At 40.8% G+C, this 124,750-nt stretch overlaps 2 protein-coding genes across 15 annotated transcripts; one reads left to right on the forward strand and one right to left on the reverse strand.

Annotated features, from left to right (window-relative positions):
- Positions 1-12,674: 12,674 nt before the first annotated feature.
- Hipk (Homeodomain interacting protein kinase) lies at positions 12,675-71,710 on the reverse strand. 14 transcript variants are annotated; one of them, XM_076420246.1, is made up of 20 exons: positions 71,571-71,710; positions 69,828-70,972; positions 35,459-35,843; positions 34,563-34,916; positions 30,166-30,507; positions 29,267-29,359; positions 28,816-29,034; positions 28,323-28,695; positions 27,906-28,123; positions 27,117-27,440; positions 26,342-26,521; positions 26,103-26,249; positions 25,434-25,586; positions 24,939-25,357; positions 24,488-24,577; positions 23,787-24,059; positions 23,172-23,337; positions 22,699-22,922; positions 21,308-21,628; positions 12,675-19,349 (listed from the first exon to the last, which is right to left on the reverse strand). In XM_076420246.1, exons 4-20 carry the CDS (start codon positions 34,911-34,913, stop codon positions 19,151-19,153), a joined length of 4,092 nt encoding a protein of 1,363 aa, XP_076276361.1. In that variant the 5' UTR covers positions 34,914-34,916; positions 35,459-35,843; positions 69,828-70,972; positions 71,571-71,710; the 3' UTR covers positions 12,675-19,150. The 14 variants fall into 14 exon arrangements, 13 of the variants coding, with proteins under 13 accessions (XP_076276361.1, XP_076276367.1, XP_076276363.1 ...); XR_013008625.1 differs by lacking the exon at positions 71,571-71,710 and adding an exon at positions 21,175-21,276 and having other exon boundaries at positions 19,179-19,319; positions 21,341-21,628; positions 25,434-25,598; positions 69,828-70,815; XM_076420252.1 differs by lacking the exon at positions 24,488-24,577 and having other exon boundaries at positions 25,434-25,598.
- A 28,119-nt stretch (positions 71,711-99,829) lies between these two features.
- LOC143207070 (uncharacterized) lies at positions 99,830-110,620 on the forward strand. Its single transcript, XM_076420106.1, has 14 exons — positions 99,830-100,091; positions 100,160-100,332; positions 101,646-101,838; positions 101,916-102,089; positions 103,666-103,790; positions 104,335-104,551; positions 105,886-106,059; positions 107,399-107,532; positions 107,603-107,828; positions 108,356-108,538; positions 109,199-109,371; positions 109,454-109,646; positions 109,962-110,144; positions 110,322-110,620. Exons 1-14 carry the CDS (start codon positions 100,043-100,045, stop codon positions 110,435-110,437), a joined length of 2,313 nt encoding a protein of 770 aa, XP_076276221.1. The 5' UTR covers positions 99,830-100,042; the 3' UTR covers positions 110,438-110,620.
- The last annotated feature ends 14,130 nt before the right edge of the window (positions 110,621-124,750 follow it).

Raw genomic sequence — 124,750 nt, forward strand, 5'->3', positions numbered from 1 at the left:
CAAAGAATGCGACATTAACTCTTGGCGAATGTAAACGTTGAGTTAATTAATCCAAGGTCTGAGTAGGCGCCGATACCCGAGAATAAACGAGTGCTTTACAAAGTGTGTAATATTACATCTGCTAAGAAAGGATCAATTGTGTCACGGCCTCACCGTCCGGACCTAATTGCAAATTGCTTTCTCTTCGTATCGAAAAGTGAAGAAAGCGACTCGCGGGGGGAACATCGGTAAAAGTTAGCAAACACTTTGTCTACGAAGTCTTCCGGGTGTTTCGAGCCTTGTCGATGTGAGCTTCGCGGGTACACAATTCGAAAGGGTCGAACAAAGCTCGATTTTGTCTCCTATACAGCTTGCATCGTTCCCAATAAAAACAGTTTATGTACACAATTACCAAATTCAAATTGAACTGTGGACAAAATTTTTTTGGATCAAAAAACCAATGTGAAGTGGCGAAAATCTTGTCACTGATTTTTCGAGAAAAATTTTATTCTATATAGTAAAAAGAGAAAACAGTTTTCAGAAAATTTACCTATGGGTTATGACTGTGCCTATTGAGCACAGATATTGTTATTGTTCCACGGACAGTAAAATTACTTGATTAATTGTAAATGATTGAATTGATGCAAGCTATGGAGCAGTGTCGAGAAATTCGAAAACAGTCCGGCGAGCGTTTCGACGACGAACGAAATCGGCCGGAAGCGCCTCTAATTTGTTAATTAATCGGCCTAGCGCTGACAACGACTTGGTCCAACTTGTGTACACAAGATATTTATACAGTCACGAGATTGCAAATAGGCAGGAGCAATAACGAGTGACGTAAATCTACGACAGTCTACGGCGTTTACTTCTTGCGCATCTTTATCTGTTTTTCTTGGCTTTCTTTCTTCTGTTTGCATCGGTAGTCTTGATTCTCTCAGCTAGTACACGCGAGCCAGCTACACGGAACAATTTAATGGTTGACAGTGTTGGGTCGATGGAGTTATATAATTGAATAGTTGATTAGGCTCGAAACCGTTCTGTACAAATCGCTCATAAACTGTGGTGTTATGTGTACCGTTCGAAAACGTTTGGTCACTCTTTATTTTCATAATTTAGAAACTGGGACGACAGGCATCAAATTGCAGTCTTTGTACTCGAATTCATTGTAGTACATTTATTCTAATTAATATCGTTTTCGCTGGAAATAAACTGAGATCATCGTTCATCGAATTGTACTCGAAATCATCAGCTAGGACAGCTGAATCCGAGAGTCAAGAGTTTTATAAACGCGCACCTTTCGCCTAATAAAATCGATTGATTAATTTGGACTTTGGAGTTGTTCTTCTGAAATTGTTTCTTCCTCCACCGATCCAACAGTTTCTATGGACATTATGTACAATGAAACGTGTCGCCGGGCATAGCTATATCGTTACTCTCGTCGCATGACCATACATCTTCCCCTTCCACTCTCTCGTCAAGTGCGAACACGCCGTTTACACAGAGACGCATGAATGGAAAAAAGTAACGTGTGTGGCGTTTACATGTTACACGTAGGATAATTAGTTAGTGTTTACCCTGGTTTTATCGATCGTTACAAGTGTACATACATTTATACATACATGTTTATTTCGCGTAAACAATGCTCGTTAACGTTATACTTCTTTATACAATCGTAGACTATCGTGTTCTACCGTGTACGCGATATTACAATAGTTGTTTGATTATTCAGTCGCATGCTTAGACAGTACGTGATCTCTGCGTCGATCACCGATGACGATCGATCGTTTTGCGTCGATCACAGTTTCCCAACGCGAGGATCCATTAAAACAACTAATTACTTTTCACCGCTGATTTTGTAGAATCTTTTAAATTTGCATTCGGAGATTTTTATTGATATTTATGTTAAAAAACGGTTGGGAAACTATGATTGGTTGAAATTATCGGAGCAATTCAAGCAAGGATCTGCCTTTCGTTTCGTTCTGTTCGATTTACTATCGGTTATTCATTATTGTTTCCTGGAAGCTTCGCGCGCTTTCACAAGTAGTATTTTAATTCGAAACACTCTAAAAAAAAAAAAACAATTCGACAGGATGTCTGCTCGAACTATCGCGGAATCGTCTCTAGTTTTTCGAATCGCGGTTATACACTTGTGCTTCGCTACCCTAATTAATGAAATCCGCGTCCATTAGCATGTCGGCGAGGAACTTCTACTCATTGTTGTACTATCTAGGTGAACGGTATTCCTCCGAGAAACGACGAACGTCTATGGAAATGCAAGGTTCTCCTTCTGATGCTTTGATTTCTGTAGTTTTCCGCGAGTCTCGCTAGCAAGCTTTCATAGTAATCGTGATATGTTATACTACTGTCTGGAGGAACCGTGGAATTCAACCGAGTTACAGTCAACGAGTTTACTACTATCAAGTTTTAGAAAGTATCGTATTTTTTACCCTTTGCTAGTGATATTCTTCGTTAAACGATAATACCTTGACAGCTATTTGAGCATGAATTAATCCAGCAACGATACTGTACCAAACGACACACCTACTACTTTATTTATTACTACGGTAACCGAATTGGCTGCTTGAAAACGGTTCAAGGAGCATTGTAGATGCTCAAGCTCACTAATTTAGAGTCTCCTCCGAAGTAGTCGCAATTAACGAATTCGGAACGACAGCTACATTAGAAACATTATCCTGCAACGTCTATTTTATTGTATTTCATTATACATACATAGAAAATGTTCCTTAAAAGCAATTTTTACCAGAAATATTCGTTAGTAATGTTCATAGAACACAGATTTTCTAAGGTTCTTATAGACTCAACTAAATACAACAAAACAGACTTCGATCAAGCTTAAAAAATTGTTACTTTATTCCACTTTAATCTATTGGATATTAATTGAAATATCCAATGGCTTTTTAAATTCCATTTTCAATCTGTCCATAATAAAAAAGGGAAATTTGCGTTCCGAATGTGTCAAAAGATTGAATCAATCGCGTTCCCGATTTTTCTAAATGAAAATCACTCTGCTTCAAGTCTCAAAAATCGTTCAACGATGAAAAACTATCGAGAACTATGGTTTACTGTACAAGTCAGCGTTTCCTGTTATCTATTACAGTTACAACGACGTCCTAATCGCGCGATAACACATCTACATTATAGATTACGATCGCAAAGGGCTCTCGGAACGCATCGTTTCAACTACACCGCGCTAAAAGCATGCTGGAGAAGATTATTTGCACGGGGACTTGTTAAAACTGGCGTTCGAGGGTCTATAAAAAGAGGACGTGATTTTCCGCTCCGTCTCGAACGTGTTTTTTGATTGCGTGGCTTAATTAGTAACAGGTACGATAAATCACGCGCAGTTTCATTCTTCTCCAAATCCTTTACTTCCGGTCCTGCGCGCTTCGAACACTCAAAACGATTCTGGTTGGCGATCGAACCTGTTTCTCAGACGATACTGATCGTTTTCTGCTGCGACACCGCGATTAATTGCGACAGAAATTACAGGATGCGGTATGCGGCGCGTGATTATTGGACTGCGGATTTTATGCATTCATAACAAAAACGAGTTGGTGTGATTTAAAACAGGAGAAAAATTTAAGTGATTCAAGAACAAGTATATATACTATTTTCAACGTGTTAAAATTATTAAAAAAAATAATTCAGCGTGTATCTGGCTCCAATCTCTTGCAATTTTAGCAGAACATTTCTATGTTACACGAAGATCCGCAGTCCAGTGATTATCCTAGAAATTGATCGTAGAAACAATGCATTATGTTTGGAAAGAGATGAATGTTGTCTTCTTAGTGGACACTACAAATTGTGGAGGTGATTTACAATTTCCTTTTTATATATAGAAAGATGTGTTTAGAAAAAAGATGTTTTCTTGGTGGAAGTAATCAATTCTGGAGGTGATTTGTAATTCTCTTTTTGTAGAAAGTTAGGGTAAAAAGATTGTGGAAATAAAGAGAATTACGTTTTCTATATTGTCAGTTTTAGTTCGAGTTTCAGACGTTAAATAGTAGTAAATTTGAGATGTTGTTACTACCAGTGCCTGTTCTAGCTAGTTTAATATAGAAATAGGTCCTTTATCGTATTGTTAGTGTAGGAATATTTTTGTATACTTGCAAGTAAGAGTGGAATTGATTATATTGTATACTCTCTTTTTAATTAAAATTTGTGACCAAATTATAGCAAGATTATAATCGCATCAGAAATTTTGAAAATAAAGTGACTTGTAACCGAATTCGAGTTGAGTCACTATATATATTGTCCAGCGTCCGTGCTTTTCTTTCTAAAAAATTTTTTGAAAATTTTATAATACCCAACTTTTCGTTGGGGTTTATGATTCTGCTGATAGTTTTAAGCATAGGTACGATAGGAGAAAGATTCATGGAGCGAGAAGTATCCCGAGGTATAGTAAATGGTGCGACAGGCGTTGATCGGATCTACAGTGGATCGCAAAAACTTCCGACCAGATAGATTTTCACTTTGCATTTCGAAAACGATGTGCAATGTGCATCGAATGCATACAAGATAGTGAACAGCCATTACTCGTTGCATTTATAACTCAGTGACTATCGAAGTAGCAATTGTACTATCTGTTTAGTGTTATAGTTACAGTATTAAAATTGTCTGGTTTGTATAGTCTCATAAAAGTTGCCGGACTGAATTTATGCAGATTGCATGCGATTTCTACTGAAACATGTGCACCTATAAATAAAATTCAATTACTACCTGCAGGGAATCCTTAGAATTTTAATAATTGCATGGCAAAAATTTAGTTAGAATTTAGAGCAGAGAATAATAGTGACAAATTTATGTAATCTGGAGCTTTTGTGTTCCACTATGTCATGGAAATAGGACGCGCGTGGTGTTTGTTTGCTCGAGAAGCAGCGCAAATGAAGGAGAAACGCAATGATAAAGAATGGATCCGTAACACAGCGAACTCAGTTCAAAAAGTGTCCGAGCGAATAACACGGACATCTGCATTTATTAACCATTTAAAACACAGTGAGACGCCTGTATCGCTGCGTGTACCTCTCTCTCTCTCCCTCGCACTCTCTCTCACTCACTCTTCCTCTCTCACTCGCTTTCTCTCTCTCTTTCTCTCTCTATCGCTCCGTAGCAAAATGTTTTTATTTTCGCATTCGTACTTTTCATATCGATTTTTTTCTGTTTTTTCTCTCTTTATTAATTCTTTTTCCCCCTCGTACTCGATCTTTCAGGTTTTGTTGCATATAGTAATATCTCAAATACACTTATACGCGGCTTCGAAGAGGCGTCGAGGCTCTCCGACGATCACCTTAAGCATTAGTCTTTAGTGTTTGATTATTATACTACAGTAATATACAGAAAATCGTGGTTCTTAGCGCCAGCGATCCCGCTCGTGCATCGACAACCGGCCTCGTGCGATTTTTATCTCATTCGTTCTTTCGCTCTTTTCAATTATCGGTCACCGATTCTCAACTTCCAGTCGCCGAGGCCGCCACGTTGGACGAGCGGAGGCCAGGGCTATCAGTTAATAGTCAATAATTACAATACACTAAATATAATCGGCCCGTGTATATTAAAATATAAATATCAAATAGACTTCTTGCCCCCAAGGATATATGCACCATCTAAATGCGGGTGCGCGACTTAAAAATTCAGAGACGTTTCGTTTAAGTAAGTCGTCACCGATTAGTTGTAAGACCCCTGTTGTCGGAAGAACGCGCAGCTCGGCGCTACCGAAGCGATGCGCGAATATTTCGTCGATCTTTTCGATTTTTCACCTCGTTTTGTTTTTTTTTTTTTAAAGAGGAGACGATCTTCTTGAACGTCTACGGTAGCTGCGAGCTGCGCCGCGATGAGATTAGAATTTTTTGGTTACCTAGACGATTACGTGTTTCGTGTGTTTTCTAGTTGACGAGGATCCTTTCACTTGGACACTCAGTAGATTGTTATTCTGTTGGGTCAAAGACAGTTGATTGCTCGCGGACACTTAATCTTCTGGTTCTGATATAATTTCAAGATTTGTTAATTTTGAGAACTGTAAACTTTATTTCCAGTGGAATTCATTGATTTTTCCTACAGTAATAAGTGCTTGAAATTTTATTTTCAATTGTTGCTGAGAATATCCTTGTCTATTATTTTTTTCAATGAAGAATTGGAGTGAAATTTTGTTCTACTATACAAGAAAATTGTTATTCTGTCCTCAAGTCATTGCTTTGAATGTACAGATAAACTAGAGGTTTTTTAAACAATTTTTTAATTATTCTTGCTAAGATCAAATTATGTTACGCTTGGCTTGTAGCAGAATGGTCTCGAGGAAACAACTGAATTTGATTGAGTTATGCTGCAAGTACATGCTGCTCGTTAGTCTGACATTTGTTTATATAGGAACAATTTTTAATATATTCTGTTTGTTGGATTGTTGATCCTGTATACACTTTGAAAAACATTTTCTATCTGTACCACTTCCGAACAGAACAGTTCAGAGCTCAGGCAACTCTTAAAAACTAAAAATACAATAAAGGATAAAGATCCTCTTCGAAGGATGAAAAAATCCAATTTACTCCCAAATTAGAACTACAGAAAGATCTCAAGATAAAATCTTCTAAACATTAAATTTGTCATTAAAACTCCACAAAACTAAAGCAATATATATATATTATTTTAATATATATATATTTCGTGGAACTCTAATTTATAATACAATATCCCAAAACCCCAAGAACCCTAACCAAAATTGCATTAGTCAACGTTTCTCCAAAAACATTAATTTTTAACTCTAAACAAAAACATTATCTTATGTTTACTATTAAGGCTGCAATCTTAAACTAATCTTAACTGTCCAAAAAATTGAAGTAATTCTCAGCTATCCCACTATGTTTCTAATACCACAAAGCAATATTAATCTCCGTTGAACATTTTCGTAAGAATCAACATTAAAAATTAATCTAAATTAAACAAGCTTCCAAACAAGCTAATCCACTAATCCTGCATCCAAGTTTATATAACTTTCAACAATACTAATTTCAAACGCTGAATAAAAAGACCACTACGTAAATAAATCGATCCGCAAAAGATTAATCCAAATAGTCTAAGCTTGCAAAGTTTGTTCGTTCATCAACCCTATCATGTTGCATCAAAGTGTACACAGTCATCAACAACAACAGAATCTCAACACGTTGACTGTTGTTCCATGAGAAATTAATTTCGAAGCGAACATTGTTTGCTTGGTTTAAAACAAGGGTCGCACTAGTATACTAGCACACACGCGAGAGTGTACAGACAAGTATAATAGTGTTGCCTTATAAAAATCACGAAATTAAATTTATCTAAATCTTGTGCGCGATCCTTAATATAGCATTATTACCTATTATTATCCTTGAAAACATTTGCACAATTTCAACAATCGCAAACTAAAAAATCAAATATCAGTTACTTGATCAATAATGGTAGGTTTAGTGCCAATTAAATTTAAATTTGCGAGATTATCGAAAGTGGACATATAGCTATACATAGAAGCGTTGAGAGTCAACGTGTCGATATTGTTAGAAATCTATCGGGTGTCCAAAGTGAAAAGGCTCCAAGGGCTGTTGCGTGGACCGAGATGCGGGCCATGGTGCATCGATTGTATTTCATCGCGTGGACCAATAAGTGCTGGATTGATTAGGGTGACGCGTGGTTGGTCGCGATACGATTTAAGCCTAAGTACTTTTGATTTGTCTCTGGTTAATTGATTCGCGGCTAGGATCTCGCGACACGCATCTCGTCGACGGCTGCGCCCGCCCCCGCACCGCATTCCGTTCCGTTTTATTGTCGGATACAAAAGAAGCCAAACACACACGACGGGGCCCGAGGCATCGGTCGACGCAACGCTGGAAACGACGACGACTTCCGGTATCTCTAATTTTCATTCTCCCCATCGGTCTCTCAGTGTGCATCTCTCATTTTCTCTTCTCCCCCCAAACTGTTTCGGAATGCCGGTGCCGAAAAATCGTTTCCAAAAATCGGTTCTTTAAACCGCGACGTTCGACGACGACATCCTCGGACGTTGCGTGCGCGAACTATTTCCGGGACCAAACTAAACCTACGCTTTGTACTCTGGTCGGCCCCTGAAATAATTCGTCCCACGCGCCTCAGCAATCCGATACTCTTCCGTTTCTTCTCCTCCTCTCGTTAATTACATAATGTTCCGTATATGCATATACAATACATATATATATAATATGTATATGCATGTATGTATATATATCTATGTATAGATATATATATATTCATATTTATAGATATATATTCATATTTATAGATATATATTCATATTTATATCCATATACATGTGTACGAGATGGTGTTCAAGGAGACCGTCGCGTCGGCGACCAAGGCAAGAAAAATTGATAGACTGCGGATGTTCACACATAATCATGATCCCATGCATCGGTTATGAATAATGGTAGTTAATTAGACACAAATTTATTGGATGTACTCGTAAATAATCATATGTTTCCAAGGAAAGTAAGACAAATCTTTTAATTGAAATATTTCCCGTTGCTTTCTGCGACTTCACACCACCTTTCAGATGAAAAAGTAATTTTATCTAAGTTAACTAATGTTAGCCAAAATTCATTTTTATGCTGCTTAAAAAATCTAGGTTATTTATTTGTACATCTAGTATATAATTTCTTATAAGTTCTAAAACAAGAGACTGTTGAAAAGGGTTGAATTAATTGACATATCTCAGCAAGAACAATCAGAATTAAAAGCAATGATCTACTTTTGAATTCAATAACAAATAGTAGCATCCTTAAATTCTTTTGATGTTTTTACTCTTTTTTATTTAATTTCCGCTGTGCTCAAATTGTTGTTCTACTATTTTTGTCATACGCGCACAGAATCCGCAGCCTAAGAACGACTATTGGAACGCCGGAAACGGGTCCGTCCGATAAAAACAAGTCCAGAACCGATCCCGGATGGATCGTCGGTATAAGGCACGCTCTACTGGTAAACAAATCGATCGACTAGTACGATTTCATCGCGTTTAATCGCAGGCCGTATACGAGAATTTTGGAAATCAACTATAAAGTATAAAGTAATCGTGCGAGGTTAAAGATCGTATATAAACAAAATCTGTTTAGCAATAACGTCGCTCGTGACTCGGATGTCGTTGAACACCATCATCGACTCCGCGACTGTGCGGCTCGTGTGCATAACATGATTGCACGACCGGCGAAGGACAATCGGCGCAGCCTGAGAGCCTTTAATACTTTGTAAGACAGACTTCTTCTGCGAAAGCTTAAAAAACAATTTTTCGTTTTTCCATTCACCACTCGTGTTTTTTCTTTTGCTGATTTTTGTTGTTGTTGTTGTTCTCTGCAGCTTCTTACTCGGTTGCTTTACACTAAATACCGCCCTTTTTTAGAAACTTCACTTTACTCGCGCCGTTCGCCATAATGGCGAACGATCGGGGTTAACTACATATAGTGTTCGCTAGATGCGTGGTCGTACGAAGTTGACCGCTTGTTTTCGAGCACGACGAGTCCTCGGACCTTCAAAATTGACTTTTTCATAGAAAAAATACGTCGAATGATCGACTCTGCTTTCTGACGCTAGATCGATGACGGTCGAGCTGAGACTCCGAAGTTTAGAGCTTTGGTTTGAGGAAATTGGAAAATGAGCTCTTAATTAGCTGCACTCTAGCTGCACAATACTGAAATTTTCTTTTGACTCGAAGCTAATATTTTTACAGTGAGCCTTCTACAAATTATTTGCTAAGGAAAAATGTTTCTATTTTCATGCACTCACAGTGTATGTTAAATTGAATGGCTCATATGTCCAATCTCCACCTGAATTCTACTGTTTTCATTTCTATAATTATCTACCATATAAAATCGCAGTTTTCATTTTACAAAAATCGTGAAAGATCCTTGGTTTAGTAATTTTTACTGCTCGAATGAAACTTCGGGAGACTGAGAATTTTGTTTCTTTCTTACGAGAAAATGAATTTCTGCGTGTCTCTAAATTCAGTCAGCTGAGTGATTGGAGAATAAAGACGATACTAACAAACATTCTCGTTGATAATCGTCAGAGCAATTAAAATCGGAGTCCGTCAAACGTCATGAGCAGTTCGTTAGGCTTCGATTCGACAAAGAAGCGTCGAAGCGCCGTCGAACTCGAATCAGAGCGGCGTTTATAATTTATACATTTATACAGCTGTGTCCGTACGTATAATTGGATAAAGAAGTTTGGCAAACAGTATATTTAATCGACGGCACGAACGACTTATCCACTCGACGTGTGTCATGTGTTTTGTGATCTGTATGTGTATGTATGACACATGTCTGTGTGTACGCGTGTAATTATTATACATATCGATAGTAATATATACCGGTAAGGCAATGCTACGAAAATTCTTCGCAGAAAGACATTCGGGAACCGAGTAGAATAAAATAGAAAATGAACGTTCATAATTCAACCCTTACGAATTTCGTCTAAAATTTGTCGAACTTTTCAAAAATCAGAAACGAATGTCTTCGAAGAAGAATAACACGAATCACTGTCGTCGTGGAGGATCGAATGATTTTCGAATAGTAGCAAAAGAGAATCGAGAAAAGAATAGAAAGGATTTGTTGAGCTGTACCACCCCCGCACGACGTCGACGCGAAACAATAAGATTTCCTCGGCCACAACATTTGTTAGAACGATTATTAGTAATAATAGTATAAATGGCGCTACTACTATCATAGTATAATGAAAATACACAAAAGACGAACATTCATTAATATGGTACAAATATATAGTATAGCCGTACAGCGAGTAGTTTACCAGTAACAGCAAGTTCGGCTCTCTTATCCGTAGAATCGTATAAACTTCTAAATTACGAGTTTCTTTTTTGTTTCTTGTTGGATAGACCTGCGAGTTAACTTCATTTACGATTCGTTCTAATAGATTTAGCCACCCCTTATATCTCTATCTTACAGTTTCCACCAGGCTGTCTAGAGTCTCAGTTCTCGATTGACAATGTTCGAAGAGAAGCACGCGTAGCCTAGCGACAAAATTTCACGTTTATTTTGGTTCGCGTTTTCACGCCGTGAAAAAAGATTTTAATTCAAAATCCCCACGAACTCGAACTCGAACGAACGAATGAACGAACGAATGTACGAAGAAGGAACAACCTGTTTGGAAAAATCCTTTCTGTTCGATCGAAAGCGATTGTGTCCGTTCTAGACGATATGCGTGTTAAAGCAAAGAGAATATGAAAAACAACGTCTGGCAAGCGTCGCGAAGAACAAGCAGAAGAACAAGAAAGCAATAAGAAGAAGGAAGAGAACGGAAAACACCGATAACCGTGGTCAGAAGAGAAACCGTTGAACGTTGAAAAACACCAAATTTCAATTCTACGATCCTTCCTTCAACGAGGAGAAACTAATTCTACAACGCCGAGGCTGGTATCTAATCATCGATCTAAAAAATCCGTCACCCATAAAGATGAAAAATCGATTAACGATCAACAACGTCTAAGCGGTGGATGCGCGTGTTACGTAAAACGTGGAGGCTTATCGTGTGCCCTCTGTGTCTTCTGCGCACGCGTGTGTGTGTGTTTGTGTGTACGATTTTTACACAACTTTTTTTGTCTTCGTTTTTCTACTTTACACTGAGTTCACCCCCGTCCTCCGTTATTCGTTAACTCCTAAAATCGTTTAATAAATTGCTTAACCGTTAGAGCATTATGCGTAAGTCGACCGAGAACGTATATGTATAATACAAGTACCACCGTATTTTAATATTAAACCTGCGACATTACCGTTAAGTGTAATAGTGAACATTAAGAACATCGAAGAACAGTCAGATAGGTGTGAATCGTCGATTCTAGCCTTAAGTTTCTCATTTCTTTTTACCCGCGCGATCTATCGTTCACGAGCTTGCTTCCCCTAATCGGACTTCATTTACGGTCTCCTCTCCTTCGTTTCTTCCCTTTTTCGATTTTGCGTGTGTTATTCTATCTGTTTTTCTCTCTATGTACATACAACCAAGGGAAAAAATCGCGATCGACGATTTCGCGCGATCCACGGATCGACGGATCGTTCTCGCGGGCGCGAGAATTTTCGGAGAAACGGAAAAACAAACGAAAGAGACGAAAAATGGCGGCAGGTAAAACGCGAACTGCTATCTCTGGATTAATCCTACGTGAGCAAAGTTCTACACGATTAAATACAACCCTCTCTCTCTGTCTCTCTCTTTCTTTGATCTCTCTCCCTCTCAGATCGCGCTCAGGATCTCGATCCCCGATCTCTGGATCCGACTCGTTCTTGTTCCTCTATTCTCTTTTTATTTCTGTTCTCACGCGGGCTATTTCCTAGTAAATGTGGTCCGATCGTGATGAGCAATTCCGACGATTTCAAAGGACGAAGAGAACGCAAGAAGACAGACAGTGTTGTTACCATACGTTTTTTCCTCAAAAAACTCACAGAGCACGATACAATATCAATTCTCTAGTAGTAACTCCAAAAATATGTTATTCTCTCCCTATTATATTTATAACTAAATTATCTAATCCTCGCAAAAGTGTGTCAGTTACTTTGTTTACAGTTGATAATAGAGTCGTTCCGCACGAACTATCCCCGAACGATCATAATCCTACGACCCAACCGAGAAACACGATCCCGTGGATGTTCCTTTGATTCGTTTTATTTTTTTATTTTTCTCTCTCTCTCTCTCTCTCTCTCTCTCTCATTTTTCATTTCTGGCCATTTCGACACGAGCAGACGCGCCTCAAAACTTTAAACAACCATTCGTCGAACGTTTTTCGTTTCGTGACTCGGGGTACGCGCGCCAGAGAATTTGTGTCAGCCTTTTTCTGGTTCTTTCATCCCTTTGAGACATTCTCCGCATAATCTTCAAACGATATTCGTGTTCAAACCCCGGTCAAATCGAAGCATGTATAGTGTTTCTCCTCACGCGCGCGCACCCTGACTAATCGTTAGAGATTCCACGCTAAATAAATTCGCTATTGGACACAATCTCATTATAACATTTTAGGCACTACACCTAGACTAATAAATCACTCCGCTGAAAACCCCCCTCCCTCGCCCTGATGCGATAAGAAAACGTATGTACAAATTTAAAAACGATTAAAATAATTCTATCCCTAGAGCTCTCAGTGTGTACGTGTGTCTGTGTACGCGTGCACGAATGTCCGCGCGGATCGCTCGCAATTTTCCCACATGTAAAACGCATTGTCGCTCCTTGGAAAAATATCACTCGTTAGTTCAATCATCGATCATCAATATTCGTTATTTTAATTGAACGTGAAGCGAGGGCCTATTGCAGAGAGTCTCTAATCTACACACGAGTTTGCAAAATGGATAATTAGGTGGACATTCAAATTATCTCGACACTAAATTCGATATTAACGTTCTCTCGATAGAAATATCAAAGTATTGATCGACGGATTAAAACGAGTAATATTGTTCATTAGGAGGCGATGTGTTGCTCTAATTATGCGAGCGGATCCGCGAAACGTACACGCTCGGCCATCTTCAAAACCCTGACCAAAAACAACGCCGCGCAGATATTGACACTATACAATAATTAATAAAATATCACAACTAGAACCATCGATACAGTATACGGTATACTTGCGTTTCATATTTTTGTTTTTACATAATTTCTTCTCCCGTACGTATATATATATATATATATGTGTGTGTGTGTGTGTATACACATATATGTATATACACATATATACATATATATATAAATCTATATGTATAGTTGTATAGCTTCTACGGTTTCTTTAATTAGATACTCTATCTTTCTCTCTCTCTTTCTCTGTATCATACATACACTCACTCTTTCTCTCCCTCTCTCTCTCGTTCAGCAACGCGCTTACTCCTACGATCCCGTACAGAGGACGATGCGTGTTAAAAAGTAACAAATGACTGCGCCGTGCGTGACTGACGAGCTTGTACTGACTGACGAACTATACCTAAGGGAACCTAACACATTGTCGTAGGACCTGCTAACACCAGAACCACCGGATGTTGACAACAATTAATTTTTATCACCTCGTGGAGGCAACAGGATTTTATTTTACTGGCAATTTTAATTTACTGGCAATTCGATAGTCTTCAGAATTAAAGATGAAGTGTTTCTCAATGTTGTTCAAGACCCATTAACGAGGGATGACGAATTAATTAATGGACTGACTGTCAATCATAGACTGCAGATTTTATACCAAATGCAATAAAATATGATACTTAATATATTTTACTTTACTTTATAAAATGAACAAGAATGTGTCTATCCAAATTTTTAACCATTTTTCAAATATGTACCCAAAGAAATAAATTTGTTGAATAATTGGATCTTTACAATGTTAATAATCGTAAACTGAAAATATTATGATTTATGACAAAAATGGGTAGATGGAAGATCAAAAAAATTTTTAAATATGCATGTATAATTTCTAAGTTGTTGAAGTCATTAGAGAAAAAATAAATTTCTACTTCGTTTCTGTGTTTCGCAATTGATGCAGACAATTTTTATTTTGCATGAAGATCCATAGCCTAATTATCAGCTTCTGTCAAATTTTAACATGCTTGTTATCACCGTCGCACATGTACAACGTCCCCCATTTCATAAATTAAATCAAGATAGTTATTTAAAATGATGATTTTTTGTTATTTAAAATGATAGTACACGATCTTCAAAGAGTCCCCAACTTTATTGTACAGTTATATCCGCTATAAACGAGGTACGTTTGATAAAACATTTTAACAATGAAGACTCTTTCAAACAGACGGTGGTAGCAAACCCGTTAAAAGGTTCTATGTACTGTAGTATTTTCAGCATTAAAAGAAATCATCATCCCCGGTGGTTCCAGCATTGAATAGTATTGACACGCATCTAGTGCTAGCTGGAAGTTGCTGTCCAGTGCAATGAGAACCAAAGTGAAGAAGACACGTACAGGACCTACCGTCATCGAATACTTTGCGACACGGGGGTGGCATACCCCCACTAGATAACATGTATATCGTACAACAAATGTAAAAAGTAATCTACTCGACCGCTAGTCTTGGGCTAATAGTGTTTGCAGAGTCCTCCCACCGCGTCGTCAGTCAAAACTTGCTCTTTGGATGAGAACGAGAAAACCCGACTGAGAAATGGGTTTCACCTACGTCTACCTACTGACACGTGTAACACCTGTACAACACATCTACGTGTAGCACAGGCCTTCTCGAATAGATGAATCGAGTGTTAGTTAAATGACTATGTGTACGACTGTGATGCGTCTACACCGTGTAAGAATGCTCTCCCATATGTATCTCTCTGTGAAAACGTGTGTATACGTGTTCTCCGTTTGTGCATGCATCGCGATTCAGAACGAAAAAAAAAAACAAAAACGAACTCTGTACATACACCCGCGCGTATATATACATATATATTATATCACTATTTGCTATCTATTAACAACGGTTCCCGTTTACGGTAGTAGAATGTGTGAAATCTAAGGATATGACTTTTTCCCACCCGACGGGCGAGAACAGAAGGTAGCTTCTCCTACGCGAGTACAACCCCTACGATCCTATATGGAAGCATACATACATATATATACACATGTAGGCGCGCTACGCACTCGTGTCCGCATCGATTACATCCTGTTCTCCTCAAAAACGCAGCTGGTGTGACATCGGGTCTCAAAGTAGCTGCTAACTCCACTTGCAATGCTGATTTTACACTAGTTGCTACTGCTGTGATCTATTTTGGAGTAGCAGAAGTGTTGTACCCCCGATTTGGAAGTAGCTAAAGTATTGCACTTCTGATTGAGCTTGCAAATAACTCACTAACAGCTACAGAAACTAACCATAGCGATTTGCGAGCTATTTGCGATTAACAGAACTAGTGCACACCCAATTTAGCTTGCACATAGCTCTTCAACAGCTGTAAAATAGTAACCTGCCCACAATCAGCATAAGTGATCAATTACTTCATGTTTTTAATATTAAAGTGGAATGGACAGCTACAGTGACCTTGAGAATACCTCCAGTGTGTTTTTTGACGGAGAAGAAGTTGCAATCTTGTCCCGCGCACCCTGTCTGTTTAACTATTTCTCCACTTTTTCCCTTCCTTTCCTGCAACCTCCGGACACGAGATATCATAGCCTCCCGCCGCCCTTCGCCCCCTTTTCGCAGTAAATATTAAACGTTAAGTATGATTACTTGTTAAACAGGCACATCGACTTGGTTACATGTACAGTAATTTGAAATCCGCGTATGCACGCGCTGTGTTAATTTGTTCGTGTCCCTAATCGCTTTTTTGGTTCCATGAACATCTACCGAAAGTTAGCGAATAATAGCAGCGACTTGGTGTAATGCTACGTTACAAACGTTGAAAATTCTGCTCCGTTTCTTTTTGTGATATTGGTAACGTGTCTAAAAATTTCACTCCATCATCCTCTATCTTCTTGCTCTCATACTATCTATCTGTCTTTCTTTCTTTTTCCATTCGCTCACGCTCTCGTACTACGTGTAAAATACTTCTAGTTAAACTCTGGACATGGATCACTCTAATCAACATACCGCAACTACTACCCCGTTTACGTTTATCATACAGCTATGTATATAAAATAATTAGCAAAACAATGCCTAAGCGTCATTCCATTAAAAACCACGAGATACACGTCAGCGGCACGCGGAGAAAAAGAAAAATCATCCCCCTCTCTCCCGTTAAGCTTTCCGCGACGCTCTTCTCTCTCGTTTCTTCTGGGTCCTCGTCTCTTTGTTAGAAAACGCAGAGGAATGGTGCGTGCGCATTCACCCTTTGTTCTGTCTTCGAACGAACACACCGAAACGCAAGGAAGAGAGCCTATTCGTGGATATTTAACTATGTACAAAAATCGACGTTGCTTACGCGAGCGTCGTTCCTCTCCTTTTCGTTTCTTTGCGTGGAAAAGTGTGAGAAGGAAGAACATGATTCTCTACGAGGCGGGGGGAACGAAGGAAAAACAACAGAAGAAAACCGGCCGGGGATAACAAGATAAGAGAAATCAAATATACATGCCGAGAGGAAAATTTGTGGTACCCGGTTTCTATCGGTGTGCGGTTCCTCCTTCGACGGAACCGACCAGTGCGACGATGACCGGGTCGGTCCGGACCCTGATCATGTGCATATTTGTGTTACACATTTTGTGCAATATACCATACACGCGTACATTCTTCTACAAGCAAACGAAACGAGAAAGGAAACGGAGGACGAAAAAACCTAGAAGAAGAAGACACCCCCCGAAGGTGAAACGCAACATGGTACGAGGAAAAACAAAGGAGGACGATCAACTTATTACTGAACGAGCCTAAACGCGCAGCCGGGAACGGGACACCCGCGTCCTCCCACCTCCCGTTTTTCTATTATTAAGGACAGCCTAGGTCGCTATAATAATTAATAATAATAATCATAGTAGCGGTAAATGATAGTCGTAATAGCAAGTGGTCGTCAGGACGATCAGGCGACAAAGGCTGATTACGCGATTAAAATAAATAGTCAGGCTGCTGCGAAGAGGCACAGCGTTTGTCAAATACAAGTAACCGTGCGCGATCAACTTCACCGTCGACTCCGAAAGATCGGACATCGATCCCACCCCTCCCCGAAATCAAAAAACATCGTGCGAGCAACCCCTGATCAAGGGCTACCCGATCGTTACAACAAATCGGCATTTAACACAGCTCCGAATAAATATACCTAACGAGACGAGAAAGCTCGAGACACGTTTTACTGTATCCTCGATGCTACCGTCTCCTTGCCTCGCTCTGTGTCTTTGTGTTGTGTACGTGTGTATGCGAACCGCCGACATCCGGTGACTCGGGAGAATGAATCCTTTATCATCACCTGAAGTGGAGGAACGCTTTAAAAAATCATTCAAGCGTGTCGTCGCGCTCGCAAACGTAGCTCTTTTAATCACGATCTGCAATTCCGTTGATCTAAAAGCGTTCGCTGGCGAGCATTAAAACCGATGAAGTATATGATACGCGTCAGACATATCATAAAAGGAAATGCAAACTTATATCCTCCCCGTCACAACGTCGCAGGTCGATTAAAAAAAAGGGAAACCAATCGAACTAACAAAGATACGCCCGCTGTTTCGCGCTAAAGTAGAACTCCGCTTTCGTCATGCTTAAACCGCGCATAGAACCTTCTCAAACTATATTCTCTTCGGCGCGGTGACATTCACAATCTTTTTTCACACATTTTTCTCTTTCTCTCTTTCTCATCGAAAATTTGCGCGGAGTATATAACACATATACTCTAGTTTACAAGTATGCGCTGTCTAAGCCGAACAAAATGTACGTCGACACTACCTAAATAATACAAACGATACAAATGGTTCACTGAGAAAACAGCGTCGCGCCTTCGCTCCCTTATACACACACTTTTTCTCTCTCTCTCTCTTGCTCTCTTTCTCTCCACTTTATTCTCTTCTGACTCTCCAACGTACAAGATCGAACGAAACGAGAAAGACAGCCAGGAAACTTGCGCGACAGAACATCGACGACAGCGTCGGAACACGTTATTGCCAGCGATTTCCATTTTGTGTTTGACTCGTTTATTTCTTCCTCGACGCCATCTAGACAGTGTTGCAATCGCGATTCCACACGGGCAGTTCCGAAGGGGGCAATCGCTGCTTAGGACGGATTGTCAGAAAGTGAAATGTTGAAGAACGACCGTGTATCGCGCCGAGAGTTCAGTCAATCTTTTCTCCTCAGGTTACTTTTCTTCTTCTGCTTCTTTTTCTTTGTTACTTTCGGTTTTGCCCTTTTTTCAAAGCACTAACGGGTTTGCGAGTGTGCGAGTGCGTCATTGCGGTTTTCGTAGTCGACAGCAGCATCGTGAGAGGCCCCCTTCGTTCGTAATAAAAAGATCGCGGGGATTCGAACGCGTAGGATCTATGGGATCGGTGCTCTCTCTCTCTCTCTCTCTCTCTCTCTCTCTCTCGTTTCGTTCGATCCTCTTCTCATCCTCCTTTTGCAACCTCTTGGAAATTCGGGCAAGGTGTCCTTCTTCTATCTTTTGCTTTTTCTCTTGATAGCTTTCTCTCTTTTTCTCTTTCTCCTGCTTATTTCCCTTGCTTTCTCTCTCTTTCTCGCTCTTTCTCGTTTTCTAGCCTTGAATCGCACAACAGAGCTAGAATTTACTCGGTGAACCACAAACCGGAAGGTTGATATTGATGTTTGGCCGGCGATAGCGGAGCCAATCCGTATACGGCCGTTGGCTGCATATGTGCAGGCAGTGGATGCGCTGCATGACTCGCGAGCAACGGTCTGGCCGAGCTGTGATGAGCTGGTGGTGGCAACGCTCGACTAGAATCATACAACGTTAATGGAGACGAGCTGGAAAAAACGGGATAATCAACGTTAGAAACTCTCCGTAAAGCTCTATAAAAAAAGGGAAATGAAACATTGTATATTTTGTTTTTTTTAGCTCGCTCTTCAACTCTCGAATCAGAGGGTTCGCTGATCGCTCGTCGGTTCGAGAACAGACTCGCAGAAACGAGCAAAATTCGAAAACTATCATAAAAATCTTGTTTCATCAACTCTTTCCGTACCTCTTCAACTTTCAGTTGCGTTTTTAAAAAAAATGTTTCCTCTTCTTTTCAATAACAGCAGCATTAGAGAAGGTCTCATATCGAAAAGATGAATTTAATGGAGTGCAAGCTGTAAAAAATCTTGTTTCTACGGTTAAAAAAAAAGCGATCCAGAATTGGTTCCACATATGTTAACTTCTGTATAGATTCTTATTTAAAAAATATAAATCGATGTAATATAGTGACCAAAGAATGAAAATTCGGAGCATATTTGTAATAATTCCAAAAAAGACAACATACTGCTAAAAAGATATGCTACCTGTGTATCCAGGTACTAGGTTGCTCACAAAAATATTTTTGCTCGTCCCTGCCACAGCCTGCGGCGTTAAAAAAGGCGCACCCAAGTATATTTGCTATTTAGAATATTCAAAATAATGTTGAGAATGAGACTGTGCAGTTGCAAAGTTCGTAGGACTGTGAAAATTCTGTACTGATTTTAGTAAGAGATTCTTGAAATTAACTTTTCGGATGCACCCTGTTGAACGCTCAACGCGAACATCGAGTAATCGATAGACTTTTCTTCCCAACGACATGGATCTATTACGTTTCTGTGTGTGTGACTCGTTACTGCAATTGTCTAGACTAATTGTATCTTCTCTGTACCGGGTCGTTGTATAAGTATTTTTATCTCGCGTGTCTTATCTAATTTCGACTCGTTATTGCAATATTACTTGAACCGCAGTTTGTTACGGTTGGTTAAAAGAATTGTTCTCGGAACTCGTTTTAACGTAAATTGTGACGGTTTGAAAAGAGATACGTCAATGCACAATATGAATTGAAAACACAATCCAATACAAATTAAAAATGACAGTAATATTGATCCCCGATTAAATAAAAATTGGAACAAAAACTGACCGTTACAAATTTACTGCACAAAGAGTGCAAATAAAACACAATCTCGTCTGCTGTAATCAGCAAATTTACTTTCTATTTAAATAATACTGACAAAGGCAATTTCCGCCAGGAATCTCTCTGGTTTACAAAATATCAGCGATCCAGCAAAAAGATACGAATATTGTATCAAAACCATAAAACCACTTGCTCAGCGACCCGATACAACGTGTCACGAAACGATCGTATCGCTGGCTACCACAATTCGTGCTCGTGTAATATACCGTGGCGACTTATGAATTATCCGACTCTTTTCAAATCTAAAGAATCGCGTGGTGCAGAAAAAAGGCATCGATTATCCGATCCAGCGCGGTTCTCTGTGTGCATGCGATAGAGAAAACGAGATAATAACAAGATACAGTGTGTGCGTAACGGGTCACACGGCTCTAGATCATTGCCAAAAAACATGTCTACTCGTACGGTCACAATAAGGGTGAACAAACAACATTACTGGGTAGAGATAACGGAACAACTAAAGTCTTGCCTCGATAACTGTCGCGAGAGCAGATTCCTTTAAATTTCTCTCCGAAATATTCTCAGTTGTTTCAAACAAAATTACACCTTTTAGAGGGTCAGTGAGAACGTGAGTAGATAACGTTGGGGTGGAGGGATGATTCAGGATCCTGGTTAAGCAGTGAAGGGTTCAAGGATCCAGCAAGGGTCTCTATACACTTTCTTACTTCAATCTTATTTTCTTAGTCACTTTTCTTGATGCATAGACGCGTTGAATGGGGGTAGAGTTGATAACGGGACGCGACAGTTATCGAAGCAGCACCGTGTAGCTAAAACGAAAATATAATAAATGGTACACACATGCATGCATCAACTAGGTGTCTAGGTACCCACCCGGGTGTGAATCCCTGATAGGTGGGCACTTGTTGCTGCTGGATAGCAGTGGGAGCCTGAGAAGGCGCGGCGGTTACGTACACCGGGGGTGGCACGGCATGGGCTCTTGAACGCACATGGGCGTACTCCTGGTACAGGGGTTGTCCCAGATGCTGGGCACTTCCTATTACAGGCCCCCCTGCAGGACTTCTGCCCCCGCCACCGCCCCCAGGACTCAGGTGGGACGGATGCCCATGATGGCTGTGGGTATGACCCGGATGGGCTGCCGAACCCACCACCTGGCTCTGCCTACAAAACCCAAAACAAAATCCAACCCTTCGTTATGCAATTCCATGCGGCATTTACTTACTGTATGGTAACAGAAGTCTCTCTGTAACAGAGGACCCAGAGACCAAACCGACACTGTGCGACGAACTTTTCCCTGCAGCTTTCTCTCTGTTTCTTTCTTTTTTCTCGCAAGGAGAGATCATCAATCGCAAAATGCAGGAAATTCTTTACGAGCAAAGCTTGGACTATGTTCGAGGTAGTGCTGCGTGATAGTGTGAGATTGTGAGAATGTGATGGGATCTTTAGGTTACTGATTCAACGTCACCCGTTGAACTAGGAAGAAATAAGTATGGCTAATGGAAGACGTATGTCCTGAACTGAACTGAACGTATGCCCTGAACACAGAGCATGCAATTTCATTATATAGGGTATTTAAAACGCGAAACAATTGTGGTATTTTTGTACTGAAAATAGTACAAAACGTTCTAGAAGTATTTGGAGAAATAGCGCCTTGAAAGAATTGAAGATTACGCAGCATCATTTCGTTGAATTCGTAATCTGTAGAATGTAATAGACGATGCAGTGAATGCTCTAGACTCAAGGTGCTGTACATATGTCCAAAGTTTCGCAGTTTCCTTGATTTCCAAAATGAAGATCTCCCCTCGGGTTTCTGATCATTTTCTTTATCGTGGGTTCGTGTTCATTTGTTTTTTCTGTGGTTGGACGTTAACATAGAGAAGATCATGCTGTCTACTTGCCCTGATAACTGTGTACTTAGTCCGTCTCGACAGCGTGCGACAGCGAGCTGCCAGGTGATCATCGGTTTGGTCGTTTTGTCAATTTTAAAAAAGTAAACCTACATGCAATCTCGATAACTACGTGCACACGAATTCTCACTCGTAAGCTAATCTAACTTCTCTGTCTCTAGGGTCTTTCTAGATCTGTGGTCAAGTGTACGATACATGCTTCGATTCATAGATGTGTTTCTGATTAGCATATGTGTGTGAGTGCACGTGATATCTTTGTCTCTGTGTACATGTTTATGTGGTTTTGTTATATAAATAGGATTACATGCTGTGGACGATCCTCACCTGTACTGATGCACAGTGTTCGCCACCGCCCATTTCTGGTGCTCTCGCGAATGAGCAGCAGGAGGTTGAACGTACTCGTGCTTGTACTCAGCCCTCTTGCCAGGCCACGATACCCGTTTGTCCGTGCCGGTTGTATACACGATATGCTGCTCTTGGAGGTGAGGATGCGCGCTACTCGTGGTCACATACTGCAAGAAGTAGTCATGCATGTCATAGGCATCATCCTAGAAAACAATATCCAAAAAGAAAGATTACTACAACAGGGGAGATGGCGTCAGTGCCAATTTGTACTAGTCCGGACCCTGTTGGCGGCGTCTATCTTCAAAGAACTCTTAGAGGACTAAATCACCGATAGATAGAAATAAATGTTGAAAGAAAAAGATCAGAAATAATAGTCTATTAAAAATAATTTTAGTCAATTAAACAACGAGAAAGAAGAAATATACAGAAGAGAAGTTAGAGCAAAATTTAACCTGATAGGTCGGTGGCTCTTTGCAGGCTGGCGCGTGACACGGATGTGGGGCAAGGTATTCGACACCGGGCTCCGGTTTCGTCGCGACATTCACCATGTTACACTCGGACTGTACTTTAGCCAATAACCGTTTCTTTTGCGACTGCGAGGAGTATCCAGAGCTACTGCTGCAAGGATATTCGATTAGAAAACTGTACATTTACATGTATTCAACAATTAACACGTTGACTGCGGTGGTGGTCACCAATGATCGATGGCTATTAACTTGCATAAAAATGATTACCTTAATACGTTGAAAATAGTATATACTTATGCTTCAGTCGTTAAAATTTTTCTCCTGTTTTAAATTGCACCAACCCATTTTTGTTATAAATTCATAAAATCCGCAGTTTAGCCATGATACTAGTATTACTGAATATCAATGTATTCGTTCAGACGAATTAAATTATAGTAAGGACGTAAAGGGCAAACTTCATTATCAAGTAATTAATAATAATTGTTCATAACTCTGATCGTTTATACAAATGAAATAAGCAAGACTCGCATGAAACACTAAAAATTCACGCGGCGGTCAACGTGTTAATTAGAGCAGTCTTTGGTCCATCTAGATAGCTACCTGCTGACATGATGTTGCTGTTGAGGCTCGTGTTTAATTAACTGAGTGGTTTGCTGGTGTTGGGGATGCTGAGGTAAGTGTTGGTAGAGGTGAGTGTGCGCTCGGCCAGGACTAGCTTCGCCGTCGCTGTCGCCGACGGTGACGCAGCTGATGATGTTCTTCCTCTGCGTCCTCTGCGACGTGCTATGCGCCGTCACATGTCCGTTCGTGTGGGACTGGGTGGTAGAGTGTGTCTGTTGCATCGGTTGCACCACCCTGGGCGTCGACTGCGTGCTGTAAATGCAGAACACCTCGGATTAATAAACGACAACGTGAACGAGCTGGTGATGAAACCCGGCTAGATCTCATGTGACAGGTTACAACGTGTAGGAAAAATGGTACTGAACGCTGCAGGTCAAAAGTGTTAGTCTGCGATTGGAACGTTGTCGATTCTCCAAGCTCCGCAACCGTGTTTTTTTTTCATCAAAAACCACCCACACATTCTAGGCATCGGCAATGTGCAATAGTTCGCTCTACACAGGGCTGCATCGCGACGCAAAGCGCGTTAATGCTCTCAACCCCGCAAGTACAAGGACATATGTCTCTATCTACAAAGCGTTACTTAGGCCACGGTTTGTCAGCGATTGTTTAACCAACCGGATGATGTATTGATGAGGACGTGTGATTTTGCGGTGTGCTTATTACGTTACGGTATAATGTACCTTCGAATGACTTCCTCGCGGACTGGACGTCCATCGCCAGACAGGCGAGTTGCCAAATTTTGACAGGCTCCGCACTGGCGATCTCCACAGCTGTCAATGATATTCATGCATGATTCCACTACTTTCTAGTCTACCGGTAGGAGAATACGCTAAAGTAAAATATACAATATCCACGGTACTCTAAACACGTACGAAACTCCAAGATACAAATATGTACTGCGAGACGAGAGTGAACTCGTACACGATATATATGTTCGCAAAAAGCGCTGTACGAAATTTCGAAGCAACAATAACAGCGAGACTAACTCGGCCTGGAGAGAGACACCGTGTACCCTCGTTCGAAGAGGAACAAGAGACTGTCGTCCTCCGGTCGGTTTTTAATCACAATGAGCTTCTAGCTATAGGTCTAAACGTTCTACCCTGACATCGAAGTCGTCGGCCAGTCACTCACCATTTGCCAGGTGTTTCGTCCTCGCTATCACTGATCGTGATAACAGAGACCGCCGGCGACGGTGTGTCGTGGATCGTGATGGTTTGCTGCCGACCGGATGTGACCTGATGGTGTTCTACGTTGTGACTACTGCTATGCTTGCTGCTATGGTGGTGCTGCTGCATAGGTTGCTGTTGCCAATGGCCGCCACTCGGGGAATGCCGTCTCATGTTGCTCGGCGGCGTGCTCTCCTTCACCCTCTTCTTCACAGGACTAAGTTGCTGCGTCTCCTTCTTGTGTTCATGTCTGTGCTGCGACTGCTGTGGAACCGTCACATGGTGTTGATGGTGTTTCGCGTTGCGCTTCGCCCAGCTCTGGGGATGCTCAACGAGGGCACTGGTGTTGTATACTTCGGTGACAGGAAACACTGGCCGCTGATCCTTCCCCAAAACAAGGGAGATTAGTTAAAACACCGTTCGGTAGATCGTGTGGCGGCATCTATCTTGACAGGCTTACCTGCAGGATGGCGGAACTGTCCACGATCAGCGGTCTTCCCCAGTCTCCAGCGTCGCTCAACAGAGGTTGCTGGATCGCTGTATGTTGCGGTGGCAACTGCTGCCACGATGGCACGATGGCAGCCATTTGACGACTCCCGCCGGGCCAGGACGTCTGCACAGCGTTCTGTGGTTAACAGGTGATGTTACATTTCAGCCGGGTGTAAGCGCTACTTCTAGATTGCGGATTTTACGTATTCAAACTTTCTTTGACAAGGGACCTTCTCAAGTGACAGCTTCAGGTCTTCATAAAACTTTGCTTTGGACATAGTTCTTGCAAAAATGTTAGACACGTATTTTTAAGGCAGCTAGGGAGTAAAAACAACTCTCAGTGTTGAGGGTGAGGAGAGTCATTGATGTTCACACTCAACATCAAAGGCTATCATCACCCCTTCAGTAAGCACCATAACTGTCCATAAAAATAGTTATGAAATATTCTTTTAAAAACTACCTTCTCTCAAAGATTTGTAAAAATCGGAAAAGTATTTTTTGTTTATAAAAACATAACCTCCCCAGTTTATTTCAAATTGATATAAGAAGAAATAAATGTCTACTCGACTTCGAACAATTTTTTGACTGAATATCCGCATTCTAGTCACACCGGTGGCATAACATAGTGTTAGTGAATTACCGTCAGCAACATTTGACGGCCAGTTTCCACCATGGACACAGGAACAGCCGCATATTGTTGTTGGGCGGCTGCAGCCGCTGCTGCAACGGCCTGCTGCGATATGATGGATGGCTGGATCTGCAGCGGGCCTTGTTGCGCTTGCGGAGGCTGTGGATAAACCCACGGTATGATGAAACGATCACGAATGAACGGTTAAATACGCGACGAGTCGGAATGATAGTCAATAATTTCGCATTTACTTGTGCAACAACTACGTGTTTTGCAGGACTTGGCATCGTCTGATAACTGGGTGGATGACAAAGTAGACCGGGCACCAACTGATGCGGAAAGTCGTGCACCCCGCTTCGTCCACTATTTGATCCGCTAGACGAGCTACTGTACTGAGTCGCACGACGACTACTGTTACTGTATATTTGATACTAAAAAAAAGAATAACAGCGTGACATACAAACTAAACCTTGTGTCGGCGAGATGCTGGGCTGGTGTATAATTCGTGTCAGTTCCTTTTAGCGTTCTTCCTTTGATACTTTTGTCTTACTTTATTTAATAATGAAGTCTCTTTGCCATTCAGTTCCATGTTACGGCAGTTGGGGATGACTTCAATGAATGAATAGACAAAGTGCTTTTAAAATTAGCATGTATCGCTTTCAAGAAACTTGACCTTTTTACTAAGCAAATGAACGGTAGTTCTTGAAGAAATAAAGTTATTGAAGTAGATAGTGATCAATAGATTGCAGATCTAAATGCACAATAAAAATTTGCTTCGTCAATTATAAGATACAGGAGCCAAATACAAACTCCGAAAATACTACATACTAAAATCAGTCTATTGATCACGCTACACATTCTAACAGATTTAAGTTCAGCACGAACCAGCAATGATTATGCACCAATACACCAGATATATCGGGGAACAGAAATTATGTCAACGATGAGACAAATGAAAAGTATGAATCGAACTGAATTATTTTGTTTGACTGCATGGGGAGGAGGTAGTCGTCGTCGTTTACGAACCAGATTGTCGTATCCCGTTTGAGCGGTGCGATGCTCCCTGACCAATCGTTGTACTTGATTGGTCAACTGGTTGTTAAAGGTGAAGGTGACAGCGCTGCCGTTCGTTGTCGGCACGAAATTCGCAACCAACGACGTCGGCGGGGGTGGCTGAGGCGCTGGGGGTGCTTGGTGATGCGCTGGGCTTGCCGTGAAGTCGCCCGCTCGCCGGCAAACCTCCATCATCTGGACGGAAGCCTTGACGTTGTTACAGTGTGCATAATCGACTAAATGCGCCAGGGTGACAAACGCGTGGTTCAGAGCCTCCCCGGGTGTTATTCGGCGCTCCTGCAAACCAGAAACACTCAGTAAAGAATACAGTTGTGCTTCAAAACATGTACAACTTTTTGTGAAAATATATCCTCATCATCGTATGTCTCTTGGGGGTATAACACTTAATTATTTCTTTATAATTTTTTTACAAACTTATTGGTGACTTTCTCAGATTAGAATGTTACCAAATAAGATATAATTTGTATCATGCGTATTTTATGTAAGTGTGATTTGAGTTCCCAAATTACATATGTAACTGTAGTTCTTTCTTTTGAGTAGAATGCGAATTTTATGCATTTAGGACATAAACGAGTACATGAAATATGAAACAGTACAGAGATAAGAGGAATTTAAGAGTGTCGATATAGTATCACGAAATCATTAGAACTATTAAAAGAATTTGTAATTTATGCAGAACACTTTTATTTTGCATAAAAATCCGCAGTTTACTTATAAGAGACAACATGAACTAGATATTACTACCTGGTCCATTGTGAGCATTCTCTTTAAGAGGTCAATGAACTCTCTTCTATCCGCTTTCTCAGCCAGAAGCTGACCACCCTCCAGATCAGTGGGGACGTTCACCTGACCGATATCGTCGAGACAGTTAAAAATATATTTTCTCGCCTCCTTCGACTTGATACCAGTCTCGGCCTCATGTTCTTCAGGTGTTTTCAGTCGCCAAAACGGATATGTGCCTGGAAAATTCATGTGATCGTGTATGTACTATACAATCCTGAAAGTAAAGCATAAAGGTGTTCGACTACCTATGTTAAATATTTTAGCACTCTATCTGCTGGAAGCGTATTAATAGGATTAATTAATTACAAGTCTATGAATAAGTCTCATAGCGTAGTGGAACACCCTGTAGGATCTGGTTTGTATTGGTGCACTTACTGTCCATGTCCCTATAAAAGAATTTGGTGGTTTTGCTGGCGTTGTTCAACATGTGCTCCGTCGGTAGGCCTTGCGTCTGACTAATGTATCGGATCTGATCGTATTCCGAACTGCCGGGGTACAGAGGCCATCCTAAAAACAACTCCGCAACCACACAGCCGAGCGACCACATATCTATCGCTTCACAATACGGAAGTCCAAGTATAATTTCAGGCGCACGGTAGTATCGCGATTGCAGGTACGTGTTGCAGACAGCTTTCGACACGTGGGAGGCTGATCCAAAGTCGATTACTTTCACGCGGTACGGCTGACGTACTGGGTCCACCAACATGATGTTCTCTGGCTTAAGGTCCGCGTGAATCAATCCCAGTTGCTGCAATTCGAACCAATGAATTATTCATCCAATAAACGTCTCTCTCTCTCTCTCTCTCTCTCTCTCTCTTTCCAAAAATAAAATGTTTTCCCGTTCATGACTGCGAAGAACATGTCTTACCTTGAGCTTCAGTAGAGCGGTGAGTACTTGCTGGAGAATCGGTCGGATGTATTTCAACGGCAGGGGTGAGAATTTGTTTTGCTTCAAAAAATCATACAGATTTTGCTCGAGCATCTCAAACACCAGGCAGGTGTGGGACTTGTGCTGGAAGCACTCGTAGGCGCGCACAAAGTTGAACTCATCCGCGTTTTCCTGACTGAGCCGAGACAGGATGGAGACCTGTTTCGAGAACCGAAGATATAATTTAAACCCCCGTTCTGCATAATCACTGCCGGATGTGATCAGTTCGACATTTTTTAAGTTCATTGATCATCTCGCTCGTTTTAATAGATTTGTTATTCCACTTGTGATGAATTAAAGTTCTCAATTATGAATACGAGTTGCTGATAGATTTTGATTATTAAAAAATAAACTGATTTGAAACTGATTCTGACGATACGGATTTGCTTACCTCAATCTGACCTTGGCGCGCGTACGATGGATGGTTCTTCAGAATTTTGATGGCCACAATCTCGTTGGTTCCTTTCTTCCAACATTTCACAACCTACGACAAATTGAAAGCTTGTTTATATGTCCGGAAACGCGACCAGTCTCTCCATCATGCGTGAACACGCATCGGGGGAATCCGCGAAAGAATTTTCATTTAAATTCCCCGCCGCCGCTTATTTGTGCAGACATTTATTCAGACTATAAACTAGTTGTCCCGATTCATTTCTGAGAACTGGAAGGCAATCTTCGCGCGTTTCATTGCCATGCGCGACGGCTTTTCCTTCTGCCAATGGAATTAAATAGAGGGACTCTAAAGAATCGGTACAGATACAGCCTCAACGAGGATTGCGCGTGGGCGTTGTTAATACTGAATACAAACTTTATTAAAAATATGTGTGCTGAATACTCTTTCGAGCTTACGGAAATTGCTTTTCAATCCTTTCTTCGACGCGTGCTATACAGGTGCTACGTTTAAAGAGTCTCGCTACTTTGAAAAATGTATACTGTAAAGGGCATTAAATAAATCAGTGTAACTTTGGATAAAATCACTGTTTTTGTATGAAATAAATTTTGTTTTACTCGTTGCAGATTGCTGAATGTGTCTACGAAGTTTCGAGTTTGTATGCTTTCTAGTTTCGATTGGAGAAAATTCGCAAAGTGGGAAGGAGGGCTTGAGAACCAGTGTATTAACGATTTCGGTTCTTAAAGTTCGAAGAACCTTTATCCTGAATAATTGTTACAAGGAACTGCAGTTTTCAGCAATTATCTGGCTCAATCAAAACGATTGTACAACAGTTGCAGACAGTTGTTTTCAAGCCCAGGTATAAAGTAATTGATTGAAAATTGGTAAAAGTGTCGCACCTGTCCGAAAGTGCCTCTGCCCAGGAACTCGAGCACCTCGTACTGATTGGTCATCGAGTATAAAACCTCGTGCTGAACCAACTGGTAATCTCCATCCCCCTGGGGGTTGCTGCCACCACCGCCCCCGTTGGCAGCGTTGGTCACCTGCTTGCTGTGCGCCGTCATGCCTGTCTGCTTGTGTTGCGGCTGCTGCTGCTGTTGTTGCTGCTGCTGTTGTTGTTGCAGCTGTTGTTGCTGTTGGGTATGGTGTTGCGACACTACAGTACTACCCACTGCGTTCGTCGCGTTGGCGGAGTGGACTGCCAGGCCGTCACCATTACCTTCCCTCGACCAAGTCTTTCTCTGTAGGAGGAATACACCTTATACAAAAATTTTTAAATGTTAAGAAAGATCGTAGGTAGTTTCCGCAGCTTTAGTTAGTAAGGGACGACACCTAGACCCCTCTCCGTGCGAGAGGAGCACATCCTTGACACATACGTTAGAGAATTTGCTTTCGTTAGTGGGAAATGATTCGCCCTTTTGTGAGAGCGTTACACCTTGTGCACAAACTTTTTGGAAGTCTCAGAATATCGCAGGCAGCTTCTGTAGCTTTGTTAGCGAGGGATGATAATCTGTTTTCAGCTGTTGGAGAGGAATGTTCAGATTTTGATGTTATTTCGCACGTTAGAGAGATGAGTTTGACTAGTGAAGAACAACTAATTGAGTCTTTCTGAGAGGATTACACCTTGTGCAAAAAATGTGTATGACTAACAAGATCGAAGATAACTTCTTCAGACAGTCAGTGGGGGAAGACCTGTTGTTTCTGCTTGTTGAAAAGGAATACACCTTGGACAACCATGGTACAAGAAGCACACCTTTGTTTCAGACGTAAAAGAAGACAGTGCCGAGTAAAAGACGATTGATTGACTCTGTAGGAGGCTTATTCCTTGTGTACCAATTTTTAAGCGTTATGAGAATCGTAGGTAGAGCTTCGATAGCTATAGTTGGCAAGGGACGATTGACGACGCGTGCACGTAGGAGCAAACAGGCCTCGAACGCCCAGCAATGCTGTATCCGATATTAATTCGAACGCAAGATGGCTCGTTGCGTTTGAAAATAAAGTGCATTTTACTTAAAAAGTACTGGAAATGTTGAATCTTGAACCGCGAAATATTTAACAGCTAACGCGCGTTCGACTTAACAGATTAAAATATTTAATTTCCTGTTTCGAAGTACTAAAACGAAGCCGTCCGCAGAAATTTCGTGTTTCATTTCGAATATCAGTTTCCCCGATCTGTACGTTAATATTGTAAATGATACTTGAATCATTTATCTCGCGAATTTCAGCTCTGATGAGAGCGAGAGAGAGAGAGAGAGAGAGAGAGAGAGAGAGAGAGAGAGAGAGAGAGTGTGAGTGAGTGAGTGAGTGAGTGAGTGAGTGAGTGAGAGAATAGCGGGATGATCAAACAAAGTCCATGGATCACGGGATTCTCACCTGACCCGGAACAAACGTACAACGAGAAACGTTCTCGCGTTGATGAAGCACGCCGAGAGACACGTGGTACATATTGATAAGATGAAAATCGTGTCGTTGTGTGTGCGCGCGTGTGTGTATATCGATTATTCTCAGGGAAAATCTTTGGCATTAGGACACAGGGCGTTCTCCGGAACGGAACTGTACATCGCGGTGACCGACATGAAATATGAAATGGTAGAGCCTTGGAGGCTCTTGGAATCGATAGTGTAACTACGCTACGATGGAAAAGTTGCACCGGCGAGAAAGAGCGTTTTACTCGGTGTATACCAGGCTCTGTTCTCTCTGATCGACGACCGGAGCCGAAACGATTGCCCTCTCGGTTCGTAATTACTCCCCGAGGATGCCGGGTCGTTAAAGGTAAGCGAGCATCGACAAAGGACGGAGGTGCTTTACGACTTTGCCAGAACAAAGCTACGTGAAAGTTGCGCTAACTACGAGCGTAGCGCCTGGGCTACCGGATGCCACTGATTATCACGGTACAGATTGCAACGAGAGGATCGTCTAGATCGCTCCGATGCGCTAGCTAGATCTATATCCAGTTGAAAGATCGAGTCTCGCTCGGAATGGCACTGGTTTTCAAATTGGGGTACGTTCTGTTGTCGAGTAGACTTTAAAACAACTTTAGGGTACGTAGGTGCATCAAGACTATTTTTTCTAGGTTCGGTTCCTGGTTAGTCGAACTACTAATCTTTTATTCGCTTTATGAGCTTGAAATAATTTTCTGGGGACCTCGAAGATCTATTGTTACTGAGACACTCTCTAATTTTCAAATCTGATCCTCTTTTCGCTTTATAGAACTAAAAAAAAACTGGGCTTCTCAATGATCAGCGAGTAAACTGCGAATTTTTAAGTTATAGAGAGAAGAAACCAATTTTTGTATGTAACTCCCTTCTCTTGTAATTGATTTGGACAATTTTTATTTCGCACAAAGATCAGCAGTCTATTAACAAGGTAATAGTTTAGCTAGAACAATGCACTGATACTTTAACAAAGGTTCAAGCTAATTCAGGTCAAAGTCAGAACTGTCTTCTAGCTTCGCGGGCTCAGACTCTAAAAGAACCTGTTCCCCAGAAGCATGATTTTGCTGTCAAGTGTGTATCTTCGCAGTCGTTCTTCAGCTTCGCAGAGGGAAAGGAAGCTGAAATGACAAAAGTGGAAAAACGCGGGGATATTTTTAGCAATAGGAAGGAAGTTTAACGAGCTACAGAGAGGCGGTATCGGAGGCGAGCACAAGAGCAGACGCATACGCTGCAAAAGGCGAGGTTCGTTATCGCACAAAGCGGCGGATGAGTCTCGCAATAAAATGCACGCAGTCGTCGAATGGACTGCACTCGTCGTCGTTAGCGTATTGCACGACTCAGTGCTACAGCGGGTATCGATGAAACACCGAAGCAAATGATACAAAGGGATAAGTTACACCTGGGCAGGATGGTCCTCAGGACGTGTGGAGATGAACGTATCTCGACGAGAGGCAGGCTACCGATACTCTTCTGCAGTTTTTGGTACGGAAGAAACTAGGGCAATGTCATCTGCTGAACGTTCGGCTCCGAAAAGGACTCGCGACAAGGCCGCCCGTTGAACCTGATTAGCTGCTGACGTTCATGCGATTTTTGAAGAATCTTAAAATAGTGTTATATTATTTTCATCGTGTACTTATCTAGTACATATTTTGAATTTTAACCAATCTAATGTTTCGTGTATTTTGTACAAAACGAAATTGTATTTTTGGAAAATTTCCAGAGGAGATGCAACGGACTCTGTTATCCCCGCGGACCACATTTTTTTCTGGTGGAAGTATTATACTCTTATCGAGAAAGTTTACTGTCATTTTAATCGATCGTTCATAGAGTTTCTTTTTTACGGCGTGGACATTAAAATTTTACGGCTCGGTAAAAAAATCCCATAAATCTCGAAGCACTTGATAATCAGTTACCTCGGAAGTTTGTACTTTTATGGCTACCCTTAATCCGGGGGAGCGAGATAAATATTCTTATAAAACATGATATCATACATGTATTGTCGGGATCATTTTCTACGAAAAATATTTGACGGACATAAAAAGTTCAATGTACTCTTAATAGACATAAAAAGACGGTCTCTCTTTTTCTCTTAAACTATTAGTCCGAATAAAAATGTTCTAGCTAGAATGCAACCATGTGTCGTACAATCTATTTTAAACACCGTAAAAAAGTATTAGAGGAAGATGGTACCATAATTTATCACAAACTGCAGAAGGGTTCCATAACCAAACATAAAACAAGTCAGTGACGCAGGAATCGTTTTGAACGTTAGTATAGTAACGTTCAATGGTGTCTCAAAAGGGACAGTCCAGTACAAAGAGTTAAATACGAAACAATTCCTGACTTGTCTTTTATTTTCTCCAGGAAAATATGGTTATCGTACCTGTTAGCTCCGATCGAGATACGTCGGTAACGAACACGGGCCTGTTCGAGATCGAACCGTGCAAAAGAGAGAAAGATTATAGTGAATCTCCTTGGTGGAAGGAGAACGGGGCTTCGGCGTTAACGCTTATTTATAGCCGTTTCGAGCGGTCCCATCGAGCGTGTATCGATAACAGCCGTGAATATGCATTCTGTCCCGCGATTATGAGCTTCAAATCGCAACCGCGACCAACAAATCGCCGACGTCCATCTCTGCGAGATGGGCCGAGAAGCGTTAACGTCGGGCTGGCCTAGGCCTAGGTTGCGACGCGTAGGGTCGCAATCATAATCGAGGCTCTCCTCGCGATCGCAACGACGATCGCTTTTTTCCCGAGACTAGAGTTCATCGTTTCTACTTTTTTTCGGTCAATTTTTGTACTGATTTGTTTCGAGATATTTTTTTGTATCGACGCGATGAGATCGCAGGAATCGGCACCAACCTTCTGGCTACAGCGTTGGTACGTGTCTAAGAGCTTGATCGTCGAGGCTCGTACCAGGGTCTGTTGGTTCGGGCTACTCTTCTGCAGCGCATTATTATTGTTGTGCAGCGAGCTAAACGCGGTATTAGCACCGTTCACGGAGTACCGTTGCTGCAGCCCGGTATTGTCTAATTGGTAGTCGCCGGTCGATTGGACCAATGCGTGCTGGATCACCGGCTGGCTCACGTTGTACTCCAACTTTCGTTTCTTGCTGTGGTGGTGAACGGTGTTGTTACTGCTGCTGCTGCTGCTGCTGCTGCTGCTGCCGTTGACGCTACTCGTCTGCTGTGTTTGGATGAACATGTCACACATTCCCTGCAATCAGAAAGATAGAATCGTCCGTCAGTCGAAGTACTCTAATTACTCGATCATGCCTTCTACTAGGTCTAGAAATTCATGAGGTGCTTCGTCCATTCCTCGTTTTGTCCCCCATTTTACTCGATTAATCTCGATTAGCACTCGAATGACGACTCAAATAAGTAAAATTGAAAATGAGTATTTAATAAATTGCTAAATATTTAAGTATTGTATGAGCACATTGGATCAGATTCGTTAAAATAAAAAAATCACACAAATAGAAATGATCTTGGTCATAAGAAATGTTTGGATTCGAAGCTGAAATAGCTCCAAGCTGAAAAGGGTTAATTTGCCAGAAAAGCCAGCTATGTTTCGGAAGTTAAGTTCATCCATCGTCTAAAAAATGAAACAGTTTCAACGAAAATGATGTTATATTTGTACCAACAAATTTTATGAATTGAAGGATGGTTTTCCTGTACATGTAAGAACGGTGAATTGATTTTACCGAGGCACCGAACGGATTTCTACACCCAATGGCTTGCAATAAATAATTTACAAACGTTTTGTCGCTGTCAGTGTCGTCTAGGATTCGGTAGAAACTCGACCACTACCCAGATTAGTAGTACAGGTCCTAGCAAGAATGGGCAAACAGGAAAAATTCGACCATCGCGCACAATTAGCATCGATCGACTAAGGTACTGATTCCTGGTTGACAATTCTGGTCGCGAGGAATATTTCTCTTGGACATTTCCTAGCTCAAATGCATCATCTGAATCAGATTACTTTATGTCATTCCTCCGATACCGATAGCTTAACTTTCATAGTTGAGATTCAGATTCTGCGATGGAATGTCGTATGTCCGGTCGGCTGTCGGACTGGCAATTTGATAATCTGTTCCATGGTATTACGACAGCTAATGTTTTAACCTCTTCAAGGATGAATTTTCTAAGAACAGACAAAGACGATTTTTATATTTCGTGGTTAGACATACTTCATACAATTAGAAATCGGGGATATCGAACAAAATAGGAACGGGACGAATGATCATGTCGGGAGAAGTGGGTTCGCGCGTGTGGTTGTATCCTTGAAGAGGTTAAACCTTTTCCGAAATGCGTAAGTGCAGCAGAAAATCTTTTTCCACCGAAAAAGAATTGTTTACAATTCATGCTTAATTAAGGAGTATAAATTTATAGATATCGAGTTGAATAGTGCTGTCCACTTTCAGCGACAACTTCTGCCATCTATCGGGTAATTAATCACTCGCAACATTCATTCACAAGAATCTCACAATTAGCCGAAAAGAGAAATGCATTTATTATATTTTCTTCCACAAATTGTTATGTTCCTCTAATTAGACATTATTCTACAGATCTCGAAATTATCTGCACATTCTAGTTGCATTCGGAAGAGCTAACACCATTTCTGGTCTACGAAAATATTCGAAAGCTTATGAAATTAATAGAATTCGTAACCAACAGAGATCAATCAAGATAAAGTAGATCCACTCGATTTTCCTCAAACATCAAGCAAAAATTGAACAGTGTGCAACGCTCCTAATAATATCGTTCGCCCAACAGTGCAGCGAAGTATAGTCTTTCAGGAACAACACAAGCTCAAATTAAGCAGAACTAAATCCTCCGTAACCAAAGAACCAACGCGTCTGACTGAATGCCGCATTAACGAAAAATCGAAACACAGATCGAGCCCTTGAGACAAGAGGCCCAAAGCCTGTCTATTTATCAAACATCCGGCAAACCGAGTCTGTGAAACGATCATTGAGACGACCTCCTTCAACGTTCGAGATCTATCATCGCCCACACGCGGACATTCGAAGCTGAATTTCGACTTTCTGGCGGAGAATTGGAGCGAGCGTGGTAAACAGCGGAAAAACATTCGCCGGACCAAAAATAAGCCGAAGAAACGGGAATGATACGTGACTGCTGTGCGAGTATCTACAGTTCAATATAATCCAATGATTTTTCGAGTGATTCTACTGGGAGATGGGCTAGAAGGAAGTATTAGGGTCACTGATTTAGGCCGCGATTGCAGTGAATGCATTTTGTGACGACTATATGTATACGAGTTGCTCATTGAACAAATTTAATAAGCAATGATTATAGCGGATAAAACTTTTCAGTAAGACTGTGAACGTGAGTATGCCATAATTAGACTGTAGATTTAATGTGTTTGTAACAAAAATTAAAATTGACGAAGTCTAAAAGAGTGAAGACATCAGAAACATTTAAGAACACAATTTTATTTTAACATGTTATAATAATTAAGAGTAGTACTGAATCTCTGTTGATTCAGATGATCAAAAGCAAAAATGATTTTGTGTTTGACGCTTCGAGCAATTGACGTAAAGAATTTTTACTTTGCACAAAAATCAACAGTCTAGTAATAGCATACAACACGAACAGATATTTTTGAAACTCTCGCTCTTAAGAGAAAGAGAGAAATATAAAACAAGATTCGAAGAATAGCATACACAGTGTTTGATCAACCCACTAAATTCCACGAGTACTTCAGAATGTTAATCCGAACATTTTGTTATACAATATCGACTGGGATTAAAAGAGTATATCTTTAGACAAACAAAAATGTCAACTGCGTCTGCAACGTCGTTTCGCAGCAGAGAGACTTGCAATCTTCACAATCTTTGATTCGTATGATCGATCACATGATCAATGTGCTTCGCCAAATTGATACGTCAATATAACAATCGTCTGGAGTGAAATAAAAATTGAATTCCTATCTTAACACCATGGAACCTGGAAATTCCATGAAATCGAAGTAATTTATTGAATGAAATAAACATTGAAAAGTTAAGGGGCACATAACACTAAGAATACTCTTTCGACCCGGCATTTTATAGATCCTAATTAAATTTGTTATCCCGTAAAAATCGCTTTATTTCATCCTTCCAACCCATGCATCAGACCTTTAGTTCCTCGAAATCTCCATCTCACTCCGTATTTCCGCGAGACATAAAAATTGTACGCGTCTCTCTCCTGGTACGTCGACGACTCTGAATATTTTCGAGTCTCCTCGTGCCGGTGGCTTTGTATGGTTCCTCGGGTGATTCGGGCCAGCGGTTCTCAAAAGTATAGTTTAGCCTCCAGTCGGCGAATCATCGTCAAACACAGCCCCGAAATTTGCGCCGGGCTCGACGGGCTTCGAGTATCGAGAGTACTCGATTATACTCGCATAATCCTGGGGAATACGAGAGTGAACGGCGGAATATATCGGAGTACTCGGCTGGTTGGAATATTCGGGACCCGGGGAGAGAGTGAGAGAGGGGGAGCGAGAGGGAGCGGGAGGAAGAAAGAGATAGAGAACACAGTGTACTCGAAAGCCATCCGGCGAATATGTATCAGGTTTCCACGCGCGCGTTGACGGTCGAAATAGCTGCAACACGGGAAAACGTTCTCGGACCGCGCTCTGTTGACCCGACCCGTGATTTTTCGGGCACTGACACCAGTCACTGTCTCGTCACTTGCTACGTAACTCGAAACCAACTGTCTGGAACTTGTCCGTTGACGGAGGCCGCGATTGGTCCCAAAAAGTAACCCCAATACCCGCCCCCATGACAATTTCATTGACATTATTCAACGATTAATAAACTATATGCTTCGCACGTCGCGTCGCTCCATCAGTTTTGAACGATGAAATCGATCTTTCTCTTATTATGAACTCATTGTGCCAAAAGTTCCAATTTTTAGACAAGAAATTCGGGTGTTAATCCTCGAATTTTTTATTATAATTTTCGGTCTTGATTTAAATTCGAATTTTCCAATTGCAATTTCAACTGGACGAAATTACTGTAATTCCGAAGAAATATTTTTTGGGTAATAGTCGGGCAGTGAATGTATTAATTCGTCCTGCTTTAATCTTTTTACTGTCATCCATTATGCATAGCGTTTTCGGTAACTTCTTTATATAATGTTCCCTGCCATGCTTTTAACTTTTACATTATTTATATTTTCCTCTCCCCCCGTGTAACGTTTTCAAATTCGTCCATTGCATACTACATATACATATTTTTCTGTCTTTCAATCTTCTTCGGGTTGTTCCTCTTTCATCGTATCTCGCTATATTCCCCTCGATTCTCTATCCACTATTTATATTCTCTTACTCTTCACAGCCTACATTTCTCATGGGTCTCTTTTATTTTCCTACTGTAGTCTCTCTTCGATTCTCTACATTATTTATATTCTCTCTTTTCAGTCCACTTTTCTCATACGTCCCTTTTCCTTCAGCTACTGTAATCTCTTCAGGTATCTGCATTATTTACATTTTTCTTGCCGAGTCTGTTATCCTCACGTACCTCTGTCATTCTACCTGTTGCAATCCGTTCCATCCTGTCCATCGTTTTCATTCTTTTTCTACAATCAACTTTTCTAATGCATCCTCGAACATTTTTTTAAAAGACTCCTGATTGAATCATTCGAGCGACATTGAAGCGAAAGGATGCAGAACGGAGCCGTTTCATCGCCAACCATTGTTTAACCCGCGCGATTAGAATTCTTATGGAAAATACTATTCTATCGTCGTACATCGAAGACTTTCTAAGCACTATAAGCAGGCGATAAATTTGCCGATCGGCCGATCCCACAACGGCGGATCGTAAACAGAGTCGGAGACGCCGCGCCGGGTGGTTTCGAAAGATGGCGAACACAGGATACGAGAAGACCTAATCTCTGGTTTACTGGGGCGATACCGCGTTCACGAAATTAAGCCGACGATAAGATAGCGGGTGTGTGTATGTGCGCGTCTTCTCCCTTATTGATCGCGAAAAAAGGCTGCGCACGTGTGCGCGGAAATCGCGTGGGTTCGCCATCGTTCCCACAAGAAGTTCACCTATATTCACCTATAAACTATAAACATAAATCTAGACGTACAATGTCAATCGTTCTACCATCTTTAATAAGAATTTTCGAACGCGTTCGCGAACACCAAAGTGCCTGGAAGAAAGGTCTATGTCAGGTTTCTTAAATTTTATACGAACGCAATTAGGAACTTATTTTGTCCATGTCATTTTCAGCTGGTTTTTATTATTGCAATTCACGTTTGAGTTCAAAATTGCGCTCCAATAAAATTTAAAAAACCTGACATAGGCTCGTCTTTTAAACAACCATTCAATTACAGCTTCTGAATGAAATTATAGCTCGTCTTGAAATTGTATACTTTTTGGAAATGTTTGATCCGATGGAATTGATTAAACTAAACAGAGGAGCAATATATTAAATGACATTGGAAATGGGTCCAAAATAGATTCTTGATCCCTCTTCATAATGAAATTACGAGCGACAGTAAAAAGGCGCGTTGATAAATGTGGACACAGTATAAAACAGAGTGCTCGTGCGACAGGAACGCGGCGCAAGGGAGGTAATCGAATGTTTTGGAAACTTTCGATGGCTCCGATTCAGTTCCACCCCCGGCGTCCTCCCCCGCATTCGTTCTCTAGCGCCTGTGTAACCAGGTCCTCGTTCATCCGCGTGCTCGACGTGCTCTAATTATAGCGCTGCTTGTTAGAAATAGTGTTGCGAGTTATTATGAACGATCTACGGTACCGCGAAGTACAGTTACGTTTACGCTGCTTGTCGATGGCCGGGAGGGAGAGTACTGCTAAACTGGTACACGACGACCCACGGCAGATAACACGCCGATAGTGACCTAATGGATTCGAAATTATACCACCGAGGGATGACAGGATTAGACGAGGGACTCCAGAGATAGCCGGGGAGCTTCTTTATTGTTTCATGTTTGCGGGAGGCGTAGACTCCATTTTCGTTCATTGATAGACTACCAAATAGAGGTCGTTGAAACTTTTGCATTGGACAGAGATTTTATCAAGCTAGTTGTCCAAGTGATTTGTCTTGGTAGATTGAACGATTTATTTGGTCATTTTATGTGTTTCTATAATTTTATATTTGATAGCTCTAGCCAGCGTGGTGAAGTGCAGCATTCACCCCCAGATGGTTAAACTTTTTCCTTTGTGATATAGTTACAAATATACAATATACTTCACTGAATTAAATGAATTTCCCAATTCTCCTAGGATTTAGTTTAGAGGAGCGGCGATGATTCCCCAAGGGATGCTATCTTATAATTGTCTGATCATTTCTGTGAGGTTACTGGTTACCTAATTGGCTGAATTGCGATTTTCCCCAGTAATTCAATATAGCTACTTGTTTATTTCTCGTTCGACGATCGAGATTTAGATCTTCAGGTCCGATATACTTGGATCATCGACGACTGTTCAGAGTATTCTCGATTGGAGTGACTCTAATTTCGTTATGCGGCCCACAAACTTGCACCCGAACGAATTCGTTCTGTCACTGTCGCCTCGTCCCTGTGCCAAAGTGTCTCTGGTATATACTCTTCCGATAGTCGCGGGATTCTCGAAGCCCGATTCGATACATTTCTAACTACTACGGTAACAATAGAGACCTGGGCGCTATCGTTTTTCACCTTTATTGCCTCTATACATAGTCTATTTTTCAAGTGGAAGATGCTCCGTCGAGCATAATAGCTCTTCCTACTATGAAAACCGCGAGCCAACAATATGAAAGTGGAGTGTGGGTGGACAGGCATTGTGACTTACGGTAAACTTCAACTACAGCAATTTAAAAAAAATAAATTAACCGAAACCTGTCTCACAATGTATCAAAGAATACCAATCTCCATTGTGTAAGTTCAAGAAGACGTCATAGTAACAATGTTTGTTAAACGAATAAATATAGTGAGAAGAATCTTGCGTTTGGTTAAAATGATTAATAAAATTCAATGTTTCAGTGCTGAAACGTTAGACTGTTTTCAATTGCACCAACTCGTTTTTCCCACAAACGCATAAAATCCGCTGTCTAGTAACAAGTTAATTTTGTGGACACGTGTCAGTGTCCTTAAATTCTTCCGATAGTCTGACTATTCTCCTTTTCTTCTAATCATTTTTACTACAAACTGACGAACCCGACGATCTACTTATAAATACAACATTATTCTGCATGGTTCTCGCGCTCGGCAACATTAAAAAAGTGTTAACTCTATCGCATCGGTCAATCAACGTACTTCACAGTCTCCAAACACGTCGTCCGCATCAACATCCTATAAATCAAACTACATTAATCGCGCCGGTCACGTCCGTCCAGCAGATAATACAGCCGCATCAAACTTTTCCGCTCCGGTCCTGTTTAATTCAGCCGAACTTTGTTAATATTTGAACACCATCGGCAACTTTAATCCTCCGCAAAAGTCGCACCTAATAAAACTTCCGTCATGGAGAAGAGAGATTACTAGCTAGAGAGAAGTGTTCTCGCAGAGGATCTTGTAAAAGTTCTGCAACCCCTTTGAGTCGCGCTCCCATCTCGCGAGGTAAACGCGACGCATTTTGCAAACGGAAAAGTCGATTGACCCGCGAGACCGTCACAAAACAATCATCTTTACGTAATACGCAGCGAGCAAATGGAGAAGGAGAGTCTCCGAGATCGCTTGAAACTGGTCGACCTTTATTATCGCATCGCGTAGATCGCGCGACCGTCGCAGATTCGAAAACCCGGAGGAAAAAGTCTGCGAATCGATGTGGAAACTTTGCCAAGGCAGATCGCGAATTATCTATATATGTACACAACTCGTGTAAGCCCTCTCGCTGTGATTTGCAAACTGTGCCCAATTTTATTGGACTCTTTGGGGCCATTTTTAAAATTTTCCTTATTAGCAAACATCACTTTCTGGAGGCATTCTTGCGAAAAATTACAGAACTAAAATTCGCCAAAAATCAGAGCAAATTCGGTAATGTATTTGACGGTAATCAAAATTAGTCGCTTATGCAGTATGTATTTATAGTCGAGACTATACTACGGATTTTGAGCGTGTAAATTTAGATTTGGCCCTTGTTTCTTACAATTTTTATTTTGCATAAATATCTGCTGTCTAGTCATTACGCTTCCCAATTTCACGACCATTCTTTCCCCCGCAGACCCGGTCGCTATTTCGATCTTGTTCGCCCGTGCGTGGGATCTCCGGCTACGTTTCCTTTGATCGTTCAGCCGCGGACACGAGGCTCGGTCGCGATTCTCGCTTATTTTGCCGAAAACTACACCAAGTTTCCTCGCACGGTTGTCAGTTAATTCTTGTGTTAGACCATGCGTGCATTATGGGGGGAACGCTATCGCGCGACGGCGACGATTCGGCTCTACGATCGTCTGCTCGTTAGAAACTTGGCTGCTCAAAGCGGGGAAAAATTAAACGGGTTGCGCGTGAGCTGCGTCGGGCAGGTCGATAACTTTGTCTGCGACTGTCGGAACATCAGTTCTGACATTCCTCCTCCTGTGCTCCGTTTTAGGTATGTATGTACTTTTCGTCTTACAATTAGCGCAGCAGTCTTTTCGGAAGACTCGGCATTGCGAAGTACCCAATTCTCGGATATTTTCAGAAGACTTGGTTCTACAATAAAGAAGACAATTCTGGAACTTAGAGGAGCCTCATATAAAGAATCAGATCCTGACATTTCACGAGGTCGCAATTCCATAAGAAACTTAATTTCGATATTTTAGGAAGTTTCACTGAAATTGAAGCAAGATTTCGTTGTTGGGAACCGTTTTTGTAAATAGTGTATCAGCCCCTCTCGATCAATCGGTTCACCACCACCGGTCAAATGACCGGTTTCAGATTTTGTATTTCACAATTATTGAAATTATAAAGATGTTTTTGCGGTAAATGATTAAACAAATATATTTAGTGGAGCAGATATTACAATACGAATCGCACAAAGCTCAAATGGATTTAATCTCGTTATTTTCATAAGGCAGCATACATCGGCTACTTGTAAGCCTCGGTAAGTTTAGTGTTGCACACGTGCGAGAGCTTTGGAAAACTGTTTCAGTCCATGTACTTGCTCGCAGTGGATCAAAAGTAACTGAATACTTTGAACATCTCTCCTGATTGTTCGAATAAAAATGGAGACACAGAGACCTCGACGGGAATTTCTTCCCACATAATCTGAATAATTGAATTTGATCAATACCAGCAAAAGGGAATTACTTCCAGCACATTGTCGGCAGTTGAAGCTTCCCACCAAATCGTAGCATATTCTAGTCACGTTACAGTCTTCCGTACGACTCGGTACAGTCGCCATGCTTATGCTCGTCGCGTGTCGCGCGCTATACCGCTAAACTCCGCTCCATAATACAGTAGTGGAGAGTCGATAGCGCAGCTTATATAGCCTTGTGCATCTGCATAGAGTGAGTATCCATGACCCGGCTGGTTTCTCGATCCCATAGGGGCCCCGGACCTAACCGCAAAGGGTTGAGTTACCGCAAGTATAGTCAGCGATTTTTCTCTCAGGGCTAGTTCCCGGCAGCAATAATAAGCGACGTGCCTCGCCCATCGAGCGTTCTCTTTCTTCTGTCCCTTTCTATCTTTTTCTCTCTCTCTCTCTCACTCGATTTCTAGCGTCGCTTCTTCTGCTGATTATCCGGCTGCGGCTTTTTACGGCGCGGTTGTTCGCGAGGATCCGCCGCGCCGCCGTGACTTTCTAAACACGGCCCCAGCAATTGTTTCCATTGCGATAGGAGAGCCTCCACGTTCGTTGGTTGCTCATGCCGCGATGACTCAGACGCCCAGCCGAGGTTGCACGAACCCAAGGAACTTCTCCCGGAGTGCTTGTGAACGATGAGACTCCGGACGGGGGTGAAACCGTTCTCCGAAAATAACTATTATTAACCGTTACATAAAGCCCCGACTGTTGCAAACAACCGAGACGATGAGATAAGAGTGTTGCAGGGAGCATTCGGGTCGCGGGGAGATGGGCTTCTGAGCCCGTCGGGTTGAGGGATCATTTTGGTTGGATCGGTGGAGCGGAGACACAGGTTGAAGTAACCGGGATACAGGCTCTTCGTTTTGTACATTACTATATGTAATATTATATTAAGTTATCCCAAAAGTTCACACAATGCAACTTCAACTTAGTTTTTTAAGAAATCAGACTGCGTGATTATGTAAAAGAAAGCTGCTCAGGAAGTAATAAAGTCTTAATAAACAATTGCAAAAGAAACTTCAGAGACAACCGAATAGATTGTAATAATTTTTTCTTCAGTAGTTTTTGTTTACCCCCGAACTGGTGATCAGCTGACTACTAAAATTGCTGTTATTGTTAAGAGTTGCCTAAAGGTTCTTACTAGAACTGTCACGAAGTGATGATGTGTAAAAGTGGACGAGCGCCTGACTTGCAGAATGCCAGACTACTGTAGTCGTCGTTTTACATATCGTGTTCCATTATCTTTCCAACAAAATCGTCTTTCATATTCATTCAAAGTAATTTATATAAAATCATTTCGAAAAAAGCTCTTTTCTGTCGCCTTCTTCGCGGTAGCGCCTAGGAAATTAACAAGATATAATCACACTTTTACCCTAACCTATTGATTCGCTAGCTCCACGGTACACAAAGTAGGGGCAAACGTATCTTTCCTAGAAAAGATGCGATCTACAGTTTCATTTACCTCCAGGTATTATAACATCGTTTCGGTTGAAAATGAACGAAGTGTAATGATACTTTTACTCTAATCTATTGATTTGCTACACCCACAGTGAATACATTTTTCGCGACCCCTGAAGAATGTAAAAGTAGGTTTCATAGGAACGATAGGCGATCTAATATCTCTTTCACCCATATATTATCGTGTCAGAATGTAATAATATTTTTACGTTGACCTATTGATTTCCTACCCCCACAATTCACAAATTCTTTCACCCTCAATAGAAGGTAGAACTCAAGTAATATCCTGGTGTAGTGGCAACGTACTAGAAGGTAGAACTCTTTCCTAGAAACAATGCAAACTAGAATCTCCCCTCTTGTGCAAATTAGAAATTGTCTGTATCTATTGCAACAAATAGGAGCCACGTAAAAATGACTTTTTGTTTTTAATAATATTGGTGGGTCGAAAGCAACATGTTGATATCCTTGAATTCTTTCGATCTTTTTACTGTTTTAAACTGCAGCTATGTAATCATTTTTATCATGAATTTCACTCTGTCCTATTGATTTGCTTCCCCCACAGTGGACAAACCTTGGCATTTCCTCTAAAAACATGAAAACAACTTTCCTCAGACACAATGCTATAATCTTCTGCAACTCCAGATATTATAACACCGTTTCGCGGGAAAATTAGCAGTGTAATAAAACGTTTACCCTGTCCTGGCTAGCTACCCCTGCAGTGTGCAAATTCTCGCAACCCTAGTAAAACGTAGTATCTTTCACAAAAAACAATGGAAGCTAGAATCTTCTTCACCGCCAAATATTATAACACCATTTCGATAAAAAATTAATAAATTGCAATAAATTCTATTGATTTGCTACCTCTACAAATTCTCGCACCCCCAGTAGAAGGTCAAAAGTATTTTAGAAACGATGCGATCTAGAATCTCCTTCACCTCCAAGTATTACAACACCATTTCGCAGGAAAATTAGCAATGTAATATCAGTGATACTTGGCCCTATTGATTAGCTACTCCCACAAATTCTCGCACCACCCTAATACGTATATCTTTCGCAGAAATTGGTACGAGAGAACTGGAATCTCCTTCACCTCCAGGTATTACAACACCGTTCCGTTATAACAGTTCCAAGAACCGGGAGCTGGTATCGTAGCTTTCAACCCCTGTGACGCGTCCGATCGGCTGATAAACGGGAAAGCCCCCGAAGTGAGCGTGGCGGGCCAAGGTTTCCGTGGAAATCCGCGGCGCGGCAACCGTTGCGACTAGGAACAATGCACGCCGATGATGAATCACGGTGAAATTCGCGAGCAGACCTAGTCCGTCCATGGACGAGCACATGGATTGCATTCGCATTCAAAACTCACGGACGAAATGCGGACCGTTCATCGCCAGAATTTTCGGATATTTCGTATTTCTGCGAAATAATAAGACGACCGACCAGTCACGCTAGGAAATGACCGAGCTGTGATCAAGATGAATGGAAAGTTTCTACGTACGAACACGCAGAGTCAAACTTTTACGCTGGGTTATTTTGCGAACGATAAAAATCGTTCTTTTACTAATTTTAAGCAGAACATTCAAGTTGAATCATTACTAGACTGCGGATTTTATGCGTTGACGGTACAAATGAGTTGATGCAATCCAAAATAGCAGAAAGATTATCACGTACGCTGCCAGCATTTATTATCAGCAATAGCCTACGTAGTTACAGTACTCTATTAAATGCAACGTATCCTCTTGTAAAAAGTTGTAAACTCGTACCGAAACACCGTCGTACTATGCATTATAATTTTAAATAACGAACCTGCAGAGAATTATTTTGATTTTCTTAACGTGATGTACAAAATCATAGTCGTCACACGTGTGTGACGTTGGTAGAACGAAAGAAAGGAACTTTAATATGGCTACTTATTGGAAATGGGTGGTTATAAACTGCAAACAACGTATACTGTTATAAACTCTAGTTTATTTTGTGAGCTTGGAAGGACGTCGTGACGCGTTGAAGGCTATACCTGAAGTGAAAAGAAAACGAAAAGGGCAATGTGGAAAAGTCCGTTGTCCACTTGAGATAAAGGACCAGGGCTGCGTTCTTTTTCTTACCCTGGCAGTTAGGTATACGAAACACTCACAGGCCCATGGTTCCGCTGACATCTGGTTTATTGTCAAAGCCAGTTCTAGCTGACGCATTGTTGCTAACAATCCAACACTACTTGCAATCGAGACAATTTTTATTTTGCGTAAATATCCGTAGTCTAATCATTATGTTTCGAAAAATATTACCAATACTATTCTATCTATAATATTGTCAACGATGTATCAAACCTCGTCAGACGACATTCCAATAAAGATTTATGCACTTCTCTGTACCAGATCATGCAGAAAAATTTCTCACAACCTTCGACATCGTTCTCGAAGCAAAAGTTGAATTCTAAAGACTCGCATGAATAACTATAGTCAGCGATGACCGGCTCTGAAAAGTCGTAAATCCCGCGATATAAAACCTCGCGTGTGCACGGAGAGTCTTCTCACGAGTTGACGGTGGGAGGGTACTGGATTCGAGAAGATGCAACAAGGTATCGAGTTTTGCGAGCCGATGTGCACGATGCACACGATGCACACGGGATGCACCGCGTCAGTCCCCGATGAAAGAGGCATTGCGAGGGGTCCGTGCGCCTCTGTCGTCGTAAATTAAGCGTCTAGTATCGCGATCATAAACGTCTGCTGTTACGTCCCGTATTTATAAGCCGCAATCGCGCTTACAAAAGTTCGCCGACAAATTGGATGATCGCGCGTTAGCGTTCGTTTGCGCGCGGTGCCATCATCGCACGGAACGGGTTGCTCTAACAATCGAAGGAGCAGGATAATCGTGCTCATGGTTAATAACTAATCTTTCGGACGGCGCACAATTGTAAACACTGTTATCTGATCACTGGAGCAGACGGTGGCTGACGAGGGATTCGTCGAGACGCGGGATATTTTTTATTAATGGTGATAATTTTCTAATCGAGAATTTAATTTCACACATGTAAATCTTAAAAAATATGAAGATATTTCTTCACTACACATACTTAGGACCATGTAAAATTTTTGGACGAAACCACGGTTTCACTCTCTCAAAGATGATTTTATATGTTTATGGAGTGCTTAAAATTATTAATATACACATCCTGCTTTTGGTAGAATTGGTTTAACAGTTCAGACAGTTCAACCAAGGGTTGCAGCGGTGTTTAATCATTTTTTAAATATTCCACGAGGGGCGACATATTTTTTTGATATTTTTGTGACCGATCAACTGGAAGAACCTTCCTTCGAAGGGTCGCGAGCGATTTGAATAAAAACTGCGAGGCTTATGAAACAGCTAAAAATAATAGCACGTATTTTTTTAGCTGCGGAGACTGGACCTTAAGGGGTGAACCACTCTCCAAAGTACAACCCCCCACGGTGCAAATTGCGAAACGATCGGCAACTAGGAACGTTTGGTAAAATATTTTAGCGTTAACTGAACGATTTTTGATGGATTTTTTCTGTCCACTTTTAACGATACACGAAAAGTGTATTACGGACCGTTCGATTTTTCTTAAAATATGTTTCTTGTGTTACTAACCCAAGTTGGCACTTTCAGAAATGAATCTTAGGGTGGTTCCACCCTTCAAACATGAATTGAAGACCCTAGTACAATCGGGTAGGTTCAGATTCCGAAAATTGTACAATTCATACTTACAATAATCGGCACAAAATTCCAAGAGATTCTCGGAGGAGCTGCATAACCCAAAAATCTACTGTCGCTTCCGTGAAGGCAACGAATCCATATGGCGGAGCCATATGGCGAAGCCGCGAAATAGTGTGGAAACTTGCCTTTACATTCATTTCCAAGACTATAGGCACGAAAAATTATTCGCGGATGCTTGCCTCTAAAAAGTATCGACGACGCTCTTTGTTCTACGAAGACATACATTCAACCATGAGAGAATGCATTTGGTGGTTTTTGCAAGAATCGATGCTGGTTTGTTCTACCTCGAACAATGGAAACATGCACGGGGAAAATTAGGTCGTTGATCATACGTTAGGAACAATTGGAGTGAATCCGTACAGTTCACGAGAGATTTGTAGAATCACCGATTTTTGAGATAGTGGTTCTTGCCGTGCCGGAAATGGATTGGGTAATTTGTAAGAAGATTAGAATTCCCGAGAAGAATCAGTGTCGGTCTATTTTATGCAGAACATTTCATTTGCGTGTCACTAAACGGACGATTTCCGTGCAAAATGAAAATGACAAGACAGGACCTACGTAGACACTTATCTCGTGCTGCAATCATTTTAGCGAGTTAAAATAATACAATAATATTTTTAAATCGAGTATTGCTGTCCTCAGGTCTTACTGTATTGAATCTCTTTGTTTCAGTCATAAATGCATAAACTCCGCAATGTAGTAAAAGATTTAAATTTATTGTCACAAGTTAACCCTTTGTGGACGAATGCCACCGATGAGGTTACGAAAGAATGATTATTCTCAAGCAACAAAATTGCATCCAACACACACTATTACACCAAACAGTCCGGTTCGGAAACTTGTTCCACATGAAAAACGGATACATCCAACGCACGAAAAAATAAACAGTAAAAATTTCTCGCCCGAGAAGGGTTATATGTATAATTCACCGAGACTGTGTAGAAGCTCATCACCAAAGTCTAGTGAAACGTGAAACAATCTCTTTGATAGAAGCCGGCCATTCTACCGTCGCTGATGCACGAAGAATAGGTAGAACCCTCGATCCCCATCCCCGGCGACATCATTCTGCATCAAAGTGCAAATTCAAAGTAGAACGAAGTACGAAGTCTCGCCATAGATCGTTTATTTCTGAAGAGCCCAGGTAGCCGCCGCGCCGGGCCATTCTAGTAGGAACGATGCGTGAAAAATGGCTGACAAGAGCCTCGAATAGATCGATGCATGTCCATTCTGCCGCAGCATTCGGCCATTTGTACCGGGGCGCGGGACGATCCTATAACATCCGTCGTCGTCGCGACGTCGCTGTCTAATAAAACCGTCGCGGTAATAATAATCCTCGTGGAATTGATGCGAGCAACGTTTCGCGAGGCGATCGTCGGCGATCCATTACACGCGACTGTTGGTTCTCCTTTCACGTTCGATTCGAAAGTCCCGGGATCGGAAAACGACGAGACTTTCGGTATCCTCGATCCCGAGGCAACCTGCTCGATGCATTTTCCATTGCACCTTCGCTAGCGTGAGCTGCGAGAAACCGTCCGTCGCGAAATTTTTCGGCAAAACAACCACCATGTTTTATTTGAACTATTTCTTCCGGTGGTTTTGACATTTCTGCCATTTCTACTATTTTTTGTACAATCTAGAACTGTCTCTACAGTTAATAGAGCGCAGCTACATTTTTAGGTAGAACAAGCCCCGTATTTTATTCGAATTATTTCTCCGGTAGTGTTGAACGCTTTCGGCGTTTTTTACCATTATTCATACACTGTCGAACCGTCCACGAGATTAATAGTCCCGAGATCAGGAATTTATTCTTTGCAGTCACTACAATTTCTTTCAAAATTGATTTATTCAGACATAACGCGACAGAAATTACTAGACTGCAGATTGTATGCATTCATGAAAACGTTGGGTAGATGAAATTTAAAACAGCAATGAGAATAGAACAATTTTTAGTCGACGCAATAAAGATCCGCAGTCTACCGATCACCTTAGGTTGAGCTACATCTGAAGCACTTTGGGATACTTCGGACATTCGAGGTTCGGATAATCGAGGTGTACCCTGAAGAATAATTCACTGCGTCCCGTTGCTCGCTGCATTTTCCATCGCACGCTCGCGAATTCGCATTGCACTGGCGTCCAATGATCGAAGCCCGCCTCGTTCCGTCTAATTTGAATTTTCGCGAATAAAGTGCGTGCAGCCACCGCGTGTTGATATCCAACATTGCGTATCTACCATCGAGGTTTCAGCGACCGGAATCTTTTTCCACGAAATCGCTGGAACACCGTACCGATCGATCGGCAAGATTGCCACGCAAAGAATACGTCGCGAGTTTTTCTTCGACGCCGCGTGTCAACTTCCACGCATTCCGCCGCTACTGTTCGTTGCTAATATGCGACGACAAATAACGTTGCAACGCGGACACGGAATTTTTCAATTAACCCCCTGCTGAACGGTTCTTTTCGACGTGGAATATTATCGTTGTAATGGGTAATAATATGCTTGATGAGCAGGTTTATTGTTGGTTACGCTATTGAGTTAGCTAGTGGTAATTAGACTGGAGATTCTGTCTGTTCAATTATTGATGGCAATTTTTTTTTATAGTTTTGTACCTGATTCGGTAGCATCGATGGTGACGTGTTCATTGGGTTTAATGTGAATAGTTAATAATTGGAACTGGCCGCTGGAGAATTATAAATTGGATGCAATGTTTGTAATTCTGGATTAAAATGGATCGAAATTATACCATTCGACGGCTAATAAGTGGATTTTATGCATTCATCTACTGTACTGGTTGTTTTTTGATCATTGGACTATGTTTTCCTGCACTTACTGCATTCTTGGTTCTGTAAGACTCCATACTGCGACATATGGAATACAAAAACTAATTAGAATGCCAATAGAATGTCATTACTCATTCATGTTCCTACATCCAATATTAACTTGAATATGATCGCTAAAAATGAAATGTTACTGTTGCTATTCATTCGAACACAAGCTAAATTGTTTCGAGTGACTGGTTCAAAAGAAAATATGACTGTTGCATTAAAGAGAAACATTCAAGACAGAAGTCCTCCTCAGCAATTGAAGAATATAAAGAGATGTGATTTTCATCTTCTTCAGAATACATATAATGTACCTAGATATTGATGTATGGATTAAAATATTGTGTCTGACTCGGATTTTCGCAAGAAATGGTGGAAATGTTTTTCAATTTTCCATTTCGGAGGACCGAGGCAGCGTTTTTCGTGACACGAGGACCGCCCTCGAGGAACGCAGACAACGGAAGTTGGAAAGTTGATCACTGCCTCGCAGACACGCGAGAGAAATTGGTGCTCGAAGACCTACGAGGGTAAATTTCGCCGAGTACGAAGGGGGTGGTTCTCTCTCCGGACGGTCTCGTTCCCAGGAAACGGAAGTCGAGGAGGTTACACTACAGTGCAATAGGGTGTGTTCCGCGGATCATGCTGCACACTACCGCGACTCGTGTTAATCCTCCGCTAATCCGGGAGACGTACCAGTTTTTATTTCGATCGATTTTTTTTGTGAGCCTCGAATGCGAGACGGTCGCACGAAAGTATCGCGTTATTTCGGGAGTTTACGTATTTTCGTGGGAACTCGATCGCGATGTAACATGCGGACGTCATTATCGAGGCGAGCTTCCTGTTTTCCAGTCGCTCGGAGCTTCCATTATTGCACGTTTGCGTTAAACTTTTCTGCGAATATTATTTCGCCTTCAAGGATTTTCTCAATCTATTCAACATACAGAGGCGCGACTGCTGAGTAGTGTACGAACAAAATACAAATTTAGTAACAAAACCCTTGTATGTAATTATATTTTACTTATTAAAATGAGCGTCGTCCAAGTGTTAGAATTATCGCTCGAAATTTCATTTCCACAGCTCCCGAAAGCTCTAGTAGAATTATTGTTGGCCGGAAGCCTCGTTCTCGATGGCAGATGCGTTGTTATTGTATTCTTAGAACAAAATAAGTCGGAGAATGTTGTCAAGAAAATTATAAGCCCGAGAATACTTATTTAAGGCGAGTGGGAGGCTCTATCACGCCTCTTTTTTTATAGGAGACATCGCCGGTTGTGACGTCCATAATTTATGTCTTATAAATGACACACCCCCTCCCTGTCTCTCAGCCCTCGCACACGTCGTGCTTAAAAATAAAAGTAAATAGACCGGTTTGAAATAAACTTATGCCTGTTCCGATGTGTTCCACGAAAGAGATCAAGTATAACTAGAGTGTAGCACGAAAAATGAAACAATCAATAACTATGTACATATATCCTACGAGCACTATTATTACGTTTTCCAACACGTTCGTAGCACCGTTTCTCATAATCGGTCAGTTCTACTTGATTTTTTAGTACAGAGCTAATCTACTACGATTGAGAATTGCTAATTGCTCAACTTGGAAACTTGTTTATATAACTAGTAGAACTACTTGTTCTTCACTCGGATGCAAGATAGACCAACTATTGAAATTAATTATTCACAACTAAAAATTACCATTGAAACCAAAGTTTTTCCAAAGCTTAGATGTCCCAGAAACAATAAACCCCTTATTTGAAATTGTCTATCAAGTCAAAAAAGGGGATGAAGCACAAGCCGTCCCAGAGATAAATGTGGACCGCGAACTCGATGAAAAACTCGTCCCTGTCGACTCGTGGATCACGGCCCAGTCCCTCGAACCCGTCCAGGCCCACATGTGGGTCACGTAACAGTGAACGAGTTAATAATTGCCGAAGAGCATAGCAACCACGGCTTTCTTACGCCCGTTTCTCGCGACAAGCAAGCTAACAAGAGGTTCTACAATAATCCTATCCGACGGATAACGTGTGCCTGGTTTTAGGATCGCGTTTCCTCCGCATGCGGAAACGAACCCGTGTGTACGTGTATATGTGTGCTCGCGGAATCAAACGGACCTGATTTCACTGGGACGAGAGCACGGCTCGAACGAATACGGTCTCGCAAGAAGAATGATCTCCCGGGGTGGAGGATGGATCGACCAGTAATTGGATCAGCAGAAGATGAACCGTGCCGGAGCTTTCTCCCGGAAACGAAACTATCGGGATCGCCCGGAAAGTTCGTGCCGATTTTTGAGACTGGCACCTCCGTATATTTAATTGAGATTGCTGCGCAAAGTTCTTCGACGATTCCACCATTTTTCGTGCACTGTAAAACCGTCCGTGAGTGGTAGCTCAATTCCTGGGTAAAAGAAGCCTTCTACATATACTTACTTCTTTTTTTCATCATTTCTCCATGTTAACGGACACTTTCAGTATTTTGAGGAGCGACTATGAGGTTAAAATGAAACCTACCGAGTACGAAAAGCGATTAAAATGTTTTAGCTTACAAAAATGACAAGGATCTATTTATTTAGATTTTGTGCAACTTTAATCACAATATGTGCTTGGATAAAGAAATTTATCGAATCAATTTCCATGTAAGCAACTTCGTAATTTCAATAATTGTAAGATGAAAAATATAAACCGGTTATTTGATCGGCAGTGGTAGGTTTAGTGTTAATAGTGCACTTTGGTAACTACATTTTTAAGCAGTGTACAAGCAAAAACTGTCACAATTTTTATCTTCTGCTTTTCGTAAGAAGTCTAACAAAATTGTCCCCAATCCACACTGTTATAAAGCATCTTACTCAAGTAAAAAATTGCATAAAAATTCGCAGTTGCTGGTAACGACTGGTTTCCCAAAAAAGCAGGAAAAGGGGACATACAGAGCGAGGGACATTGTTCCCGGACAATTCGTTCGGGCCTATTCGAAAGTTGCCGGTGAGAAATGGTCGCGAACTTTCCGTGCAGCCCAGTATATTCCGTGACGGAGCTTATTGGCGAAGCGGGAGGCCGCAGAGCGTGGAAAGTTCCGGCGGACGAAACATTTTTGCGGATCGTTCGTTTCTGTCGGACAACGAACGAATCGTCGTTGCCCGACGGACTGGAACAAGCAAGCCTAGACACACGATCTCCCCTTTTCCGGATCCCTTTTTCGACCCTCGAAAAACACGCTGCTCTCGTCGGCCATCTTTTTTTTCGAATCCCGGGGATTAGGAGAAGGAAAAGTCCACGGGAGAGGTCTGGATCTCTCAATTGGTCGATCCTTTCGGTGGGTTTCGGGTCCTCGGACGACGATTGGATCGGCTTGATCCTTTCTTTCCCCTTGCGAACAGCTTTCAGTAAGGGGATACGCCGTTCCTTTATGACTCGACATGTTCAGACTACCCGCTAGCCCGATCCTGAAGGCCCCACGACCATGAATCTGTTTCTTTATGCGCCGCCATACCAACGAAAATGCGCTCGAAATTATCGGATCGCTCAGGTAGACCTCGTAACATTCTAAGAGCGATTTCTATGAGGGAAATCGAACGCGGTCTACGTGTAATTTAAACAAGTTTCGGAAACCAACGCACGCTGTTGTGCAAGCAGATGCACGAAACTAAATGAAACGGGATCTTCGAGCGACCTTATGTGCTTTCGATTTTGCTGTGGCACGGTGGAATTTTGATCAATTGATCGTCAGGTTGCTTCTTTAAACGTTAAATGACAAATATCGACCCCAAAGGATCTCACAAAATCAAAATGATTTAGTCATTAAAGCTAAAACTAGAAAGTTACAATTTATCAGAGAGACGCGCTTCTTTAATTCTTCCGCGTGCTAAGAATCCTAATAAAATTCGGAGTATGCGATAAAAAGGAATCCCCCCAAAAGCTGTTAATCCCAATAATCTTCTACCAAATCGAGATTAAAACTAGAAAATTATAATTTACACTAGGAACTATTCCTTGATTTCCTTAATAGCCAATAAGTCTTAGTAAAAATTGATTTACCTAAGAATTTGAATAAGAGAAACGAAGTCTAAACGAGAAATCGTGTCACTTGTGAAAGAGTTGTCGGTTGCAAAGAGTTTGGAGATTGTAAGTACGTGAGGATTGCGGGCAGTTACAGATTAAACAATCCCAAGACTGATTTCGAGTGCAAGAAAATAGTCTATGGTAACGGTGGTGCTTTGTTTTTCAATCATTCTCCGATTCGTCCCGCGGAAACTTGCTGCTTCGATTATTTCGAGTGAGAGGAGAAAGGAATTGCTCGCTACAAATACAGTGCTCCAGTGATTCTAGCCGCACAATGGATCGCCGGCATTGTTTACGACTTTCTGTAGGGTTTTTGTGAAATCTGCAGCGATATCTTGGAGCCTGAACTTCGAAAGCGAGATCGAATACCTCTACTTATCAAAATCGTGCCGAACGAAATGCAGTTTCTTTCGCTCGTTCGTCTTTCGGGGACCCGGGAACTGTTAAACCCTGAGTATACGGGAAGAAAGTTATACATTTTAATGGGTTAGGAATGAATAACTGAACGGAAATCTATTTCCGTGGAAAGGATTGTGATATATAGAGATTTACGGTAAACTGTACTTTCTATTAATGTTGCTGTACTCTTCTACGTATATCAGCCTTTGTTTCTTAAAATCACTGTAACCTTCACTGTTTTATAATAATTTTGCCTCATAATTTCTCATATATACAGGGTGGTCCACGCAACTTGCACACCTATATGTATAACTTCCAAAGTATGCGTTGCACGAAAAAATTTTGCATACAAAAGTTGCATGGTCTGCGGGCGTACATTATGTAGTGTATTAATTTTTTTACAGGTGGAAGCGTTTCGGACATTTGAAGGTAGACTTTGTTTTTTTAAATGGAATACTATATCTTTTATATCAAAATATGGAAGAATGTCGAATTCTGAGTAAAAAAGTATTGACCTTCATTAGCCCTAAACCTAATAATTAACGAGTAATTTCAGTTTATTTCCTGAAAATTTTACTCGTTAATTATTAGGTTTAGGGCTAATGAAGGTCAATACTTTTCTACTCAGAATTCGACATTCTTCCATATTTTGGTATAAAAAATATAGTATTCCATTTAAAAAAGAAAGTCGACCTTCAAATCTCCAAAACGCTACCACCTGTAAAAAAAATAAATACACTACATAATGTACCCCTTCAGACCATGCAAGTTCTGTATACAACATTTTTTCGTGTAACGCATACTTTGGAAGTTATTTAGGTGTGCAAGTTGCGTGGACCACCCTGTATATTGTTGCAATATTTAGAAATAAAAGGCGCAAGTAAAAACTATTTACTACGAGGAACAATTATTACAAAATAGTGAATTTTAAGAATCGAAGGCCGCCTTTCCAGCCAAATAATAAAATGTTGTATCGATTAAAATATAACCTTTATAATGAATGGAAAAATTAATTGGTATCCTGTGGGTCCTTGAGAATTTACGACGCAAATAAATCTTCACATCCAAAGAAACTGCATCTGTATCAGCGTCAATTTTACTACAGAGTGGTCCAAAGCCACTCCAGACTAGAATTTGTTTGTACAAGAATTAATGTGAATTTTCATAAAATAAAAAGATAATTTTAGTCCATTTATACGGAATATATATATATACGTTTCTGGAAGGACAAATGTGAATTCTCCGAAAATAAAAGTCTGATTCCATTTTAAAATGGTCAAGTGGCTTTCGGACCAGCCTGTACATTACTAAGCAATAATTTCCGTAGCATGTCTAAAAGATATGCAAATTTTTCTGGAGATCCTCCGACTCCTATAAAATCGCGAGTCGCGAGCAGCTGGTAAGCAGAAAATCAGGTTACAGCGTTTCCCGTGGAAAAACACGAAGCGCCGAGGATATCAAAAATATACAGCAGTGTATTAATACGCGGACGTGTTAAAATAAAGACGAAGAGAGCGGGAGAGGAAGAGGAAGAGGGAGAGAACGAGAGAGAGAGAGAGAGAGAGAGAGAGAAGTCGCTTAAAAATGCGGCAACGGATCCAAGCGACGCACGACGTGTCCTTCTGAAAAAGTCCGCGCGTGTCGAGTCATGAAGCAAGGTTTAGAGACAAGAAAGGCCACTTGGAAGGCCACGCGGATTCGGAATAGGGATTCGCCTAAAAAATGGATCCCGAATCGATTTAGAGACGAAACGATTCTCTTAAAAAATGTCTTAAATGCATAAAATCCGTAGACTACTTATAACTAGACTGCGGATTTGATGCATTTAGGACAAAAATGAGTAAGTGCGATCTACCCTTTCGGCGGGCGCACGTGTGCACGGAATGCACGCCGGTCGGTTTTAAAAATTTTTATTATATCATATAATATAATAAAATTTTTGCCCAACTCTGGTTTTATGAAGGTGAAGCAGGTAAAATCCCATTTAACAGTTTGGGACTTTTGGGTATTCTTTTAGGCTTATTTTGTCTTTCAAAAGATCTTGCAATTTATCTACAATTAAACATACTTTAGGTGTCTCCGGTATCTAAATTGTTTAATACATTTATTAACGCTCTTAGCGGAATGAAATTTAGTTTTTACATTCAAAAGAACCATAAAGTCATAAACCGAGCCAGGACGACAGGCAATTCCACCATGATGGGGAAAGCATGGGTCTAGGAAGTTCAGAGGATTGTAAGTTCTATAGTTCAGGTATATTGCAGTATTTTTTACATAATTTAGCTCTATCTTCAATTCAAGAACAACTAAAATCACGCGCTGAAATACCTTCATTGCCTAAAGATATTCGAGCATTCATACAGACACGTGTATCTGTTCGGGAAGAGAGAAAATCATAAAATACTGAAAAGCGAGGCAGAAGTAAATTTTGTAGTAATATAATAATACTACAATTAAAATGTTTTAAATGCGACCGATTTGCTTGTAGGAAACATTCTATAACCTGCGTGGTGTGTCAAGATTGTCAAAGTCTAGAATCTGATAACGATTCCTAAAATTTACGTAATACGATTGTAATTTGTATGCTTTATTGTAATAAGTCAGTATAACGTAGAGAACAAACATTTGTATATGTCTAACATCCTTTATATAATGGTTATTTGATGATAGAATGCTAAATTCTTTGAAACTGTTCTTTCTACTCCCTCTGTGCACCATGTGCACGGCGCGCCCGCCGCGTCGGAAGGTTAAACTAGTAGGCAATATTAAAAGAATTTAAAAATATCAACGAACTTGTTTCAGCTGTTTAAGATCATGAAAGGAAGAATGACATTTCTATTTGGCTGCTACGTTGTGCAATTTATGCAGACAGTTTTTCTTTTGCATACAGATCCGCAGGCTACTTATAACTACACAATTGATAATGTTTAAGACCTGCTTCATTTATTAATTTTTTAAAACATATTCTCGATGGATTCTCTTGTTATTGAACTTAATACAGCAGTTGTTCATTTAACATGTTGATTACCGATCAATCACTCGCCCAAAATCCTATAAAAGCAAAGTAATTTAATCATTGTAAACAAAATTGCAGAGTTGAAGCTTATCAGCGGGATTACTTCTTGAACTCTTTTAGATCGTACAAATCCCAATGACATTCAAAATGTATTATGAACAAAATTAATGTTTAAAGATATACGAAGCATTGTGTCATCCACATATACATAACCGACGATGGCAGTCAATGAATTAATTATTATACACAAATTAATTCGTGGCCCTCATAGTCAATTAGCCTTAACTTCAATTTAGATCGAAATCTTTTATCCACCAGGTTGAAAATTCGCTAATTATTTATAAGGTGGAGTAAACACACCGAAAGCAACGGAGATTGTTTTCGACAGTCGAAACTGAGAAATCGAACGACGATTTCGATACTCTGGGCCAAACACGACGCGGACCCTGCCGTCGGAGGGTTGACCAAGAGAATCGATTGCCCGAAGAATCGAGTCGGAATCGAACATACCTAATTCTTCTGATTCCAGAAGAGCCGAGATCAAAGCGGGCGGCTACTCGAACGCTTCCGATTATTCTCCGCGGTGCACGCGGAACGCCAAACGCCGGCCAGTAATTAGAAAACGATAATCAGTCGCGAAAATATAGAACGGCGATCGATAGAAGGCGAACGCGCGCGCACGACGTAGCTCGGGGATTCCGATCAAACTAATTGGATTTTGAATCGCAGTTCCGCGGGAAAACGATTCGATTCCCGGGCTATTCCGTTTTTCCGTCCACGACTCGAAATTGCTTTCGAGATGCGTCTGCGAGGAATGTTTTCCCGTTTCCTACGAGCTCGATGGATTTGATGACAACTACGACGTATTTCGGCGCTATGATGATTGGAGGCTCGACTAATTTCCCGTGAAAAAATTTATAAGAGCAATATGTAGGTTGAACCATCGCGAATATTGAGCAAGACATATTCTTTTAGCGTTTTTTTAAATTGAAAAATAAAATTGAGAATGTTATGAGGATTTAGTACCTGAAATTGTAGACTACGGTTCGATAAAATTATTGACGAATTCATTTTTATAAACCTGGACGTTGAAGAACATTTTCTGCGCCGTTCAGTGATATAATTACAGTCGTTCGACTTCAGAATTTCAGGATGTATATTTGTATGCCTCGAGTCGATAATTATCCAAGAGAGTAAGAATCTAGAGCAATTTACTGTTTATCGAATCATACGTCAATTTGATAAACAACTTGAATTATCTAAGTAGAAATCTAGAACGACTTTGCTACCTGTCAAAGAGGACATACATGACATACAATACGCATTAAATGTAGGAACCTCCATTTAAATCGATTATGACTGATGATCTAATTATGGCTATATATCTCAAAGAAGAAATATACGCGCGCGATTTTATTAGTCATACTAATTAACTACGAGTTGTAAATCAGGTTCAACCTACTCTCTCTCTCTCTCTCTCCCTTGTTATGGTTCTCTCTACAGTTGCTCTAATGATTGAATATCGATAACGTAAAAAATTGAATTTTTTATTTAACCTATTGACGCAGCCAATTGCGTCATTTGTTATTTTTCCCCGGCAACCAAAGACCCAGCGTCTGCGTCACAGACTGAATTATTGGTCAATTCTAAGATTGCAACAAAGAAAATCATTTTAATAGTGCGTTCAAGTGTAAAATCGGATCTCTGCACCGTCATACAACCATTGGCTTCGAGAAAAACAATAATACACTACCTCACTCTATCAGCAGCTCAAGTATAGTTGCTTTCACTGCAACTACAAAAATATTATCATTGCGAATTCTTGCCAACTTTCGAATGCATTAAAAGGAACAAATAACATTTATAGTTAGACTCCAAATGATTGAAGATTGAAAATCTGATCGAGCAGGGCAAAAGTGATTGTTAGTATTTTAATCCAGCGATTTTCGGACCATAAACGCGCTGTTCAAAATGGTGGCAGAAGCGAAGTGAAGATATAGCAGTAAACAGAACGAAGTTTACGACGAGCGCAGATACCATGACATAGCCGAGAGTCGAGGTTCAGATAAAAGTGATAAGAGAATGAAAGTCACACAGATCAATAGGAATACTCGTCGACGAATTAACTCGTCTTGCCCGATTAACAGAATAAACAACAATTCGACTATGCCTCTATAATTTTAAGTATTTAAAGAATCAGCCTCGTTTTTGGAGTGAGAGGTGAACCAGTTTCTGTTGCGAGGGCTCTCTGCCACGCAGTCGCGTGCGAATCACTGTTTTATTGTGTTTAAATGGAGCAAGACTTTCACAGAACTTCGGCTAAGCTCGTCAAAGCAGAGAAACGTGCCATAGAACGAACCAGAGATGCACATAAGTTCTGGTCGCAACAAATACGGGTGAACAAGAAAAAATTTCTCCCGTGTTTTCTCGTTTTCTGCATCCGTAATCCGAAGAAACGTATAGAAAGTTAAATTCGAAACATTTCCACTCGCTGTTCGAATCTCTATATCTGTGAATCAACAAATTCGTAATCCGATGAAACGCATACAAAGCTGAATTAGAAATAGGCGGCGGATCTTTATGCAAAATGAAAATGGTATGCATTGATTGCAAGAGACAGGAGCCAAATAGAATCTTTCTCTTCTTACAATTAGTAATTTTAACACGTTCGAGGCAGTGTATTAATAATTTTCTAATCTACTCTTTTACCCATTTAATTTCCTCGATAAATGACCTTATCTCTCTCTGTTTAGATTTCCGTATCTATGGTATGAAGCAACAAATTCGCAATCCAATAAGTTGAATTATAAATATTTGCACCGCAGCTTGCTGTTTGAATGTCTGTAGGTATCTATGGTTCGATGCAACAAAAGGAAAGTTGAATAGTTGTTCGAAAATATTTTTTACGGGGCTCCGTCTATTGTTTTCTAATGAATCCCAGCGAGGTCGACGGTCTCGGAATTTCTAACGACCGTCGATCGAGCGCCGATTAATTAGCAATTATATTGTCGCGGCGATTATGTACGATTGAAATTTAATCAAGCAACCATTTCGCATGATCGCCGACCCGAGCAACAACCCGACTCGTTAAGAAGCATTGTTGATACAATCTCTTTAATAGGAGAAAGTTCTCTCGCGACGCGAATGATTGGATTCCTTGAAAATGATTCCCGCTCTTGTTACTCGATGCCTCTCGTTTTTCTACGGCAACCCAGCAACCTTGTTGCTCAGCCGAGAGAACTGGACTCGCGCAGCAAAATATTCCCAGTTCTCGTTTTCCTCACGGCTGATTCATTCGAAAAAGTTGCTACGATATCCACACTGGCCCTGGACGAGGAGTCCTCTGTCTGTCTGCAAACACCGCCGCGCCGCGCCGAGACGTTCCCTTATCGAGCCAATTTGTTCCGGGGATCGCCAAAGTTTCCACGTTTGCGCTTAAGAAGATTGTCCAAGACGTTTTGAGTCCGTTCCTCGGCCCCGAAATCCCAGAGCAAATTTGTGCTACGGCCTAAAGATGGATTAACCAATGGAAATTTCAATAGAAATTTACCTTACTAAGTTCTCAATTTACTAGAGAATTTTTCAAGCTTCCTACATTTTAGCGAGCTTTGGTTAAGCAGATTTTACTAGCAATCTGTTCTGATAAGTTCCGTATTTACTAGAAAATTGTTCAATCTTGCTAAATTGTAAGGAGCGTAGCCTAGCGAAATTCTACCAGAAATTTTGGTCTCGTTAAATTCTACAGTCACTAAAACATTTTACAAGCTTTCTGAATTTCAGTGAATTTAACTTAATCAGATTTTACTAGACATTTATTCGAGTCAGGTCCTCATTTATTTATTCGGAACAGTTTCAACCTTGTTAAGTTTTCGTTGGTTTAGCTTAACTAGATTTTACTAGATATTTATTCTGGTGAATCCTCAGTGTGTTTATTAGGAATACCTTCGATTTTGCTAAAGATTAGTACATACGTTCAGCTTAACCAAATTTTATTAAAAATTTATTCGATTGAATGCTCACTTTATTCACTAGGGAATGATTTTCAATGTTGCTAAATTTTAGTACGTTTATCTGAACCAGATGTTATTAGACAATCGTCATAAAATCGCCAGTTATCTACGACAACATTATTCGATCCAACTAAATCCGAATCCAACTGAATCGCTAAGAGAATCCCGTCAAATTCTGATGTATTTTCCTAGACAACATTTCAATTGAATGCAGCCACAACACATCCAAAGACACTGAGTAGGTCGTACATACTGTGTACAATGGACTAACTAATCCCAAATTCGATGTCCAAGAGAACGAGACTAGAATGAATATTGATCGACCTGATCGGCTGGAAAATTGTTAAAATTGCTACTCGCGAACGATCGTCGTTCAGACAGCACATAACAGTGAAAAATGCGCTGCTCCAATATTCACTACGTATTCAGAATCTATTACGACGCACCGGTGGTCACCAGTCAAATGAACACATTGTGGATTATGGTACATATAGTCTGTTTAACCACGTTACGCAATATTTTACGACTATACGGCCGTGATCAATACGTTCTACTTTGATGTACAGACTGCAAAACAAACAAAATTCGTTTTATAACCGACGCATTAACATTATTGTGATCAGTGGCACACGCAGCCGACGTGTGCACGGAAAACCATATCTCTGTTGCTAATTGGCTCGGCTCGTGCAATAATTAAATCGACGAAAGACTCGGCAATCTACCTACATATAACATTTCCCGCGAACTGTTTCGTCGCTGCTCGAAATAATTCAAGAATGAACGTATTAAACTGTACGTACAGATTGCGTAAATTGCATATATTCGACATCATACAGTTTTGTCAAAGGTAGCGCAAAAAATGTGCAAATAATATGTTCACTTGGTAGATTGATACTATGCAAACTACGTCCATTATAAGCGTTAGATTCGGACTGATTAATTCTCTCAACTTTATGGGGTGTCAACCCCTATCCTTTTAAAATCTTTCGCAACTCTGCTCGTTTATGCTACTTTATCGTTAAACATGTGCTACGAAAAGTGAAATTCCATGTTCGCTGTAAATCCAAATTTATTCCGAAGGTTACGTATCTACGATAATTATAAAACTGCGGATTTTAAGTGTCTACAACGACAAATGAGACCGTGAAATATGCAGCAGCAAGCACATTTGAAGAATTTAAGAATAGTGTTACACTCCGCTGAAGCTATTATGATTCATCGAAGAAGAGATTAATTTATATTACAGAAGATATTGATCCTGTATAACAATCCACAGCTTGGTGAATATAAAACAAGTCGTGTTCCATTTCGATTCAGAGCAAGCGAATACCACGCAGCTTCAACATTTTGCAGATTCTCGACCAGAGCACACAGTAAGGGATTTTGTTTCGTTATCAAATGAGGGGTTTGATTAAGTTTCAAAATCTATCTATTTAATACTTAAGAATACTATTATATTCTGTGCAACTGATCGAAGAAGAAATGAACTTTTACCGTAGAAGACATGGATCCTGCATAAAAATTTAATTAAAAAAAACCTGATAATTAGAAAACAAGTCCTATGTCATTTCGATCCAGAGCAAGTAAATAGTACGCGTGTTTGCAACATTGTGCAGATTCTCGACGAGAGTACAAAGGGATTTTATTTCGTTATCAAATTGAAGGGTGCGATTAAGTTTCAATGTACATATCTAGTTTCGCGTATTTTGCAGGACACGGCTAGCGAGCAATAAACACGCAAACAATCGCCGTGTAATTATCGCTATCGTAGTATGGGCGACGATATTTGGTCCAAATCGAATCCAGGATCATTCCCCGCAAGGCCTAACCGAATCCCCGTACCTAGGTCTGATCGAAGCGTAATTCGAGGACGGCCGAGTTGCGCGAAGCGCTCTCCCGGCAGCCGTAGCAGTCGATCAAGTGCAATTGCAATTTCAGGTGCAAGCCCCGGCCAGTGCTTACCGGTCTTTTTGTTCCTGGTACACACACACACACACACCTACACACACAAACACAGTTTCGCAACGAGTGCCAGGGCGCTACCAACGAAAAATATCATTCGTAACGGTGACAATACCTTTTACCGAGGAAAAATGGACCCTGTCGGCGTATCGGTGGATGGTAATGCGGCTGGACTAACGAAACACCAAAACCAACCCCTCAGAACCCACCAGGAACCACCCGGCCAGGGGTTGAAGTGACATTTTGACGAAGTACTCGAAGGTTTTACTTTTTAACGAATTGTTTTTGCATTATTTTCTCGAGAACGCTGCCGGGCTGCATTGCACTCGTCCCTTCATGGACAGGAATCCTCTAAAATCTAAAAAGCTCGAATTTATTTTTTGAAAACTATAAACTCATCTTGGAAGAGAATATTTAATCTCCCATAGCCCAAGTTACTGTTGTTAATTGTTACAACTGTTTCTATTCGTTCCCTATGGCTTCAAAGTTTTTTTAGTTGAACATATGCATCGCGTACACGTGAACACGCTTTGGAGTACTCTAAAAGAAATTAAATGTAAATGTATGTGTAAAAGATAATATTTTAAAGTACCTCTTTGTGATTAGGAAATCTTATTCATTGCAAGAGTGGATGAATCTTTAGATACACTATCAAATAATGAAAAATTATTACAGAATGCATCTGCACAAATTCAATTCTCCTGACCACTGCACAGGACAAAAATAAACTTTTGAAACTACGTCTACGACTACACATTACTATGTTTAAATAAAGAGTAGCAAGGAGCCTATAATAATCATAATAAAACATTTACAAGCCCTTGAACGTTCCCGCAGCTATATGTAGAAAACGGCACTTAACAACAGTCGCTTTCTAACAAAGTTCTCTATGCGACCGGTCCAAAAATTATCGCCAGTATTTTTAGCGATTGCGTTCGCCAGTTATGGATGCGAACGGCCTAGAAATTATCCACTTTTAATATAGTACCGTTTCAGCCAAACGTCACTCGAAGACGTCACGCGCGTGTACCTCGATATGTCATTCAGGAAAAATAAAACGAGATCATACATTGAAAACTTATTCGGTCACGGTCGTAAATATGTTTTTTTTTACCCCCGAGAGATCATTTATCTTTCAGATAGGAACTCGATCGTCGATAAAGCAAAAATAAAAAACAACCGAGTCGAATATTACTTGAGACTGCTTCCTACGAAGTGTTTTCGCGCAAACGAAGTATCTCTCTCTATCTTCCCATTCCGAAACTCGCGATATTTTCCCGGAATCCCGTTATTACCAGCCGCGAAAGTAATTTATGACGATATCATACGATTGGACCGCAGTTTTTACGTTGGCGAGCGACCAGGTGCACCGAGCGCAAATAATTCGTGCCGCTCGAGACGAGTCTGTTTATGGACCGACCGGCACGAATCATTTGAGCGGCGCTCGCTGCGAAAACTTGGCCAAAATTCAATTTTCTAAAAATCTGATAGCGTTTTGCTAGCATGGAACAGTTGTTGTAGGTGTATCTATGCGCCAAATGCAGTTGGAATTTGTTTAAATATGTTCATTGGTGACTGACATGCAGACTAGTAAAGTTGAGGAAGTCTCATAATCTGTGTCTTGTAGATTGGGCCCGATTCACGCGACGGGGAAAGTTTATCTTAAACAAATTCATATGTGGAGCATTTTACTATCAAAGTAGGTGCTGTAAGCGCAAACTTTCTATAGAAGTATATGTGGTATAATGTCCCTGAATTTATCCTTGCAATTAATTTTTAAATTACACATCTTGGTCATGTATTCAGTAAAGCGGAAGGAAAACAAAAATGTTATTCTGTATTCAAGAAAGTAAGGTGTCGAGTGTGATATTATCTAATATATAAAATTATATGTAAAATTATGCACTATTACCCAAAGACGCCGCAGGTTTCCTTAAAATCGATAAAAATGAATCAACGTCCTAATTCCACAATTTAATCAATTTCCGCAAAAACAGGCTTAAAGACGGAGATTATGCGAATGATATTAGATTCTCCAGCGCCTCGGTAATGCCAATTTTGGGGAGGATCGTTTGAAATTCTGAATAACGAGTTTTCGAGAAATGGCACCGTCGTCGTTTGAACGAGCGCGCGCCGAGTTGGATGGAAAGTTTCCAGACGAGCTCGTGCGCACATTAATCGTCAACGAAGCCGACGGAACGGAGAGCCGTCTCTCGCCTCGCGTTATAACGCAGCAGCGCGTCATGTCCACGATCGGAGCTGCAGAGTCCGACGGGGACAAACGGAAATATCGCGATCGAGAAACGTTTTGTAACGGGACGGCCAGTTCCAGCTGGCGTCGACGTAGTTCACCAGCAGATGTTTCTCATCACGCATAACGTCTTTAATTTCCCGCGAACATTTTCCACCGGATCTCGGGAAAATTTCTCGTGTCCATCGGCACAGGGAGTTTCAAACAAGCTGCGACAGGAATTAGAAAAGCCGGGCAATTCGCGATGAAAGTTGTTTATTAGGTTCGAACGCGCAGTCACGCGCACGACAGTCCAAGATTTCTGCTTTCACGATATCGTGTTTCCGGTGCGAGCTGTCTTTCCGAAAAACAAAACTTGATTTATCTGTGGAAACGACCAAGTAGTAGAAAACAAACATTTCTGGCCTCCGTTTGGCATAATCGGTCGCTAAATTCCGAGTAAATTCGCGTTTACCCGAAACTCCGCGTCGCAGTTTTATTTTTATTCGAAATAGGTTTGCACGTTTTACTGGAGCTGCTTCGAACACGTTTCGCTTGGGTGTTAAATAAGAGACCGCGATAAGTAGACTGAGGATTTTATGCATTTGTGAATAGAATGAGTGCGTGAAATATGCACCAGTCAGAATTTCAGAAGAAGTAAATTCCCGTACAATATTCATTTCTGGCAATTGATCGAGACAACTTTTATATTAAAAGTAAAATGAATGCACCAACATATATGAAACAATGAAATTAGACCTAAATTAAAAGCTACAACTGTCTATCTCTTCTAATTTTGAAATAACACCTGTAATTTTCACATGTAATCTCTACATATATGTAATCTAATAAGTAACATTATATCATGTCCACATCCTTATTCACATTTCTAACCAGTTTTCTGAAACGAGAAACCTGACACACTGATTGTCATAATAACTGTCCACTTCTCTCCTATATTGCAAGCCTAAAGTAGTGGGAGTGGGGTGGACAGCTATTAAGACACACAGTGTATTTCCGGTATCTTCTTTCAGAGAAAGAGATTATAGTGTACATTTATCATAAAATCAGAGAAAACATAAATTAAAGATAGTACCAATATTTAAAAAAGATATACAAGTAAATAGATGACTATCGTGGGTCCAAATAGCTATGAAGAAGTACACAACTATCAAATTGGACCTGTTAGAAAAGTATCTTGAAAGATTTGTTAACTTGCCCTCTATTCAGCAATTGAATATACATACATACAAGGTGTTCAGGAAAATTATTTGGAATTATAAACAAGATACAAAATCAAAACAGTAAACTATACTCATTTCTAATCACAAAAAAAGGTATTCCCAGATTCCTGATGTGTACATTGAATTCGTAAACAGAGGGTGTAATAACCAACATTTCTAGTTTCCCTTCCCAATAACTCCAATAACATGGGCAATACTCCTAGACATATCGCAGGGATATTTCAATTGTTAACGCTAATGTATTTAAAAATCTGTTCTCACATACGACAATTAGGTTGCTAAAGCCCAACATGCCTGTTTCGTCGGTGAGTGGACGGATCGACGGGAGACGAACGTACTTGTACGCGCAAGCGACAGTTTTGAGGTTAGGTTCGCCGCGTCGAACCTTTCGGCAACAGATGTTCCCGTTTCGTATCTCGGATTCGATGGGCCCCGTGCACGGCTTTCGAAAGGTAGCTTTGCGAGCAGCTCGGAAACAAAATCGTGGACTGTCACTTCGTCAACGTCGTTGAATCGCGAGTAAACGAATGTCGACGGCAAGGCGACGCGCACGACGACCATGTCTCTGTGCGAAGGGATAGTTTCTACGTGGAAGCACGCGACAATCGTGTGCACCAGCCTAGAAAGAGATTCCCTTATATTCACTGTTCCTATTTACGCTGATCTACGTTCAGAAAACCACACTACGATACGATCGGAGCGCGGTGGACGGTAGAGTCCACGTCTCCGTTGTGCTCGAGGGTGTCGCGTGAACAGTACGAAGGTTCGGCGAGCTGTCAACCGTGGAATCTTGCCGAAAGGTTTGCGAAGGCGTCGTCTTTCGGTGTACGAGAGAGCGAGAGTTTATGGGGCCAGAGTGAAGATTGAAAGAACAGAGAGCGAGAGAACCGAAACAAAGCGAAGCGCTCCGACGGACAACGGAGGGATGTGATGGTGTTTTTCGGAGTAACAGAGCAAAGTAAAACGTGAACCTACCTCTCGCTTCTTGGCCAGTGTCTCTCTCTTCAGGGACGGGCCCGACGTTCACGTAGCAGCATGTTCCGTTTATCCCCGGGTTGTCTTTTCCCCGTCTGGTTTGTCGGCCTCTCGTTAGCGACCCACAGCCATCTTGCGTAGTGGCTGGCCTGGCTCGGTCGGTTTCGGTACGATGGCCTCCGTGCGACCGACAGAGAGGTGGATAGTCGCGGTGAATAGAGGGGCGCGAGAGGGAGGGAGACGGCCAGAGACCGAAGGCAACGGGAGAGAGAGAGACCGAGAAACCACGGTCCCGGCGAAGTGCGTGTCCCACCGATACACGCTCGCGTATCACACCGACGGAGCACCAGCAATGCCACACTGACGCCACGCCGCCACCGCCACCACCACCACGACCACCACACACCAGCAGCACCACTACTACCAACACCACCGCCGCCACTGCCACCGACGTGGAGGCACTGCTGCACCTCTCTCACAGTTTTCGCCACTTTTTCGCACGGCCCTCGCCCACCTCCGCGGCGTACATATTCCGTGGAACAGCCAGGGTTCGCATCCGGAACAACAACAACTTCGTCTTCCTCCTTCTTCTCCTCCTCCTCTTCTTCTTCTTCTTCTTCTCCTCCTTCGTCGTCCTCCGTCCTCCGTCCTCGCCTCGCCTCGTCTCGAGCTCCTCCGGTTATACAGCAACGACGACGGCCCCGTTATTTACCCGTGCGACAATGCCCACCTTCGACGACGTGCACTCGGTCATACCTCTCTCTCTCTCTCTCTCTTGATCGTTTCTCTTTAGTCTTCTTTACACGCACGCACGCACGCCTATATAGCTCGAACTCTTTCCCCGTTTCTCGCGTGCGTTAACGATACATAACTGTCGCCGTCAACACCGATACTGCTACTCCCGTTGCTGCTAATCCACTACTGACTCCGACTGCCCGTCACTGCCCGTACCGTACCTGCCGCTCCAGCACGCACGACCACGATCGGGGGATCGCTCGGGCTCGACTACCGCACGGCCGACTCCCTTCGGCCATCTTCGCCAACGCTCGACCGTCGACGCTCACTTTTCGCGCAGGTACGTGCCACGCGCCACTGTCTCGCGCGCCCTGTTCCTATTTGCCCCCACTACTCGGTCAGATGCAGTGCTGTACATATAAATTATAAATGATACAAATATTTTCGCACATATTCTTTTTAATTTTATAGCTTTATGTTGCATCATCTGCCAGGTTATATTATTTGTTTGATGAGCTTGGTTTTCTCGATGAAATTCAGCAGATCATTTATTTTTTTATCGTTGAGATTGTCCTTAAGTATAGACTCTTTATTATTTATTAAGTATGTTAAGCAAATTAGGAACAGAAGAAATTGAGAGAGAGGGGCGAACTTTAATCAAATTTCTTTGATAAAATAACTATCTACTTCCGTGAAATCGTGAAATTTGGCTACTGTTTATCGAATGTTATTGAACGCCGCGCCGCGCCGTAGAGATTTTTATGTCAAATAAAAGTTGTTTGCTTTAATATGAGGCGAAAGGTGGTGGGATAGATTTTTCTCGAGCGTGTTAATGAATTGGAAATGGTGAGTGAATTGGAGATTAATCACAATTGATTAAATGAAGTGTGTGAGTGAGAGAGAGAAGTAAAATGAAACCGGATGAAACCCATTAATTAACCATCTCCACTACTTTTTGCTAATGTATAAGGGTTGAAAGGTAAGATTTGCAATATTTTTGTAATTTACCCAGCACTGGCTCCCACGGTGAGTCATGTGTGCCAGACACTGACGTATATACACACTTGCCCCGGTGTCCTTTAAGAAACCATTTATCGCGCGGATCCCCGGCGCATCTTGCAGATTCGGACACGCAAAAAATATGCACTCACTGTACCGATGCGCACTCTCTTTTCCTACGAAACAATGTCCGACGCTTAGCTACGGCACGTCCCGCTGAACGATTTCGCCAGAAATTTTCCCTGAAATTACATAAGCGGACATTTCAATTTATTTATAAAGCGGGCTCGATCGAGGCTGACGTAATAAAGCGAGACTTGGGCTTCAACAATGCCGAAAACCGTTGTTTGGGCCTCGTCTTGCGGTACTGGGTCTGCGCGGACCCGGGCTCAGTAATTAATCCTTCTATGAATATATTTGAATCAGTCTAATTTTTATGTTTAAAATAGTATCATTTCTTTTGACCTAGTCCAGTCCTTATTTTGTTAGAATTGTTTTATGCTTTAAAAAAATGTGTTAATTTATTTTGTTACATTTGTTTGAACAATATTTCAAATGTGGAGCTGAAATACATATTCTCAGTCTTCGTTAGACTTCGTACTCACTATTCTATTTAGCCATTCCCATTACTATTGTTTGTACATTTATTCATACTCGTTCGATCATTTTTCCACGCCTAAAGCGGAAATAATTATCAGCCTAATCTGATATCAAGGAAATTCAAATCTAAACATTAAAATCTTTGTTCTACGTTCGTAAGAACCCCGCGAAACTTTCGCTATTGTGAAGGTTGTAGCGAGCGCAAATTCAAACTACATACTCGGTTAATTCGTCTTTGCTGATCAACGTAGGAGTAAGGGATGGTCTGAGAAACGTTTCGATTTTAATTTTGTACCGTTCGAAATTTCGGGTGTCAGTTTTCGATGTCAAACCGAGCAGCTCGGTTATAAACGGACCTGTGGCCCGATTTCAGGAACGCGCGCGGCTCTCGGCGTTTCTCCGCTCGCTCGTTCGAGGCGGAATCTCGCTGACGTCGACGAATGACGCCAGCCACTAATACTCTTTCGGTATTAAACGAGCGATCCGCGAGAATTTGTTTGTCATTTACAAGGGATCTAGACCGTGGGTCGACGGGGCAAGAGCTGCAGGTCTCTCGCGCCAAACTCGCTCGAACTCGCGTTCGCCTCGTCACTCATTAATTTTGCAACGTAAGCCCCGAGTACGGTTCGCGCGATCGGTTTCACCGTCGATTTCTCGTTCTGCCGATACGACACTGACGCGACGCTGGAAAAACGAAATTCCGAACGATCGGAGCGCACTTTCACGCTGCTGATCGATTGGAAGTGCAAACAATCTGCTCTCTGCTTCTGGCAATTCACTTAAATTGTTAATTCAATGAGATTATGTTTGATAACGAGACAAAAACAACGCGTCTTTCTTAGAAATTCGTTGGCAACATCCAAGCAAGAATGATCGATGTACCGACTCAGAAGTTAGTAGTGCAATAAACCAGAAGCAGCGTCAGTAAAATACGACTAACCGATAGCGCGTTTAAAAAGTTTCTGGTCTTCCCGGAGACGTCGCGTCACCAATTAATCTTTAAGCTAATCGTCCGGCAAAAAGGTCGAAAGTCTTCGCCTTGCGTGACGAGCGGATCGTTTATCGGTACGAGAGTACAGTTCGGAGCCGTTGGTCGATGTCGAGGACGAGGCTACCTTTGTGAGGATCTATCGCCCGTTCGATCGCGAGTACGCGCCGCAGATTGAGGATACGTCCAATATCTCTGCGACTACTCCGTCGGACTGACGGAGTATTAATAACGGCGGTCCACGGACTTTTTGTGAACTGTAAAAATAGCGACGCCTTGTGCGTTGCACGCGTATCCGGGATCCGCGCGCACTGATCTTTGGCTCATTGATCTTCAACGCATTGATCTAGCGCGCTAGTCTTCCACGCGCTGATCTTCAATGCACAGATCTTGAACGCGTCGATTTTGCGTGCGACGGTTTTAAAAGCAATCGCTTCGGTCGATGGATCGACGGATGTCACGAGGTGTTTGCGGAAGTGTGCGATAACGCAGCGAGAAATTTTGGACCCCTAGTTTCGCAGAGATAATCTGCTTGGCCATCGAGCCAAGTGAAACCGTATCTTCCCGCGTCGCAGGCCAGCTGAATATACGGCTATATCCTAGCTTTTTGTTCCGCTAATACGAAATCCGAGGCGATCGACCTAATGCAAACTCGCAGGGTTAATCATCGTATCGCTGCACAGGCTTCTCAAATCTGATTACGATTGAGGTTCCGCGAAATATCTTCTGTAATCGTCGACTTCCAGCTAATGCGTCGAACGTTGCCCCGAATTACCTCACAGGAAATACTCCATACATAAAACTATTTTACTGTTCTGCACGAAATTCATCAACAATGCGCAGTTACGAGTATGTTACAACAACTGTAGGATCTCTCAGCTGTTCCGAATAAGTTAGCAAAGGTACATATGCGAATATAATCGAATTCCATGATGTTGCAGCGAAGTGTGTGTGTGTGTGTGTGAGAGAGAGAGAGAGAGAGAGAGAGAGAGAGAGAGAGAGAGTTTCCCGTTTGATAATTGCGAATCAGAGGATGCCCGTGGACAATACGTCGACGATGGCACATTGGGCGTCAAGTTGGTGAGGTCTCCAAGCGAATTGGGCCCACGTTGATGACCCAACGGAGGGTGCAATAAAGAGAGCCAGACCATCGGAGGGTACGCCCCACCCGGAGCCCAAACTGCGTGCACCCTACTTAAAAGTCCCTCGACGGATTCACGGGAAGTGCCTTCGAAAATGGACAAAAAGATGGGGATAGAGGGGCGAACCGGTGATGGCGGGCAAAGACGAGGGAGTAGGAGGGAACGGGGTCCGGAAACCCGGGGGCAGCCGTTCTCGCCTGAAAATTTACGCTGCAACGCGGGACATGGCCTGGAAACGCAATAAATGCCGCGCCGGGGCAAAGTCGGCTCCGTTATTATTGCTTGTATTTATCAACGGGTACGCGTCCCTTTGTTCATTAACTCCGGGACTACCTATGTTAATTGTCCCGTTCTACCTTGCCCAGGAATTATCCATTATCCCTGGATATCCGTTTTTGTTCCGATACGCGCCTTTGTACCCTCTCTCCTCTCCACTTAGTCTCTCTCTCTCTCTGTCTCTCTCACACACACACTCTCTCTCCCTCTCTCCTCTCGGTTTGCAAACGTTACACGAGTTTACTCTTTTGTAGCCCTCGGACACGTAAGCCGGCCTCGTCGAGAATGGTACTTTCCAGTTCGCAGGAATACACGCCAACTTCCCAGGAGTAAGCTCAAAGGTGATTTTAATTACCGGCGGACAAAGGCTGCCAGCGAGTTTTCTGGTTCGTAACGAGCGAGAGGAGACTCGCGGAGCTTCACGGTTCATCAGACAAGTCCTGGAACAGGATTTGCTCCCGACGATGTTTGTGAAACTTCCGCCGATCCGATCCGATCCGATCCGGCGTACGATTTCTTATGTAGGCGGGCGAGCTCTCTTTGGGTCACCTGGATCGCTCATGGTTCAAGCGAGAGCTGAGTAGAATCGTATACGTGACTACCACTGCGAGACTCTGAAGCGATCCTTTACGTGGGGCCTTCGTGCTCCAAGCATCGAACTGAAAATCATCGAAGAAAGGAGGCCTACTGTGAGAAATGCCTGTTGGAACTTGCAACGTTACTAATGTCTACTACTATCACTTTAGATGCTCTTGTATTTATGGTGAAACAGCAAGCATTTATTACAAAATTCATCAAGAGATCTGTTAACTATCTATTGTTACTTCTCTCATTGTCTCTCTCTCTCCCTCTCTTTCTCTCTCTCCTTCTTTCTATAATAATAATTGTACAGCGAGAATTGCATCAAATATCTTGAAGCTATTTTAACATCCAAATCAATATACATATGTAGTTTTATCGGTCTAGCATATATACATTCAAAATTATTTTTTCCATTTTATACAAATGAAATTCACCCTGGTTTTATTTACTCATTCAACAATGTATCTCATAAAAACATATTTAGTAATTATATTTAGTAACGTACAGTTTGTCAAATCTAGCTGTGCAGCTGACCAACAAAACATAGGAATGGGCAAACAAATACAAAGATTTCCCCTTGCGGGGGACATTCAGCCGCACAGCTAGATTTGACAAGCTGTAAATAGTGGTTTAAACTAAGTTAAACTAAGATTCTTAACAAAATACAGGTCTAGTCTGACAAATGCTATAAACATCTTACAAATCTTCACTTTATACTACGACGTGGTCCCAGCGCCAGCCCAAAACCGTCTTCAGCAAGAAAACGAAGATTCATGATTGTAAAAATGGTCTGGTTGATTATTAAGTCAGTTTTTGTGTCATTTCCGTTAATGAACAGTCTCTCAGTCCCAATTTCGCCCCAACGACCCGTTATTCCCGTTTCCCGAGTCGGCGTCATCTTCCTCGAGCTTTCCTAGAAAACCTGAGCGCTACGCGCCGGTCGTCACGCTGTTCGTCGTGCGGACAAAATCATCCCCGTCTCGAGGAGCGGGAAAACGCTCGGACACCGACCGATTGTTTTACCATTTCTCTTCATCGGGTCGCTTCGCCGTTTCTCGCGACGACACTTGTCCTCTTTCGAATATATCGGGATCGTGCGAGAAGCCATGGAACACGGATTCGAAAGTCGAACGCAACCGAATCTGAGGTTCGGCACGAGCAGGCAGGTGCGTTTGAAATTGAAATTGCCGCTGTCTGTTACACCCATACCGCTTCTGGCACTTGAAATACTACCATGAGATTCGTTTCCAAAGTCCGTTAGGCCTACTGTCGACTGCTGTACCAGTCACGTAATAATTAACTTTAGTCGTATTATAATTAGGTAACTCGAATTTTATTAAGATTTGTAGGATCTAGAACGGTTGAAGAAGCATTCATTGTGATAAACTTTGACTCTGCAATCTTAGCTTGATTCAATCAATCAGATTTAAGAAAGTAAAGAAATACAGTTTTGCATCGTTAGCATCTCGTTCTCATCCCCACTACTTTAGACGCATCTATCCACGTGACCACACCGTCAGCTAACAGAAAGTAGCATCCACTACCCTGCAGCGTCTCGCAGCCCTCGAATCGCACTAACAAAGGAAAACTAACACCAAAAATAATTCTCCCGATGAAGGTTTCAAATTCAAAGGTCTCCACAGGTCCCCACCAGTCTCAAAGGCCGTAAATTCAAAGGTTCAGGACTCCCAGCAAGATAAATCACCCAGCATAAACCGACGATGTCCTCTCCAACTGGTTGCTAGAGCCTAGGTAGCTCCGCAAACGAGGAAAACCGAGTTTCCTGCACGCTTTCCCCGAGCTCGAAAATGCACAGGATGCAATCGCGATGCGGTGGGCCGGGCTGAGTTTGCGATAACGCGTCTCGGTGGCCAGTGTGCCTAAGCGATCGCGCGTGCCTGTTCGTCGATCTCGATCGTCGATCTCGATCGTCGATATTAGCTTGAGAAAAGAGTCGACGTCGACGTAGCCGCGCGACTCTCTCGACCCGTCCGCGTCGGATACGAATCTCCTCGGGGCAGGCGCACCACGGACGAGATTTTCCACGTGTCACTGGGTCACTGCACTTGCCGTACTGCCCGAGAACGTGAATACAGATCGCTCTCTAAATATCAGAGTACCGCGGCTCCGTATTCACCGGGCGAGTCTCGTTCGGGAACGCCCGGCGAAAATTCGTCGACGATCCGCTACGAGAAACTAGCGTCGTCGAGCTTGCTTCGTTCCGCTTCGGAACGAGGAATCGACCTGCCCGACGTAAATTCGTCAATGACGATCCACAGCAAGCGACGAACGTCGACGAGCTTGTTTCGTTCCGTCACGAAACGACAACCAATCGAAAACCGGTCCCACAGTAGGCCAAACACGATCTTAGCTAATAGAATCATCTGAATATCTCTCACAACTTTTAACACAATGTCTCATAAAAGTTGGTGGTAGTATAACTTACTAGGTTTAATAAACATCTTTAAATTAGTTCCCAAATATGAAGACCGTCGCACAGTATGCCCGACGGAAATGCAACGATGATCCTGAACGGAAGATCAACGTCGACGAGGTTGTTTAGTTTCGTCACGAACCGACGCGACGCTACGATCCGACGAAAATTTGTCAACGACGACCCACTACGAGCAGACCAACGTCGACGAGCGGTTCCGTCACGAAATGAACGGCGAATCGGCGGGCTATAATTTTCGCGAGCCTCCACGAGCCGGGTGCATCGTTGCGAAAAATCGTTCCCGTCGAAGACGATTCTCCTACTCTCTCTTTCTCTCGTTTCTTCTCTCTCTTTCTCTGCGCGTTAAGAGCGCTCTCTCTTCCCTCGACGTCCGCCCCTACCGTTCCTTTTCCTCCTCGCAATACGAAACGAGTTTCCAACGATTCAATGCCTCGGTCTTGCAAATGTGAAAGTACATTACTGCGGGCTCTGAAAGTCGTTTTGCTCGAAGGTTCGCCTCTCGAGCGGTGGCCCTGGACCGTTCACCGAGAAAAGAATCTCGAGTGAGGACGAGAAGCGCGAGAGCGACCGGGAGAAAAATCGCCGGGGAATACCGAAACTCGTCGAATCCTGCGTCGGACGAACCGCGATAGCCGTGGAAAATTTTTCATGTTGACGGCTTTCTAGCGAAACCGCGCGCAGTTTGAGCGTATGTGCCTGCACGTGGAGAGGTTGACCGTCCACTCCTCTCTTTCTCTTTCTCTTGACCCCAGCTCGCCGAGGCTATCAATAGGTTAATCCCTTCGTGACCATAAGTTTCGATTCCCTTTTGGCCACAGGTAAAGACCCTCTGCTCTACGATGTCAACTCTCTATTGCACCCGAATTTCCAAAAGAATCGAGAGTACTTTCGTTCCTTTGCCCCGCTGTTCGTTTATTGTGTTCTCTTTTATTGCCACCGGTATTGCCCGATCTTTTCTCATTCGGGGAAACTATTTTGCATTATTGTTCGCTTTGTTGCCGTTCGACGTTCGTTACCTCGAGCGCTTTGCCGTGATCTTGACGAACACGCTGGTACATAGTGGGAATAGGGGACTATCGATCGACCGCTTCGACAACCGCCTAGTTGTCCCTGAAATGGGGGACCATCGATTTTACCAGTCGGAGGACGCTTTGTTTCACTCGGAAACTTGTAACAGCTCGTTCTCCGATTCAGGCATGGGCTAACGAACTCTCTTTGCCCTGGGTACGCTCTCAGCTTGCCCTCGGGGCCAACGCTTTTCAGCTGAGGACATCTGAGGGAAGAGAGATCCTCGATCTTTCGTATACTATACATACAGCTGAACATAGGAGGCTGGCTACTTTGTTCTCCTTCTCCGTGTAGAGTACGTCGAATGGGCGTGGCGTCGTTGCTCTGGGTTTAAAAGAGCCATGAGAGTGTCCCATAAAGCAATCTCTATCATTAATTGTCTTCAAGCATGTCATGACCACTGATGTTACTGTATTTCATAATAGAGAAGGGTCTATTGTGCTTCTTCTGTATGTAGAGTGACTCGGGTGGGCGTGGCTTCGTTGCTTTCACTTTGGAAAGAGCGAGGACAGTGTTCTACTTGACAATCACCAATCTTTCGATCTCCATATCTTATAGTAATATGTTACTATTTTGCTTCCTATTTGTGTAAGATACCATGTGAGTGGGCGTGGTTTCGTTGCTGCCACTTTTAGCAGAGTCAGATTAGTGTTCTACAGATTAATCCTTGCCGGTGTCTGCGTCACGATCCCATAATTTCTACATTTTACGTTAGTAGAGTATGTATTTTGCTCCCTATTTATGTAGAACGTCCCGAGTGGGCGTGGCCTCGCTGCTCCCGCTTTTAGCAGATTCAAACCACTGCCCACTTCCTTTTCGACAGGATCAAACGTGACCGAAAATATTCACAACCATCGGAAATCGAAGCTCCGTTAAATTACGAGGATGGTCTCGACAGCGCCGGTAATTTCGTCCGACGTTGGCGGGCGGTATAGTTCAAGCAGCGATCTAATTTCGATTACCCACCCATCTGTCTCGATGAGCCTTTAGGAGGCGAGACTCGTGACTCGTGACTCGTGGCTTCCGGCCTTGTGGAAAAGTACTGGAAACGTCGAAAATGCGAAGAGGAAGGTTCTCGTCGTTGTCGTCGTCGCCTCGGCCCAGGGAATACTATGTGTGGGAAGAAGGCTTAAAGCTGTGGCGCGACTGGGGAGGAAAAATACATAGGAGGTTCCCCGCTACGTAAATAGAAGTTTCGTTCGTATCGAGATTAACGTCGGTCCCTCAGGAGAATGAGGCGAGACACGAAATCCGATTGAGCCGAACGACGAGACGCCACACGATGTTTCGAGACGTCGAACGCCGCGGTGCCACCGTTCCGTGATGTTTTCCCGCTGATCACGATAGATCCGATTAGAATCGGCTCTCGATCGACCCTCGAAGCGGAAATCGTCGGCCTGTTAAACTATCTGCCATTGACAAAATACAATTTTGAACAATATCTTACGTGAACATCTTTACAATTTTAGTAACTGCACGACACACAATCTTGGAGAATAAGTACAGCATACAATCACACACAGTTCTAGGACCAAGTACAAAACACAATAAATAATAAAACATCTTACAGGAATTAACATGTACAGCTTGTCAAATCTAGCTGTGCGGCTGAATGTTCCCCGCACGGGAAAATCTCCCCGCTGCGCAATGGTACGTAGGCGGAACCTCGCAAGGATGGTGAACTGTTCTTTGTTTTTGTCTGCGCATTCCTAAGTTTTGGTCAACCGCACAGCTAGATTTGACAAGCTGTATACTAACAGAGACAGGCAGTTCCAACGAGTAGCTCCGGAGCTATTCGAGGCACCTTCCCCGCTTAGGTTCTTCCCCCACTTCATCGATACATATAATGTGTAGTAGTGGGAAGCTCCCACCACGAGAGCCGCGTGCCGCGCGACACGCGACGCACGACGCAAGCGCACGACGCGATGCACACGCATACATTGTAAAGAGGTTCGATGGTGGGGGACCTTGCAGTTGTCGGAGGGGAATAGGTTGGAACTGCCTGTACTAATTGTAAGATATAACTGGACTGGTGATTTTATGCACTCGTGATCGAAATATGTGCTATTTAAATATTAATGTACCATTTCAAATTTTGATTATGCAGAAAGATCCACGTGTAGATATGACTCATCTAGACTCGACATCGCTGCTAATGATTTTGATGCGATGGTACTCTTTGACTGCACCAAAGTATCAGACACCACCAGAAATTATTTTTATAATTTCTTATAACTAGACAGCGGATCTTTATGCAAAATACAAATTTTCCACTTGAATGGCAGTAAACCGGAGTGACATAGAAATTTATTTTCTCTCTTAATATGTTCAATAGGTTGAAAATGATATAAAAGTATTTTTAAATTCGTCTAATGTTTATAATGTTTTAGATTACACCTACTCATTTTTGTCATAAATGCATAAAATTCGCTGTCTACTTATAACAGAGCTTCTAGTGCGATTCTGCTAGGAACAGTTCGCGGTTTCAGCTTGCCAAAGGAGCCACATAGGTTGACTGATAGCGAAGGATGAGACCAACGACAAATTATTGCATCAATTGATAACAATTTGTTTCCCTGAATCCTCCATAGACATCGAAGAGGTCACTGAACCGATCACAATAACGTGGGACCGACGACAAAGCGACGTGTTTTTTCGATGCGAGATAGAAAGAAAGAGATCCAGTAGTAGAGGATCCGGCGATCGACCCATTTCTCTCATGTGTCTCCAAGCCGAAGACACGAGAGGCTCCGGACAAATACGGCCGGACACTCTTGACGCACACTCTTGACGGACACTCTCCCGGTCAGATCGATACCGGGTTAATCGCGTTACCGGGCGCAGCATATAATTTTATTACGGATAAAACCGATGCGATTCCGCCGCGCCGGATTCTTCCGGAGAGGATGTCGGATTTGCGTCGCCTGACAATCTACCGGGCCGCCGACTTCGAACGGAAACGGACCTTATCAACTTCCTCGAGACAGAGAGAGAGAGACATTGATACATAGTCCGTGATTTTTATTACTGGATGTGCGATTAGGGCTGGACTGCGGTTGCGGAACCTCGAAACCAAGGGGAACGTGACATTTTCTACCGTTAGATGTCCGGTTTTAACTGCGAATTATTTTGTCCGCCATCTTTGTTTTGGCAAAGCTTGAATCTCCATCAAATTGTTGTAACATCGATAACGTTATATACAGGGTGAGTCACCTAACGTTTGTACCTTAAATATCTTTTTTGTTTTCAGAGACACATTAAATGTCTTGAGAACACTGTTGAATGGTAAAATTCACGTCATTTTTTTGAGATATCAAGGTCACCTTCACTTTTTAAAATGGAACCACCCTTTTTGAATGAAAAAGTAATAATATTCAATAACAAAAGTCTGCCAAGAATGAGTATTTCGTTCACGGTACCATTTTTCATAAAGCAGTCGGGCATACACTGCATTTTATTCATACGTATTCACAGTAAACCGTTATCATATCACACTTTTCAATCTTTGAACAATACATAGCGGAATCGTTTAGAAACATACTGTTAGTAAATTAATCGCAGCGTAATTGGCTAGAGGTTTTTTGAAAACATTAAAGGACCTTAGTATGTTTATTACAAGTCTCACTCGTGATAGACGTATTCTGCTTTCATATTTCAAATCTTATACGTCTCCTCTGTCCGTGACCTTTAATGGCCTTGAATATTTATAGTCACTGAATTCGTAATGAAAGGGACTATCATTGTAGGTGTTTATAAAAAGGGCGGTTCCATTTAAAACAAAACGGAGGCGACCTCAATATCTCTTAAAAACAATGACATAAAAACAAAAATTTGTTTGGTATCGTGTGAGCCCCATATTACCATTCAACTTTGTCCTCAAGCCATTTAATGTATCTTTGAAAACAACAAAGATATTTGAGATACAAACGTTAGGTGACTCACCCTGTATTATAGTATAATGCAAGGTAAGAAATTCAATTTTCACATTACAATCTATTAAGTAAACCTATTAAGATCTACAAGGTGTAAGAATGTTACACAAATTGTTATACGATAAACTTCGCTTTTTCTAATCTTGTATAATATTATTAAATGAGTTGTTTTGATTTTCTGCGATCTTTATGAGGATTGGTGTGGCACTCGACGTGTTAACGGAAAAACAGACCGCAGAATCAATCAATGAATCTATAAATGGCGAATTTCCGCAGAAAAGTGCGTTGCAACAGCAGGTAACTCCACGGTTTCTGGGAAAATGAGGCAAAGGAGCGATATGGGCGTAGCAGGTGTCTATCTCGTGCACCGCGCACGTCTTGAGCCCGCATGCAGCCGTCGCATGGTTAACAATTTCGCGATTTCCATCGATCGACCGTTGATTCTGAACAGTCGAGGCCGAAGAACGGGGTGATCGCGAATAACAATCGACCCCGTGTTGCGCGCGAGCGCGTGTTCTGTGGAGAAGTGAGACGTGTGCTCGTCCACGTGCACGGTTGTTGGGCATCGGTGAGCGGCGTCGACGCACACCTTCGCACGTAGAGCAGACGCGGAAGCGGTGACCCTGCCTGACCGAGACTAACACGATCACGAAGTCGGTCGTGTACTATTTATCTGTCGTTTTACAACCGGCGACGATAAGCAACGTTCTTGGAGAAGGAGAGGGGAGAGGGAGAGGGAGAGGGGTTGAAGGGTCGAGCGGACCAGTGGTTTCCGGTGCAACGCCATTGCATTTCGGGGTTGCGCCACCGCTCAAGGTTTATGAACTCCTTGAGTAGCCGGACGAAAACTGCTGCCGTGGAACGCCACGGGATTTCGACGCAATATTGCGTCAGCTAATGCAAGGCTGTCGTAACCACCGGGTTCCCGGAGCTGGTGGACAAAACTATGGTTTTGTGTCCTTCGGTTCCGCGTCGGGGACTGGGGAATTGGTATGCTTTTGTCCAAAGTAGTCCATGTTTGCTAGACGAAGATAGAGACAAGTCTTTCCTAAATCATTTTAAAATATCAGTACTTTTATATAATATATGTATGTACATGCAGCTCATATATAGACTGCGGATTTTACGCATTCATGACAATAATGCGTAGATTAAATAGAAAAAAGATAAAACAAATGAATTTAAAAATACTGCTATAAATGTTTAAATCCTATTAAGAAAGAAAATCAATGTCTACTTAACTCGTATATGTTGCAAACAAGGCAGAAAATTTTGATTTTGCATAATGATCCGCACTGGATTGACTGTTCTTCGGCGGTACAGTTCTCCCCGATTGTTGATTGTTGATATTGTTATGGAAATGCGTTGTTTCCTCTACACAAAGATCAAAAGGCTGCGTAAATTCTGCCATATCAAATGGTCTTCAACAAATTGATTGAATGCATATAAAAAGGTATTTCCGATAGTGTACTTCATACGAGGAAGTATTGTTAGCCCTTTCATCCAGTCAATTTCGATTTTGGATTTCGTCCAGCTATCACGCAGTACTCGCACAGCTGGAACACGTGGCTCGTTTCTAAACGTGCTAATTAATATCGCTTAGGACTCCGCGATGGATCATCCGCGCCAGTACTCGTTGAATCATGCCGTTCTTCGCCAACAACGATCGTATTACTCATCCGAGCACGAAAACATATTATTCATCGCTTCTCTATTGAACCCTTACTCGCCAACCCCCGCGTTTGCCATAAGCCGTGTGAGTTGCGTATTCGTTCTTGAGAAGTTGGTTCTAGTTCGAAGTAGTTAGGATTATTCTCTAAAGCACACCGAAGCCTTTCTATCGACCCATCCACTATCACATCGAACAATTGATATTTTGATAGCGACTCGTGTACAAGGAGATTGCTAAGTATAGTCGTTCTAGCGCCCCGGAACTTTAAAAAATGGCGTCTGCTATAGAGAGAGGAGCTTTTACGTGATTGGTACGTGAAAACAAGTTCGTGTACCAGTTTTCAGCGGTTCTTCCACGAGAATATGTGGAACTTCCGAACGACGGTGACTGGAAAGTGTATCGCTGCGATATCTGGCGTTCTATATTGTTTAATGTTCGTTACGGCATTATTTTTGCTGCTTAATCTGTCCCTTGCTGTCAAGTTGACTCGATATGATGGGAATATTAATTATTCTCATATGATTTTCTTCCCAACTACAACGTATTAAATATTGATAATAACTAGAGCTACACTGACAGCCGCACATTTTTGGCATAAATGTATTTTCTAGAGCTGAATTTCATTAGAAAACTTAGAAGAAGTGAGTAACAATCAAATAAGTGCGGAACATTGTACGCCAAGGGGACTCCTCCTTTGAGGAATGAAAACCTAAATTGTATGAGATATGTTTAAAAATGTGTCACAAACATGTCCCAAAAATGATGTTGTATTGATACGAGGGAAGGGCGAGGGTTAATCAACGAGTGCAGCGTCTAGAAAGGGTTCTTATTCCGAACGATGATGCAAGAACATCCTCGAAGCCTCTGCCCGTCTCAATGACGCCAGAAGATCGCTGCATGCGGACGTCCTATCTGCTCCGTGTTCCTTCGTTCCGAAACGGGACAGGCTAAATCCTGTTAATTGTCCAGAGGAAAGATAACAATTGGGTGTTTACTGTTTGGAGGGGGACAGGTCCATAGAATGGACTCGCCAAGGAGGTATTAACAAGGGTGGGCGCGGTTTTCGGAATCCCCGGCCTGCTCCACTAATCTCGGTGTTCGTGACGCGTGGTTTTAGCTCTGCTAATCCTAGCTAAAAAGAGCGCACAGAAGGATATACCCGGGTTTGGTGGTGAAATTCGTACCCAGCCCAATTTTAATCGGGCTTGGACCATTCAATAGCCTACCCAAAAAGAGCCCTCTCTGCCAAGTTTCAGCCCCATATCTCATCTGTGAGGGTAGTTATCCAGGAAAATCGGAAAACCAGTTTTTGTCCCATTTTCCGCATTTACTGACAATTCAAAATTCTGAAAAAAATCTGACACATTTTGCAGCCAAGCCACATATTAGGCATCATACAACGGAAAGTTTCAGATTATTTCAGAATTTTGAATTCTCAATACATGGGGAGATTGGTACAAAAACTGGTTTTTCGATTTTCCTCAATAACTACCCTTACAGACGAGATACGGGGCTATCGAATGGTCCAGGCTCGATTAAAATTGGGCCGGGGGCGAATTTCACCACCAAACCTTTTCGGTTTAATCCGGCGAAACAGCGTCAGGACAAACGAGTTTTGTTGCCAGGCTGAGGAAGGCGGGAAGCTTCGGAGACTATGCTGGAGGGACGACGAGAGGGAAAGCGGAGGTCGAAGGGCAAGGGGATGTTCCGTGAGGTCGAGGAGCGAGCGCGAGTAGAATGATAACTCGGGATGACGACACCTGGCGGCACCGTGACGAGAACCGGTGTGTCCTCACGAGAAACGATGAGAGAGAGAGAGAGAGAGAGAGAAAGAGAGAGAGAGAGAGCAGGCTGACCGTTTCTTTCAATTATATTTTCGAATAATGATGCCTCGAAACCCTGTCGTTTTATTTAATACTTATACGCTCCCTGGAAATGTGCACTGGAAATACTGGGATAATGCTGCACAGAATTGTACTTTGTACTTTTGAATCTGTGGATTGTGTTACATTTGTAGTTGTAGAGTTCTGCAAAGGATAATATCAGGTTCACAAGAACTGAGACTCATTTCACTGTATAACCATTTCAAACGAAGTTTCCAGTACCCTGATTATTAATTTATTAATTCCAAGTGGTCTATATACCTCGTATATGTACTAACACTTTACATTTATTGTTAGATCAGAACAGCGCCCTACAACAAGGGTTAAATGAACAATTTGAAAACGCAGCGAGTCCACAGACTACGAAAAACTCTCTTTCTATCGTCGCAAAGATCTGCAAGACCAACAACCATCTCAAACGATTTTAAAAAAGATGCAATAATTATATAAAAATCGTCAAGTTGTCTATGTCCTAAGCTTAGGATAGTCGGTGAGCCTAAATAAGTGCTTGTCACGATTAGCTCGCCTAATCGGGGCTCGGGTGGCGTTTAACATTCGCTGGAAGAATCAATTAACATTCGCGATCGCATATTGAACTTGATCCCGCTAATGGATTCGCGAGGCACAGTCAGTCGTTCGCATAGCGTTCGCTTATGTGTACGCGCCGCGCCGCGCCGGTGGCAGCCGAGAGGTGCGCCCATGGCATCGATTATCGATTCGGATGTAAATAGACGGGAATGATAAATTTATCGGCGCCAGGGACCGGCGAATGGAGCTGCTCTCCGGGTTCTCCTAATTTCCCCAAGCCTGCCCACGCATGGCAACTCTCTGTCCAGGGATTTAGTCGGTATAGGAGCCAGTAGCCAGGAGCCAGGATCGGCGAAAAGGACATCCGGTTAGCGTAAACAGCCTGGACGAGACACTCGACGCCGACGGTATCGATCAAACGTCGAAACGACGCGTGTCCACGTCGTTGTTTTCCTTGGCGAGACGTCGCCTCGCAGCTGAACACATTATTGCCTGTTTCGTGCGATTGTTTCTTCAACGGCGCTCCTTGAATCTTTTTATAAAGCAATCGATAATAGCGTATCGCCGACAGAACCGCGGTCCTTGAAACGGAACGCGATTCACTGTGCACGACGTTCCAGCTGTCTCTCTTTATCGTTGCCAGAGGATCAACGATTCGTTCGAATTTTCCCTATTTTCTCTATCAGATTCATCGACGTTCTACGGCTCAGATTGATCTACGGAAAATGTTTCGAAGGTAGCAGGGTTCAAAAGATTCAATTTCGATAATTCTTCGCGGTCTCTTTCGATCAGGAAAATCGAATGTTCGCGCCATCTCCCTGCAAGAACGCCAACCCTCTGAAACAATCTATATCCATTTACTGTGCCGCTATCGTACCGCAGTATTTTCTACAGAGTCGGTAATTCAGAACCGTAGACAGAAAAATGTATTGCCTGCAATACAATGTTTGTACTAATCTTATGTCTGTGACTGATCTTACTTCTGTGACTGATGTTAAGTCTGTGGCTTTGAGCATTTTCTAAAAAATAACAGCGCAGACTTAGTGGTGACAGGTAATGTATCGACGGCAGGTAAACAAGAAACTTGTTCCAACCTTTGTCGTTAACTCGTCATTATCTGATGCCGATATGAATTTGTCTTTTAAAAAACACCGCCGTGATTAAATAGCCAATTTAAACAATATTCTCATCTCTTTTGCCAAGTTCCACAGATAGTGTCAACAATTTCTGTTCTTTTTATACTCGTACAAAATGAAGTTTAATCAGCCTACTAGAAAAAAAAATGAAGTTTAGTCAGTCCCTTATAGATTGTTAAAAAACGGAGATGATAGAGTTGAGGAGCTCCAGTGACGTATAAATAATGGATTGTGATGCATTTGCAGGATGGAGGCGTGACACGAACTTTCCGCGGTAAAAAATCCGAAATCGGAAGGACCCACCAGCCAATTTGCGTTTCGCAACGGGTGTCAGGCTGAACACGCATTTGCGCGATGTTTACTGGACACGGTTGCACGTGTGAGAGTACAGGAAAGCACAGGTGAAGCATGTACACGGGGGAGTTCTTCCGCTTTTAGCAATCGTAAAGCGCAGGTGCAGCTCGTTGCACAATGAACAATGCACGGAACGCCTCGCACGATTGCCGTTCTCGTAACGGTCGGATTCGACAAATTTCATGCGACTAAAACGACCAGGAAAAAAAGTAAAAGTGAAGCAGAGAGCCGGAAAGAGACACGCAGCCCAGCTAAAGCACTTGGGACACCTTTGCTCCGTGTGAAACAAACTTTCTTCGAACGTTTCGGCGATTTTACACAGCACTTGCGGTTGGAGCTTTTGATTTAGGAAGCTTCCAAGGAAAAGGGACATCATTACCTTCATTCATCGTTAACCCTTTGCGCTCGAAGATATTTTAACTTGAAAATTAAATATTTCTTCCTATCTAGAATATTCCCATTCCCCATGATTTCCTAAATTTTATGGATATGAAATTGGTGTAATTCCTCATAAAATATCTAAATGTTTAGTAATCGATTCGATACTGACACATTTATAATGTAAACAATATTTTGAATAATGATACAGCAAATTTTAGTGTCGCCTCAGAGATAATCACGGAAATTATAGAGATGCCTTCATGGACAATTGTTGAAGAGATTTCTTTGTTGAAGTGTATACTTCTGTGCTTCAATCTATTCATTTTTGGAAAGCAAAACGCACCATTAATCCTTAGCACTCGAGTTACTAAAAATTGCTGTACTATTATTCACAATATCGTTTACATTATTAAATACGTTGGTATCTAATGAATCATTACACGTTTGAGTATTGTATGAGGTATTATATCAATTTCATATCCATAAAAAGAAAAAAATCATATAGGATAAAATGATTCTAGATCGGAAGAAATGTTTAATATTCGAGTTAAAAATAGCTCCGACTGCCAAGGGTCATTACTAGGTAGGTATAACAGGCGCGTTGTTGCATTATACAATAAATCTGCATTACAAAAATGAATATGCAAAGATGGGGAAAGAATGGTGTCATCCACAGATAACCGAACCAAGGAAAGCGTTACAGCAGGAAGGAGACGAGGTACATTTAGCAAAATAATGACAAAATCGCGTCTTCCCTGCCGTGGCGAGTGAAAACATTCCTGCCGGACTCGTATTTGTTGTGACCCCTCACGCACATAAATATTTAACGCCACGGGTTGGTGAACCCCCAGCTAATTGCAATGCGTTGACGGCTAGGACACGGTGTATATTAAATCGCGCGAGACAATCACGAGGCATTTGAATACTAATCGCGCGGTCCGATCGACCGCGGGAACTCGAAATCGTCGTTGAATTCCGAATCCTGGCAGACTCGAACGTTTTTCGCTGAGGGGAGGGTAAAAGGAACGGAAGAAGAAGAGAGAGAGAGAAAAAAGGGCGGGCGAAACAGGGACACGCAGGACGAACGTTATTTCCCATGAAGCCATCGAAGCGCGGACGCGGAACCGATCGCGCGTGCAAAGTTTAAATTTCGTGAACTCGATAGCTCGATCGAGCATCGGGAACGCGTGCATCGCCGGCCACGTGGACCATATGGCTCGCGTGCCCCCAGCATGGAAGTAATGGGTCACCATTACACGAAAGAAGACCCTGAGCAAACGTGGACACCGTTCGAATTTATCCGCGACGATGCGCTTTCGATTTTGTAGCGAAAGTTAGCTTCGTTTCTCGATTTTCGATTTTCGGTTTCTAATCGATGCAATCGTTTCAACAACTGAAATCAATACACTAAAACAATTTTCTTCTGAATCAGTATGATGAAATAGAAATTTCCAAGCGAATCGGAGATCGGTAGATAACGTAGGATCGTCGATCACAGAGCTTTGCGACCATTACGGAAGGAACGATTTAGATAACACCTGCGAGATAAAGGCAATAAATGGAAATGTATAATAATAAAAACGTTTATTGCATCACTGAAATATTAAGTACTCGATGTAATCTCGCGTGATGAATCAAACTGCAGTGCATGCGTACATTTACATTTTTATGGATTTCTTTACACAACTGGGGAAATTTCGTTTAATTCTGGCGATTTCCTGTCAGAGAAGAGTATCAGATTATATTATTAAACGCGGTAGACTTCATCTCTCGAGTACGAAGGGTTAATTAGTTCAATGTTGAAATGTTTAAATTACCTATCGATTATGATAACATCTGCAACGTCAGACAACGTCAATCGTACACGGAGAAATCGACGTTTTAATTCAATAAACGTTTTTAGTGTACGAAGAATTTGCTCCCGCCTTTTTATCTTTTTCACCAAGCAAAAAGTGAACATCCGAAACCTTGTCGTTAACAGGGAGCAGACACGTGCCTATCGATCGTGTGTTAATCCGGAAGAGAGGTCCGGAGGAAACGTCTTGAAAGGATTCCCAACACGGTTTCCCGCCTCGGAACCGTTCCAACGCTTTGCGAAACGCTCGTTGACAACGCTTTCTAACAATCGAAGGAAGGAATGAGCTAAACGACGATAGCTGGTCGTTTTCGCACGGTTACCGAGGGGAAAAGTTGTTCGAGGGCGGTTCATTATGTTCACGGAACATAAAGTCGACGCGTGAAACCCTTTCGAAGTTGGCACGCAGGTTGTTCCTTCGTCTTCGCAGGTGTCTCCTTACGAACGAGCGAATTGCGGTTTCGCGCAATTTCCTCGCCTCGTGGCTGGTCACGATCTTATGTTAATCCACCGCGCGGCCAGCCAGGGCGAAATTTAGTTAACGCCGTACTTAACGTTCGTGTAATTGCCAACGTCCCGAGAAAAACGTTACCTCTTGCTCGGAGTTACAGTTGGAGAATTATGATATGTTAAACACATTGTACCGTTCCATTTCAGACAGTCCCTGGTCAGTGGAATTTGTTAAGATAATTGTTGTGGATTCATTGATCACGCGCCGATTATTCTAAGCAAGGTACTACATATATCGATGTGTTGAGTCGGATGGTTGGATGAGTTAATCTTGTTTACCACTGCAAGTTAAAGCCCGTTGGATACCTGTGATCTGAGCCATTTTGATTCAAACATTACATATTGGTTATTGTTGTTGATGATTATTTCGTATTCGAGAATGTTTAACACTCTGCATGCCACGTCGGTCATATATGGCCGGCACAATTTTTTTACTAAACTTAAAAATTAATTTTTACTATTACCTGAATAAATCAAATTTTATTCAAATCTACAAGCTGTGAGTAGGGCAGAGTAGGCAATAATCAACTAATATTTAAAAATGACTAATAGTCTTTTTGAATGTTAGTCATACCAAAACAGGCATTAGTCAAAACTTTTTGATTAGTTAGTGATAACTAATGGATAATATTAATGTATGTTAATCGCACAATAGTGACTGATGACTAGAGATCGATGACTGATCATCAACTACTAATTCACTAATAAGCAATAGCTAACGATTACTTAGAGCTGTGACTAACTATTTGCCATTTAGTTATCACTAACTAATCAAAAAGTTTTGAATAATGACTATTTTGCTATGACTAACATACAAAAAGACTATTAGTCATTTGTAAATATTAGTTAATTGTTGCCCTACTCTGCTGCGAGAAAATGTTACAAAAATTATTCTTATGAATAACATTGTATTTTCTATTCTTTTCTAGCCTTTTTTAGGTTCTAGCTTCTAGCAGCAAGAGAATATAGTGTCTGTCCACAATATAAGTGACATTTCTGTCCCAAATGTTCACGTGTATCAAAAGGCATTACGGTAATCACGGAACAGAAGGGAGCGATAGGACGGACTCACCATAGCGGGGAGATGGAAACATTGTTCGTTCGAATGTATAATGGCGTTATCTGATGCGGCTTTCGTCCCGGTAAATTTCAGCCGGTCGCCGTGCCGCTGGTAATACGCGGGCGTAAAGCGTTATTGCGAATTAGCATATTCCAGATACTGCTTCCCTTCTGCGTGAAACTCCGCGAGAGTTAATTCAACTTCCTCTCGCGTCCTCGCGCGGTACGTGCGCGCGCGTCCCGGCGCGGCGCCGCGCCGTTTCTCTCGCGGTTGCGAGCAAAGAACGCGTATCGTTGCGATTAAGCGATATGTACCTACCTTCCTTGATCCGGCTAAATGGGAAGCCGTGCACGTGCTACTCATTGTTTCCGTTTGCTTCACCGATTCCCATGAATCGCCGCGACACGCTGCCGTTGCCGGTTCGGTAGACGTGAATTTGCGACGCATCGATTAAAACCGGCCGACGTCGTGTCGCGTCGCTGATAACAGTGTTGCCGGAAAACATACATCAGCCTTTGATACGATGTAATTGACTTCAATGTTCCTCCTGGTCTGTACCTATATGTATGTATCGTTCTATGTCTCAAATCATACAGATACCCGCGTCAATGTAATTAAACTCGATTCAAACGTCCCGGAATTTTCGAGCAACCAATTTTATTCTTAACTCACTCATCTACGAACGGTCTTTCATTGTCGACTTTTTGATAGGTAATACAATCATACTAGCTCATACAAACTCAAAAATGAGTGTATCGAATGCAAAACAGTAAAAACATGAAAAACAAAACTGTTGTATTGTTTTCAACTCTATGAAGACGAATAAATGTCTATGTACCTCCGTGGGCAACCTGGTTTGTTTCCATCGGGACCGAAATCTCACTATTGAATCTCTCTCTCTCTCTCTCTCTCTCTCTCTCTCGATATTTATTTTTCCCATTAATGCTTTAAACATTTGGCATCCCAAAGATTGTATATCAATATAAGGACTTCAATACTTATTCCAGAATCGTTTTGGATTTTTTAAACGCCTAGAACAGTAAAAAAATCAGTTTTAAACGTAAACACTATCCAGTATACAGATGACGTCGATAAAAATAAGATTGCAGACGGAGGGTTAACACAGACTAGTTTCATTTTGCATAAAAGTCCGCAATCTCTTTGTTGCTGCTGCTCTTGAAAGAGCCAGGATAATGCTACAGAAGATAAACTCGATCTATACTCGCTCCAGATATAGTAAATTTAGCATTGTCGATGACGGAAGAATATCTATCTTGTTTTTAGCTTCAACATAAAGGTCACCAAGATACAAATTCGATTAAGAATTAGGATTAGTCATTGCACGATAGCATTGTCTTTATCTAAACTGATCGTTCATGAAACGCTCTGCTCCAATAAGATTCCAATAAGATATTGTGCAAAAATGAGACGATGAGTCATCGAGCTTAACTCTCGATCACGTTAAATCCGCTCGTCTCACGAAAAGACAGAAAATTTGCAACTGAACGACTGTTGGCTATTAAAATACTCACAGAGCGCAAGCCAGCGACTACAATTAATTTATTTAGTGCCTCCGATGGGACGCCATCGATCCAGGAAACGTCGTCGCGTCACGCGGCGAACAATCGACGTATCCGTTTATATTCATCCCCTTTTGATCATGCACCTTTCGGAGCGCATTGTGGGCAACCGCTGGCCCGTGAAAGTCCGCCGGTGGTCCGCGAAGGGGTTGGCACACAGCCTAGAACACAGTGTCCTTGGCAGATGGCCAAAGGATCGGGCGACATCGATCGATGCGTTCGATCTGTTGGGATATCGCGGCTCCACGGGAGAAAATGATTGCGATCGTCGAAAACGTCGCCAGATGACGATCGACGGGTGAATGTCGAAGGGGTGGCTATCGAACAGCTGTGTCCATGTTGTTCTCTATTTTGGCCCGTGCATTCGATATTCTTTTAGCGTATTCTTTACCGATCCTTCAATTTCGTCCTTTATTTGGTCGCGTGCTGATCTGCGGGTCTCGTGCAAACAAGAAACTATCGATTGCCGCCGATTGCACCACGATCTCGATAAGCTCCCTAGCTGCCAGCACGTGCTCGCACACGGTTGGGTCACTCGGTTTATTAAAAATTGCTAACCGATGTTTAATATGAGTCCGTTAAGTAAACGACCTCATGATATAGTCGAAATAATTTATTTGATTCATCACTAGATTGAGGAACTTTATAAGTTGGGGTAAAGTAGGTGTAAAGCCAAAACAGTAGAACTATTGAATAGTCAATGCGAAACTTCATGCAATCTTTATTATAGTATTTCAATAAAGAAGTTCATTTGAATGTGTTTCCGATGAAAACATTTCTATAATTTTAGTAATCGTGAATGACAGAATTAGAAACCAGTTATTTTGACTGATTTGGTAGATACATATACATAGTGTTAACATGTTCGTTACTGCCATTTGTTGTGTTGGATATTTTCGCTATTAAAATGTTTGAACTGTATTTAATGGATTGAAAATAACATAATGTTTTTAAATTTCTCTAATAATTCCACCATTTTGTGTTTCTCTTATCCAATTTCATCAAAAGAGCATCGCATCTGCAGTCGCATCGCCGCAAGACCGGTAAAAGGATCGTTTGCTCGAAACGTCCAAAGGCAAACGATGTTAGGCATTTGCAGTCGCCAATAATGGGTCCAGACGGTCACCTTAAGTTCGCTATTTGGCAATAATTAGAGGCAACACGACCTAGGGATCCGCTGCAGCTTGCACATGCACCCAGATTGCAGGCAGACGGACGCCCAGTAACGAGCACCCCTGCGAAGCGGCGGTTTCACGGTGGATTTACGAAATCGTCGGCGTCAAACGAAAATTACGGTCGGGGCACAATACGAAGGATCATGCTACCGATCGACAATAAGGCCGCCCCGTTTACTGCCGTCACTGCCATTATGGAGGGAAAGCGAAACGACCGATTTATTGCCGGTCAAATAACGCTGCGCCGGTGAATGGACTCGCGACTTTGACTTTTAGTGGATAAAGAAGAAATTATAGATAGTACTGCGAAAGACCAGGTTGGCTCGATGACATGCGTACAATTCGTCGGCTTTAGTCGTACTATTAGTCGTCTTTACTGTTTTTGAATGAAAAGGTAATTACGTACCGGTTATACCGGTACGTAAAATGCCGGTACCATATCAGTTTTTAGCATGTGTGTAATTACTTTAGATCTACAAAACATTTATTTTAAATTTTCATTAAGGACCCAAATAAGAAAGTTTTAAAAAATGTCTTTTTTATTTTTGCATCTTACCTTGTAAGTTATAATTTTTGGAAAATCTTCTTTGCATATCATTTCGTAAACCAATGCTTCTAATTGATTATACAAAATCAGGTCGTTTGGAACAATTATAAAAAAGTTATTCTATTTTGAAGGGCGTACGAATACTTTTTACACCCACTATGTGTACATTGAGAAAAAAAAGTAGTTACTTCAATAACACGCGTGTTATTGTCATTTTTTTACTTCGATGAATGTCAATGTATTCTTTTCAATAGTATGAAATTTAGAAGCAAATCGTGATGTATTTGAATTGTCTATCATGAAATGATTGAAAATATTATTCGATTCAATACCGTACATTATTATTCGTAATATTTCTCTTTTTCCTTCAATCAGATATGTTGTTAAAAAAATTTGAGAAATGTATTGATTTATACTGGAATTGGTTTGAGGCCATATCTTATTTTTTTGAAAACATTGATGTCAAGCTATTCGCTTATATGATTGGCGGAAATGAGTTTTGCTATTGAAATTCAATAGTATTAAATATTAAAATAAGTTCATATGATATTGGCACTATTCAATAGTACATCTTATTGAATCAACATATATTTTTTTTTGTTTCGACAGGATTTTTTTTCTCAGTGTATACATATGCATACCTATCAGAATACCTGTATGACGTTATACCGGTATATTTGCATATATGTATTTACCGGTAATAATTTCGGTTTTTCCAATGTATAGGATACATCATAAACGAGGTATTCCGCGACTCACGTGTCTTATTAATAATTAATGTTGATACAGATTTTAGTAAATTTTCATCAATAATATAATAATAAAATATATTTATCAAATACAATTATTAAATGTGTTTAAGAATCTTTTGTCTTAAGTCTTTGACTTAATGTTTTATGACGGTCAGGGTAGATATGTTGTCGGTGGGTAGTTTACCTGAATTCGGACTCGCGCTTGTTCCTTCGCACGGAGGGTTTTATGACGGAACGAATTTATATTGTATACACTTAACTCATTTAGGTGACTGTGCTTCTTGACGGTTCTGGGGTAAGTGGTAGGCAGTTCCTTTTTATTTAGGGAATCGTTTGCATTGGAAAAACCAAAGAAATACCGGTATTTATTCGATAGTATATCGGTTTTGGTAGAATATCGGTTATACCGAAACCGGTATTTTAACGATTTCGGTTTTCATCCATTTCGGTATTATTTCAGTTTTGGTATAGCCTCTTGGCATAATATCGGTAGTGATATTTGACCGGTATTAAGTCCCCGTTTAGAAATGACTTCACTCGATCATGTGAGTCACGCATTTCTTGAATTAGATGGCGGGACGCGATTTATTGGTCTCCAATACCGAGGGACTATACTCGTAAAAAGCCCAAAAGCTCGATCGCTGAGAAAACAATACTAATCCGACAATGAAACTTGTTTATTTTTGTTTATTCTTTTATAGAATTTTGTGTAACATATTCGTAACATTTTGCTGATTAAATTGAGACCAAACATGACGTAACACGCAGCACATTTGTTCGTTCAATCGATAGATTAATAGAATCTCGCTTATCCGAACTGATAATGTCTGAATCCGCCATTATCCAGATACGTATAGAGCAGTTGAATCTAAAACGATCGATATACAGCACGATTCGTTGTGCAAATCAGTAAACACTCCCCACTGACCAGATAATGGAGGCTCTACTGTATTTTCGATTAAATATGAACCAAGTGGAATGGTGTTTGGTTTCGTTTCCATCAGAAAAGTGTCGTGAATATCTCGATAAAAAATTGATTAACGAAATAATTAAAAACAACATTGTTTTAGCATTGGTTTAGTATTCTCTGCAGGCAATCTACGGTTAAGAATAATGCTGGTCAACGTTGGTCAGGCCGAGTCAGTAACGGGAGGAGGAAGAAGGAGGAAGAAAATCAGGCGAAACCCTGAATTAGGCAGCTGCGAGGAACAATGGGGGCGAGCGCGGGAGGGAAGGGTTGCATTCGTTTGATCCACGGCCGATGTCGATTTTCGTGGGCGCGTGCAACCACATCCTGTGCAATTTTTGTCACGCTCGCCACGCTTTTTCTCCCTTCTAGGTTCTTTTACGGCTATTAATCGGAATCGCAACCACCCACGAGCCACGAAAATCAGGGGGTTGCAGGCACCGATGCATTATGCGTTGCCCGGTAGCCGAGGCATAACCGCCTAACCTTTGTTAACAAAAGCCGCGTCGTGATTCAGCAGAAATGAAAAATTACGGTGGCGAGGGACATAGGTGCAGATTACCAGCACCGGTGGTTGTGATCGATAAAACAAACGGATACCGGCTGTCAGGAGATTTGTTAATATTGGCAACTCTTTCTGATAAGCCTTCTCGGTTAAAAGGTTCGGTTTATACTCATCACTATAGTGTCAAATCCGGGGCCCGGACAGAGTTTTGTTACCCTGGTTTTGTACCTAGAATTGTACACGAACCGATTTGTACTCACTCGATCTAGCTGTCCATTCGGTAAAAAAGCAACTTGTTCCAATCGATGATTATCGAGTATGTTGCTTCCTAAATGTCCATAACATTCTAAACCAATGAAACTAATGAGATTTACTATGAATTGTGATTAGAACAAGCATTTAAAAATCAGCATTTTATAAATCCCATTTGTCACCGAAAAAATTACCTCTTTCCTTATCGTTAGCCTGGAGAATCTATGTAATATTATGTGTCCATTTTTGTTTCAAATGAATAGTATTTGTCTATATTTAGAGTATCTATTATATTGTGTACTAATATTTAATATTTATAATTTATTGAAATATATGTAATGATGCACAATAAACCAAAGAGAATCTACAGAGTTTTCTATAATAAATTTTTAAATGTTTTCGGCGCAAAACGGTTCGATCGTTTATTACGAATTATAAAGCAACTTTGCTAATTGTCAAACAAAATCAATGTTTCGATCCCAGTTTGGATCTTTTTCAAGATTTATTTGAATCGCGTCTGTAAATTAAATACGTTATTGTAATTTTGGAAAAAACAGAAATATTAAATGATTGATTGTAAGAAAAATTGTTCATAAAGACACACTCACTTGCTTTGGGGAAAATTTATGATAAATGTGCGACACGTATGTTGCGTGCGTCGTACATGCTTGTTGTCAAGATACTGATGTACGAACGTATTTGAAATCGATCTAGGTTATATCAATCGATGTAAGGCAGTAAATTTGAAAAGTCATAATATGTTCTTAAATTCACTCTTACGAATATACCTTGTTGGTAAATCGTTATTAACTTTCACTTTTATTTGAATCAATTACATACATTCAATTGTATGTGAGAGAACAGTTAATGACAAAAGTAAAGTTTATTGGAAAAGGATATCTTTTGAGTTCCACATAATTCCACATTGTATCAAAGTGCATTATTTTCAACGTATTTTTCGCTATGAAATCATGCAACATCAACATCCTGTTGGATGACCAACTATTTACGTTACGATAAACTATGACTAAGATGTTTTCGAAAGTGAACCTCGACCCATCCCATTCGGTCCCGGTATACAAGTTATTATTGTTTAAAGCGTGTGTGTCATCTTCACACTCCGTTATGTACATTTGATATTACATTATATTTTCTTCGATATCTTTAAATAATAGACAAGTTTTTAAAAAACAAACATATCTTCATGATGAAGTGGCACAATTAATATGGGAAGATGTTGTCGAAGAAAGTGATGACAATAATGATGATGACAGTTAAACCAAAAATAGATTTTCGTAAATTGTTATTTTTGTTTACATAAATTGTTTTTGTTTATTATAATGAACGTTATGTTTTTTGCACTTTTGAAAATATTGTAAAATATATTTAATTACGTTCATAATATGACACTAATTGTGATATAATTGCAGTTGCGCCATAATAAAATTCATTACTTCAAAAATTATGAATTATTGTGTATATTTCACTTCAAAAATATAAAAAAATCATTTTAAATGAATGCACAGAATTTTACTGTACACATATCGTGAATTAAACAAGTAAACACGATCCAAACTGCATTATGCTTGGCATAATTTCAGTCATCAAACTATCCAAAATATCTTGGCAAAAGTTTCACGAAAATGCAATTAAAGATAACTACATTTTTCCACTGTACACGATACAAGCGACATTTCGGTCCTATTCTCGCATAAATATCGTATAACGAGACAATACTGTAACCGAGAAAAACAACGAGCACTATCACGCGGCGTTAGATCAATTAGTGTTCCCAATTGCTTATCCCCTTATCGCAGAGGACAAGAGATAAGGCTCGCGGCGCGGCGCGGTGCGGTGGTTTCGATCGGTGAACATCGAACGCCGCGATAAGGAGTTTCGAGTGCCTGATTAATTCGACAAGGTAACCAGGTTCCAGACGGCAAACTCGGACGATCTAACTAGCATTAGCCTTCGATTCGTAGCACATCCGTGAGAAAAGTCTGCTGAAAACTATCCTGGAAATTAGCGGAACGCGGGGGGGGGAGGGGCGGGGCTGTAAGTACAGAAATAGAAAAGTCGATGAACGCGAGAGATTAGCTGCATTATCTTTTTCGAAAACGACTGATAAGGTAACTGGGAGTAGGGACACACTGTCCTTTGTTATTATATCGACTACGGACTGCTCCGGATTATCGACACTCTTCTGAGCCGTGACCAGTCTGTGTAAAATTCGCAAGTGTGTGCAATTTAGCTTCGAAAGGAGACGATATTAGGGGTGACCATGGAACGAAGAGTAGTGTTCCTGGTTCTGGCGGCTTTCGTAGCTGCAGGTGAGTTCCATGGTGTACCAGCGAGTGCCACAAGTCGGTGATCACTAAAGTGTACCCTGAATCCTCAGTGTCGTGCAACCCCGACGATGACAGCTCGCCTCGAACGAAAGAGGCAATTGTTCCTGCAGATGATCCACCCAAGTATCAATACCAGGTCGTAGACGAGAAGACCAAGGTACCATGTATCCTGGCTAACATGGCCATCGCACTCGAAGTGAAGTACAAAGCAAAGGATGACAAGGTAAGCGCTGTAAGAGGTACCCTTCTAACTGGACCAAGCAGAGATCGATTTAAACTGTGTGCCGTGTCAAAATTAGTTCTGAAATTTTGTGCTTCGTTTAATTCTTTAACCGCCATACCAGTGCGTACAGAAGTTCCACATACAGTGGGACTTTGACTATCCAGACCTCTGATAACTGAATTTCTGATTGCTCGCGTACTTTCCACAAGGATATAGTTGAACCAAAAACAATCTATACATACAGCATCTAAATTATTTCCGTTCCTGTATTAACCCATTTGCGTAATTAGCGCATATATACGCTCTACTTTCTTGTCTAAAACAGTCAGTCTGTTATTTATGATTACGAAGTGCCTTTTTACGTTTTGAAATTTTTCTATTGTGAAATGATAGAAGTGGGTTACGGTTTACGACGTCAATGGGTTCAAGGCAGAAAAACTGGCGAAGGTGGATTTGTATAGTTTCAAGGGGTGCATGTTATAGTAACTTATACATATGTATAAGTAAGGCTATTCCATTTCTACATTCTGAAAATTTTCATTCATTTTTTCATCGCCATTCAAGGTCCTCCAATTCATCTCAATATGCTGACAAAAACTACGCATCATAAAAAACATATGTTAACACATTGCCGACCGGTGATTATTGCATAATTTTGAAAAATCTATTTTATGTGGCTAAACACTTTTTAATGAAACCTTCAATAGCAACAGCAATTTTCATTGTGAACTAACAAGTCACCCTGAATAACGTCATCTAATAGTTTCATTTAAGATTGCAATGTAAAAGAAAATGTCTATGCTTTTTTTGATACAGCACAATTATTGAAAATCCTATTTAATAGGCTTCCTAAGTAGGTAAAGTGTCAATATGCAAAAAAAATGTGGATGACCTTGAAGAGACCATCAATATCCTTAACTCTTTGACGACGGTGTCTATTCTGACCTATAGTATTAAATTACTCCATTTCTGATGATTCAATTGAATAAATGGCTGTTACATTAAGAACGCTGGTCTTTTCAAAAATTGATAGTAAAGCTGAGAATGGTCTTAAGCATCGTCAATCGTAAAAGTGCGAGACGGATCCGTCTTCAGAGGGTTAAGTCTTGTTGAGTGACGTGGAAGGAGCCGGAATAGGACGAGGGTTCGTTTGATTTGATGATGATTAATTTGTTTTGTGCGACTAGTCGCAATGCGTCAGAGTTTACTGAGTTTACTTAGATCTGATGTGTAACAATGCGAGATTAGGGGCCCATTAATTTACAATTCTCTCGTCTTCCCCGTGACGCATCTGAAATCTTTGCAATTTTCAGGAAAAGTCGACGCAGGTTGCGGTTCCCAACACCGCGACATCGACTGGCAACTGTGGGTTGGTGATCTCTACTCTGTTGTTGACTTGGGGCGAGAATGACAAGCAGAGCACAGTGAAGTTCCTTTTGCTCAACGACCACACCAATTTCTCAGTCGCCTCTGTCACCCTTGATCTCTATATCTCCGATGCTGCTGGTACGTTCTTCGCCTTGCAATTTAGTTTCCCTGGCATGGTTCTCCTTCTTGTGTTCATTAGAAAATTTGTGACACAGGGGATCGAGTGAAGATGGTGTCCAACACAGACACGGGAATGCTCAGCGCAAACGTGGGCAATGGGTTAACTAAATGCGACCACTCTTCCATCGAGTTCGATAAATCGTCTATGACGATGACCAGCATTTCTTTGATTGCTTTCAACACTGATAAAAACGTCGCATCGCGAAAAGGTAATGCACACACTGTGTATGCGATGAAGATTGCGGATCTTCCAGCAAAATGAAAATTGTCCAAGTCAATTGTAGGAAGCAAAAGTTGAATAAAAGAGTATTTCAACTTTTAATCAGTTTGACCCTCCGTTTGCAACCTGCGTCGTGTATGTCCGAGCGAAATTGCACTCTTAAATTTCTTTCTTTCCCATTAGCGTTTTTAATATTTTACGTTCTAACGATTACATATACAGGGTGGTTCGTTTAAGTAAAGCCACCTACATATCTCTCTTCAGGTTATTCTGATGCAAACAATATTTGTTACGTAATGTGCATGGTGTCAGTGGACCAAATATCTGGCAAGAATATTTTTTCCGAAAGTCATTTTTCGGAGTTATCAATGTCATCGATGTTTTTTGATACATAACTACATTTTTTTTATTGCATCGTGTAACTGATCGAAAATACATTTAGATATGTATAATAACATGACGCTAACCTTGATCTGAAGGTAAAACTTTAATTTATGAAGATCAAGGTCATTTCAAGGTCATGTTATTATACATATCTGAATGTATTTTTCGATCAGTTACACAACGCAATAAAAAAAATGTAGTTATGTATCAAGAAACATCGATGACCTTGATAACTCAGAAAAAAATGACTTTCGGAAAAAGATATCCTTGCCACATATTTGGTCCATTAATATCAGATCATGCGATTTTGATTTGTTTGAGCATATATGTTTTATTGTAACAACAACAATAGCAATTAATTAAAAAATGCAATTGGTCGGAATTACAAAGAAAATAATAAAAGTTGTTTTGCACAAGTTTTTTATGTGGACCGATATCGAAAATTTAAAAGATACGTTTCGTAAATCTGTGTGAATAATACATATTCTGAAAATTTCATCAAAATCGGTAGATGCGGTAAAAACTACAGGCATTGAAAGATCGCATTGAGAAACCTTTGATTTATTTCATTTATCGGCTGAAAATCGTGAAAAACTGCAATTTATACCATCTTTATAGATTTGTAGCTTATTGCAACGTTGACCGATTTCTATGAAATTTTCAGAATGTGTATTGTTGACACAGATCTGGAAAATGTATTTTTAAAAGTTTCAGTATATAGGCCCCCTTTAAAAAGTTGTAAACAAAAACTTCTAGCATTTTCTCTGTAATTCCGACCAATTGCAATTTTTTCAAAAAATTTTTTTCACGTTTTGTAGTAAACTAATTGGTCTAACTTCTCAAAAAATATTCAAGTCGTATGACCTGATTTTAAAAAAGTCATCGTACTTTTAAAAGTGTTCGAACATAATTGTGGTTTACTGTATTAAAATATTTTACCTTTTGGACCCAGTGTGCAGACAGCGCGCGGCATCGCGATAAAAATAAGGTTGCAGGAGGAGAGTTAATAAGTCGAGAATAATAAGCGAACATCATTCAATTCTTCTGATGTCTTTACAGTTTGGTGTCTGACCAATCCTTTGTTGCCATAATCGCATAAAATCCGCAGTCTACTTGTACCATTAGAATATATCTTCTTCTCGTATAACATCAACCGTCTTAACGACAGCTTTAATTTTCAGTTGTATCATGTACGAATAGCACGATTTTCCCTTATATTATTCCAACAAACAAGGATAATACGACTGCAACTCTGGCGAAGATGACGGTTACCATTGAAATACCGTACACACATACAAACGGCAGTGTAAGTTTTACTATAAAAGCAGTTTCCCTAATAAGTAAAAAATTAGCGGTTGAAAGTTAGTCCTTGCTTTTCGTCATTTCAGTTAGTAGAAAGCAAAGTTGTCTAACTTCCGACCGTTATTATAGTAATGTCTCGACACGCGTGAAGGAGATGTGCATATTCGTAACAAAATCTCCACAGCTCGAGCCCACAGAAATGTCACATATCTCGGTGAGGACAATACTAATTCAATGACGAAACTTCTTAGTTTTTAATTATTTCTTTATGAAACTTTCACTGACGCATTTATGATTAAAATGAGACCAAACACGATACAATTTCGATCGTATTTGTTATTTAATTACAACCGATAATATCTGAATTCTCAAATATTAGTTTAACCTAAAGCGATCCGTATACAACATGATTCATTGCACAAATCAGTAAATATTTAATCTAACACTGTAGCTAGGAAAATGTTCTATTGTCACATGTTGCACTGATTAGTTCGGATACTCGAGGTTCTATCGGATCGTGGATTAAACAAGTAAATGTTTCAACACAGGTTGTGAAAGAAAAAAAGAAACTTCCGTTTGGTCAAGTTAAGAACATCAAGAATAATGACGGAGACAAACAGAGTCACAGCGCGGACCTGCAATGGGAATCTTCCAGTAACTACAAACTGTCGTTGACAGTACGTGAACACGATAATGGTATTGCCTACATCGACGCAGTAGCTGTGGACATCTCTATCGACAAAAAAGATCTTGTGAATGCTACAGGTGCGTTCACCGACTGTTCATTACATATTCTAATCACTAGATTGCGGTTTTTAGTGTGGATTTATAGTGGAGCAGCGAGGTGAGCTGTGCGATGAAAAAAAAGAAAAACAATGAAAATACATATGTACTTTTTCATTAGTATGTGTCGAAATGTTGTCACGCGTGTTGGTTTGTTTTTACCGCGCCGCTATCATCGATGCTCGCAGCTCCACTATAAATCCACCCTTATGCGTTTGTGATATAACAAAAATGATGAATGAAACACAATACTGTGAAGACATTAGAATATCTCAATTCATTATAAACCGACTTCGAAAAAACGCACTAAAAAGTATGAAATAATTTCCATTTAATTTATGTGAATACACACGAACTTAAATACAATACAATCTTTTCGGAGGCGGCGCAAAAAATTAAAAATTTTCTAAATGACAGATGTTGCTGATTATGATTCCATTGGAATATGATGCACTTGGAAGTCAGTAGGTGGGAAGAGAAGGTACATTAATATGTGAAAACATGTAGAAGAATTGAAGGATTTTCGTAATTTCCAGTGTCGAAAATTTTCAATTTTGCGCCTCCTCCGAAAAGATTGTATTGTATTTAAGTTCGTGTGTATTCACATAAATTAAATGGAAATTATTTCATAATTTTTAGTGCATTTTATAAATGCGTTTTTTCGAAGTCGGTTTAATTTTTGTTTATAAAATTTTTTTATTTCACACTTTTTAGTGGAACGAGCAGAATTTCTAGAACATAATAGGATGGTTTTTCGGTCTTATTGGTTATTTGCAATAAATCCGCAAATAATGACAAAATGCAAAATTTGTTTTCAAGGGACCAATCGGGAGACATACCCTACAAAATGCAGAAGGTTTCGTTCTGATTGGTCCATCCATCTCGAAGTAATCGGTGAACATACATAGAAAAAAAGCGAAAAAAGGCACATACAGATCGAATTGAGTAACCTCCTCCTTTTTCGAAGCCAATTTTGTCAAATTTCTGTGTCCGATATCGAGCGTAGAAATTTTTGTATTATTCATTAAGATCCGCAACTTACTAATCACTGTAGCTGCAAAATAATTGATAAGGCAAGTAGTTCAAAATTACTTCAGCTTCGAAATAGTTTGGATTTGCTTGCACAGGCTTTTGTTGAAGTATGCGCGGATTTCATAACTCGAGAAGTGTCCAGACTATCATCAAAGAAATAAACGTGATCTTCAGATTTGGAACGTCGTTAGATGCAACATCGATGAAATTTTGCTTATTCTCTATTGTCTGGAAGCTGTTTTATAATTTCTTAATTTCTTTAAATGAATCTATTGTAATCACAGCTGACGTAAGGCACAAGGGAAACTTAGACTTGCGTTTGTTCCCCGTGGCTCTCGGTAATGGGCTTTATAGCTGCAAAACTGGAAACGTATTACGCTTTGGTGACGTCAGGATAATACTTGAGGACGTTCTCTTCGCGCCGTTCAACAGTGAGAAAAGCTGGGAAGCTAGAAAAGGTAAGAAAAATTTTCATTCTTCTTACAATGTGTACAGTGCTATAAGGAACACGCGACGTACATATTTGAAACGTCTTTGCACGTCAAGGGAACAAAGTTACTTCAAATGATCTCAGGAATATATGCATTATTATTTCCTCCGTATGTAACACATGTGACGTGATACGGCTGTACCTTTAGAGCAGGCATGTCAAACTCTTTTACCACCAAGGGCCTCATTAAGTATTATAAATTAATTCGAGGGCCGCAATAGAAAAAAGAACAGACTCGAAATAAAACGGAAACACATTTTTTTATTAACATTGCTGTTACACATACAAAATAACATACGTACAAAAATTGTTTCTTTTTCGAGTTTACTTTATTTGAATAAAACTATTTCATTGTTAAACTGTAATTATTTTTAAAATTGACTGTACACGTTGGTCTGTTCGTCTTAACCTTTGCGCAGTTTTATTATTTTTTTAACGTTGAAAATAGCTACCGAACGTAGCTGAAATACGCCTAATTGCACATAACATATCGGAAAATCGGTCGACAGTTAAATAATTGTAAAAATGTGGAATTGCAACATCCATATATTTTTGTTTCAATACGGTATCACATTGCATTTCGATTAATTCTAGTTGTACAGCTATGCACTTCAAATTCTCCCTTTTGCAAGTCATTTTCACCTTTCTGTAAATCAATTTCACCCTTTCGCAACTCAATTTCACCCTTCTGCAAATTAATTTCATTCTTTTGCAAATCAAATTCAACCTTTCACAAATAAAGTATTTTTAAATAAGTTTTTGCAAAACAAATCAGATCAAATGTAAATTAATTTTTAAGAAATTCAAAATTTTATTTACTGCAAATATGTACATCAAATACTGATTTAAAAGTAATTACCAATTCATTAACTTTGTAATGTGCGAATACTGTGTGTAGTATAGTATAGTGTAGATATGTATATGTATTCATTGTAGCCATTTTCTGATCAATAAGAAGCGTATTGAGTATTGAGTCTTCCCTCACATTAATGACACTGTTCACGTGTGTCTAAATAAATATATAATACAATTTAATCGAAATCAATAAATAATTAATTTTAAATATTCTTAATAGGTGAAATTGATTTGCAAAAGGTTGAATTTGATTTACAGAATGGTGAAATTGACTTGTAAAAGGGTGAATTTGGAGTGTAAAACCTATAAATTGTAATCAACGGTTTAATAGTTTTTAGTCGGACCGCAGGTTACTTGTCGACGGGCCGCGTGTTCGACATGCCTGCTTTAGAGTCCTAATTTGATTCCGTAGACGCCGTTGTCTCCAACGAGCCACTTTTTGCCATTTTCAGTGACTGGCTGCGACCTGGAAGCGAAGAAGCAGTTCAATTATGTCGTGAAGGATCCGAATTTGGGTGTGGATTGCATCCTAGGGAACATGACGATAGCGATGAACGTGACTTACAAGAAGAATGACAATAATACGGTAAATGTTCCGACACGCGGAAGCTCGTTGTAAATATTGCAAATATTGTCAATCGTGTTTTCAATTACAGGGGAATAGCGTAATACAGGTCCCATCAAATGCGATTACATCCGGCCATTGCGACGCATACACGCCTTACATGGAACTGACGTGGCCAGAACCCGAGGAAGATGGCAAGGGCATAATGAACAACCTTCGTCTGAGCTTGTATTACAGCACGAAGACAGGGTTGTACTACGCGAATTTCGTCAAAGCCGACATCTACTTGAGCAAAACGCAATTCCCGGATGCTAGCAGTACGTTATGCTGATTTTTAATTAGTTGGTGTACAGGAAATGTCAAAAGAAGTTTGAAAATTTCTTGCCAATTGCCGAAAGAAAGATATTAGACTGCTGCGTATGAAATGCCTAATCTTAAAATGCAAACGTTACGAAGCATTTTGATGAAAAATTACTATTACAATCTGCAGGTCTATTACACATCATTTTAAGGTACAAAGATTTAATCTTTAAGGTGTTACCTTCAATTTTTATTTAGATATAGAATGTTACTTTTGGATCAAGTTTACTTCGATGTCAATCAATGTGATCGTAGAGTATTCTTTTTAAATGAGTGGAAAAATAACGCATTGATGATAGCATACTGTAATGCTTAAAAGGTAACATTATGTGATGTGGAAAACCGGTCATGTAACCGGGGTACGTATAGTATTAACGCAACTGTTAAAAATTGGACATTTCCTATGCAACCACTTGATGAATGCTGACAGGAGTTGCGTATAAATAGAAAGCTCGAAGTAATTCGGTTTTATGTAACAATGTAGATCGGTATCTGCGGCATGATTCCAATATGACACTTAGGCTGTTCCCTAACGAGATGATAAACGGGTATTACAAATGTGCGAACGCTACCGAGGCAACGATAGACGAAGAGGTCAAAATAAAGATAACCGACATCCTGCTAATGGCGTTCAACGACCAGGAAGACGTTAGTATAAAAGTGAAGGGTAGGTTAACAGTCTCGGCATCTAAAAGGCTGCTGCATTAGGGTGGCTCTTATTAACTCTCGTAAAAAATTTTTGTCAAAGTTTCTTTTACGGCAGCCCCCAGAGTTGTTCCAAATAGTTAAAAAAAATTTGTGCGAAGTTTGAGCTCGATTGGATAACAGGAAAACAATAAAATAATTAATTTAATGCTCATGAAATCGTTCATCTCGGATATCTTCTATCTTTCTTTCTCGAATACGTTAGAAAAAACCTGTAGATCTGGACAGGCTGCGTCTTTTATGTCCCATCACTTTCTTCGTAAAGCAAACGGTTTTCGAAAAAATTGAGAAAAATATCGGACCAAAATCCAACAATTTTTTCTGAAATTTGAAAATTGAAGTGTGGTTTTATTGCACAGTTTCTTTTTTAATTATTTGGAACAATCCTGTAAGGTGCCGTAAAAGAAATTCAGAAGTCGAAAATATAAAAGCCACCCTCTACTGCTACATCCTACACAATAATATCCTTCAGAAACTGTTCACTTTCTTCTTAATTCAACAGACAACTGTTTCATTTAACCCCTTCTCGCATAATAACGAGTTAGACTTCTGCTGAAGATTTCAAACAGGATCTTAAGTAGCAGTGTTACAATTATTGTTATTGTTGTTGTTAATATTTCAGAGTCCGGTTGCTATAAAGATGACAAAGACGATGAAAAAGATTATGACAAGAATAATGGAACAGACCCAATACAAAAGTTCCACTACCGCGTGACTAATGCCAACATGAAAGTCCCTTGTATCCTAGCGAACATGGTTATTTCTCTGAAGCTAAACAATCCGACAAAGGATGGTGTAAGTGAAGTCCAAGTCCATCGGCACAGTGTTTATTCATCAAACGGTCTGATCAAGCTTGCGGTTGTTGCTTTACCTTCAGACGGAGGTCGTCGTCCACGTGCCGAACAATACAGCATACAGTGGAACTTGTGGTGACGACAAGACCGTGTTGCATCTTACGTGGCCGCTGAAACAACCCAAGAAAGATTCTCAGAATTCGCTGACACTGACGTTCGGCGTGGAGAGCTCAAGGTCCTTCCTTAAAGCGATCAAAACGAACATCACCTCGGAAGGTGGGAGGATGTGGATCAAATTAACCCGTTATTCAATTGCCTAATTAATAATTTCCGAGCAGTGAAAACTTGCTAGATACTTCCTTTTGTTATCCGCCTGAACTTCTTTATCATTTCACATGTTCTTATCTGATATCAATTCTTCTCTGACTTTTTAAAAGACTTGAGAGATAAGCGCAGAATCATATTTGGAGATGGTTTAGCAATTAGGTGGTGAATTTGAAGAACTTTCAGAGGGTTTTGAAAGCGAAAACAGGGTGGAGACTATAGTTTAATTACCTAGATGGGGATTATCAAGTGATTCTTTTTCTACAGAAATGACGTTCAAGGGAAGCGAAGAGAACATGATGTACTTCGCCGCTGATGCCACGAGTTGTTTCTACAAATGCGAATCGAAAATAGAAGTGACGGCCAGCAACTTTACCGCAATCTTCAGCGATCTTGTTTTAATCGCCTTCAACCAGGACCCAGATCCTTCTCACATCCCTCTGAGATCAGGTGGGCTTGTTTCATTCAATACTGTTGCGTCCCATCAATTTTTACGGTTTATAAACGAACTAGCATTCGTTCGTTCGGTCTAAACACATAACAATGAACTTGTGATGGCCTCTATGATTTTCTCTCGAGCGAAGATTATTTAGATTACGCGTGCTAACAGATTCTTCGATGTTCCAGAGCAAAATTGCAGTTCAGAAAACGTTGGTGCAATCGTGGGTGGTGTCATAGGAGGTCTCGTGATCATCGGCATCATTTGGTTTGTGATCTGCACGTGTAGGAGGAACTGGTACTAATCGAACAAGTCCAACAGCGGTACTACGACGTAGAAATGCAAGAATCTAAGCACTTGCCATTTTAATTTTATTGTACCGCAAAGTAATATGCATGCACTTCAATACGACATGTCCGATGAACGCTTTTGCGGCCATAATGATTTTGTATGAATAAATTATTTATAAATATCCCCGTTTATCGTTGCATTGTTCCTATTAGACTTACAATCGACTTTGAATAGAATATAATAAGAAATAATGACCTTGAATCCTTGAGCAAAAGTCATTCTTCGAATTGTTTGAAGATCATTGAAGGTCATTGTTCTTGAACACATTTTTGTCGATTATACATAGTTCGTTTCTTTGTGCCTGGTATAATTATTCAACAAACGACGATGCAGTTCCGTGACTTTTCTAACGATCATTTATTAATCATGTTCCTCTTACGAGATCTCTAATTTTTAATGCACTGGACAACTGAATAATGGTAAGACTTGTTCCCACGTCCTCCGGTTCCCAAAATATTCAACAAAATCTAATTTCAACCCGAAAATTCGAAAACAGCTGCGCTTGGTAGCAATAAGTTCGCGATTAATGATAAGCGGGACAATATTACGTACTCATAATGGCATTAAGGAATCGAGCATATGATTAAGAAAACAATTACCTAGAACTTCTAGTAACGCGGCGCTTGACAGCATTTCGGTGAAATAACATTTTCTTCTTTATCTCTTACCACTCTTGAGCTTTATCTCTTATCGAAATTGTCCAAGAAATCGATGAAGTGACTCAGAGTGGGGGTGTAACCATTTGCGCCATTATTTATGCTGAGCTCCGAACACTTTTTGCTAGTTTCAACGTTTCCATTCATCGCGAAGACAACATAACGAACGGAGACAATGGGGTTGCATGTAAAACAAATCCAGTGTTTAATTCTATCGATCCTAATGTCTGCAGGTGAGTCATAATGTCCTGTGATAAGTGTCGAGAAACTGTTTTAAAGCACGGAGGTTGTTTACAAATGAAATCGCATACATATTATAAATTATAAATCATAATATAAATGAAGATAGATCGCAATTATTGAAATCGCAAATACTTCAATGACTGTGACAAATGATAACGTTACAAAATTTTCAGCCCTCTGCTATACTAATCCCGAGTCGATTGCTAGCGGAAGTGTGCCGAAATCGATCTCGGATGATGGCGGAGGCACGCCGGCGACGCCGGCTTTGAAATTTGTCTACACGATCGAAGATCCAAAAACGAAAATTCCGTGCACGTTGGCCAACATGTCCATTAGCATTGTTGTTAATTACACAACGAAACAGCAGACGGTACAGCATGAATGACTATTTCGTCACTGATACAGTGAAACCATTCATCGAGGCTTTCGTTCAGTTTTGTAATCGATGATCTTTGTGCAAGCAATTAGATGTCTAGATAGACATATTTCGTGCACGCCGATATATATCCTCGCTGACTCCAAAAAATTAGATACAATCACAGCAATCTATTTAGAAACTCTATGCAGCTATGATAATCCTAACTCCTTTGTTTTCAATGAGATGAACATTCTTTTACATCCGGAAGCCTCGAGCAATGATAGCAAAATTGAGCCAATTGCATGTTCCCTCTTCTCAGGATCTACTGTAACTATCACATTTAAATTATTAGAGCGTATTATTGTAGATCTGTATTTCAGCCAAAGGGAATCTTGAAATACCGAACAGGACAAATTATACAACCCTATTCCTAAAGGTCCCCATGCGGTTCTTTTGGCACTGTTACCTTCAACATAGATGATGCTGTCAATTTGGCTGTAGGCCGAATTTTTCAAAAATCTTTTCATAAAATATGTGTTAGTGTGTATCACTAGTAAGATCGCGCAAAATTTTAACTCGATCGATCTATTAATTATCGAGAAGAAGGAACACGAAGATGACCGGCAGCCAGATTTTTTATTTTACAATTTTTGAAGTTATAAAGATAATTTCACTGGAAATTATACACACTTCTTTATATAAGTATACATTACAGTAAAAAAACGCATAAAATTTAAGGCAACACAAACTAGTCACTTTTAAATCTCTGTGAAACGAGACTATCAGTAGCGTGCGTTATTCTCGATGACAGGTAGTAAGGAAGCAAATGGAGATTCCGAGCAACGCCGTGGTAAAGGGCGCTTGTGGGACAATGATGTCCGAAATGTCGTTGGTTTGGAAGACGTGGGAGGACGACGAGTTTCAGCAGAACGTGGTAAAATTTCTTTTGTTCAACGACCGCACCAATTTCTCGGTCTTCTCCGTCGATGTCGACCTTTTCTTGGATTCGGCCAGCTTCCCGAATGCTACAGGTACACACTGTGTCCCGGAAATTTCATTCAACCCTTTGCACTCTGTTTCTTTGCACTCCATAGTTTCAGCTGCTTCTATGTTATTCAGAACGAGTAGTCCTGTTATTTATTACATTTGGGTATATTTTCGAATATATTTCCGTCAAGATCCTCTTTGTAGACCTAATGTTCTGAGTAGCTAAATGATCTGAGTTGTTAAGAATTGATGTTGACCGACCAGAATTTGAGTGAATAGACGATATTTTCGAGGGGAAGTGTTTTTGTGTCAATGTTGAAGCCTTCGAATTTATTTTTTGGAGCAGTGTTGAAAAATTTGCACGCTCATTGACGGTTCTCCGTCCAAGTGATGGATCAATTTCGCGAGTGGTTTCTATTTTTGTATGGCTCATTTTCAATGCGTTCAATAAATATCGAGTACCTTGTACTAAGAAATGAATAACACAGACAAACGACGGTTCGCGAGGTCCGGTATTGACCTCGGCTTGTTCGATGCACCTGTGAAGGATGGCCTGCACAAATGTCCTAAAGAGAGGAGGATCAAGGTCGATAACGACACGACCCTAATCGCATCGGGCGTTTCCTTCATCGCGTTCAACACCAAGAAAGACTATGGTCAGCGGGAAGGTAATGTATCAATGAGATAACTTCATTACTTTCTTTACTAAATCTAAAAACGTAGACATAATTGAAAACAATAAAAGCATTAGAATAATTCAAAAAAAGAATTTAAAAATACCTATTATACATATTAATAAAGAAAATAAACTTCTACTTCACACCAGTTTGTTGCAATTCAGGTAAAAAATTTGTATTTTGGATAAAGATCCGCTGTTTGGTAATTATAGTCATCGAACAATGAATGCTCGCTGTACACGAGTATCTACCTGTTTATCAATAATTTATCAATGGTAGCGGCGGAAGTTACTCGTAACTCGCCCAATAATCCGTAATATACCGGGTGCAACAATAACTTTGTCCACCTTGAAAATTTCCTTTACTTGTAATAATATGAATATATGATATCATATGTTCTTGATCTCTTTAGATTAGGTTTAGGAGATAAGAAAGTCAATACATTTTTACGCAGAATTCGATACTCTATCAATTCACGATACAAAACGTAGGTCTTTCCATTTAAAGAGATCAAGGTGACCTTGAAATCTCCGAAACGCCTTCGCGCACATTTTCCAACCCTATACCATGCAACTTTTGTACAACAGTGGCCACGAAAGTATTCGAACGCTCTTTAAAACAGAATAACTTTTTTATAATTGTATCAAACGACCTGATTTTTTATAATCAATTAGAAGCATTGGTTTATGAATTGATATATAAAAAAAATTTTCCAGAAATTATAATTTACAAGGTTACATGCAAAAATAAATGAAAAGTATTTTTTCAAACTTTTTATTTGGTCCCTTAATGAAAATTTAAGATTTATGTTTCGTAGATCTCTGTTGGTTACACACATGCTGAAAATTTCATCGAAATCGATTAACATACACCCGAGCTACAAGCGGTTAAAAATGGTGAGAATCGTAGTTTTACCCGACTTTTGATCAGTTTCTGCTTAAAATCCACAGAATCGTACATCTTTTGGTGCGTGTCGTTTTTTTCGTGCGTCAACCGATTTCGATGAAATTTTCAGCATGTGTGTAACCAACAGAGATCTAGAAAACATATATTTTAAATTTTCATTAAGGGCCCGTTTGGTACAATTATAAAAAAGTTATTCTGTTTTAAAGGGCGTTCGAATACTTTCGTGGCTCACTGTATATGATTTTTTATATTATTACAAGCAACGGGGATATTTAAAGTGGACAAAGTTATTGGCCCACCATGTATTAAGATAAAAACCGAGCAATACATACATTGACGAATTCTTTCTACGAAATCGACTTTTCAGAAATGATATGCGGGGATGACATAAACACGAAAGTGTTTCCTTTCCGTATCGAGGAGAAACAATATAGTGCCGCATTGTTAGCAAGAATGTCGTTCAACGTAGAAATTCCGTACCTAACGATAAACGACACGGTGAGTATTACACTGGGACATACTACATCGCTTGACACATATTTCCATGGGGTAGCTGTATTCGTTCAGTTCTGTGAGATTCGCACTATCGTTGACCGAATTTTCGACAATGGCCGCGTTTGTTTCAGATGGCAAAGTACACTGTGCAGATTCCGACAAGAGATCCGTTAGCATTTGGACTCATTCGTAGAGATAGTACTCGTGATACATTGAGTGGATACATATCGCTGTACTCACAATCCATCATCGATTCGTTAACATTTTACCATGTAACCATATACTTCTATCAAGATATCGACGGTGTTGCTTACGTCAACGGCATCGATTTAGACGTCTCGATCCCCGAGAAATTTCTTCCAGACGCTAAATGTACGTTAACTCAGTCACAGATTGTTTAGCTATTTCGTTGCAATCACTGCTAATCTATTGTTACAGATGCGGTTACTAGGCACGTGAAAAAGAGTATGGATCTATTTCCCACGCCATCCGATTCTGGGATTTTCAGTTGCTCGCAAGGGATGACACTGTACATGGACGACATACGTTTCCAGATGACGGATATTCTTCTCGTCATGTTCGACAAGACGGGAGATTTCTCATCGAAACAAGGTGAGGGACATTCAAAGTGAAGACTTTGCCAAACCAGTTCCATTAGCATTTTGCTTGATTTATTTAAAATGATCTCTAATTTTTCAGTAATCGACTGCAACCCGCAACCAAAACTAACGGAGGAGGATTTCGCTTACGCCGTGCGAAAGGAAAATGGGACCGTGCCGTGTATTCTAGCAAACTTGTCGATCAACATGAGAATACCATACAAAATGACTACTGGCTCAAAAAAGACTGTGAGTTTCCGAAATAATCGATAACTAATCGTAAAGCCGCGTTTACATTAGGCCACTTTTGGTTCGCGCACAGTGAGGTATTTCACCCGAAAAGTCGGAAGAAAGTCGATTTCAAAATTTTGCGTAAGTCGTACAATTTTTGCTGCCCGACGTAGTTAAAGTATTGTTCTTTTTTATCTGTACACCCGTGAAGTACTCTACTTCTCATCGAAAGTCAAGAGATTTTATAGCACGCTTTGCGTTTTTAAACAGCCTCTGTAATAGCGCTCATTCATTAGCTATTTTCAAGTGTTTTAAGGAAATTGTGTAAATTCTGACGTTGTAGAAGCTTCTCAAGTAGGTATACTGACAATGAGTATCATTACATTCGATAAAGGTTTGTAATCGTAGTGCAAAAAGAATTAGTCCCAGAGGTTTGAACAAATTGAAGATTTATAACTAATTTAAGTAGAAATAAGCATCAAAAGTCGCAGCGTGTTTCCTCATGAAAATGAATAGTAAGAATTTAAAAATTTCTTAAAATAAATACTTACTTATTAAAAAGTTTCATGATCCACATACATATTATGGTATTTAAATATTAAATTACATCCTTTCAACATAAGTTACATGGAAAAATGATTTTTCCAACTTTTCGGTGGAAGTACTCCATTATCACGATTTTTCAAGGGTTTTCGAAAATCTGAGGAAAAAAATGATTCCAACAAAAGAGGGGGGTGGGGGTTGAACAGTATTGAGACATCTACAAACTCTTCTATACATATGTATATAAAATTTCGAAAAAAATCTTTTTTTCGACAAAAAGTAAAAATCATTTTGATTTTTAAAACGTGAAGTCGAATTTTTCAAAACGTTCAAAACGTTTCAACATTAAGACGAATTGAACGACCTACAGTATTATGACCTTGAGCCTATAAATAACGCTAAAATAGTTTTTCCGACTTTCCGAGCCAAATACCCCACTGTGTGACGATTGACTCGATCAACCTCAAGTCGTTCAATTAATAAATTTACATTATGACATCCGACATTTTGGTTTAATCATGGCTGGTGCAGTACGTAAATGAAATTGTAAATAATTTACTTAATTTATTTAATTCACGCTAATCCCTCAAAGTTTAATTTTAACTTAACAAACTTTTGCCAGACCACTATAGGAATTAGTTCGAACCTTTAAACTCCGTTCCTCCTTTAGAGACCTGAACAGCCTTGTATCCCAACGTGTATTGTTCAATTATCATCTTGCATAGAAATAAACTAACATTCGTTATAGATTGATAGACTCGCATCAGAAATCCCACTTTGATGCACCACTGTTGGAAGACGCTCGATGCATAATTCTTGTTCGCAGGTATACGCCAACATAACAGTACCAACGAACGCTACAGTAAATGGTTTCTGCGGCCCTTCTCTGTCCAAAATGGCACTAACCTGGCCAGCAGAGGATAGCCAATTGAATAGTGTGGCGTTTTATCTGTCTCGTGATTCATACTTTTCCATCTTCCACCTAGAAACGAACATTTATAGGGACAACACAAATTTCCCGAATATTAGTGGTACGTATCGTTGTAATTAGCAGACGGCAGATTTTATCCGTTCATGACAGAAACGAGTAGATACAGTTTGAAAAAATACAAAGGTTAGAAGAATTAAAGTCATTAGAAGAATAAGTATAACATTTTTACTCGGTTCTTGTTTCTTGCAATTGATTCAGACAATTTTTATTTTACGTCAGATTGGGACGCGCGTCAATGGGAAGTTTACAGATCGAATTTTTCGCTCGGCATGTTTATCGGTCCGAAAGATAATGGATGGTACAACTGTCCGGAACGTCAAGAAATCATACAGCATGGTGACACGACGATAACCATAAGCAACGTTAGCCTAATAGCGTTTAACGAACAAGAGGACCTCAATAATAAACAGGGTAAGCAGTTCGTGCTAGCAAACCTTCCGAGTTGGTAGCTTTCTTATACATATTAAGGGGTGTCCTGGTTTTCGAAGTCATTTTTACAAGAATTTTTCGGAATTTTTTCCAGGAAAACTATTTTCGACCTTTAGCATAATATGAAAATAAGAAAATATTAATGAATGATCAAATTTTTCGTTCGTGAGATAACATGTCCTTTTGCACATGTACTCTACAATACTTATACTTAAAGAATATGCAAAAAGTAAATCAATCGATTTTTGGAAAATAAAGACCAGAATACTCCTTTAGCATATTCACTTGGTCTCCAATTGTGTTATAAATTTATGTACTCGTTGAAAATAGAATGAAACGCAATTATGAATATGCTGTTAATGAATTATTATTAACGGTGCAGCATACGCTTGTAGTAATGATGACAAGAAGAATGATACTACTATTCAACCTCATCCCTCCGAGGCTACCTTCAAGTACGTAGTGAGGAACAAAGACCAGTACACTGCTTGTATTTTAGCAAACATGACTATTTCTGTGAAAGTTACATATGCAACGAAGTCGAAGTCGGTAAGTCAAGGACTATAATTGCAATTGAAAGCTCGAACTATCATCCCCTGGGTAACGCAAATATTATAGTTTTGTATCGCACGAATCGAAATATGGAAAGGAAGTTCACATTGCTAGTGGGCTGACCTAATGACTAGATTGCGGATCAACGTTTAGTGCGATTGATAGTCACTTTGAAATGTAGTAGAACTCTAAATAGAAGGAACAGGTTACCTTTCGACTTCAATTCTTGTCGATCGGTGTAGGGGAGACCGGGGCTATCGGATTTTGAAGAAACATATAAAATGACAGAAATAATATAGATATTCTCATCTTTAACGGGTCATTTATTGTTACAATTATATTTTAAAATGCTTACCTCTTAAAACTGAAATATTGTAATAGGTTTTTTTATCATTTATTTATCGTATAGCGAGGGGGAATTTCTTGCCCCGTTGCGGGGCAAGTTGTTCTTACATTGGGTCAAGTCTTACAAGGTCAAAGAATAAAATTTGCTAGTAATTAAAACTTTAATGAAATATTTTATTTCTTAATGAAATACTAATAAAGTATTTAGGTTTAGTTTAACAAAAATATGCTATGTTTAACAGAACTCAAAATAATATAATAACTTAAACATGATTATTGGTATGAAATTACTTTGGCATATATATTGCATTTAATTCTTTAGCCATTAAGAACGTGGAATGCTGTGTAAGTTTTCTTGCACGTTCGAACGCTAATTTTCAGAGAGAGAGAGAGAGGCTTCTTGTGGAAAAAGACCAAACTAAATAGATGAACATTTCAAAAGGTATTTTGCCATAATCTTTTCTTCATGCTTATTAAAAACGATTCTCTTTTTCTCTGTATTCTCTTGTCTACATTTTAGTTTTTTAATAAATCTGGACAAAGTCATGTGATAGATATTGAAGTTGCTCGCGATTGTTCTTATTTTTTTTTAATAAAGTACTAACTATATAATATTTTTTTTAAACTGAAGGACAACAAGAAGTATATGTATACATATACATATTACGAAACAATGTGCCCCAAGTCATAGTAACATTGTTTTAGTTATAGGTATGAAATAACTAATAAAACTATAATATGCTCTTCAATGTCTTAAATGTGACATCGATATTAAATAATCAAAGTATACCAAAAAGTAAGGATCGAATAACATTTACTTATCTGGTGCGCAACTAAGCCTTCGTTAAAAACACACGCATATTTTTTTCATAAATAACGATCGGAACAATTTACCCCGGGAACTTTTAGCCCTGGTCTCCCCTACAAAAGTTTGTACTAGCAGAAAGATTCAGAGTTTAATAATGAAGAAATAGAGGACAGTAATCGCGATGCCAATGACCGTTCCATTATTGTCAATTGCAGGAGAGGGAAGCGACATTCGTAATGCCAAAAGATGGAGTAAACGTCACAGGGCACTGCGATTGCAGAAATGCTGAACTGACGTTGTCGTGGCTCCCAGAAGGAGCTGTCCCCAACCCTGAGCAACCCTATAAAACTAGGAATTCGATCACGTTGTCATTCAGCGGGGACTTCTGGTATTATTACGTATCCATGGTTCAGGTGGGCTTTTACTTGGACGAGAAGAATTTCCCGGATGCGTTAGGTGAGTGAGCGGATAATAATGAATAGACTGCGGATTTCATACATTTATGAGAAAAATGTGTAGGTACAGTTTAAAACAGTGAGAAGATTGGAAAAATTCACGAACGTCGACATTCTATTTTGAACTTGTTAGAATTATTAATGAAGAAAATAAATTGTTATAATGTACTTGGTTTCTGTAACATGAAATCGATATTTAAAAATTTTATTTTGCGTAAAGATCCGCAGTCTAATAATGAAACCTTGAAAGGGGAGATTCCTAAGGTCATTTGAAGTAACTTTCTCCTTTTTACGAGAATGTTCTCCACGGCTTCGTTCCGGAGTTATTAACAAAAAACACGGGCCAATCAGAGCACGCCTACAGCGGACATTGGCGTAGGCATTGGTCGAGCCGGAATTCGTCCCCTGTAGCAGCGCTCTGATTGGTCCTCGTTTTTCGTTAATAACGTCGTAACAAAAGCCGCGGAAAATATTTTCGTAAAGGTAAAAGTTACGTTAAATGACCTCAGGAATCGTTAAGAGAAACTTTGCATTAAACGGAAACAGCGGAAGTTAAACATTAAAATATATTTTTACGAAACGGTAAAGAAAGCAGATACACGATAACCGAAAGGAAACAGGATTTGTTCTTGACGAGAAACAGACATGTATACAAGTGCAATCTTGAAACTGTTGTGAAATTGAGGAAAGTCGAATTGACGTTCAACGACATCGCTCTAATCGCGTTCAACAATGATCGGAATGTTTCTAGTTTGTGGGGTAAGTAGACTGATTGTACTGAATTTACTTCGTACAGAGTTAGTGTTATATACTATTACGCAAAGTGTGACAGTATAATTCATGGTAACAACGTACTCAATGTTTCAGAGGACGAGTGTCGTATTGAATCAACAGGTATCAGCGTTCCAATAGTCTTGGCTTCCGTCTTCGGAGGTCTTTTCATAGGTTGTCTAATAGCTGGTATAATTTATGCTTGCACGAAGCATTGTAGAATACAAAAGAGACGAATGAATCAATGAAAGATAATTAATTCTTATCTTCGTACAAGTTAGCCAATATGGATTCAGCTGCAACAAATGATTCTAGAAACGTTCTGCTGGAGGATATATTCAAACGAATCTGCAATGAATGAAGACTCTTGACACTTTATCTACCAGAAACCTAGAAGTAGTGTTTTCAATAACAGTGCTGTACCAAAAGGAAGCTTAAAAATCATATTTTATATAATAACTTTCAATAATGAGAAAATAATCGCCGGTAGATAAATACCCGGACTATAACAATCCATCGTTAATTGGCGAAAAATATATGCGCTTAGAGACGGAACGTGACATTAATGCTCGTGAAAAAAACTAACAAACATCGAGGCGTTACTGTAATTCCATCTAATCTACGGGAGTGGTTCGCGACAAAACACTATTGGGAGATGAAAGCTTGTTCGAGTCTCCTACGACTCGTCGATAAGATTACATATGGCGGTGGGAAAGTATGCTAGCTGATTATCCCGCTTTGGGAAACAATTCGATGGTTAGGCCACCCTGTGCGTTCCGTCACGGTTACGCCCACCCCAATTATCTCGTTGCTCAACAAACTCCGATACGCGTTACGTGTCACGTGTAGCCCGTGTGAACCGGAAATCGATTTGAATGCGAAATCGTGCCGCTCGAGCCTCGCTAAATTATCATAATTAGCCTGCGGAACGATCTCTATCCATAACGTGTACTAAAATTCTCATCATTTACAATTTTCTCAAAACAATACAGGGTGGGGCGTTATAAACACGTCACCTGAATAATTCACTTGCTTTCGAAGATAGAAGAAGACAAACTACGAATAACATTTGACGGTACAGATAAGCGTACGATGTGATTGCGTGTTTATTTTCTGTGACCCTTATAAGTAAAGACAAGACACAAAACTACTTCAAGAGTTCTTTGCTTTCTTTGTTTTTCTATTGCAGTTGGCCTTGAGCGACCTTAAATGACCTCCATAATAAAAAACCATACCATATCCCATTTAAAAAAACAGAGTTGACCTTCAAATCTGCTTGACGTCTCCACCTATAAAAAACTTAGTAACATCAGATTATAAGCGCATCGATACCAAGTAAGTTTGGTCTGATGCACTTTATTCTTTCTTTCTCCAAAAGCACGCGAGTTATTCAGATGACCTGTTTATAACGCCTCAACCTATACATATATTGGAGATCGCTGCAAATTTTTGCATTTATAACCCCGTCTATTGAAGCGACAGATATCGTTGAAGAATAAAGCGTTTAATAATAATCTTGCACAAGTAATTGCACAGTAAGATGCGTTCGGTTGCAGTAAATTGTAAAGAATTCGAAAACAAAGGTATCGAACGATGGAAATAATTAGCCAGAATTCAGAAGAAGTGGTACGGTTTACGGCGTCCGATAGACTATAGAAGCCGGATCCTAATCTAAACATAGACGACGAACCCGTTTCCCAGTGCATTGCCGGAAAATGATCGTATTTCATGGCAAGTATCAAACGCCGGACACACCCCCCATTTAGCACCTGGATATCATATCGTGGACAGCAGATGCCGCAATATATTCCTCGATTATCAGCGTTAATTGGTATACAGGAATGAATGCGATCGTTGGTCGGAATCCCGCGTGTAATAGAATTCCTGCTTTCCGTGAGAATTAGTCGACTATTTGAAAAAAGAAATCTAATTCATCCGTAAAACAGCTGTTCAGACACCCTCGCACATCGACGCCGATTTTCCCACGTTTAGCAATTAGTGTTGGATCATTGGTCAGATAATGACTCTGAGCTATTTTTGTTCATGTTCGTACAGTTTTTTATTATAGTAATTTTTGCTAAATATTGTTTGCTCCAATTTGTAATAACCTTTTTCTCTCGAAGATTATTTATAACAAATAAGAGAGTGTCATATTCGATGTGTAAATTATGTAAATATTTTGATTAAATTATTACTTACTCTTTGGAAGAATAAATCCACCCACTTTCCTTTTTCCATCAATTTTGTTCCAGCGTCACGAAGGAACACGTCTGAAACAAAATAAAATATAGTTTCATTAGAAAAAGCAATTCTCAAGCACAGATCACGAAAATTTTAATGCTAACCACATCACTGCTCATCAATCAATCGTGCGAGGAGTTAGCAAGACAAAATTGAGACGAGTTGTTGCATCTACAAAAGGAGAACGAGTGGATTTTCCGAATCGCACGGAAGATAGCGAGCACTGATCCTGGAACGAGTTCTGTTCATGGAACGAACGGTTCAGGAAAGGTCGAACGGTTCAAGAAAGATTTAAATACCCAGGCTAGAATACTAAGTAGAATAACAAAGGTCGGGGCCACGGTCTGTGTAATAAATTTTCAGTGGCCGACGTGATTGATTTCCCGGAATCTCAAAATCCTATGGCCAGCTTAAACTTTAAACTATGACACAATAGCGAGCCGATGTTTGCACGATAAAATCGATTAGTAATTTTTCGATATGAAAGAATCTCCATTAGCCTGTCCATCCATTTTTGGCGAAGACTTTCGCGAGTAGCTGCTATGCCGGAGTTTCCCGCCAATTTTCTCGTCCCACGCGGTGCACAATCGTTCGCCTCCCTGGAAATCTTTGTTGAAGGTGTTCAGAATTTATCAGGATACCTGGGCCCACCTTAGAACGCGTCAGCTGTTCGAGGGGTCGTCTCTTTAAAGTTTAAAGGCCCTGGAAACCCTATTATACACCTCATTCTACCCTCGCCGGGTGCTCCTTTACGATGTCCTGGCGGATCAGTAAGCTGCGGAAAATACCTAGACCCTGGCACCTTTCTCTCGGAGACGGCAAGTTCATGAGAAAAAGGGAGGGTCGATTTTTCCAAGGTCTGTAGACGTCGATGGCAAGTGTTCCTTTCAGTGCATTGTAGCCGTCCCGCTGCACCGTGCAAGCACAAGACGCTCGGTGCACGCTTCAATTGCTATCGCCCGGAACTTTATGTAAATATCCTATCCTCACCGTGAGAAATATCAGTTGAAACGTTTTCTCGTTCATAGTTTACAGTTAACACATTACCTACCTGCGCGGCAATTATGCCATAATTTTTGAAAGTCTATAGCCCACGGCTCAGAATGTTTTAATAGATTCTCCAACAGCAACAGAAACTTCAATCATAAACGAACAATTCACCCTCAATAACGTAATCTAATCATTTCGTTTGGAATTATTGTGTAAAAGGAAGATTTTTAAGCTTCCATTTGGTACAGCACAGTTGGGTAGTTGATGTTGCAATTTCAGTTGAGGAAGTGGAGAAATAGAAATTTAGAATATGCATCACACGATCTGGAATCTAACAATAAACATGGAAAAAAGGTAAGGTTTCAAATACAAAAGCTCAATGTTCCTTTTATGGCAGAATAGTGGTGTACTTAATCTCTTTTGATGCCCGGGTCGGCTTTGACCCAGCTCTTTAAAGTGGCCTTTTAAGTTTTGCTAGCTAAGTTCGTCTACTAGTAGCTTCTGTTTCTGCTGGATGCAATAAAAGAATAGGAGGACTTCAAAGAAAATAATTGAATAACAAAGGACGTGAGTATAATTGTTTATGAGATCGTAAAAAACGCCTAAAAACTTTGTATCTTAATGAGCTTGTTTTGTGACTAGCTTGCTTTGCAACTATCTTACTTGGGGGAGCGACTAGGGTCGCCGCTAACAAGAGGTCCCGAAAAAGCTAGGACGATAATGGTCTAATTTGGATTCGTATCCTGTTTCGTTCGTGGACGGCGGGCAGCATCCCAATATCAATAAATCTTGGAGGCCCGAAGGACCAGGGACGCGTGCCAGGAAGATCAGCCACGTGGCTGCATCCTCCTTCCAAGAAACGATTTGTGTTTTAACCTAAACTCCTCCTCGGCTAGGGTTTCGTCCGACGTGGAGCGTGTTCCTCGTCTCGAGGAGAGTGTCTGGCTTTTGTGCACTGCCACATCCCGCGCCAACGAACAATTCTCGAC

Source organism: Lasioglossum baleicum, chromosome 3, assembly GCF_051020765.1.
Source record: "Lasioglossum baleicum chromosome 3, iyLasBale1, whole genome shotgun sequence".
Lineage (NCBI taxonomy): Eukaryota > Metazoa > Arthropoda > Insecta > Hymenoptera > Halictidae > Lasioglossum > Lasioglossum baleicum.

What these genes read in the sequence shown, in the direction of transcription:
- Hipk (XM_076420243.1), bottom strand. Translation starts at nt 34,913, where the DNA reads ATGTGTGACATGTTCATCCAAACACAGCAGACGAGTAGCGTCAACGGC. An exon ending in CCGCTCTACTGAAGCTCAAG is followed by an intron (nt 28,696 to 28,815) that starts GTAAGACATGTT and finishes TTCGAATTGCAG; the next exon opens with CAACTGGGATTGATTCACGC. An exon ending in AACACGTAGTTGTTGCACAA is followed by an intron (nt 26,250 to 26,341) that starts GTAAATGCGAAA and finishes GTTTATCCACAG; the next exon opens with CCTCCGCAAGCGCAACAAGG.
- LOC143207070 (XM_076420106.1), top strand. Translation starts at nt 100,043, where the DNA reads ATGGAACGAAGAGTAGTGTTCCTGGTTCTGGCGGCTTTCGTAGCTGCA. An exon ending in CGTTAGTATAAAAGTGAAGG is followed by an intron (nt 108,539 to 109,198) that starts GTAGGTTAACAG and finishes TTAATATTTCAG; the next exon opens with AGTCCGGTTGCTATAAAGAT. An exon ending in AACGAACATCACCTCGGAAG is followed by an intron (nt 109,647 to 109,961) that starts GTGGGAGGATGT and finishes CTTTTTCTACAG; the next exon opens with AAATGACGTTCAAGGGAAGC.